At 39.2% G+C, this 144,179-nt stretch overlaps 5 protein-coding genes across 7 annotated transcripts in view; 3 read left to right on the top strand and 2 right to left on the bottom strand.

Moving 5' to 3' along the window:
• Window positions 1-361: 361 nt before the first annotated feature.
• tmem125a (transmembrane protein 125a) lies at window positions 362-19,114 on the top strand. The gene is made up of 2 exons (XM_088349558.1): window positions 362-571; window positions 16,555-19,114. Exon 2 carries the CDS (start codon window positions 16,883-16,885, stop codon window positions 17,570-17,572), a length of 690 nt encoding a protein of 229 aa, XP_088205684.1. The 5' UTR covers window positions 362-571; window positions 16,555-16,882; the 3' UTR covers window positions 17,573-19,114.
• A 4,753-nt stretch (window positions 19,115-23,867) lies between these two features.
• On the bottom strand, window positions 23,868-52,369 carry ap1m3 (adaptor related protein complex 1 subunit mu 3). The gene is made up of 12 exons (XM_088349557.1): window positions 52,149-52,369; window positions 50,573-50,729; window positions 50,145-50,212; window positions 49,531-49,661; window positions 34,572-34,719; window positions 32,295-32,421; window positions 30,233-30,375; window positions 27,926-27,997; window positions 27,539-27,697; window positions 25,667-25,792; window positions 25,504-25,579; window positions 23,868-24,349 (listed from the first exon to the last, which is right to left on the bottom strand). Exons 1-12 carry the CDS (start codon window positions 52,188-52,190, stop codon window positions 24,327-24,329), a joined length of 1,272 nt encoding a protein of 423 aa, XP_088205683.1. The 5' UTR covers window positions 52,191-52,369; the 3' UTR covers window positions 23,868-24,326.
• Window positions 52,370-58,112: 5,743 nt separating this feature from the next.
• On the bottom strand, window positions 58,113-68,938 carry c12h1orf210 (chromosome 12 C1orf210 homolog). 3 transcript variants are annotated; one of them, XM_088349450.1, is made up of 4 exons: window positions 68,883-68,938; window positions 63,717-64,035; window positions 62,486-62,665; window positions 58,113-59,612 (listed from the first exon to the last, which is right to left on the bottom strand). In XM_088349450.1, exons 2-4 carry the CDS (start codon window positions 63,775-63,777, stop codon window positions 59,425-59,427), a joined length of 429 nt encoding a protein of 142 aa, XP_088205576.1. In that variant the 5' UTR covers window positions 63,778-64,035; window positions 68,883-68,938; the 3' UTR covers window positions 58,113-59,424. The 3 variants fall into 3 exon arrangements, with proteins under 3 accessions (XP_088205576.1, XP_088205577.1, XP_088205578.1); XM_088349451.1 differs by having other exon boundaries at window positions 68,834-68,919; XM_088349452.1 differs by lacking the exon at window positions 68,883-68,938 and adding an exon at window positions 68,732-68,773.
• Window positions 68,939-83,933: 14,995 nt separating this feature from the next.
• Window positions 83,934-129,819, top strand: tie1 (tyrosine kinase with immunoglobulin-like and EGF-like domains 1). The gene is made up of 24 exons (XM_088349207.1): window positions 83,934-84,190; window positions 86,882-87,178; window positions 90,834-90,944; window positions 91,047-91,202; window positions 93,923-94,054; window positions 94,912-95,052; window positions 95,477-95,605; window positions 101,490-101,635; window positions 102,658-102,802; window positions 102,885-103,043; window positions 103,271-103,411; window positions 106,100-106,402; window positions 109,803-110,093; window positions 115,398-115,591; window positions 116,531-116,677; window positions 116,761-116,824; window positions 116,905-117,015; window positions 118,143-118,333; window positions 119,520-119,633; window positions 120,967-121,037; window positions 122,625-122,665; window positions 124,883-124,979; window positions 125,055-125,154; window positions 127,008-129,819. The coding sequence occupies exons 1-24, from the start codon at window positions 84,145-84,147 to the stop codon at window positions 127,077-127,079; spliced, it is 3,399 nt and encodes a 1,132-aa protein (XP_088205333.1). The 5' UTR covers window positions 83,934-84,144; the 3' UTR covers window positions 127,080-129,819.
• A 3,940-nt stretch (window positions 129,820-133,759) lies between these two features.
• Window positions 133,760-144,179, top strand: part of mpl (MPL proto-oncogene, thrombopoietin receptor) — an 18,189-nt gene continuing 7,769 nt past the window's right edge. The window contains exons 1-8 of the mRNA XM_088349208.1: window positions 133,760-133,912; window positions 133,993-134,113; window positions 135,374-135,549; window positions 136,276-136,433; window positions 137,558-137,708; window positions 139,150-139,264; window positions 140,257-140,426; window positions 142,703-142,845. Of these exons, the coding sequence (XP_088205334.1) occupies window positions 133,825-133,912; window positions 133,993-134,113; window positions 135,374-135,549; window positions 136,276-136,433; window positions 137,558-137,708; window positions 139,150-139,264; window positions 140,257-140,426; window positions 142,703-142,845 (1,122 nt within the window). The 5' untranslated portion in view covers window positions 133,760-133,824. The remainder of the gene's footprint in view (window positions 133,913-133,992; window positions 134,114-135,373; window positions 135,550-136,275; window positions 136,434-137,557; window positions 137,709-139,149; window positions 139,265-140,256; window positions 140,427-142,702; window positions 142,846-144,179) is intronic.

The raw sequence follows: 144,179 nt of genomic DNA, 5'->3' as shown, positions 1-144,179 counted from the left end.
AAATAAATAGAGCAAATGAGTGAGAAAAAGAAAGAGAGCAAGAAGCGGGGGTGGGGGAATGAGAAGAGAGAAAGACAGGTAAAGAGATAGAGAAGGAACGCTAGATAGAGAAATAGAAAAAGACATAAATAGAGTAAGATGGTAAGAGAAAGAAAGAAAGTGGAGCAAGAAAAGGTAGAGAGAAAGACATAGATAAATAAAGATAGAGGTAAGAGAGAGAGAGAGAGAGAGAGAGAGAAAGAGAGAGAGCGAAAGAGAGAGAGAGAGAGAGAGAGAGAGCATCAAAAGGAGGCAGCCTCCCGTCTCCACATCAGAGAGCCAGCTCATAAAGTCGTTTCGTTTGCGAACGACCCATCACTCCTCGTGCCTGACGCTCTCCAGGAAGCACATAAACACAACTCGGGGACAGAAAACGGATCTTCTGATCGACCAGTCGATCATCGGAGCTCCGATGTATACGCAGCAAAGTCTTTGACACTACGGAGCCGCAGGCACACCTGAAGTCCCGATGGACCAGACGGGCGGACCACTTTCTAGCATGATGGAACGACACGCATCAGCTGAATGCACAGTAAGAACGATTGTCACCTGGAGATATGGAACCATTATTTTTGCTTTGTGTCGGCACTTTTCATGAAGTGTCTCCTCCGCTTTAATTACGAATATTTTGTGTTAGGGTGGGTCATCCAAGGATTTTTTTTTATCCATCCCATCCAAGTACAGAGATACAGATCCGATTCTGATACTTTTTGGTTGGAAATGCATACCTGCCAACCTCCACGGCTCCATGCCCTTACAAACTGTCGTATTTTCCCTTACAAAATACAAAATAATCTTACACTATATTTTTTACAAACGTGTTTATTAATGTAGTTTAATGTTATATTGTACATGTGGTTCGCTATGTCATATACATTGTTAATTAACATTTTGTTGTGATACACTGAGTTGCTCGACATGAATGAGTATTATAAAAAAAAGTTCAAAAATGAAGTAGCTTGGACGTTCACTGTATAAGGAAAAAATACATGCAAATATAATTAAGTAGAATAATACATTTTCTTATTCCAATTATGAATTCATTTTCCGCATTAAATTATTGTTTTTAATATACTGATAAAGGGATAACTACAAACCCGTCTTTTTTCGTTTTATCCTTTTATACTTCCTTTTTTTCTTAACTTCTTTATACAACATAATAATTCGGAATATAATGCATCAAAGCAAGTGAGCCGTTTGAGAGACGGCTCTCTTTAATGAGTTGAGCCAAAAAAGCCGGTTCTCTAAAAAGAGACGGACTTCCTTTCACTACTCAACTCGAACTCGTTTGACTTGCCGTTTCGTGATAGTCGGTGTACACCGGATGGTACCCATTATTGACAAATTTGCGTTTTTCCGTGCAGATTTTCTTGTACGTCGTACACGTCTTAAAATGCATAATGAACGTACTTTGTACGGCAAATACGTACAGGTTGACAGGTATAGAAATGTCATGATCATTGAATAATTGAACCATTCATTTTTGTCTTAGTTTATACTTCAGATAAACAAAGCACAACGGCGTTAGACACTAAATTATTTATACTTTTATTGAATAACTACAATGCCTTCTTAAATAGTATTCAAAAAATATACGTATAAATATTTCTATTAGAACAGTTTCAGAACAAAAGTCAAGAGAGTCAAACCTAAAAAATGCAGTCATTTCACAATAAAGTCTGCCGTACAAATAAAGCATCAACACTATTGGATGATAAGTTGTGCATACAGTATCGATGCCAGGACGATAGTATCAATCCAATACAAGCTTGCTAAGTGTCACGAGACGTGGTGGCGTGGAAGGTGACCGGACCAGAACGGAGGCAGGAGGCATGAAGGGAGAACTCAAATGCGTTGACGATCCATAGGTTTTATTTAATAAAATAAAAGTCGCCCAATACTCCGAGGCAAAACAGAACAATACAGAGTTCCTCCGGCACGAACTCAACAGGACAAGGCATAACAGACTAAAACAGGACAAGGCATAACAGACCGGGATTGTGAATAATGAGTAATGAACCAGCACCCGCCAAACCCAAAATCCAGCCTTAAATAGCAGAACAGCAATCAGCTGATCTGCTTCAGCTTGAGTTCGGGGGCGTGGCATACTGGTCGTCATGGCGACCGTGACACTAAGTATCGATAATATCGATATTTGGATCGATCTGCCCACCCTTAATTTGGGGTTTTCCATGGGTTTACGGTCATTATTTAAAATAATATAGAAGCAATACTTTAAAGTAAGAATCCAGGATCCTAAAATTGATATAGTACAATTTGCCTTGAATTTGAATATAACTTCTTATTTTACCACAAAATAAAGTTGAAATATAGTCAATGTCAAGATCCATTTTTGCCTAAATTGTGAAGTATGAAAAAGAGAAATATATGTAAAAAGAAAGTTGTCTAATATGGAGGAATTCTTGTTGTTATTCTTATTTTAGTAAAAAAAAAGGTAAATATATCTGTCGTCTGTTATCCCCTTCATCTTTATATCAGTAAAAATAAATCTTCATTATTCTTATAATGGAATAGTTTAACCCAGGCATGTCCAAAGTTTGTCCTGGGGGCCAGTCACGGCCCGCGATACAATTTTTACTGGCCTGCAGCTTCTGTCATAAAATATTACTATGTGGCCCACCTGTAATGTTGACCGCAGTATAAAATAAATATGTACATGAACAAAAACCACAATTTTACCAGACGATGGCAGTAGCCCTTTGGCAACCTTGCCCTTTACGTGAGAATTTTAGACCAAAAAGGATAGTTGACTGTGAGGGCCGCTGCTTCCAGGACAAGTGGAAAGTTGAGTATTTTTTTTCACTGAAATCCAGAACAACTGTGTCCCTCTTATTTGCCAAGAGACTGTGGGTGTTTTCAAATCCTATTATTAAAAAAAAAAACGAACTGGAATTAAACTCTGTGAAAAGGTGAAGCAACTGGAAGACGTTTTATTGGCTCGGCAGCGCTTTTTCACGAGACCCTGTGAATCAAATGAATATGCTACAAAGGCGAGCTACAAGGTTGTAACTCTGATCGCCAAGCACTGCAAACCTTTCACAGAAGTTAAATTTATGAAAGACTTCAAAAATGCTAGGCCCTCACACATTTTCAGCTTACCAAATCTGGCCCGCTTTCTGAAAAGTTTGTTTTAACCTATCACTCTAGTGGAAATAGTATCGCCACAAACATTGTCTCAGGGTCGTAAAGAATATGTGTTATAAAAAAATAAGTTATTTAAATAATTTTTATACTTATTTATTTCCGAATCAAAGAACCATCGTGTATAATTTAGCGCAGAGAAAACTTCATTCATTAAAATACAACAACAATATTGATTAGAATAAGCAAAACTACCCCGACTATCGTACAACCGTGCATTTTTTTCAATACTCGTAGGGTGAGAAATTTGAATTTACCTTGGATCACCTGAGGCTCACCTAGAGTCCGCCATCTTGCTGTTCCGGGTACCTCCAAAAATAAAAACAGTCTGAGCAAAAGAATGAGAAGAAAAATGGTGCGGTCTTGGTCACTTTGAGTCTCAATAGTTGGTATTCTTCCTTATGCTTTGTAGCACTCATTTTTCCTCACATTGCACAATACAGGGACCTCTAGCGATCAATCAATACATGGTGTTCCTTTGAAAAATTCAAGAATAAGAGAAAATCGTCCGGTCTAGAGCGATATCTAGTGGTCAGTGTCCTTTTAAAAAAGTAGCTATCAAAATACTTACAAACATTTGAGTTACGAACAACGGTAGATACAAACATTTTTTTCGGGATGTCGAAAAATATCCGGACAATACTCTAAGTTAAATTTTGTATTGTTTGCACCTTTTTCCGAGTACAGGACATTACTGTAGTGCTTTATTCCGTCTCTACCAGCGTGTGGCGCTATGAGTGGTCACCCAGCATCCACCCGGAAGAAGAAATCAGTCTTCCTGTTCTTAGTTCATGTGTAAACATACTATACTGTATCTTCAGCGCGCTAAGAACTTGACGTTTTTATAGTTTAATATCTCGTGCATCCATTCTATGATTGGTGTAAAGTGTAAAGAAGAGGCGAGACGTTTCTTTTGAAACAAAAGTGGAATAAGAAAGCTTGATGCGGTTGAGAAAATGGTTGGATGGCTTTTTTTTGGCCACGTTTTACCACGAAGGAGGACCTCTTGAAGCTCCTCTTCCAAAAGTAAGTTACACTTAACTTTATTTATCTTTATAGAGCATATTATTTGATGAAATGTTTATTTTTTATTACAAAACAATACAGGTTACCTATACAAACCTTAAACATACAAAATATAGCACTAAAAAAACATACAAATTCAACTTTCGAACGATCGTCCGGAACCTTGTTCATAAGTAGGGCAGCGTCTGTATAAGCCAAATTATCTACAATAGTGACTTTTTCTAGTGTATTTATAAATATTGTTATAGTATTTACATTTTCGGAGCACTGCTGGCTGATTTTGTTATCAAGCATAACAAGAACATAAAACATGATACGGTATCATAGCCAACCTTTGCACTTGTGGGATGGTCCACTTGCAATTATAGTGCACGAATGAGTACGTCTCTGCCTTCTGTGCATACAGAGAGGCCGGTTTCACTGCATTATGGAAACGATTAACCGAAGTGAGGAAGTATTAGCCAGGGTACCACAAAAGAAGAGGATATGCGGTTAAAGTCATGCTGAAAATGCAGCTTTGGATGAAAGCTTCGGAAGAAAACGGTACAGCTGAGATGGCAGGGTACACTTGTGACGTCGGTGACCGACACTGAGTGAAACACAGTCGATTGAATTTTAAATCACTCTGGGGTGTTTGGTTTCTCAGCAGATGCACAAAGTAAGGTTACTCTGGTATCAATTTCACCTGGAAAAACAGACGCTGCCCTACTTACGAACGAGATTTTCGGCCGATCGTTCGTAAGTTGAATTTGTTCGTAAGTTGCTATATTTTGTATGTTTAAGGTTTATATAAGTATGTTTAAGGCTTGTATAAATAACCTGCAGGGTTTTGTACTAAAAATTAAACATTTCATGAAATAATATGCTCTATAAAGAGTTAAGTTTAACATACTTTTCCAAGAGTTAGGCGACTTCGTCCTCTGTGGTGAAAAGGGACCAAAAAAAAGCGATCCGACCATTTTCTCAACCGCATCAAGCTTTCTTTTTCCACTTTCATTTCAAATGAAACGGCTCGCTTCTTTACACTTTACACCAACCATACTGAATGGATGCACGAGATATTAAACAATAAAAATGTCAAAGTTATGAGAGCGCTGGAGATACAGTATACAGTAGTATGTTTCCACACAAACTAAGAAGAGGAAGCGGATTTCTTCTTGGGTTGATGCTGGGTGTAAGAGGCATGACAGTAATGTCCTGTACTCGGAAAAAGGTGCACACAATACAAAATCTAACTAGCAGCAATGTCCGGATATTTTTAAATTTCCTGAAAAAAATGTGTTTATCTACCGTTTTTCGTAAGTCGAATGGTCGTGAGTAGGGGAGCGTCTGTACCGTCAATTCCAGACTACTGAGTGCACCTGATTAGAAGATGTATGCCCAAAATTAAGAACGAAACTTAATTTTGTCTTTGTGCAAGCGGCACTGAATTTGATGGAGCAAACACGAGCACATCTTTTCCACTACATTGAAAGAAAATGCAAATGAGGGCTGTGTCGCGTAAAATATGTGCCTTATAGTTCTAAGATCTAGTGCAAGGGCAACCATAGGGGGAGAATAGACGTTCTTTTTGTTGTTGTCATTGGCGGTTGATGTGGTAACTGACCGGATTACAGTAGCTTGTCATCGTTCCTCGTGGATTAAAGGAGACTCCAGAGAATTGACAATGACTCCCTTGATGCAGAATGACAATAAAAACGTTTTTGATCGACAACTTCCACAGCTGTTCTACTTAGATGTATAAATTGAGGACTTGATTTGCGGGTGAAAAAGGGGAAATTTTGCAAGTCCATGGTCATTAGCCTCATATATATCAGTGTTCATTTTACCTCTGAAAAGTGATGGGTCCCGGGGACTCGCATGCTCAAAAATCTATGGGTCCCAACAGAGATCTATGGGTCCCCAAAATTTAGTGTTATCGAGGTTGAAATTGTAAATCGGCGACAAATATATAAATAAATATATAAATCTATATATTCATTCGGTTTTAATCATCACACTTAATTGGTAATACAAAGCAGAGATCACTTCAGATTTTTCAGTTCCCAAAAATATTGTACATTATACAAAATAATATTGCTGAAATATTAGTCTATATATTCATGCAGTTTTAATCACTTCATATTTTTCAGTTCATATATTCTTCGTGGTTTGCTGTCCCTCAATGCCTTGTCAAGGTCCAATTGCAGCAACGGAATTTCCATAGCTAATTTGTAGTTTTTATTGTCGTTGTGCCGATCCAATGTGCTTTTCTGAAAGTTCGTATTGCGAAATGATTTATGCAATCCAATTTTTTTTGTCACAGAACATGTAGCCTCCATTATCATCCTCCTCATAGTGTAACCAGGAATATAATTGAGTCAATTTTGGCAGAAAAGTCATTTTCTTGCTAGGAGTATTCTTTTGTTTATCTTTCGTCGAATCGTTCGCTTCAAAACACGTGTTTTCCTTGCCTTCGCGGTCTCGGGAAGAATTTCTCCGCTGTTTTTTCGTGCCGGAATTATTGCCGTTGTTACCTTTTTCTATATTATCTCATCTCATCTCATTAGCTGCACCGCTTATCCTCAGTAGGGTCGCGGGGGTGCTGGAGCCCATTCCAACAATCATTGGGCAGTGGGCAGGGGACAGACAACTCGCTCGCAAATTCACACCTAGGGACAATTGGGACCGGCCAATCCACCTGAAATGCATGTCTTTGGAATGTGGGAGGAAACCGGAGTGCCCGGAGGAAACCCAAGCAAGCACGGGGAGAACATACAAACTCCGCACAGTAAGTTCGGTAGCTGGATTTGAACCCACACAGGAGGTTCCCAAGAACTTAGAACTGTGCCGCACACGCGCTAACCAATGTGTGAATGAGTGAGTGAGTTGTCTGTCTGTGTGCCCTGCGACTGGCTGGCAACCAGTTCAGGGTGTCCCCTGCCCACTGCCCGAAAATAGCTGGGATGGGCTCCAGCACCCCCGCGACCTTACTGAAGATAAGGGGGACAGATATTGGATGGAGGGATGTTATCATATTTCTATGATTGTTAGTGCTAACCAACAAATACCCTATGGTACAACGTTTATGGACAATAGAAATATGTCCATTTTCAACTGTCAGCAAAGGATAATGGTTTAAGGTCCTTGCTATCAGGAATTGATGTATTTTGTAATCTCATTACATTTCAAGATTTTCAATTCTATGAATGGTAGGTTTGCTTGGTCCCTGTATCGGTTTCTGTAACAAGTCGGAATCAGCATTTTGAAAAACCGAGAGGGTTTTGGTGTAAGTTTTGTAAGTACATCCCTATGCTTCAGTACAGTAGCTCAAGTATGAAACAATGAATGAGTTATACCATGTCCACGAAGTGTCGTTATAAGGAGATACTTTGTCGTTATGTAACTCAGTTATGGTTTGAGATTTTTTTTTAACTTTACATGTTTAATTTAATAATATCGTCTTTCTTTCCCCCCTAAAAATAACACCTGCACATGTAGGTTTTACAATCAATGTATACGTTTACCTTCATTTCTGAATGAATATTCCACAATAAATCTTGGGGCCCACATCAACCAAATGTTGGTTTCAGTTTAACAGAAAGCATTTTGTCTTCTGCTTTGAAGGCCATACGAAAAGGGATATGTATATATGGCCTGTGAGCCATAGGTTTCTGACCCCTACTATGAGTTATGACACGCCGAGTTTCTTTTTAAGCCCTCCCATAAAGGGTCACAAACAGATCGTATTTGTGCATTACTGAAAGAAAGTAGTTTGATACCGATACTTGTTACTCTAAAAGTAACTATCTAGTCTAAAATCCCCTTATCTACTCGCATTGACGCCAAAATGTGTACACCGACCTGTGGACGTTAACCTTTCGTATTTCTTGGCTTTTGCAATCTTGAGAGCTTGCAAATGAACACTTAGCTGAGACACTCCATATCTATTTTATCTCTGGGCTTCATACCACTGTATGATCTTCTTCTCCGTTTCTGGGTACTGTCCAGGCATGGTGTATTGTAAAATTAATTTTACAAATTAAAAGACCCAAGTTCAGAACAGGTTTACCGTAAATTTTGTGCTTGCGTTGGCCCCATTAATTTCCCATCGGTTTCTTGTTCATGTTTAAGCCACACCTCCTCACCACGTGCTGCCTACCATTCATTCGTGGTGACAGACAATTGAATTTGTGCATTTAATATGACCCCAGATTTCAGTTTTTTATTCTATAGTTTTGATAAGGCTTGGATGCCAGTATATACGGTAGGGAGAATATCATCCGGGAGAAGTTTATGCACTCTCAGCTTGAGACGGTGCAAACTTATGAATAATTAATCCATCCTGAGCGAAACGGGAACAGTTGCTGATTAGATGGCGTTTAAATTTGTGAACTGTTTATAATTAGTACATCTTGTTTTACCGATGTTTGACTCACAAATATCAATAATAATTAACGTGTTTTAGTACTGGTAACCGAGAAACCTAGTTGTGTTCCAGGAACTTTGTAACACGGTACTGCCTACACTGCAACAGAGACAGGTTTAGTGCATGCCTTATGTGTTTTATGGTTGTACACAAAGCCCCAAGGGCTTTGAGTCATTCTGAATTACCTTAAAGCTAAGGCAGACACAAAGGTCTGACCTTGCAATAGCACAACTCCTAAGACAGAGGTGATAAGAAGGTAGAGAGATAAAGAACAGGACAGAAACCGAAGGAAGAGTTAAAGGTTTGCTAAAGTGAGATTAAGGAAGCAACGATGAGTCGACGTTGTGGACAGAAATGGATAATAGAAATAGTCAACAGTGAATTTTATCGTCAGACACGTTTTACTAACAGAGAGAAGCATCTCAACATGAATATAATCCCTGCGAAGAGTGGAGCATGTGCGATAGCAAATAGCATCTCTGTCTCAAGCAGTAACATAAACATTACAGAAATGGCGGCGTCAACATCAAATACGCGTACCAAAACTTTTAATGCAATGCACACCTTGTGTCTTGTGACTGTACAGCTGTCGGACAGTTGAATGAAACAGAGTCTGACTCGCCTCTCTAGGATTCAAGTAACATTCAAGACAGTAAGGTTTTGATGACATGCAATGTACATTTGACATGTTTTGCTATAAAAGAGAGCTCGGGTGTGCCACCTGACTGCGCCTGACAAACGTATTTGAAACAAAATGGATGCAGCCTGAAGAACAAACCACAAATGTCGGTTGTCAAAACTGTTTGATTTCGAACTGTTGAGAATCCTTAAGTTCTTTTGTTATAGACTTTGCAGTCGATCATTGAATGTACTTCATACATATTTGTTTTTTTTTTACTGTTCAGTTACTACTGAGCCTGTTTTTGGTTTACAGGGATAAAAATATTTACTATTTATTTTCTGGCATGACCAGAATGGAAACAGGACCCAATTGCGTAGCGTTTACCACAAGTTTTACTGAAGGAAAGAGGAAGGGCTGTGCCCACGATCCGGTGTTTGCTGGACGTGGGAAGCAAGTCGCTCTCGCTCTCGTACTCGGATTGTGATCCGAACACGGAAGTGGATCTTCCGTAGCGAGCGATGGCGGTGTCAAGGACGGAAAAACAGGTCGATAGCTGGGACAGGAGAGCAAGGCGTGGTTGGGGTCGGAAACGAGTCGTAAACCAGGACGGGAGAGTAGACGTATTCGAGGAAAAAAAGGGTCGTAAGCCGAGACGGGAGAGCAGACGTGGTCAGGATCAAAACAGTTCGTAACCGGAGACACACAGGAGCAAAAACGGGACAGGTGCAGGTCAGGGTCGAAAAAGGCATGCCTAATATACACTAAAGTTTGCAGACGGACTGACAACAGGGGAGTAACAGGACAGTGTTTGAATAGGGACAGGGAGCCAATCAGAGCCCACAGCGGTTGGCGCCACATGAGCGGGCACAGGTGATTCAAATCTGTAAGCATGACATTTTCTTGTCCCTAAAAATGGACGGAGGTTAATTATGGATTTATGTCCTAGCACTGCACTCAATTAATTTTAGGTTTTTATTTCATTTATCACAAAAAAATATATTGTTTTTCATTGTACCCATTTTTCTTGCATTTGTTATCATTTTCCACATAACTAAATCAACTTCATGCTAAATTAAAGGTAAAATTAACAATGATTTGATTATTTGACTAATGTTTTCTATAGCCGAGAGACGAAAAGGATGTACAACCTTTAGGTGAAATTGGAGCTCACGGCAAAAATTGGAATTAGGTCATTTATAGGTGCCCAAGAGTACGGAGGGGCATGAAATAGGAAAAATTGGTTGATAGTCGCTATTGACATTAATAACGGACCTTATGTCGACACAGCTCTTATGCATGATTTACACTCATACTACACCTCAAATTGTGGAAGAAAATATTGAATATTTGCCAATAACTTAGGTGTAGGATGTTTTGTTTTAGGTGTGCTGAAAAAGTACGTGTTAAAACTACCCAGCTGAGTTCAAAGAGCCTTTATCATATATTTTTATCTTTTAGCAGCAGTGCTTGTTACTTGCAACACATTAGTAAGCAGAAACAGTGGAGAGGGGGAGTTTGCGGTGCAGAGTGATTTCATGCTCGTCCTCGAGGTTTTCTGTTAGTGTAGCCCATAGGTGCCAAACTCGTAGCCTGCGGGTCTCATCCAACCCAGTGTACAATTATATAATAAATAATTTTATGTACATCTATTATAATGGCCCAGCTATATGAAGCACGGCTAACTTTCAAACTACAAATCCCGTAATGCAGCACTTCAGGTGCAGCTGCAACCTTTCCCGCATCAATCGATTCGCTTGAGCCCGACAAGCGCAGCTATTGTTAAAATGACTAACGAACGAATATAATAACAAACAACACGTCGGCCATTAAAAGTGATTTTTAAGTGTCAGGAAGCTGAGAAGTGACGCTGCAAAGGAAGGCTAAACAGAGACGAGCAGGGGGGCGTTTCTGGGGGCGTGGTTAACGTGGATGCTAGACCAACACAATGGCCAAAAGAAAATGGATGCTGAAAAGGGAGCCTTTCAAACAGATGGGGAGCTGAATACATGTTCACTGACATGAAATGAAATGAAATGAAATGATCTGCATTTATATAGCGCTTTTCAAGTCAATGACTTCCCAAAGCGCTTTACATTGTGCTTCACATTTCCCAATAGCGGCCTTGCAGCCATGTAAGGCGCTAACCTGCTTATTGGGGGTATTGGGGGTTCAGTGTCTTACCCAAGGACACTTCGGCATGTAACACGGACAAGCCGGGATTCGAACTGGGATCCCTTAATTCTAAAACGATCGCTCTACCTCCTGAGCTACTGCCGTCCCATATACATGGTACCACATTATCTTGGGGGCCGGACTAGTAGATTAGAGAGAAAGAAAAAAAAAGAGAAAAAGAAATAAGAGAAAGAGAAGGAGAGAAAAGTAGAGAGAGAAAGAGAGAGAGAGAGAGAGAGAGAGAGAGAGAGAGAGAGAGACGGGGGAGAGAAAGAGATCGAAAGAAAGGAATCCAAAGAGAAATAGAAAGGGAGAAAAGGAGAGAAGGGGAAAGCAAGAGAGAGGGAGAGACAAAAGGATAAAATGAAAAAAGAGCAAAAGGAGAGAGAGAGAGAGAGACAGAGAGAGAGAGACATACAGAAAGAGAGAGAGACAGAGAGAGAGACATATAGAGATACAGAAGGATGCAAAGAAAAAAAGAAAGGAAGCAAACTAAATAAATAAATAGGACAGATATTTATAAAGATAAAGAAACAGAAAGATGGTGAGAAGTAGATAAAAATAGAGAGAACAAGAGAGAACAAAACAGATAGAGTAAAAGAAAGAGAATGAAAAGGGGATAGAGAGATTGAGACAGGGCAAAAAAGAAATATTGTAAGAGAGAGGAAGAGAGCGAGCGAGCAAGAAAGTGAGAGAGAAAGACACAAGTACAGCATTTGTGAGAGGCACCAGGCTTTGGCAACAGCAAGAACATATTTCAACCTGCGGCTCGTTTTTCTCTTGCGCTTCTCTGAACGTTGTCACGCGGGCCGCTTGTTTGACACCCCTGATCTAAAGAATGACAAAACTGCTACCTGGGTTGTGCATGGATAAAATCCCCTTTCTAGTTTTTGCCAACCCAATTGGAAACCCCCCTAAAAGGACAAAAAAGTTTCTGTGTCGTCCTGACTGCGGAGCTTCAAACATCCAAGCTGACTCTTCTCTTCCTGTGGCACTTGGCACCCTTCCCCATCACATTGACAGATGGAGCCAACCCTAACCCCTCGCCTCGCCTGCAGGGACGCCCAAAAAAATTAATAAATAGAAAATCAAAAGGCTGACTATAGAAGAGGGGAAGTTGGGCCAAAAAATAAGAGACAGAAAAGAACAGAGTTTACTGCTCTGTCACCACGGCAACATACTACCCAGTGTCACGTGGACTCCCCGTGAGCCCATCCTGAGGGGTCGAGGGCCGAAATAGTAGGATTAAGAGAGAGGGGGAAAGAAGAACGAGGTAAAGAAAGAGAGAGAGAGAGAGAGAGAACAAGGGAGAGAGTGTGAGAGAGAGAAGACAGTAAAAGAGAGAGAGGGAGAGAGAAGGGAAGAGAGAGAAGGGGAGAGAGACAGAAAAAAGTAGAAAGAGAAATAGAAAGCATAATAGTAAACACAATACAGAGAAAAGGAGAAAATATGGATAAAGAAAGAGAAAGAAATAAAGAGATAAAGAAAGTGAGAAAGAGAAAGAGAGAAAAAGACCAAAAGAATGAAAAAAAATAAAAAGACGACGAGAAAGAGAGAGAAAACAAAGTGAGCTTGAGAAAGAAAGAGAAAGGGGAGTGAGAGAGAGATAGAGTAAGTGAGAAAAAAGAAGGAAGAAAAGAGAAATAAAAAAGGGAAAAAGAATGAGAGAGGGTGAAAAAGAAGAAAAAAAGAGAGATTTAGAAAGAGATTTGGCAAAGAAAGAGAGAAAACGAAGGAGAGTAAGAAGAAAAAATAGAGAGAAAGAGAAATATGAAATACAGAAAAAGCGAGAGAGAAAGAGAGAAAAATAATACTATAGTTGCTTTACTGTTTCAACCGCAGCTCGTTTCTGTCTTGCGCTTCTCTGAGTCGTCTTGCGGGCCGGATTAAAACCCTTGCCAGGCCTGATTTGGCTTGCGGCCACCTGTTTGATACCTTTGCCGTAGGCCCTTATAATAAGATATAGTCCTTTATTATTTTGCTTTTGTCTTCCTCATTTAGAGAACAACTCAAATGCCCTAACACCCAAACAAGTTAAGCCCCTCGGCACCCAAGTTGGTCATGCTTTCGTCCCTCCAGATGGAACGGGACACAAGAAAGCGGCCATGTCACTCAGATCAGGGCGCAACACACTCTTCTGTTCAACACTAAGGCCCGACAGTTTTTACTGGTTTACCACTGCCGCATCATACGGCCCATCCCTTACAACACGTCCAAACATCCCACTATCCTTTCTCAACATCTCTCCACTCATTTCTATCACCAACAAGAGCTCCAGCTTCCACTATATTTAGACCTCTTTCCCTCAGTGCACACATAACACCATCCATCCACGTCAATTGCGGCCTTCCTCTTGGTCTCCTTCCATTGACTTCTGCTTTGTAGATCCTCTTCAACATTCGCTCCTCATCCATCCTCTCCATGTGTCCAAACCAACCGAATACTCTCTTATCCTTGCTCAGTTCCACTACTACTCCAGTTCCGTCTCTCACAATTTCATTTCGCAATCTATCCAACCTTGTCACTCCTAACATACTCCTCAAACACTTCATCTCATAAACATTTAATTTCCTTCTCAAATCTGCGTTCAGGCTCCAAGTCTCTGCACCATACAACACAATCGGCACAATCACACTCTCATACAGTCCCCTCTTAACATCCATACTCATACTCTTGTTGCTCATCACTCTCCTCAGAGACCCCAAAACCTTGTATAACCATGTATACATACATGCCCCCAAGAAATTCAACTTCAGAAAAGTGGATTTTTTGTGTGTGTGTTTATATTTTTGGGTGGGTTTTTGTCTGTAAATAAGAGGGTTGGAGGGGGCAGCTATAATATTGTATTTATATAAGGCGATTATATTATTTATTTGTGTGATATAGCTGCAAATAGGTATTTGAACACCTGAAAAAATGTTAAAAAAACATGCATTGTGATTTCTGGATTTTTCTTTTTAGCTTATCTCTCTCACCGTGGACATGCAACTACGATGAAAATTTCAGACCCGTCCATGACTTCTAAGTAGGAGAAATAGCAAAATAGCAGGGTGTTCAAATACCTATTTTCTTCACTGTAAATGCAGACCATTTATAGAAAATCTATATTAAATAATTAGTGTACGAACTGAATTACAACTGGGTCGATTATTCAACCAATTTTCAAATGCAGGGAAGTTTTTTGTGCTCCTTATAGCTTTATGCAATTATAATTGTATTTTTCCCTCATAACCTTGTATCATGTTGTCTCTTACCGTTATATCTCTAATTCGATCAAAATCGGTTGGAAGGCAGATAAGGTCCAAACCCATGTTTTTACAGATGTGGTCAAACCAGCAGAATTTGATGAATGATTGGAATGTAAACTATTGTTGGAAAACAAAAGTTAGGAAGTTAAAATGAAAACGACTGTGTCATGAGAAACACAATTTCTTTTTTTTGGTATTGCCACCTGATGCCGCATATGTGCTAAAATCTGCTGGGATTAATTAGTGACCCAACAATGAAACCTACAGTGGTGTGAAAAAAAGGATTTGCTCCCTTCCTGAGTGTTATTCAAATAATTTTGTGTTGAATTAAAACTCCTGTGTCAAAGGGACTTTGTGTAATATTTGATCACTAAGTGTCACTATATTGTGTCATGCAACTATAAACAACTGCTACAAAGCACAAGGAAGAAAAACACTACAGAGACCAAAGTGAGTGAAGGTCACCAATTTCCTTTTCATTTGTTTGCCCAGCCTTTCACAAGACCTTTGGTTAGTTGGGCTACCCGTAGCAGCAAGATGTCAGACAATCATGTCAACTACCTCTAGGTTAGCTTCATGTTACGTGAGAAAAAAAAAAATTTATTGACCGATCAGTACATTAAAAAAATGTATGTTTATTTGAGTTTATTTATTTTTATTATTTTTTTCCAAAGAACAACATTGATTTTACCAGCGGGGTTCGCTAAGTAATGCGCATTATTACTTTAATGTGCAAGACTGCACTAACGATGATTTATTATACTTGGCTCACCTGTTGGACTAATTTCAGATAATTTATCTCATCCATTATCTGCAGCGCTTATCCTCAGTAGGGTCACGGGGGTGCTGGAGCCCATCCCAGCCGTCTTTCTGCTGTGAACAGCCTGAACTGGTTGCCAGCCAGTCGAAGGGCGGCACGGCGGCTGGGTTTTTAGCGTGCAACCCCACGGTGCAGAGGATCTCCCCGTATAGGGTTTGCATGTTCTCCCCGTGTCTGCGTGGGTTTCCTCCCACATTTCCCAAATCATGCATGTCAGGTTAATTAGCCGGTCCAAATTGTCCTTAGGTGTGAATGAGCGAGTGAGTTGTCCATCTGTGCCCTGCAACTGGCTGGCAACCAGTGCCCGGAGATGGCTGGAATCGGCACCCCTGCGACCCTACTGATAAGCGGTGCAGATAATGGATGTATGGAAGATAATAATTAAACATCTGTTTGTTTGGTCAAATGTTAACGTAAGTTGGTGTGACCGAATCTTATTTGCGTGTGTGCATCTTTTATGCTTTAGGCTAAATTAGCAGCTGCCTTGGTGGCTAACTCCTACTAGCATAGAGATAATTAGATTCCAAATGTTTTGAATCAACCAGCACTGCAAAAAATACATACTGTGCTATGAAAAAGTATTTCTGTGTTTTTGAATATTTATCACCCGCAAAAGATTCAAATCATCAAACCAATTTTGATATCTCACAGTGACAACCCAAGGAAATACAATACAGTTGCAGTTCCTAAATTTATTGAAGCACACAAAAAATCAAAACCTACTGTATCTGGCCTTGTGTGCAAACGTAATATGTCCCTGATCCTATTAGTGAGTTGGGCCAACTTTTGCTGCGAAAACAGAAATCAAACATTTACGATAATGTGTAGTGAGTCTTTCACACATTTTGCCCACTCTTCTTTGGAATATTCAAAATGTTTCCTTCTCAGGAAAATTTAATAATTTTATATCTTATGTCCAATGATGATTTGGTCTGCCAGGTATGAGTTTGACACACGTGTCCTATAGTTATCATTGTCTGGGATGGGTAATAATTACTTCTTAATATTAAAGTGTGGTCTTGAATAAAATAAATAAAATGAATCTCTTTTCTTCCAGGTTGCGTCTGCTGCCATTTGCAAATCTTACTTCCTCCCATCTTGCTTCCCGCTTGGGTGAAGGAACCCAAAATGAGCGTGCTGGGGTTAAAACAAATCATATACAGGCCAATAGCTTTTAAACACACATGACATTGGGTTAATACTTTGAAGTGATCTTCAAGACCTTCAGGTTAGCATCCAGAGTGTCCTCTGCTAAAAGCCCTGGATGAGCACTTCTTGCCCACATAAGCTGTCAGTCAAGGTGACACGGTGTGAAAGGTTTCTTAAGTGGATTCTATTTTCTCTGCGGTTGTGGAGGCATTATTCATCAAGCTGGGACGGACAGAATGCCCAGACTGGACGATATGCCCCCCTTGAGGGGACCTGCGCCGAGCACCCCCGGCACTGCTGATCCAATACAGATTCAACACGGCATCCTGGAGGAGCAAGTGGAGCTATGGTGGTTCCGAGAACCCGGAAAGTCTCTCCTGTGCTACGGGGTTGCTGTTTTGCTGATCGTGGGCTGCGGATTAGGGGGGGTAGGTCTCCTCTCCACCACCACCAGCGTTTCCAGCGAATGGCGTCTGGGGGCCGGCACGGCCCTTTGCCTGCTCGCTTTGGGGGTCCTTCTTAAACAGCTGCTCAGCTCGGCCGTGCAGGACATGAATTGCATCCGGAGCCGGCAGCAAATCGACATGCTGAAAAGTGGAGGATTATCGGATTTCCTGGTGGTTTTGATCTCTGGAACATCCCTGTTGGTTTGTGGAGCGGTTCTTCTGCATCTGGCCTTGGTGAACCGTATGCCCAAACCTGGCCAGGCACTCAATGATATGTACATATCAGGTGTGGTTTTGGTTACTGGAGGCGGGGCTGCAGTGGTGGGTGCCGGGATTTACTCGCTTGCGGTTGTCCTGCTTGAGCGGACACAGCACGGGCGAAGATTCGTGGACAGGATTTTTAACATCTTCACCATCTCGGGACATATGGACCACCGGGCCCGTCGAGAAACTACCTCCAGTCTGTCTAACCTCATATGAAAGTAATAAAATAAATTATGTCAATTAACCTCACTTCAAAGGTTTTCCAGGCACAAAAATAACATGACTCTGCCAAGGCTGCCCTTTGTCACCAATACTGTTGACAACTTTCATGGACAGAATTTCTAGGTGTAGCCGTAGTGATGAAGCGGTCCAGTTTGGGGGCGTCAGCATTGCAGCTCTGCATTTTGCAGATTATATGGTGCTGTTGGCTACCTCAAGCCATGGTGCTCAGATCTCACTACGGCGTCTCACAGCCCAGTATGAAGCGGCTGGGATGAATATCTGCACCTCCAAGTCTGAGACTATGGTTCTCAGCCGGAAAAGGGTAGCATCCCCTTTCCAGGTTGATTAGGCCCTGCCCTGAGTGAAGGAGTTAAGTATCTTGGGGGGTATCTTGTTCACGAGCGAAGGTAGGATGGAACGGGATATCAGCAGACGGATCAGTGCAACGCCTGCCGTCACGCGGACCCTGTACCAGTCGGTCGTGGTGTAAAAGGAGCTGAACCGAAAGGCAAAGCTCTCGATTTACCGGTCGATTTTCATTCCAAACCTCACCTAAGGTCATCACTGAACGAATAAAATACCAGATACAAGCGTCTGAACTGATTTTCCTTCCGCAGGGTGGCTGGGCTCTCCCTTAGAGATAAGATGAGAAGCTCTGTCATCTTGGAGGCAATCAGTGAAGAGCCACTGTTCCTCTGCATTCAGAGGATCTGGTTGAAGTGGCTTACGCATCATATGAAGATGCTTCCTGGATGCCTCCCTCGAGAGGTGTTTTGTACATGTCCCACTGGCAGGAGTACCCAGGGCTACCCAGGACACACTGGAGAGACTACGTCTCAAGGCTGGCCTGGGAATCCCTCGGGATCCTGTCAGATGAGGTGGATGAAGTGGTGGTCTGTGCCTAGTGCTGAGGCTGCTGTCCCTGCGACCCAACCCTGAGAACGCGGGAGATAATGGGTGGATAAAAAAAAAACATGAAGACCAACTATTACTGTATGCTGGGACACTTCAACCCCAAAAAATATCTGAACGATGTAGTTCCAGCACGTATAAAAAGTACATATCTGTGTTATACCATTTTATATGTGTGTTGAGAATTAAATGTGCTGACGTCCGCATTTACAGTTACAATTGCTCAAACCCAGAAAATCTCATTAATTGTGCAGGTGCACCAGATACCGTTGTTCGAGAGCACGTCCAAAGCCTTTGAATGCATCTGTCACATTTCTGTGTGATACAATAGCATTGTGTGTGAACATTTAAAGGCTTCTTTATCAGTCCGTGCATATGCTACTGCCACACAAAGGTCACACAGAGAGCTATTGTAATTGCTAGAAAATAAAATGGTGGTCTAGTGCACAAGGCTGGAGTGTGCGAGGGCTGACACAGGTTAGCACCGAGCTTTTTTTTTTGTTACACACAATTGGTCCGAAGTGCAATTGGAACAATACAACAAAAACAGGAAGAGGTAAACGAAAAACAATCCACTTTTTTTTTCAGTAACTGGTAATTCTAATAAAATTGTATTATAAAGAAGGCTTATATTTGGGTTGTCAGTGTAGCTTATAAGGTAATACTTTAGCAGACACTCTAATAAGGAGACAAGAAATCAAAAAATTGAAGGAGAAGCTTATTATCATTTTTTTAAATAAATCTCCTTAGTTACGAATGCGGACCCGCCCTAAAGGGTGTGGCTATCAAAGAACAGCAGTGATTTGCCAATACTTACAAAGCCTTGTAACCTCTCATGCCTTGACTATTGCTATTCCTTCCTCTACAGTCTACCTCAAAAGTCCCTCAAAAACTTCAGCTAGTCCATACCTTCGCTGCCCGCATTACTACCAAAACCCCTTCACGCCATTGCATCACCCCTGTCCTTCAGGAACTCCACTAGCTCCCGATAACCAAAGAATTGCATACAAAGCCTTTTTTACACCTACAAGGCCCTCCATAACCTTGCCCCTTCCTACCTCTCACACCTTTACATTGCTATGCCATCCTGCCCTCTCAGATCTTCCTCTTTTCTCCATCTCACTGTACCCGCTGCCCCTCTCCGCTCCATGAGGAGCAGAGCTTTTAACACTTCTGCCCCCAAGCTCTGGAACTTATTACCACCTGACCTGCGCAATTCAGCGACCCTGTCCACCTTCAAATCCAGACTCAAAACCTACCTCTTTAGACTTGCCTATACATGTACTAGCAGTTTTTTTATTGTCCTTAAAAATTATTTATTTAACAGAAAAAAGGACGATATCACATTTTAATCTCAATTTTTAAAATACATCTTTTTTAAATGCTTATTTCTGACAGTTTTAGGCCAACTATGCCCTCTGAACAGGTTTTAATTTGAAGGGCCCAAAAGTGCAAATGGCATGTGCATGAACAAAAATTCCCAAATTGATTAAAAGCACACTTTTTACCTACTGCAATCAATCACACACTGTCTTAAAGGGGCATTGTGTGTTATTTAGTGTCTTCTGGTGGTTTCAAAAGGTGAGTCATTAAAATCGAAAAATATTGATTTAAATCATAAGTAATAATACATGATCTCTGCGACTAAATAGTTTATAGTAATTTTAAACGTCCACTAGAGGGCATGTTATACTGGTACAGGCGTTAACCAAATTACGTACATTCGACTTACGCATTCCGGCAGATACGATCGTTTTTTTCCGGATGTCCAAAAAGATCTGGAAATTGCTTTTTATGATTAGAGTACAGTTCTGTAGTGCTTCTTTCCACCGCTACTGGTGTGTGGCGCTGTGAGAGCTCACCCAGCATGAATTTCCAGCGCTCTCAGAACTTTGACATTTTTATTGTTTAATATATCGTGCATCATTCGAGCCGTTACTTTTGAAACGAAAGTGGAATAAGAAAGCCTTTTTACCACAGAGGAGGACCTGTTGAAGCGCAAGTCCCAAAAGTAAGTAAAACCTTACTTTATTTATCTTTATAGAGCATATTACAGTGGGACCTCGCTACTTCGCGGTTCGACGATCGCGGATTCAGAGCGGTCTGTAATGGTAAAAAAACAAACAAAAAGAATTCTGCGCTTCTGACAAAAGCGATCGTATTCTATATAATACGCTTATTGAAACCATAAAGCGAGCTAATTAAAATAATTGGGCGATCGTAGTCTATACAATGCGTTTATTTAAACAATAAAGCGCGATTTGTTAACGCGGATGAAAAAGTCACCAACGTCACGTCTCCCGCTCGGGCCGCGATGGCTCTACATGGCGCTACACGGCCCTCGCAGATTTTCACTTTTTGCGGGTGGGTTTGCTCCCCATTAAACGGGTCTAAAAAATAATAATTAAAAAAAAAACATATATATATTTTTTTTTAAAGGTGCGCCGCTACTTCGCGGATTTTCACTTATCGCGGGTGGTTTTGGTCCCCATTAACCGCGATAACCGAGGTCTCACTGTATTTTATGAAATGTTTATTTATTAGTACAAAACAATACAGGTTACTTATACAAGCCTAAACATACTTATATAAACCATAAACATACAAAATATAGCACTGAAGCAACTTACTAACAAATTAAACTTACGAAGATCGTCCAGAACCTAACTCGTTTGTATGTCGGGAAGCGTCTGCACCATGACTTAAGGCCAATTGCCATCCTAAAACATGAATCGTTATATCATACAAATCTTATCAAACAGTGAATCATACATTTTAGCTGTGCTGCTAGCATGTTAGACTTAACATCCTTGTTTATATTTTTCAATGATCATTAAAATATTTGACAATTTATATAATAAATATTCTTAAAATATTTGAAAGTACATCATTGTTTGTAAAACGTTATTCTACATTGAACAAATATTAAACAATAATATAAAGGAATAATATAAGATTAGAATTTGAAGAAGATCTAAAAACATTTCAGGTAACTGATTTGGAGTTTTCTACCAAACAGTATCAGATCGAATAATAAAATTACTTAGCAGCTGAGCTAACATCTCAGAGTTACAATGAGAAAATATACAACCAATCAGAAACTGCACACCCATACTTCAAAGTAGTGTTCTTATAAACAAGAAAATGAGGAAAAAAAAACAGCATTTTACTTTTTGAGACTCCTCACAAGTGCAAGTAGATTTTGAGCTCAAGGACAAGGTTCTAAGCTCTACGGGGCACTCCCTGGTGTAATATTATCCTGTCACAGTCTCAGGCAATATTGTAACTAATCAATCATTGACATAGCGGCTGGTGTAAGGTTCCATTGACTCTGCATTATGTTTAAAGTGTGACGATAAAAAAAAGTCAGCGATTTATTTGAGCAAATCATCAAAAATGCATCAGTAACAGAAGAAATAAAATTGGGCATGGAAAGAGGTGGGGGTGTCCACCGTTATTATAATTACCCATCAGATAAATTTAGACTTAAACAAAGGAAAGCCTTTCATCTAAAGACACTGGAAATGAAAGCGTGGCGTGTTGTTGTACAAAACGAAGCAGGATGTTCGTTTGGTGCCCTCACATAGAAAAACCAGAGAAACAAAGGTGAGGAAGCACATACAGTATGGCAAATATGTATTTAGTCAACCACCAATTGTGCAAGTTCTTCTACTTGAAAACATTACAGAGGCCTGTGTTTGCAAACATGGGTAAACCTCAACCATGAGAGACAGAATGTGGGGGGGAAAAAAATAAAATTGTTGGATTTTTAAAGAATTCATTTCCAAAGTAGAGTCAAAAATAAGTATTTGGTCACCTACAAACAAGCAAGATTTCTGTCTGTCAAAGAGTTCTAACTTCTTCTATCGAGGTCCAGTGTGGCTCCACTTGTCACCTGTATTAACTCATTTCAGTGGTATTTCAATACTTAAAAGTTTAATTTGTTCTGGGAGTAAGTTTGTAACCTGAAAACTTTAAGTACAGACACATTTTGTACGTTAATGTGCTAATCCATTCCAAGCCCTGCAAAAGTACAGTATATATTTTTTGATAAATCCTCAAAGAGCATCAGAACATGAAACAAACACATGTTAAAATTACATTACCACACAATAAACATAAAACGAAAGACACATAATGTAAGAAAAAAAGAATAAAGGGAATAATAAAAATCGTCATCGTGTTTATTGAAAATCTGATCCTATGACATTTTTGCCGGCTTTTGACAATTCGTCTAAAACTGGTGAGGCAGGCATCATAATGAATGATAACCCAACTTGTCTCAACACTTTTTACATGTGATTCCTTTCCACAAATTCCTATACTTCATATAATTTAGCTAAAATGTCTTCAATTTGGGCTGGTTAAATGATGACTGTATCTTGCCGGAAATCCTCCTCCTCATCTCTGAACTGTGACGGTGTCACAGAGAGCATGCTGGGAGCACGCATGCGCGCTGGTTGCCAGGCAGATTTGAAGTGATAGCCAGTTTGGTTACGTTTGGAAAACTCTGAGAGCGGCGAATAGCAGCGCATGCTGTATTTTTGACTTTGTATCTAGAGGCAATATTTTCTCGTTCAGGTACTTTGTAAATTGAAACTTTCGTATGCAGGGAAGTCGGAAGTAGAGTTACAGCTGTATCAGTATAAAAGCCATCTGTCCACAGCCTCAGCACACTCCAAACACCAGAGACAAAATTGTCGACTTGCACCAGGCTGGAAAGCTTGACGGCAAGAGGTAAAACGCTTGGTAGAAAGAAATCAACTGTGGGAGCAGTTATTAGAAAATGGAAGCCATACAAGACCACTGATGATCTCCCTCGATCTGGGACTCAATGCAAGATCTTACCTCGTGGCGTCAAAATGATAAGAAGTGTGAGCAAAAATCTAAGAACCACAAGGGGGACCTAGTGAATGACCCACAGAGAGCTGAGGCAACAGTAACAAACGGTACTAGTCAGCAATACAATGCGCCGCCAAAGACTCAAATCTTGCACTGCCAGACGTGTCCCCCGACTGCAGGCACTACACGTCCCAATCCGTCTTTGGATCACTACAGAGCATTTGGATGATCCAGAAGAGGACTGGGAGAATGTGTTACAGTCAGATAAAACCAAATATAACTTTTTAGGAGAAACACAGGTTCTCGTTTCTGGGGAGAAAGAATAGGGAATTGCATCTGAATAACACCATACCCACTGTTTTTCTGCAAAGGCACCAGGACAACTGATCACGGTAAAGGAAATGATGAATGGGGCAATGTATGGAGAGATTTTGAGAGAAAATCTCCTATCAGCAAGGGCACTGAAGATGAAACGTGGCAGGGTTTTTTAGCATAACAATGATACCAAACACACGACCAGGGCAACAAAGGAGTGGCCTAGCCAGTTTCAGATCTCAACACCATAGATAATTTGTGGGGGGAGTCGAAAGTCCGTGATGCCTGATGTCACCACCAAAACATCACTGCTCTAAGAGGAATGAGCCAAATTACAAGCCCCATTGTGTAAAAGCCTGTAAAGTGTTACAGAAAACGTTTGGCGCCGCCATTGTTGCCAACAAAGGATACAAAGCGTACGAAGTATTAAGAAAGAGTTTTGGTATTGACCAAATACTTTTTCTCACCATGGTTCTCAAATCTTTTTTAAAATATCAAACAATGTAATTTCCTTTTTTTCCCACACACACCGTCTTTTGTGGTTGAGGTTTACCCATGTTGACAATTACAGGCCTCTCTAATATTTTCAAGTGGGAAAACTTGCACTATTAGTGGTTTACTAAATACTTTTTTCCCCACTGTACATAATAGGCATCCATCTAGCAGCATCCTCGCCCCTTTAGTTTGTCCGGAGCTGGTAATCTAGAAAGAGATGGAACAGCAGAGCATTACCACATACTGTAACTTTTGTCCCCGTCATCACTCCTGTACATCCTATAATTGGCAATGTCAAAACCTTAAACAAGATTTACAATGATACTATCTGCAGTTACGGCTCACTAAATCAAGCACTCAATAATTGCTCTCCTTGGGCCAAGGTATCCGACTTTAATGACTCGGGCCATTAGAAACACTGCAAATGTGAATCTAAAATGCGGTAGTGCATTTTTTAATTATTAACTGTATCTACACTATTATATGTAAACAACACTATATACAGATGTCTACTACAAAAAAGTAACACATTATGTCGCAATTAGCACACCTTTCCAGACAGAGGTCAATCTTAATCAATGAGACCAGTAAAGCCTTCAATCTTAATTAAATCATTGATACACCCATACATCCATTTTCTGCGCCGATTATCCTCGCTCAGGTCGCGGGGGTGCTGGAGCCCATCCCAGCTAACTTTAGGCAGTGGGTGGGGGACAAACTTAACCGGTTGCCGGCCGGTTTCAGGGCACACAGTGACAGACAAACCACTTCCTACACACTGAGGGAATAAGTTGTACCGGCCAAATAATCCAATTTTCGGAATATAGGAGGAAACCGGAGTGCCCGAAAACACACTTAGACACGGGGGAGAAACTTCAAACCCTGCATGGGAAGGCTGCGATAGCTGGAGTCTAACCCTGGACCTCCGCACCATGGGGCTGCACGCTAACCACCAATCCGTCGTGTCACCTAAACCATCAATCTTGCAAATTTGTTTTGATAATACAAAACTCACTAAACCCACTCAAATTTAGAGGCCAATATAATCAAAACAGCGCTGCACACAACCTGACAGGTAGAAAGGAGAAACGATCAAGTTGTGCTCCTACTTCTATAGAAAATCTAAATATATAATAAGGAGGAACATAAATGCTGAGAATCTTTCTAACAACTAATTTCAGCTGATTTAACATTCTTCCCTGGCTCTGAGTGCCAAAAGCATCGCCGCTCTCAGTCCATTACCAATCGGCCAGATAATTATTGTGCATCCCTAATAAGGACTGAGTTTACCACCATACCATCATGCTTTTTATAGAATTTACTTGTGTAAGTGGTACTCAACAATTTCAGTGTATTTTTACCTCCACTTTGTGTGATGTAACGCACCCAAGGTAAGGCTTGGTAGCCACTCTTTTCGATAATCTTTAGGTAACGTACCTGGATACAAAAACAAAAATAACACATTTATGTCAATTGCACAAGAAATGGAGGTAAACTAAATACGTTGTTACCACAGACTCACACCTGAATACCAGACACAGTAAAATAGGGTATCTCAAAGTTGACAATTATGGGTCTCTTTGCGTCCATTTCATCGCTTTCTACGCTGGGTAGTCCAAAGTGTGCCCTCATGATGTACTCTTTGCCACCCTGCAGACACAAAGAAAAACAAAGTTATATGTGTATTTTGGTTGATTAATCCCGAATACCTTGGTTGCAGATCTCGGGGTATTGCACAAAAGTGGAATAAAGAAATCCAGGTTACCTGAATGAACGCAACTTGATCTAGTCTAAAGGCACAATTTGGTTTACTGAGGGGCTATGTCAAGCCAACTATAAATTTGGGATAAATGCACATTCAAAGCATCCCCAAATAGACCACAGGATCGATCGCATAATCACAGAAAATGAAAAAAAATGTTGCCCACTGTCTTTTGCGGCCGCTGAACAACAGATCCTTATCAAGTTTTATAAAGATGTGAAAGAAATGTAGCACAAGCACTGTTATCAAGTAAAGGGTGAAAGCATGCCCTAAAATTGTGCAACGGTTCAATGAAACTGGATGCTAATTGTGGTAAACGTTAATGTGCAATCACTGGTTCAGTGGTATAGGATTTGCCTGCCACGCAGGACGCCCGGTTTTGATTACCGGCCAATGCAACAAATGTTACATAAGCACACAAGTGTTAGCCTATTTATCCTTACATTCTTTTAATCTATTTTTTCCTCTTTTAAGCCTTTCATAACATGTTTCACCTGGAGAGTCACATCTAATCTCATTGTAAACAATGTTCACAACGTTGTTATCAAGGACAATAAAGACAATTTTAATTTGATTCTTAATCATTTAATGATTTGTTGTTGTTTTTCTATTTCATAATGTTTCATAAAGATCAAACGTCTCGAGGGAAGCGTGGAATGAGAGTTGTTGGACATATTTGAACAATATTACCCTTGTTAAAGATGTCTTGATAAAATATGCAGTTTTTGCGTCACATTTTAGAATCTTAAAAACAGCGATAATATAAATATTCATCACAGTTCTGCTGAAATTAATTGGTAATGAAATAAAACAAATAACTTTGCTACATAAATGACGAAAATGACTGCTGCAGTTATACAGTCAACAGGGTTTAATAATAATACTGCCTATATATCAAATATTAATGCAGGAAAATGAAAGTAAGAAATCATATTAAAAAAAGTCCATAAAAATGGTATAAAACCAATCAATTTTTCACATAAATGACAGTAGAACATGCCATATGTATTTCTGGGGATAATCTTAGACTTGCTAAGTTGGTCAGGAGCAGGCTAGCTGAAGAGAATAAGAAACCTTAGTAACTGAGCTCAGCTAAGTTTAACTTGCTTTCATGCAACAGACTTTAGGCTAAATTCAGCCCAGATAATAAACACATCCCGGCTTAGTCACTTATCTTGGTTTCTTGCAATAAGCCCCTGACCATATTATTTTAAGTCCGGCTGTCAATAAAGTTAGATGTACAGTCAGTCTTTGCTACAATATCCATAACATGTTCATGGACTTGGTATGTTATTTGTGAAAATAAATTCACAGCTACAGGATACCTGTATCATGAATCTTGTTAGAGTAATCCAGAACTTTTGCCATTTAGCCACAGAATTAAAGCTGCCTGTTTGGAACATTCTGGGATCAGACCTCATACTCTGGGCACTTGAACCAGATGCCACAAGGCAAACCAACCATTAGTCTTGTACATCAAAACACCAAGGAAATGAAGTAGAATTATTCACCAAAAATGTTTCTGTCTTCATATATCCGAGGTCAATACTTCTTAAAATGTTTTGAACATCAAACTTAAACCTAGCTCAAAGTCAATTTAAAACAATGGAAAGATTAGGATCCTCAGCACTAACCGGAAAAGATTTGATGTTCCACTGCACCCCATTTTTTTCGGGCACCCACTTGGCACTGCCTGTGCTGGTCTTGAACTTTGGTGAGTCGGCATCACTTGGCACTGGCACCAAAATGGACACGTTGTTGGCAGTTGACCGACTCTTAAACTGACTACGAGCCTGCAATGATGAATAAATGGCAAGCCGAATGCCATTTCAGAATGTTTCAGCACAGGGACACACAGGCACCAAATTTCCAATCTCAACCAACAATACAACCACCCCACTCATATCCTTTTAACAAGATGTGTGTCAAGAATACCCTCACAGTCCCAAACAGGTGGACAATTACTAAGTGGATAAAAATACAATGTTATAAGTTAATTATTGAAAATATTTTTTCATTACCTTCACTTTGATCTCGACTCGGCTATGGGAGAACTTCTCGATCACGCTATCGATCCATATAAGGGGCTTCACCTATCAAAGGGGCAAAAAAAAGTCGACAATTTCGGAATAGGCAGCATAGACCGTAAAGAATCACAAAAACAGACACATGTTATGTACGGCTATACTGTACTTATTACTTATCCAACCATCAATTCTGTGTGCAAGGAGACTTTGTTTATTGTTACATAATACAAAGTTCCCAAGTGGCCCCTATATATATATATATATATATATATATATATATATATATATATATATATATATAGATAACTCAATCAATTTCTTCCCACTCGCATTTCTTCCTGGTACTCCATATCTACAAACCACATTTTCAACCATTCCATCACCCACTCTAGCATTTAGGTCACCTAGTATTACCACTTTCCACCCCGCTTTCGCACTTGCCACACATTCGGACAAATCCTTCCAGAACTCCTCTCTCATCTCAGCACTTCTTTCTGAACCAGGTCCATATGCATTTATAAACACCCCACATTAATCGCACCCACCTCAATCTCGAAGATATCCCTTTCCACTCCCCCAGTTTTTCTTTTGCTTTCTAACTCACAAGTACAGCCACTCCTTCTCTAGCATGTCCACCCGTAACTTCAGACTTTTTAAGATACATACCTCCAAGCTGTAATTCACCCTTTCCTTTCATCTTTGTTTCACTCAAGGATAACACATCAAGCTTCCTTTTAGTCATCATCCTTCCGATCTCCTGTTTCATCCACTCAGTCGCTTTACTTCCACATCCTCTCACATTTAGTGACCCTATAACTAGGGTTTGCAACTAGGGTTTGCGAGACCTTTCGGTCTCCTACCCTCCTTTGCCTTGCTGTCTTTTAGAGAGTAGAGATAGAGAGGAGAGGATCCCCAGTCCCCACGCTCCCTCCACTTTAGTTGCCTCTTACGACACGCAGCGGACCACGGTGGGAGAATTCTCACATCTCCCAGCGGGAGAGGTCCCCTCACCACAGGACCATATAAATAAATATGACTCACTTAAAAAACAAGCACAAAAGATCAATAGTATAACTAAAAAATGTGAAAACATAGTCGGTTGTAAATTTACAACAAAATTAGTTACCAAAATGATTTTCCTGTATTACTTCCTGGGGCACAGCTGCAACAAAATGTTACCCATTGAAGATAATGGGATTAAAAAAATGTATATTGGTAAATGCGGTTACATAAATTTTGGGGAAAATTTTTTACAAGCAGTGAGCCTTAAGATTTTCTTCCAAGAGGAAAGTGTGCCATGGCTGATGATAGGCTGAGAAACCTATAGGTTGAGTACGTTTAATTACTTCGATGAAGACACCAAGTGCCGTAGCATTAGCAACTAATAATTATAGCCAATGCTATCGGAAGTGTCAAGGAAGTTCGGGGCACTTGAGTTGTAAAATTTACACACATACTAAGTGTTGCTCGTAATATTAGCATTATCAGCATTCACTTCCTCCTCTTTGATTACAACCACACATTTTGGAAAAATAAAAATTCAATCGCCCTGTGATTGGCTGGCCACCAGTTCAGGGTGTCCCTTGCCCACTGCCTGAAGATAGCTGGGATGGGCTCCAGCACCGCCACGACCCTACTGAGGATAAGCGGTTCAGATAATGGATGGATGCATGGATAGATAGCTATAAAGCGTTAACTTTAGTGGGATTTATAACGCCTGTCTGTGATTGGCTGGCAACCAGTCCAGGGCTCATTGCTCGATGTCAGCTGAGACATGGGCTTCAGCACCCCTGTGACCTTAAAGAGGATAAGCAGTTTGGAGAATGAACGAATGAATAATATCTGTATTATTGCTGTTATTAGTGTCAATAAATTTGTTCAAAAAAAAATAAAACAAAAAAAACAAAAAACTTGCATAGTAGTATGTGAAAAGTTTATCATAAGGGCTGGGGGAGAGCACATAAACAAAAACCTCCTTGAAAAGAATGCTGAAATCTAGGAGTGTCGTTGGGGTAGGTTGGACATTCTGAACATAATTTGGAATGGTCAGAAAACCTTTCAATTTTAACCAAGTAAATGAAGCAATTCCATCATCAGTGGTTGAAACGTTAAAGGTTACGAAATACTAAAATGGTTTCCAATCATTGTGGGTTAACTTTCTAGTCATTAAACGCAGATAAAGCTCATGCATAAAGGAAAAAAGCCAGAATAATTTGATGGTCATTGCAACAGTCAAACAAATACTGTTACACATTTTAAAAAAAAGTCTGCAACAGGCATGCGTATGCTTGGCCCACTCACCATTGTGTTGAGCCGGTAAGACATGAGCTCACTTTCCCCATCAGGTGGGATGAAAGAAATTGTGCGGTCATTCTGGAAGCGCGACAGACGCACGCACTGATGAAACTTAACATCTTCGAGCTCCACGGTTTTACTCTTGTCTCCTGAAACACACACACAAGCACACAACAAACAACAACATTGAGAGAGGGACGACTTATTTAAAACAAGATCAGGGAAATACAAACACAGTTTCGTCTTAGCCTTAACTAAAGCCAATCAAAGTGCCTTGGTCAAACATTTAATGATCATGGTCTGGTTTTTTTATGAAGGTTAAAGAGAGGAGCGGTTGTACATGAATTACTCAGAGTGCAACCATCTTCCTTTCTGAATAATTTTTGTATTAATCTCTCAATCAAGCCATAATGTGCCTTCCAAAATGCTCAAATAATTGCTGTATACAAGCCTTAAAAATAAATATATTCATCCCTAAATCTTTTAATCTAATATCTATCAGTCCCACTGTTTCCCTGTCCAAAGCTCACATAAACATTCAGCACTATAGCAAGTGAAAAATCACTTTGAGAGATGTTCCATAAGTACTAAGACCTGAGGGGGAATAACAAGTCTGTGCATGTGAACACAATCTAATGGGGAAGATGAGTGTCCCTAGTGGTTATTCTTTGAAACCCTTTCCCACTGGTCTGCAGGGTTTCAAGAAAAACAATAGGATAAAGAAAAAGTAAGCTGCAGTTGTAATGCATACTTTATTTAGTCATACAGACTAACAACCAATAAAATAGAGTGATTAAAGTGTCACATGATATGTCTATCTATCTACCTTGGTCTTATCCCTCAAGAGGGGTGACTGACAGCAAGACACACACATACAATAACAAAGAAAATAAAAAGGAAATAAATAGCAAAAAAAAAAAAAAAAAAAAAAAAAAAGATTCGTAAATGATATGATATGTAAACATCATTAATCCTAAGCATTTACGAACATAAATGTAAATGGATGTATGTAATGTAAATTAATGTAAAGCAAATCTTTCTCTGGAAGGTAAACAATCTGCTTTGTGTAAGTACGGGTTTTACCTTTGTTCTACATTTATTTCAATTTTTTCAACAAAGAGTTGAAAAACGATGCTACTCAGCTTCCTGTAATTGCGGATTTTGTCCAGTAGAGGAAGGTGTTTAACAAAATCCCGATTTCACTGCCTTGCCAATCAAAAGGAAAAGGTTTACATTTCAAATCTGCTTGTGTTATTGTCTGTGACTCTGTTATATGGGTTTTCCTTTCATAATTATTACTTAAAAACGTGTTCATTGAAAAGTATAGCATAGAGCAGGGGTCTGGAACCATTTTGACCCAAAGAGCCACAATAGCAAAATATTTGATCCTTTTTTTTTTTGGAGGAGAGCAAGCCATACCAAATATTTTGAGAGAAAATTCAGCAAAAGCTCCAAAGACGCTGACTCCTGGTGTGGAAAGTCCAGGGCATTGTGATTTTGATGGACTGTCCAGGGTAAGATCCATCCATCCATCCATTTTCTGGACTACTTATCTTCACTAGGGTCACAGGGGCGCTGAAGCCAATCCCATTCATTGTCGGGCAGGGGACACCCTGAATTGGTTGCCAGCCAGTTGCAGGGCACTCAAAGACAAACAACTAACATAATCATTCACACCAGGGGCAATTTGGACCTGCCAATCAACCTGCCATAAATGTTTGTGCAATGGAAGGAAACCAGAGTGCCCTGCGGAAACCCATGGAGGAGAGGACAGAAGCCGAATGCACCCTGGCCCTCCACACTAAAGGGCTGTGCGCTAACCACTCATCCGCTGTGTCGCCAGGATACATAATATTCCAATTTAGAAAGGCTGTGATTCCGATACAGGGCTGGCATGCATGATCATTTCCATAATCATATACATACCCTGGGCATGTCTCATCTGGCATCTATACAATATTTGATCAAACAGTAACAGGTACACTTAAAAACAACTCTTGGTTGTGGTGATCTGTCTCTTTACAATAACAATGCCTATAGACTTTGACACATGTGGGCTGTCACTTACTTCCAGTGATTTCAAAAAGAACTCTGTCATTTAAGCCCAGTCGGAGTTCAGGCATTCCTGATAGTGCCACTTTCAGCTTAATGCAGCCCAATATTTCACTTCGCAGGACATTGCCAGTCGCATTTACCTGTGAGAGAAGCAAATGATAAAGAATCAAGCAAACATATATAAGAATACCCAAACAGATTTGTTAAAAAATATCAAATCTAAAAATCTACAGTAATCAGTTTTACACATGTACTTAACTTATTCAGTGTCACAATGTAGAAATAGGTTTTCAGAAGCATTTTCCCTGAGTCCCAAAATGTAAAACTATACATATATTGTTTAAAACTATTTCAAAGGCTTTGATGCTGCTGATCAATAAGTACTGTACCTTTGGATACTATGTTAGTATGATAAACGACCACTAGATGCCAGAATTTGCTTCGATCAGCTCTTTGTCAACACACTTCATGCCTTGTTTTTTTCCGTGTCCACTGTATGGCCAGAGGTGGGTAGAATAGCCAAAACATTTACTTAAGTAAAAGTACTTTTACTTCAAAATAAAATTACTCAAGCAGTCATCCAAACACTGACTTGATTGAAAGTAAAAATTACTTGGTGAAAAAAATACAGAGTAACTGTCGCAACGTCGTATTTATTGATTTTTTTAAACAACCAATCAGATCATCAAATTATCAAAGTCCATCCAGTCAACAAAAAAATATATTTTAATTAACAGTATATTAATACAATCAACGTAAATACAAGTGCTTCAATGAACAATATAATGTAAATAGTATGAATCAAATAGATTAATTAAGCAAATGTAGCACCAAGTAGCACATTGAAAGCCCCAATACTTGTCTTCACAGGCTCTGCAAACTGAACAACAAGCTAGCCCATGAACTCGAACAAAGGAGACATTGTATATTGTAGCTGGCGCTTTGCACCCTTTTTAAGGGGAACATACTTTCAATGTGGAGCCAGGGGTGCTCCTCTTGTGTTTTCATATTGAGTATTGCTGGGCGACATTTTCAATCTGTTTCATCCGTAGACAACCCCCTCCTCGCTGAAATTGAATATGGTCACGTGACAACGTTTCTACGTATGTTTGATTGCTCAAACATGGTAGAGCCTGGCGGAGTTCTGCGTCAAAATAAATGTGCCTTGGTGGAGACAGACATACGCGTACTTACGCAGAGGGGATTTATTAAGAAACGACTTCAATGCTGCCTAATTTGAAATTCATATGCGTAGTCGTTTTTTTTTTCTTTTAACCTAAATCCATATCAAATGTCATTAACATCCAGTTGTTTACTTGCCATCGAAAAATGAGCCTCTTGCTGACGATGCACACAATTAACAGAGGAACGTGACCATTTCTGAACATTAAGATCATCAGCAGTCTATGCATATTGATTTAAAAATCAGGGTTCCCATAGGATGTTTCCATTCAATTATAAGACTTATAAGACAGCCAATGAAAATTTAGAACCAATCTCGCAACGAATGGATTTTGGGCGTCGGCCGGGCAACCCTAGGATGGAGGTCAGAACTGCCGCAGTTCCAGATGACTGCGGTGGTACCGCCGCGACGGGTTTGGGTGTCAGCTGGGTGACACTTATTCCCTGGTGCAGTCTAAACCCAGTAATACATAAAATCACGACACCACAACAGGTAAAACTACAACTTCCAACAACACACTCAATAAAGACTTGTAATTGCTCAAATTTCAAGGAGAAATGCTATATTAGCTGAAAGAAGCACAGGGGTAGGTATTAACGTGTATGACCATGACTGCACAAGGCTCTTAGCCCATTATACAAAGGTTTACAACAGACTTGCATTTTGCTCCAGGGGTTATAAATTTCAAAGGAATCTATTTGTTCCTTTTGAAATTAACCGGTGAGTTAGTATATCTAAAACACAATTTCATAAATCTTAGATGGACCATCTCTTACCCACTTCTTGTAATTGTAATTTTATTTTTGTATGTTTTACGTTTGAGGTCATGTTTTTTATGCAAATAAACTGATGAACACATCTTTACATTATTTAAACTTTAAAGTGACCCAACTAATCTGTCATTTAAATTTTTAATCTGGTCCCTGTGAGTTCATGTTGCCTGGATTATTTTTGCTTCCTGTTAAACTATTACTAAACTATGACTTGAAAGTATTGTGACTTTATTACTCTTGATAGTTCTCTCTTGTCACGTTTCCCATCAAAACGGTCTTATTTCTTGTCACAATGGACCACTAAAAATGATTTCTTTAAAAAAGAAGTCCTCACCAACAGATTTACTGACTCAATAACATCCATAAAAACTTCATTATTCCTGTACTTGATGCCCTCTGACCTCCAAGACACAGCGTTGGTGACAGTGGCAGGAGGCCGAACAGCCCCGATCTCTAACTTGTGGCCCTGTTGGGTAATGTACCTGGAAAACAAAAGGTAAAACTTGCGATAAAACAGTCACAACAGTACATAAGTGTCTTTGGTAGTCTAAAACAGCATTCTAATCAATATTGGCTTTAGGTTTAGCAAAAAAACAAAACAGAGTCTTTATTTTCTTCATAAGGCTCTGATTGTGAGAGATTGGACATTGCCAAACTTCCATGGCAAGCAGAGCAGCAATGAGATTTTGAATGCAACATGTGCTAGTCTATCAAGATGTTCAACATCTCCTGATCTACCAGAAGTTACATACAAGTTTATGTAATGTGTTTTTTTTTTTGCTTCAAATTATTTGGAACTGTTTGAGAGTTACTGATATATTTAATTAAACATATGGATTTGCATATAGCATTGCTGTCTAATGTGTATTTTTTATTAGATACTGTTAGAAAACGGTAAAATGTCATTGCATATACAATCATAATTATGTGCCTTTTTTGGTTATATCTGCTGAATTATTTAAATCGTCACACTTTTAATTAGGTTGTAGTCAGGGCTGGGAGGGTTACTTTAAAAGTGTAATTTGATACAGGTACTAGTTACCTGTTGAAAAATGTAATCAGTAACATGATCTGAATAAAAGATTTATGCAGTCATGTAACTTCATTACATCTGATAGGCCATAAAATTATAATTCAGATTAACCCCTTAACGTTCCTATAAATTGTCCTAAAATCCCAATCCATGACGTACCCAGTAAATTGAATGCTGTTCTTGAACCGTTTGGAGAACATGGATGGTTTGGGTTTCTTAAAGGGACTCTGATGTTTTGTAGAAAACTAAAATAATTACTGCAAATGCTACTAACATTGAGTAATCTGAGTTAGGACAGAAATAGAAGGTTTTTATTCCTCGCCTGAATTTTCTTTTTGCAATCAAAATCCTGCAGATGAGTGTAGCATAGGCACCTAAGCTGGGAAACAGGTGAGGTAATAGTTTAAAGTCTTACCTGGTACCTTGTCAAATTTGATCACAATGTGAAAAACTAAATATTATATTTTACCCATTTTTCTAAGGGAAGGTCTAGCCATCTCCAAAGGTGGCCATTTGGAGACTACAGGTTTACAGCCATGAAAAACTCTGCAACTATGTATTTTACTTTGGCCATATTTCTAGACATTTTATAAGAGTTGTAAATGATTCACTATTCTTTCCAGAAGTCAATCAATGATTGTGCACACTTGCTCGTTATAATGTCGCGTAAAAATGAATCACAAGTACTTTGGGGTCTAATTTGAATACAAATCGAATAAATGCATATCTTTCTTTTCAGAATTTAATTGGCTAACTAATGTGTCAATCAGGGCAGCACGGCGGCGCAGTGGTTAGCGCGTGTGCGGCACAGTTCTAAAGTCTTGGGAACCTCCTGTGTGGGTTCAAATCCAGCTACCGGAATTCCTGTGCGGAGTTTTTTATGTTCTCCCTGTGCTTGCGTGGGTTTCCTCCGGGCACTCCGGTTTCCTCCCACATTCCAAAGACATGCATTTCAGGTGGATTGGCCGGTCCAAATTGTCCCTAGGTGTTAATGAGCGAGTGAGTTGTCTGTCCCTGTATGCCCTGTGATTGGCTGGCAACCAGTTCAGGGTGTCCCCTGCCCACTGCCCGATGATTGCTTGGACGGGCTCCAGCACCCCCGCGACCCTACTGAGGATAAACGGTGCAGCTAATGAGATGAGATGGGGATGAGATGAGATGTGTCAATCAACAGTTACTAATGGCTAAATATATTCGGAACTAAAGAGAGTGATCTGACTTTTATCAATGCAGGCACTTATAGGCTAATGTGGGCCATGGACTGTGGAAAAAAGCTGGCTATTTGCCGAAAGTGGTGTCAGTCAAACGGTCAGAGGCTAACGGCCATATTGAAAATAATTTTACGAGTCTGTTCATCTGTTAACGGAAATTGTTCGGCAAAACAAACGTATTACAACAAGGAAAGTCCAGCTATGCAGAAATGCTTTTAGGCGGCTTTTTTTTTCATCTGACGGAATTATTGTGTTTTGGAGTAACATACTTTACATGTTTGGATTCATTGGATAGTCCTGTATGTAAAGACCCCATGTTTGCAAATAATGATCCCATAAGCTGCCTACCAGGGCACTTATTGGTGAGCTACTTCAGCTTTATTGTTTTCGGGTATTTTAACGGCGGGCCAACCGAACGTTAAGGGGTTAAATTCCTCTGAAGCTTTTATCCTCTTTATGTGTCCGTTTCCAATTTAGTCAAGGGATCTCCCTCACCAGTGTAGCAACCTATTGTGGAAGGGAATGTTCAAAAAAACTCCTTTCTTTATTCTTTGCTAGAGATCATTCCACAAAAGCATTTGCTCAGGTGTTGACACCAACCAACCTCAAGCAGAACTTAAAGATCAAAGGCTGCCAGAGAAGAAGGCAATGTTCGGTTCTTGTTATTCAAGGGGACTTTTTGGAAGTATCATCATATAATATAAGCACAACAACAATCCTCACAACATGCATAATGCAACAACGCAGCGTATAGTAACTGACTTCTTTTACATAAAGGCGATTTTAGGTTTTTCTAGGTAAATCTAATAACATGTTAAAATGCACAATAGCGGATATTTTTTTTTTTTTTTGGTTTGAACAAATTTATTGACACTAAAAACAGAAAACAATCATGACAATCTCAACAGCAATTAAGCACATTCACAATATTATATTCCAATATTACGTTTTTAACAGCAAACACAAAGTGAGGTTTGAACAAACCTTCTCGAAAATCAAACATATTCACAATTTCATTATATAACATCTTTGTTAGTGTCAATAGATCCGTCCAGGCCAAAGTCGATTGTCCTCGGTCTGAACAAATCCACTGACACCAACAGCAGCAAAACACAGCCATCAAGCATATTCACAATTTTTTTATATTTGACAATATGACGTGACGATATGACGTTTTAACATTTTTTCCTGACATTTCCAACATCAATTAAACAATTTCAGAGTTATTTTCTTTTAACAGTAGTTAACCAGCGTGTAAAAGGCAATACTATTGTGCAAGGGCATAGCTCTGCCATCCCACCCTCCCAAGCAGCATTCTTCCAGTCCTCTGTGTGGGTCCTTTCCCTTCTGCGTGGGTCCTCTCCCTTCTGGGTTCCACAACCCAGGCCGTTGCTGCCGGGACTCCCACAGCGTAGCTCCGGCTCCCCCCTCCGGGTGGGTACAGACGAGTCTTCTTTATGGCTGCGTCCTAGGCCCGCCGCTCGCAGATTGTATGGTATCTGCAGCCATTTGGAGCACAGCCACGGGGGGGATCTGCCTGCACCTCCATACCAGCAGGTTTCTGGAGGTCCAGATGGCGTCCTTGATGGCGGCGAGAGTGAGCCAGTCCCTGGCAAAGTCGTTCCGATGCCTCCTCGACCGACTCACCCCGTAAAGCACGTACTGTGCATCAGGGACCTCTCCTGCTGGCAAGTCCGGGAACTTTCCTAGTTGTTCGGCCATTGTCCACAAGACCTTGGCAGCGCTGCACTCACAAAAAAGGTGCCTCACCGACTCCTGGGCGCCACAGCCAGGTCGAGGGCACGTCGAAGTCGCTGACATTCCTCGGTGGTGCATTACAGCTCTGACTGGGAGAACTTCATGAGCCACCATCCATGACAAGTCTCGTAGTCTGTTTGGGAGGGCAGGATGATTGACGTTGCTCCAAACCGTTGTGGATTCGCCAAACGCAAGCCCCCGCACAGGGCTTAATGTAGCTCGCTCTTGCACAATAGCAATAAGGGCCCTGTGGTTTTGTAAAGTGTGACATTCTTGTGTTTCCAAATCAAACTTCTTCAAAAAAGCCCGAATAAAGAGATGTGTTGGTGGCAAGTTAAACGAAACTGGAATCAAACGATTGTCTGGTACAAGCTTTAGCTTCCGCAAATATGAGCCCATCCAAAAACGGGTCATTGCTTGACTTTTCGGGTTGTTGGGTGGGCCCACAGCGTTTTGGAAGTGGAGAGAGACATATTTGCTTCCCAGGAAAAGCTGGAGGTCAGGCACTCCTTTCCCCCCTTTTTCCTTTTTCTTTTTCATTGTATCTCTTTTTATCCTTTCCCACTTTGAGCCCCAGACAAAGCGAAAGATGGCTCGGTCCATTTGTAACAGCACGTTTCTTTTAGACATAAAAATTAAACTGATTGACAAAAGCATTGGGAGGATGATCGCTTTGATGATTAGGACCTTCCCCTCTATTGTCAGTTTTCTTAGTGACCAAAAAACAAGTTTTTGCTTAACTTTCCTTGTCACGTCATCCCAGTTGGTCTCGCCTCCTCCATCCGCATTGAATTTTATCCCTAGGATTTTCTGGTCTGTCTTTAACACCGTCAGCGGGAGTCCTGCCTTTTCTGTCTCTTTCCACATTCCATAAAACTTCACTTGTGATTTTTCTCTATTTAGCCTTGACCCAGACGCCCTCCCAAACAGGTCAGTCAAGTCAAGGGCTCTTTCAACAGATGCGCGGTCAGTACACAAAATATTAAAATCATCCATGTACAAAACACACTTGGTAATTTGTCCCCCACTTCCTGGGATATTGATGCCTTCGACAAATCTATCTTTTCTTAACATTTGTGCCAAAGGTTCAATGCAAAGAACATAGAGAAGGGGAGACATAGGGCAACCTTGACGTACACCGCAGTTGATCTCGATTGCTTCCGATAAATTCCCGTTAATCATGAATTTGCTGTAGATGTCTCGGTATAGCAGTCCTACCCAATCGATGTATTTTTGGGGAAAACCACATTTTTGCAATACCCTGAAGAGGTATTGGTGCGAGACTCGATCAAAGGCTTTTTCAAAGTCTAGGTTTAGGACTGCTAGTCGCATGTTTCTGTCTCTTGCATAACAAATGGTGTCACGGATCAGCATGAGACTGTCGCTGATCTTCCTTCCCACAATGGCACAGGTTTGGTCTGGATCAACCAAGTCTCCCAAGACAACAGACATTCGTGTTGCTAGAAGCTTGCTGAAAATTTTACAGTCCACGTTTAAAAGCGTTATGGGTCGCCAGTTTTTTAAGTCAATTTTGTCTCCTTTTTTGTGCAATAGAGTAACTATCCCGATTCTGAAACTGTCTGGCATATGGTCTCGACTGGAAAATTCGTTAAAAACAGTTAACAGATCTGGTGCTAAAATATCCCAAAAAGTCCGGTAAAATTCGAGGTTGAGTCCGTCCTCCCCGGGTGATTTGCCTTTTTTCATAGTCTTTATGCAATCATTCAGTTGGTCTTGGGTAAAGTCCGATGTTAAAAAGGGGTCTTGACGCACTGATCTTGAAATATGATCTAATACATGCCCCATTTCATTCTCATATGTTTCTTTCTTTTCAAATAATTTTTTGTAGTAGTCTTCGACCAATCTGGTTATTTCACTACTTTCCTTTGTTATTTGCCCGTTTTCGTTTTGAAGTTTAAAAATCCCCTCATTTTTGCCCATAATTTTTTTAAAAAAGTAGCGTGTACATTTTTCCCCTTCTTCTATTTCTCTTTCTCTGCTTCTTATTATGATGCCTTTGCTCTTTATTTCCGCCAAAGCGTTTAGTTCTTGTTTGGTCTCTTTGATTTCATCATTAAAGTCCATCCCCTTTTCTGTTAGGATGAAATAGCGTTGGAGTCTTCTTTGTAGTCCCGACATGCGTTTCATCTCTTTGAGTTTCTTGTTTTTCCCTGCATTTTTAAAAAAGGTCTGTGTTCGTTTCTTTGTCATTTCCCACCATTGTGCTCGTGAATCATACGAGTCTTGAAGGGTCTGCCAGTCTTTGTACAGCTCCCTGTATTGTGCGGCTAGAGCCTCATCCTCCAGCAGGGAGCAGTTTAACTTCCACAAACCCTTCCCAACAGTCATACCTGAAGGAAATGAGAAAGAGCAGGACAGTAGCAAGTGATCCGAAAAAAAACCTGGAATTAATCTTGCATCACTCTGTGCTAAACCCCTCGTAAATATGTAGTCTATTCGAGAGGCTCTGGCATTGTCACTACTGAACCAGGTGAAGCCCTCCTCTCCTGGATGTATGGATTTGAAACAGTCCACCAGTTTAAATGTCCGGCACATGTCTTGTAATAAAGTTGATGTTTTATCTACTTTAAACTCCTCATCATTCCTCTTTCTATCCTTCCTACTTAAGATGCAATTAAAATCTCCTCCCACGATTAGTGGTTGATGGCCTAGCATATGCGACTGGATGTCCTCTAAAAGTTCGTACCTGAGTTGTCTGTCGGCATGGCCGTATATGTTAATGAGGTTAAAATCATTCCCTATATAAGAAAGTCTTGCTAAGATTGCGCGTCCGTCTCTCATCACAGTACTCCCCTTTAAGATGAGTTGAGGGTTGTTTATTAAAATGGCTACCCCATCGTTACGGTTTTCATTCGAGCCACTCCATAATGACGGATATGGCCAAATCTCTTCCCACTGTTTATAATTTTTTAGAAAGGGGATGCAGCATTCCTGTAGTAAAAACACATCCGTTCTGATAGTTTTTAAGAACGATAAAACACTGTGAGCCTTAACCTTTGATCTCACACTTCTCACATTGATAGTAGAGAATGTAATGTTCATAATTGTTGTAAAAGTATTTAAACTAGTTAGACAAAACTGGGGGATCTGAGTCCATTCTTTGGTGATCATCGAGATCATCGAGAGTGTCACCTGTGTCAGACACATCACTTAAGAGTAGTACCTCATTTTGAGACTCACCGGGGAAAACTCTGGGACCCTCTGACTCTCTGTCTGTGGTTCCAGGTCTTCCCCTTTTTTCTGGGTTAGGGGGTGAGCCAGAGGACCTATCAAGGGGTCTCTTACTTCCTTGCCCACTAAGGGTCAGGTTTTTTCCCTCCCCGACTTCCTCCGTCTCAACTTCATACAGTTCCCTTGTGGGCTTATTCACCGGCAATCGGCTTTCTTCTAAATCTCTTATCTTTGTTTCTGTTTTTTTCACCACTCCCATTTTTGTCTTACTTTTACTCCTCTTTCCAGTGCCCGTATGGGTTTTTGGAGAGTCATTCGCCTTTTCGATTTGTTTGTCTTCTCCAAATACCGGCAATGGCGTAGCAAACAAATTTGCTAATTTGAACTCTCTTCCAGGCCCTTCCTGATTAATATGTGTTTTCGGAGTGGCAGTTGCTTTTTCTATTCGTTTGTCATGTCCAAATTCAGGTATTTTATGAGAAATCGAATTAGAATTTCCAGGTTCTTCCTGTTTCAATTTTGATTCTCTGGTCTCTGCTCCAGGGGTTTTGGTAGCTACATCTGTTTTTTCAATTTGTTTGTCTTGTCCAATTTCTTTGTGCATTTCTTGATCAATTTCATTGGGTATTTCCATAACTTTATTCATTTCCTGTTCATCTTCATTGGGTATTTCTATAACTTCATTAATTTCTTGTTCATTTTCATTTTGTATTTCCATGACTTTATTAATTTCATTGTCTTTGTTATCTTTATTCACTTCATTGTCTTTGTGACATTTATTAATTTCATTATCTATGTTGTCTGACATCATTTCATTGTCTTTGTTGTCTTTGTTAACTGCCTTCCTAGCTTTCAATTTGTTAGCAAACGAATTCGGGCAGTTTCTAAAGAGGTGATTCGTTTCTCCACAGAGATTGCATTTTCTGCTATTGCTACATTCCTCAAAGGAATGTCCAATTGTTCTGCACTTTCCACAAAAAATTCGATCACATACCTCAGCCAGATGCCCATGCTCACCACATTTGCGACAGAGTTTCGGTTGCCCTTGATAGTGGATAAAGCCACGGTTTTCCCCCAGGAATATAGTCGACGGAATTTGTTTCAGTCCCTGAAAGCCCTGAGGATCTTGCCGTAGTTGGACTGGTACCCTCCAGGCACCATTCCAATAGCCTTTCTCACACCTCACCTTCATAGCCTGGCCTTTTACTGAGCAGTATCTACTCAACCAATAACAGACGTCATCAGCACTGATCATTTCACTAAACATTCTAACAACGACAATCTTGTTAGTATTATCAGTCAGCTTCTCCACTGTAAATCCTGAAAACTGGGACCTCACTCCCTCAAAGCGATTCCAAAACTCTTGATAAAGAGCTGCCGTTTCAAAACTCACATCAAAGCCTTTGCCAGAAGTCATTTTTATGACAGCATGTACCTCCTCCTTTTTAAACTTCAGAATCTTTTCAACAAACTTGTTAATAAAATCCGTCCTTGACATTCCCTCCGAAATTGCCACAACATCTTTGAGCAAGAATCTCACGCAGTTACGTCTCCGCCCGCCGGTATAATGCCCGGCCATGGCAGGACTCGGCTGCTTTACTTCTAACTATGTTAAAATGGTTAGAATTGTAAAATTAATAATTAACAATACTCTTAAAACCGACGCCAATGACAGTATAAACGCATAGAACGAGCAGTGCTAACCTGATGCGTCCACCATCAACCGCAGCTAAATATGGTTTCCTTTGTTGGAATATTCTGGGCGAAAAACAAGGCATGGACATCGTTGCTACGCAATTGATTGTTTCTGCTTTCAACCTTTTACATTGAGCAAATTACAATTTTCCTGTCACTCACCGCACACACAATAAAATACAGTAGTCCTCTATTTGTTACTACTAAAGTGTGCTTCTTAGCTCGCCACATGCTGTATGTATTGTTAAAACTTATTGTGTTTTCTTGAAACTGCCACAGATGAATCAATCTTTTCAAATAAAAACTCCTTTTAAGAGTAGAAACGCGCCTGAACAGCAAAGACTAAACCTTCAAATTCTTAACGAGTAAAAAAGAGCTATAAAGAAGTGAAAATGAAAAAAATAGCAAGCCTTGAAAATATATGGCTTGCTTTGTGAGAAGTGTTTCAAAGAATTTCTATGAACAAGATTTTGTATATACAGTAAGACCTCGGTTATCGCGGTTAATGGGGACCAAAACCACCTGCGATAAGTGAAAATCCGCTAAGTAGCATCGCACCTTAAAAAAAAAAAAAAAAAAAAAAAAAAAAAAAAACATACTGGACTGTCTCAGAAAATTAGAATATTGTGATAAAGTTCTTTATTTTCTGTAATGCAATTAAAAAAACAAAAATGTCATACATTCTGGATTCATTACACATCAACTGAACTATTTCAAGCCTTTTATTATTTTAATATTGCTGAATTTGGCTTACAGCTTAAGAAAACTCAAAAATCCTATCTCAAAATATTAGAATATCATGAAAAAGTATACAAGTAGGCTATTCAACTAATCACCTGAATCATCTAATTAACTCGAAACACCTTGCGAGGGTTTCCTGAGCCTTAAAAACACTCAGCTTGGTTCAGTAAACTAAATCACAAGTATGGGGAAGACTGCTGATCTGACTGCTGTCCAGAGGACCATCATTGATACCCTCCATCAGGAGGGTAAGACACAAAAAGAAATTTCTCAAAGAGCAGGCTGTTCACAGAGTGCAGTTTCAAAGCATATCCACAAAAAGTCTGTTGGAAGGGAAAAATGTGGCCGGAAACGCTGCACAACCAAGAGAGATGACCGCAGCCTTAACAAAATTGTGAAGAAGAGCCGCTTCCAGAATTTGGGGGAGCTTCAAAGACAGTGGGCTGAAGCTGGAGTCCAGGTATCAAAAGCCACAGTTCACAGACGTGTCCGGGAAATGGGCTACAATAGCCGTATTCCCATGGTCAAGCCACTTCTGAACTCAAGACAACGGAAGAAGCGTCTGACTTGGGCTATGGAGAAGAAGCACTGGACAGTTGCACAGTGGTCCAAAGTCCTCTTTTCAGACGAAAGCAAGTTTTGCATTTCATTTGGAAGTCAAGGCGCCAGGGTCTGGAGAAAGGCTGGAGAGGAGCAAAATCCAAGTTGCTTGAAATCCAGTGTGAAGTTCCCACAGTCAGCAATGGTTTGGGGAGCCATGTCAGCTGCTGGTGTTGGTCCACTGTGTTTCATCAAGTCCAGAGTAAATGCAACTGTGTACCAAGAGATTTTAGAGCACTACATGCTTCCATCTGCTGAAAAGCTCTATGGAGATGAGGATTTCATTTTCCAGCATGATCTGGCACCTGCCCACAGTGCCAAAACCACCAGTAACTGGTGCACTGACCATGGCATCACTGTCTTTGATTGGCCTGCTAATTCCCCTGACCTGAACCCCATCGAGAATTTGTGGGGTATAGTTAAGAAGAAGATGAAAGACACCAGACCTACAAATGCAAATGAGCTGAAGGCCGCTATCGAAACATCCTGGGCATCAATAACACCTCAGCAATGCCACAGGCTGATTTCCTCCATGCCACTGCAATACCGGCCGATGCGTGGAGTGGACAGAGCAAGCTCTTATTCCAACTCCGGATTACAAAAATCAGGCCGCAATTGCGGAATGGCTTTTATAAAAACTATAGAAATGATCCCTAAGAGTACTGTATAACACCATGTCACGCACCCACCTGACGTGATTAGCTTGCAACTAAATTATCGATCTGCATTTAAATGATGGTTGGCGTCCCTTTCCTTAGTGCTGGTGTAGCAATCCCGACAGTACGTTTGCATGGTATTTTTGCACCAGCTTGCTGTCTTCTTAGAACATGCTTTACTTCTCACGTACAAATCCGTGAATCTCTTTTAATTATGCTGTGGGATGGCGAAAATACACTACGTAACAGTTGGATCATGAACATGTGATCACAAACATGTGATCAACACAACTTGAAGCAACTCTGAAAATGGCGTCTGGTGTGCAGGGCACAGCGCCGTCTGACAATGGCACTGATCGCCGATGGCATCTCGCTAATTGGCGCCTCATCTGCGATGTGAAAAAAACAACAAATTAACTCTGAGCTTGCCGTTGTTCCAAGAATGAATGAAGGACTCCATTGAATTATGTAAATCTTCTATTTGCTTATGACACAGTATCTTGGTTTTATTTTAAACTCTCTAAGAATATTTAATATTAATGCTGTGTGAGAAAATTCAAGAACACAGCTTTAACTAAGCAATAGAAAGATAGATAGATACTTTATTCATCCCCATAGGGAAATTCACACTTCCAGCAGTATCCTTGTGTTAAAAAATAAAATAATAAAATAAAAGATATATAACACAAAAATACCCACTATCGTGTCGATAAAGAGCATTTAAACAGTGTTACGGAAAATACACACTGTAATAAAATAGGGTAATATGCAAATGTGGGGTTTGGGTTTAATGTGGGCTTTTACTCCCCCGGGTGGAGTTAAAGAGCCTCATGGCATAATTTATTGGTGGTTGAAATGATTATTTGTAGCAAACCTGTGGCGGTCCGTGTGCCACCAATAAAAAGATATTTGGGGAAAAAAAAGAAATATTACCCCCAACAAAAATGCCTTCCGCTAAGCGCAAGGGAACATCCCTCCCTCCCTCAGGTAAAAATGGTCAAGAGAAGGAGAAAAGGAGTAAAAACTGAGCCTAATGCAAATGGAAAACAATTTATCGACATGCCGCATCACACTTTCAATGGAGCAAGGATTATGAATGTAGAGGCTAGAATTTCTCTGAATGCTAGGTGGCTAGCCATGCTAAGTACAGCCAACCCCGTTATGTTAGAAGTGTTCTTTTGATTTCAGCTAAGTACAGAGCATACACACTCGCCACATGACCACTTTTTGTCACAAGATCTTTAAAGGAAGGTATAAGCCTGTGAGAATGTGCTATTTATGAAAGTATCAGATATTTTATAACGGTATAAGCAAAATTAGGCTTACCATTGGCATCATTTCAGGAATGATACAAATTGCATTTGCCCAGGACAGCACATATCAGCCACTAAAGGCAACAACAGAGAAAACCCTGAGTGAAGTGAGGGGAAAGGCTATAAAGTGCACTATGAATTAAAAGCGAACACACTGATGGTACTGCAGGCTAGCTGTGGCACCATCACTCATTCTTAAATAGGACAGAATTGCCTTTCTGAGGAAGGAAAACAGACTCATCTCTTTCTTAACAAAAGCACAGTGTGTTTGAGTGTCACAGTCACTGCTTCTGGCTTAGTTCATTTCTGTAGCTGGATAAAGCTCCATTATTTGTTGAATGTCACACAATGATAACGATCATCAGACCCTCTAAAGCTCTGATAGACTTACTATACTATACGTCTGTACCGCATATTAGCAAACGCTATTTCTTGTCCCCCCCAAAGACAAATTGTGTATTTGATTATTTTTTTAACAGTCGCTGTTTCAAAATGTTAATTCATTTTTGGGCAGGAACATGTTTGAGAAGGTCCGCAAAATTACCAACGAGATGGAAAAAAAAACTTTAAGCACCTTCTTGATTTCTCTCAAGCATTGTGCCTTTGCACACTATGAACAATATAAACTATTTTCCACACTGTAGGTATGTTGCACTCAAATGCAAACACGAAGCACAAAACAATAATTCAAATAAATCCTGGGATTGACACTTCACTCCGCCACCAATTTCCACAAAGCGCTGCTTCTCTATGAGGCTAGCCCAGCCCTTCTCTTTCTTACCCAGTGCTCTTGGCCACTCTCTAAGTTTATGCCTGAGTACAGAACTGACAGGCCCATCTTTAGCACCTGGCCAGTGGCTTTATTCTGCCTACCAGGCAGAAGAGAGGGCAAAATCTATCCCATTCCGACCAGAAGCACAGTGCGGTGTGGACTCAACTACAGAAAAGGACAATGCACAGTGTAATTTATGTGGTAAAGTGGTCTTCTACTGACACAACACACCACATTTACAGGTATATAAACACACGAAAAAAGCTCACCCTGCAGAGAGAAACAAGCTGCAACCAAAAATGTAAACATGCAAGAAATCCTGTAAGTCTGTAGCCACTATGGCAATAGAGCCAAGAAGGGACAATTGACACTTAAATTGCTTAAGTGACTTTCTTTTTCTAAAAAACATGCAATAAAAGGTTTTTTAGTTCCCTAGTGACATTGTTCACCCCACACACAACAGCCATCCTCGTCCATAGCCTTGTCACCTCACGCCTCGATTACTGCAATTCCCTCCTCTACGGTTGACCTCAAAAGTCCCTCCATAAACTTCAGTTGGTCCATAACTCTGCTGCACGCATCATCACTAAAACTCCCTCTCACCATGACATCACCCCTGTCCTTCAGCAACTGCAATGGCTCCCAATCTACCATAAAATCAACTACAAAATCCTACACCTACAGTACATGGCCATTCATAACCTTGCCCCTCCCTACCTCTCCGACCTCCTTCACACTGCCACGCCATCCCGCACCCTCAGGTCATCTTCCTCCCTCCATCTCACTATACCCCCTGCCCGCCTCAGCTCCATGGGGAGCAGAGCTTTCAGCCGCTCTGCCCCCATGCCGCTCATTGCCGCCTAACCTCCGAAATTCTGCGACCCTGTTCACCATCAGATCCCGACTCAAAACTCACCTCTTGCTTTTTTTACTGTTATTTTACTCTGTGTTTATAGTTGTGTCGTACTAATACGTACTTTTATTCCAAAGCATATGATTGATGCCCACCTCATATTTTGTATTGTTCTGTCTTTTTCCGACTGCCTGCCTGGTGGTGATACGAAGGAGAAGGACGATTTGAGAGGAGTCAGCAGACCAGCGTCTGACCTGAAGCATGTCAATGCCTGCATTGACCAGCTGGCAGAGATGCGAAGCTGCGTCGTGGCCGTCATAGACTTTCTGGACTAGATTACAGGCGTTGCTGTCATGCACTTTCCGGACAAATTCTCAACATGTTGCTTAGTGTTTACTATGTTTGTGTACTGTAATGCTAAATGTAATTCACCCTGGTCATCCTGAAAGGGGGATTACCACTTGTGAGGTCCTTTTTCAAGGTTTTTCTTTTTCCTTACGCTGAGGTTTTGAGTTGTTCCTTGCCCGCGTGTTGGTTTAAGATCAGGTAATTTGTGTAATTGTAATCCTGTGCAGTCTTTTGAGACATTTTTGTGATTAAGGGCTATCTAAATAAATGTGACTTGACTACAGCGACCTTGGGTGTCCTGAAAGGGGCTGGATTATCATATTATTATTATTTGTGTTTTCTTAACATTGCTGTTTTTTTTGGTTTAACTTTCTTAGCTTTTGTTATGAAACAGTTATGAAATAATCATTTTTTTTTCAAATTGTTAAAATTGTCAATAAAGTTATTTAATTTAAAAAAAAAATAACGGAATATTATTGGTGTGTTTATCATACTGAACTAAATCAACGATGAGTGTTTAATTATTCGATTATCATGACATTTTTAAGCAAATAGTATCCGTAACTGATTGGTAAATGCAGTATTTACCTGGATCGGACCGATACCAAAATTTCTAGTGTCACCCACCTCTACTCTACAACAAAGAAAGGCAAAAAATAACCAAGATTTTGACGTATATGATGTCAGAATCCTCTCCAATTATAATAAATACACTTTCTTTCAGGGACATTGTGTATTACACGACACCTCCAAGTGGTTGGAAAGAACTTCATCCATTAAAAAAATATAAGATTGATTTAAAAAATCAGCAAAACCACATGAATTATCATATAAACATGCATTTTTTGTTTATTTGAAGGTCGAGAAATGTTTATTAATTTTACACAACACGAGTCTAACCGAAAGGGAGTTGACATAGTAGTCCGCCATTTCATCAAAAACACAAAAAACCTGAAAAGCTGCGCAAAAAAACGAGAAAAAAATTGTGTTGTTTGGTCTTTTAAGAGTCGTGTGTAATCTTCCTTTTGTTTTGTAGGATTTGTTTTCAGTTGCACTAAACAATGAAGTGACATCGAGAGGTCAAATCATAGACAGTGTCCCTTCAAAAGATGGTTTCTTACTCTTGAAGAATCTTGCTGTCTGTTGTCTGCGGGAAGCCAAAATCCATAACTTCGTCCATCAATTCATAAACAGTCACAAAGTTGTCACGAATACTCTCCTCTTCAAGCTCTTTAAAGTACTCCTGAAAAACCTAAATAGAAATGAGAAGGCAAACTGGTTATTCAAAAATGATAAACCCATGAGAAGAAAATGCCAATATCAAACACAATACATATACCTAAAAACTAAGAGACAATTTTCTTATGTATTTTGTTCTTTTTTGATAGAACGTGACATAAATTGCAATCTTAATACTATAGACTTTGCGATAAATAAATAAAAAAGTATTTTTCTATCTGGCTTTTAGCCTAAATGTGGATTTCTTTAATCATTTATGCAAGTATTGTGAGTTTTTTTTCTCCTAAGGGGTCATGAAATACATATCAGAATACATTCTGAGAAAGAACACTCTGTTTTAATAATTCATTGTTTTCATGAGAATACCAAACTAGATGCATTATTGTCTAATGGTATGTCAAACAAACATGGGCTAAAGAAACAAAGATACAATATGTCATAAATCGCAAATTATGGACAAAGAGCATGTATGTCTCATGAAAAAGAAGATACTAACCTGGACAATTCTGTAAAGGAAAGAATAGACCAGAGCAGCATTGACGTTCTTTTTAGTCATGGCCACCACTGAAAAAAGAAGTTAAGTAGTTGTTCTAGTCGAGAAAATTGCAGATTGGCATGAAATGAGGAACGCATGAATTTAAAACATGAGGCCCTTTCAGTATGAGAAATGAGCAAGTAAACCTAAAATAAATGTACTTTAAACTAGAACGAAGTTGCCAGACTTAGAGAAAAAAATGTAAGACAGAATAATGTCTGAAATGCTAGAATGACTAAGAATAGCCCTAAAATTCCATGATATATTTATATCAAATAAAAAGCGATAATAGGTTCAGGAAGTATTTTTCGTTCATTTAAAATTCTATTACAGTGCACACGGTCCCTTTCACAAAGTTCATACTTGAAATGTGAATTCCACTTGGATACAGTAAAGGTTATGATGCTTGATCCAAAGAAAGTGCGAAGGGCCATGGGTGATAATTGGAGTCATGTCTGCCTCTTCTTCCCGCTTAAGTAGTAATGGCATGAAGTGGTCAATCAGGTTCATATCCATGTTTCCCATGTAGTTACGACAGATCAAGACCTGAAAATGTAACATAAAAGAATATAGGGACAAAATACTTGTTACAGAATCACGTCTCATAAAATATGTACCAATTCTGGTATAGTTTCCATCATATCTGAGCACTCCTGTTGAGGTGCTTTGCCAAAGTCTTGGTACATACATACAAATTGTTGATGTAGTAACATGAGCCCCACAGCATTATTTAAGTGTTTGGTGTTGTATTATTTTCTCTTACAAACCCATTTTATTTTTGTTTTTTGGATTACAATCTTGAATGATTACCTCCATTAGCGCAATCTTATGGACAATGCATTTGACATACAGTAGGTCGAAAAGGATTTCCGTTTTGGAAGCTAAATATTTTTGCCCCGACACTGGCATAAAGTAACTAGCCTTGCCATACACACCTAAGTTTGTTTTAATCATCACAACAGCCAAAATGCACCTACATTTGCAGAGGTGGGTAGAGTAGACAAAAATTGTACTCAAGTACAAGTACAGTTACTTCAGAATATTACACAAGTAGAAGTAAGAGTATTCATCCAAATACTTGGAGCCCATCTCAGCTATCTCCGGGCAGTGGGCAGGGGACCCCCTGAACTGGTTGCCAGCCAGTCCCAGGGCACACAGGGACAGACAACCCGCTCGCTAATTCACACCTAGGGACAATTTGGACCGGCCAATTAACCTAACATGCATGTTTTTGGAATGTGGGAGGAAACCAGAGTGCCCGGAGGAAACCCACGTAAGCACAGGGAGAACATACAAACTCCGCACAGGAAGTCCGGTAGCTGGATTTGATAGAGGCTTCCGCGGCGAACTCGTTTGACTTGATTCATTTGCCGTTTTGTGATAGTTGGTGTATACCGGATGGAACCCAGAATTGATGAATTTGCGTTTTTGCATACAGATTTTCTCGTACGCCGTACACGTCTTAAAATGCATAATAAACGTATTTTGTACGGCAAAACCGTACAGGTGGAGAGGTATGCTTTTATGTCTTTTGGCAAGTGACTATTTTTAAGCAGTTTTAGGAGGTGGGCGTCAATGTGTGTGGTATTTAGTAACTGGATGCTTACTTTTAGAGTAACGGGCTACTTTAGGGTGTCAATAATCATTGGGGTAATGCAATTACTTTTTAAATACGGTAACTGGTAACTGTAACTAATTACTTTTTTTTCACACACAAAAAAAAGCCTGACACTGCTTTGAAAAGGGTCAATGGATGTAATGCAAGTTGCATGGCCGAACAAGAAAAACATGTCTTTGTTTCGAGGAACCTGTTCAACAAGTTCTTATTTCGTTGACATGTCTGTTTTTCAGAAACAGAATATTAACATCGTGGGAAATATTTATTTGATAGGAAACACGTAACCATGTTTATCATTTATATTATCATGTCAAAGCAGGTGTTTTACATTATCCTTAAAAACTTACCTTTCCCTTCAAGTCCAGGATGAATAACGCCGACGCCGACATTTTTGTTGAAAGTTAAATCCTCGGATAGTCGAACCGGGCTTCTGAAAACGTGTTAGTAGTAAGAAGTTGGTCAGTTTGCAATAATTGGAGCTGCCATCATCTTCTGTCCTCCTCCATCGACCCTCCGCTTCCCTTTCGGTTCAATTTGCGGCGCCCTACGAGCGGAGTGTCAAGCTAGCTTTTGTTCAACGAAAAGAAATGCATTACTTCCGGTATGAGGTAAAAGTTGAGAACGACCGAAATAAGCAGGATTTGGCACGTTACTTTAAAAACATAGTTATAGTGACTCACTACTCCTTCCAAAAAGTGAGTTGGTAACTGGATTACTCTTTACTGAAAGTAGTTCAGTAGTTCTTTTCGATAAGTTTACTCTGTAATAATTTATACCTGCAAAAGATATTTCATAAGTTGCCAGTCCAAAATTTGGACTATTATTGCGCACTGTTTCTTTTTTTTTCAATGTTAGGAACTGTTTACTGCTGCTGGGCGGTTGAGTGGTTAGTGCGTGTACGGCACAGTTCTGTGGTCATGTGATCAAACATTCCTGTGTGGAGTTTGCATGTTCTTCCTGTGCTTGAGTGGGTTTCCTCCGGGCACTCCGGTTTCCTCCCACAGTCCAAAAGCATGCATGTCAGGTTAATTGGCTGGTCCAAATTGTCCCTAGGTGTAAATGAGCAAGTGAGTTGTCTGTCTGTGTGCCCTGCGAATAGCTGGAATGACTTATAGATAGATAGATAGATAGATAGATAGATAGATAGATAGATAGATGGATGGATGGATGGATGGATGGATGGATGGATGGATGGATGGATGGATGGATGGATGGATGGATGGATGGATGGATGGATAGATAGATACTTTATTCATCCCCGGAGGGAAATTCACATTTCCAGCAGCATCCCTGAGCTGAGAACAATACAATAATAAAGCAAAAAGAATACAATATACAAATACCCAGTGTGACGTGCAAATGCCCACTGTAGCGTGTTATATAGATTATCTAAATAGTGCTACACAGAATGCATATTGCGATAAAATTCGGTAATATGCAATGTAGGTGGTGTGGTTTAATGTGGGTTTTTACTCTGCCGGGTAGAGTTAAAGAGCCTCATGGCATGAGGACAAAAAGGACAAAAATAAAAAAAATAAAAGGGCAAACACAGTAACAAAAGTCAAGTCACATTTATTTAATTTCCCTTAATCACAAAATGTCTCAAAGGGTTGCACGGACTATTGCAAACTCTTATTACACCATCCCCTGATCTAAAACCTACATGAGGGGAAGAAAAAACTCAAAAAACTCAAAATGAGGAAAATAAGAAACCTTGAAGAGCCCTCACAAGGGGTAATACCCCTTCCAGGATGACCAGGGTGAAATAGATTTAGCATTGGGTCACAATACACAAAACAAAGTGTACATCTATGGAAAAAAAACATTTGTAATATGTAAAAAAATGTTCAGAGAGTGCATGACAGCAACGATGCCTCGAGCCTGTAAAATCGTCCAAAAGGTCCATGACAATAAGATAAAGAGGTACGAAAGAGGAAAAAATAATAAACGTTATATTCTTATACAAACACATTAACACTGAAACAATTCATAAATCTATGAAAAAAATGTTCTAAACATTTTTATGCTCAACAAATTTAGAGTCGGCAGCACAGAACACCCCAAAAAAATACATATTGACCAATCACAGGAGAAAAAGGCCTCTTGAAGGAAACTAGCTGGTGGGCAGCCGGCTCCCTATGTTAACTTCCAAGAGCGAGATCGTGGATACGTTTTGTTCGCAAACGACGCGAGACGGTTGCTGTCAAGACTCAGCCCCCATTCGCCTTTTCTTTCTGCGCATTAGTAAAGGCGATATTCAATATTGACATTTAACTACATGGTAGTCATATAGTGACTAGGTCTGAAAAGACATAAGCAACTGAAAAAATAGCGCCGTTACATTTAAAACTGCGTAATTCCCAACACTGGAAATAAGGCATGAACTATTATCAGGCACACTAGGTTTTAAAATACATTTTGAACTAAGCATCAATGTAAAAGTGTATTTCCATGTTGGTGCGCAGGTTTTGAGGTGGTTTGCAAATTCCTATGGAGCAGGTGTCTCCAACGTGGTGCCCCCTAAGGACAGTTGATGTGCTCATTGACCTCTTCTGAAAATATCTCACCAGTGCTGGGTCATTGAGATTTTCTAGAAAAATATTTATCGATTGACTACATTTACTTTTAAATTTACCTATTTTTTACCAATCAACCTGGTAATAATAGCAATAACATAATGATTGTTATTTTATAAATTTAAACAGATTAATTCCAGTTCATGGATTTCATGGACAAAAAAATCTATTCAAGTATTGATTATTATTTTTAAGAGAGAAAGATGAAAATGTATTTTTTTTCACCTTTTATTGATTTTTTTTTTACAGGAAATAGAACAAACTAAATTCAATTTTTTTATTTTTATAAAGCGAATGAGCAAAAAACGTGAAGTTTTGTTTAGCTATCTGGTTACCTATTCTAGCTCTGTAGCTAGTTATTTTCCTCCATTTATTTAGCTGTTTAGCAAGCCATCTAGTTAGAATGGTACATTTTTTGCGTGCTATCTAGCTAACGTTTTATCTTTTTTTGGTGCTAATTATCAAACTAATTTTTCGAGCTAAATGTTGGCCTCCTTTCTAGCTATCTACTTAGCTTTTTATCTGGCCCTTTAAGGGTCCTTTTACTCTTTTAGCTAGTGATCTAGCTCACTTTTAGTTTTTTTACCCGTTTAAATTTCAAGCTAACTATCATTCTACTTTTTTAGCTATTTAGCAAGCCATCTTGACAGTTGCGATTTTAGAAATATCAAACTGGATGTCCTTTCCGCTAATAAGTAAAAAAAAGTGTCTCTCAGCTTGAAAAAGGTTGAAGACCCCTGCTCTAAAGAGAACACTTTTATTTATTTCTTTGGATTTATTCATTGATATCACTTAACTTCCATTTCAAATATGAGCCAACTTATGCAAAAAATACAAACTATAAACCTCTAAACGGGCCTGAATAATATTGGCTTATTTCATTTAATGTTATTGGGATTTCTATATAAAGTAAATCGTCTTTTTTGCCTTTTGAAAATGAAAGATTACTGACAGAGCCGTAGGAAAATATCGCTTTATTTATCTGATCATATTGAAATCAATTGGTTAGGTTTTCAGTAGGTTTCATTAGCTTCACTGGACTATGCATTCTTTTTAAGATTTCAACATTTGATCAGTCTGACATCAATCTTGTAGACAATAATTTTATTTGGCCCTCAGCCTATTTGACTCTGACCCACAGCTCTAAACCATCCAGTGCAAAAATCCTTATAGGAACAGTGTGTAATATTCAGTGCCACTTAGTGGTACAAAGAAAACCCTTCAGTCAGGATAAAAAATGTGTAATGTGTCTGAAGTGGGAGTTAATGGTAGGAAATAGCATGTTTAGGAAGAAGAATGTCAATAAATTCACGTGAATTAGAGTGGCAGATGGAAAAAAGGTTAAGAGAGCATTGATGGATTACATGTTGATCAGTACGAATGTGTCTGGGAGATTGTTGCATGTAAATGTACTGAGAGGTGAAGCTGGTGTAATGTCTGACCACTATCTTGTCACTAGTGGAAGCAAAATTGAGAGCGTGTGGCAAGTAGGAAGGTTATGGAAAGAACGTGTATGCGAGTAAATAGAATAGAATATACCTTTTATTATCATTGTCACAAAATGGGTTGAACATATTGTGACAACGACATTGGATGTGGCACTCCAGTTTCACATTTTACTGAGAGAATAAAAAAAACAAAGAAGATCAAAGATAATTTACACAATATTTACACAAGAAAGTGTGGGCATGTAGCGGCAGGAGATATTTACATTGGGTGTTCACATACAGTTTTGGGATCGTATTAGTGCAATATCCATCCATCCATTATCTGCACCGCTTATCAGTAGGGTCGCGGGGGTGCTGGAGCCCATCCCAGCCATCTTCGGGCAGTGGGCAGGGTACACCCTGAACTGGTTTAGTGCAATATGCAGTAGTGCAAAATAGGCAACATTGTGCAAAGTAAGCATAATGAAGATCAGCGAGATGAAGGAGAGAAGCAGGATGAGTCTGGGGAAAAAGTGAGAGTGTTTTCAGATGCTTGGGGAGAGATCTGGAGTGGAGGAAGAGTGGGAATTTCTTGATTTGAATAATGGGCAAAAATACATGAACTATCATAGCAATGTTAATTTTTATGATTATTCATTGAGAAATGTCTTTCTTTTACATAGTGGAATCCATAGCTAGTATTCGTCTGCGGCATGTTTGTCTGGCTTCTTGCTGCTTCAATGTGCTCATTTGGCACTGTTTTTTGTTCACATTAGATGATACAGTGTCATTTAAGGGTAAAATATTACACAATGTACCTTTTTAAGGACTGGTTTTTGGACACATTTCAGGTAAAGGGTCATCATGGCAGAATGATAAACACTCATATTTCCTTTGTCCGTACAAAAAAAAAAAGAATTAAACACAATGTTCCTGGTTCCCAGATTTACAGGGGTAAGTGCATAGGCTGTGTTGTCACATTTGTAACGAAAGTGAAATACCTGATGTGTTCAGTGTGTATAAAATTCAAGGGGATAATGTGTACTATATAGAGCCTCTTAGTGGTAAGAAAAAACTTCATTAGGTAATAAAACAATACTGATCATAGTGATAATAATATGAATATGTGAAGGAAAAAAAATCTTCATTCATCTTTCAGCATCAGATTTATTTTCTGTTTGCAAGAAGCTCACTTTTTATATAAAACTGCCACAATGAAGTTTTAGTTTTTTTAAAAATTGAAATGCAACGTCATTTAATCCAGCAGATGTCACTGGTAATGTGTGTCCATTGTGCCTCATACCACTGAACTAGTTTAACATAAATGATCACCCTGATTGGATGGTTTATGTCATATGCTTTGAAAAAAGAAGATACATATTTTGATACTACTACTTCAGAATGATTCACAAGGCTTTGGTATCTCAGTCACTAGTGATTTGTTATAGGGGAGACTGGGTACAGTTCTTACACATTTTGCTTCCCCTCCCCTGTATTTTATGATATTTGGTGCTAAGTCCTCTCAAACATTTGAAATGAAATGATCTGAAATGATCTGCATTTATGTAGCGCTTTTCAAGTCAATGACTTTCCAAAGCGTTTTACATTGTGCTTCACATTTCCCAATAGCGGCCGTGATCTGTGCAGCCAAGGCGCTAACCTGCTTATTGGGGGTATTGGGGGTTCAGTGTCTTACCCAAGGACACTTCAACATGTAACACGGACAAGCCGGGATTCGAACTGGGATCCCTTAATCCTAAAACGATCGCTCTACCTCCTGAGCTACTGCCGTCCCATATACATGGTACCTCATTTTTTCTTTTACAAGTAGACATCACGGGTAGAATTCTTATAAGCTCCAAAAGTATGTGGCAGTCTCTCAAACAGATCTACACAGTGTTACAATCAGACCCAGTACGGGGTTTGGTTGTAAAAATGCTAGTGGACAGTTGTAACAGCATGATTTATTATAGATAAGCTTCATATAATCCAATGACTGGAGAACTCCTTAAATAATAGAAACATATGAAAGGAAAAGTATGGAATAGATACATGTGTAGTATCTATCCTTTTGTATGGACAGCATTGCTAATCAGAGTCTGATAAAAAGTTGTGGCAAATGTATAAGCCAGAGGTATAAATGTTAATAAATATAAATGAATATACAGTGAAGAAAAGAAGTATTCCAACACCGTGCTATTTTGCTATTTCTCCCACTTAAAAATCATGGAGGGGTCTAAAATTTTCATTGTAGGTACGTGTCCACTGTGAGAGGGATAAACTAAAAAGAAAAATCCAGAAATCACAATTCATAATTTTTTTCAACAATTTATTTGTGCGATACAGCTGCAAATAGGCATAAGTATATACCCACATAGGATTTCAGCCAAGAATGTGGACATTACAACCGTGTGCCAGATCTTCAAGTATTTTGCATATTTGATATGAAACAAAAAAGGGAGAAAGCAAAGGTTTGAAATCTTACCTGAAAATGTGTTGGTTTTTTTTTTTACCATAACTTGAGACAATGCCACTCAGTCTTATACGTCTTATGGAAAGGTCTCTAACATATCAGTGGCATCAATCAGACACTCTTCCAATTGGTAAAACTTCAACTACTAAAACTATCCCCGTGTTTAATTACATTAAAGAAACATTTGATTGTATATTTAATTTTCAGTCAAGCAAAATGTGGTACCCTGCATCATACATGGTCTGTTCTCTCAAACCAATTAAGTTTCAAGTTAGTTTCAATCTTTTTTCAATGGGACACTGTGTCATATATGTAGTGCAACCAAAAACGAGAGCTGCAAAGTACAAAGAAGAATACAAAATACTCAAAGTAACCAAACTACGAAATTTCTCCTGATTTTTAATGTCCGCTCTAGAACCTTCAGTATTTCTTCAAGTGATGAAGTGATACATGTGTTTTTCTGATTTAGTCTTTGACAAATGCAAATGAGATTTCATATAATGCCAGTTCCTTATTTTGACTATTAATGTACACTGTTTTGTTGTTATGACTATTACATCATTGTTTCTATCAGCCAATCACTTTGCTGTTCTTTGATTTTTAAACCCCTTAAGGCTGATCAGGTAATTTTCTGCCCTTGACAATTTAATAAAAAGAGGGGGCTTGGAGGAGGGGTTCAGGAAGGAATGGAGTTTCTTATCTGAAAGCTCCTCTCCTGGTTCACCTTGCAAGTTCAAAATCCATTGATGTCTTCTCTCCTTATTTCAAGTGTCTGCTAAAGTTTCAATTTAAAGTGATGAAGTCAATCACATTAGTTATACATTCAGTATTTATTCATCCATAAGAAAATGGTAAGTTGTGCTGCTATCTTTCTCAACATTCAAACTGCAAGGTTTTGGGTGTCTGGGAACCTGTCGTAGAAACTTGGACAATCGCCTCCGTCTAGGTTAGGCTCAAGTTATGTGAAATAAAAATTAGTTTCTCAACCTACCACTGTCCAAAAAAATTGCACAGTTATCTGATGGTTCATGAGTTTTAACTAATTTACCAGTATTCAAATCAACATTTTTTGGGGGGTGTGTTTTTCCCAATAAATCAAGTTTTTGTTGTTCCCATGAGGAGGGACTGAGTAATACACAACGTCCCTTTAAGTAATGGCATATTCAATTTCTTCCTCACTATCCTCCAAATTGTCAATGTTCTTTGCTGCTCTTTCAGATCTTTCCCTTTCACTTGTTGGGATGTAGTTGTCCTCAATGTAGCCATCATCATCTTCTGTGCTTGCAGGTTGGTGACTGTGCATTTCACCACGCACATCAAAACCGACCTCAAATTCTGCAAACCACCATAAACATGTTTTTAGTTGGTACACACGCACACATGTATACACATACATGCATAAACCGCTATTTGTGTATTTGTATATATACCCACTGAGCCATAGAGTCTTAGTTGAGAGTAGACCAAAATACAATCTTCTGTTAGTCTTATTTCAATGATTACATTTTAAATTAAAAAGCAATTGTATGTTGTCTAAATGCTGAGAAAAAAATCTCATTCTTTAATGCTAAAACCATCATCCAATGGACATATGTATTTTTTGACCACTAGATGTTGCTGTAATGTGCAGTGCAACCAAAGATAGGAGTGCTGAAAAGCGCAATGAATTATACAAAGTGACCATTTTTTTCCATCACATTTTTTTGCAGTTTTTTTTTCAGGACTATTGTGTGTATTCTCTAACCAGTAGATGTCACTGTTTGTAGTGCCACCAAAATGAATCCTTAAAAGCACAAGGGAGAATACAAACTGCAGAGATCCAAAGTGACCAAAACGCACCATTTTACATCTTATTTTTATGCCCAACCTTTTAAGGTTTTTGAGTTACTGTATGGCCTCCACTCCACCCAGACAGTCCTACATTAAAGGAACAAATGTATTATTTTGACCACTAGATGTCTTCTCGAATGCAACCAAAAAAGTGCTAAAAAGAACAAAGGAGAATACAAGTCAAGTCAAGTCATTTTTATTTGTATAGCCCTTAATCACAAAGAGTCTCAAAGGGCTGCACAGGTTATTGCACAGACTATTATTACAGACTATCATTACAGCATCCCCTAATCTGAAACCAACATGAGGACAAGGAAAAACTCAAAAACCTCAACATGATGCAAACTATATAAACTCAGTGACCCAACTGCACCATTTTTCTTGTCATTTTTCCCCAGCCTTTTGCGAGGTTTTCGGTTTTTGGGTTCATGCAGCAGAAAGAGGGCTGCCAATTATGTTAGCCTCCTCCAGGGGGGGCCCATGTTATGTAAAAAATGACCTACGAGTATTTAAAAATGCATTCATATGATGCATTTATTTGTACTTATTGTTCAAATCTATATTTTATTTTTTTAATGAGTGAAGTCATTTTACCATAAGAAGGAAGTAGTAGTACACACTGTCCCTTCAATCATTTGATTCTGTAGCTTATGTCTAGATATTATTTTGAAGTCTAAAGACTTAAAAGACTGAATATCATCGTCTTTTAAGGCACATTCAAAACCGGGGCCATTGTACTGTGCACAAGCATGCTCGCTGCTGTTGTATTGTTGTGTTTGCACAGTGGTTCTCAAATAGTGGGGTGGGCGCCCCTGGAGGTGCGCAAGTTTTGTCATGGGGGGCGCAGGTGCCATTGACTTCGGCAAACCTTCTTTTTTTAAATTTCCCCAGAACAAAGTGCAATTTCACCTCCACTTTAGTGGAGGGAAGTGGCGTTCTCTGTGGCAGAGTGTTTTGTTTACATTTAGCCTCCATGCAGGGCATTAAGCACAGAGTGTAAGTATTAAGCACAGAGTGTATAAAGTGTAGATACGAAGTGTAGCATGCTCTCAAGTGATCACATGAAAAACATTTAACACCGATGTGGATACAGGCGAAAAGGGACGGGGTAGAGAGGATCAAAAGTTTCCAAAGTTGCACTTCACTGCGACCTTAGGGAGACAAGCAAAGACTGGGGAGCTTGTTATGTTAAAAATGTTGGCAGCGGACAGCACAAATCCAAATCAAATGAGCTGTCTCTTAAAGACATTACAACCTAATTATGCTGATAAGATACTTGAGATTTTATTCAGCAAAAATGTGTCAAGGCGTAGATTTAGCATGGAGAGGGGCAACATGTTACAACCAATACCAAGCAATCGTTTTTTTGTCCCCGCAAATATTATGTCCATCCATCCATTATCTGCACTGCTTATCCTTAGTAAGGTTGCAGGGGGGTTGGAGCCCATCCCAGCTATCTTTGAGCAGTGGGCAAGGGACACCCAGCCAGCCGGTCACAGGGCACATAGGGACAGACAACTCACTCGCTCATTCATACTTGGGAAAATTTGGACCGGCCAGTTAACCTGAAATGCATGTTTTTGGAACGTGTGGGAAACCGGAGTGCCCGGGGAAAACCCACGCAAGCACGGGGAGAACATGCAATCTCCACACAGGAAGGTTGGATCTCATGACCTAATAACTGTGCCGCACACGCTTACCAACTGCGCCCCCGTGCTGCCCCAAATATTATGTGATTACTTAAAAAAAAAAGATTCATCTTAAGGGGGCGCGAGAGGATTTCGTCTTCCTAGGGGTGTGTGTGACAGAAAATAATTGAGAAGCACTGAGTTAGCGGGAGAGAAATCTGATCCCTAGATTGACATAAACAGGTTTTCTGTCAAACTTTTTTTTTTGTTTCTTTGTACAATTTCATTTATCATCAGGGTTGGGTAGGGTTAATTTAACTTGATTACTTTCAATTACTTTTGGATTACTCCAATACCAAATATGCTAATAAAAGACAAAATAAACTAAATATGTATAAAATTATGACTCACAACACGTGGTAAGCTTTCTCTCCTGGCTTTGATCTCTTTGATCTCTGGCAAAACTAACATAAAATGCGACAGAAACAAAATGAAAATAAATCCAAACAGCTTGCCAACATGATTTTTGCTGTTCCATGTATTCCGTTACTCCCCAAGCCTGCACAAAATTTTGTAATTTTATTCATATTTAGTTTCTTTTGTCTTTTATTAGCATATTGGGTATTGGAGTAATCCAAAAGTAATTGAAAGTAATCAAGTTAAAGTAACCCTACCCAACCCTGTTTATCATAATATAGCTTTTTGACTAAAATGACACCACAAAAAGAAAACAAGAGATAGAGGTCCAACCTGCCGGCTCACACCACGTGGGTGTCTCTGCTTCGCTCAACCGAGTGTGCCGATAGCTAGCTAGGTAGCGCCGAAGCAGTTGACACTTGGCCAAGACGGCCATTAAAATGGCCATGGAGATCGCAATGACCAACACGGCTACCAGAAACTCCCACCTGTGTGATGTGTTTTTCCTTGTGTCTGAGGAAGCAGAATTACATGTTAAGCGTAAACCACAAAATACATTTTCCAGGCAGTCGTTTAGAAAGGGACTAAAAAAAGATCACTACAGTGGTACCTCTTTATACGAGCACCCTTATGCTTTATGTTTGCTTACTATTTGAAGTGCTTTTAGTAAACAGGAATATGTGTTTTATAGCTATTTCATACCTGTCAACCTCCAGGGCTCCATGCCCTTACAAACTGTCGTATTTTCCCTTACAAAATACAAAATAATCTTACACCATATTTTTTTTTCAAACGTGTTTATTTATGTAGTTTATTGTACATGTGTTTCGTTATATCATATATATTGTTAATTAACCTTTTGTTGTGAGATCCTGAGTTCGACATGAATGAGGTTTATTATAAAAAAAGTTCCAAAATGAAGTAGCTTGGACGTTCACTGTAGAAGGAAAAAATACATGCAATAATACATTTTCTCATTCAAATTATTAATTCATTTTCTGGATTAAATTATTGTTGGTAGTATAGAATAGAATAGAATAGAATTTACTTTTATTGACATTCTTTTGCCCATGCACACATAATATACTGATTAAAGGGATAACCACAAACCTGTCTTTTTTATTTTTTCCTTTTATACTTCCTTTTTTTCTTAACTTCTTTATACAACATGATAATTCGTAATTTAATGCCTCAAAGCAAGTGAGCCATTTAAGAGCCGGCTCTCTTTAATGAGTTGAGCTGAAAAGCCGGTTCTCTAAAAAGAGACGGACTTCCTTTCACTACACAACTCGAACTCGTTTGACTTGATTGATTTGCAGTTTCGTGATAGTCGGCGTATACCGGATGGTACCCATAATTGACAAATTTGCGTTTTTCCAGGTATGCTATTTGGAGTTCACTTTGATCTTTTTGGGAGGTGGGAACGGGCCAATTAGTTTAACTTTATTTTGCAAAGGGAAATTTTGACTGTTATATGAGCGATTTGAGCTCCGAGCACAATCCTGGAAAGAATTAACCATGAATGTAGGGGTACCACTGTATATTGTAAAATGGTTTTCCCTACCGTCTGACGTATTTGTGTGTGTGAGTAGTGAGCTTATATTTGCCAATTCTTCCATACTCATGTCCTTTGTATTTGTTGTACTTGGAGCTGCTCTTTCCCAGAGGATTCAATATGCAAATTCTTGAATGAATTCCAGCTATTAATAAAGCTTTAGATGGTTCAGTTTCATGTCTTCGTGATACAATTGCCACTCCCTCAATAAAATCCACTTCTGTCACTGGTCAAACACTCTTCACCAGGATGGAGCATTTCCCAGATGTAGACGGGAGTTGAACGTATTCTCTTTTGACTTGCTGGGTGTTGTTGCCACGGGACACCGCTAGAGAGCAAGGTTGAATAAAAGAACGCTCGTTAGTGTTGTAGTGAAAATGCTTTTCCTCATGTCCAATAAGACTGAGAGAGAAAAATATACATTTGCATACAAGAATGTAAGATATTATCATTTATATAAGGGATGTCAAATTCAGTTAGGCTCCTGAGCTAGATACAGACTCTGTTCTGCGATGGGTTGGATCAGTACAAGAATGTAAACTCCAAATGTTTAGCCTTGTTTTTCAGTACTATGCCGATCATTCACAGAATCAAAGTTTCTCGGGCCCAGTAAATGACCAGTCAAAGCTCAGCTTCAGAAAACGTCTTAAGCCATAATTCGTCTTTATTTCAGCACTGGAAAACTTCGAAATAAATCTGCCCACTGCAAAGGAGATAGAATGCCAGTTCTTTATTTTCACTGTGACAACTCAAGATTGTTCGTTGGTTTAACTATTATGACTGTTTACATTATTGTCACTATCGGCCAATCATTTTTGCTGTTCTTTGATTCCACACCCTTTAAAGAGGATCGACTTTTGTGACCTAGGAGGAAGATTTAACAAAAAGAAAGAGCTCCGGGGAGGACTTTTAGAATAGGTTGAAATTTCAAAATTTGAAAGTTCAAAATCCATTGATATCTTCTTTCTTTATTTTGGGTGTACTAAACTTTAAACGTATCATAGCTGATAGGATTGTTTCTGAAATTATTTTTCCTCATAATTTTACCTTAAACATTTGGTTTAATAACAAAATGTTGCTTCAGACCATTGTGAGATGCTTCATTTTTCACGATGTACAATTGAGAATTGGAGAAAAAGCTTTTATGTTCATGCATTATTATGCAGTTTGTATCTCTCAGCGACATCAGCCACTTAGCCTTTCCTTTGCAGCCATAAGGCCTCTTCCTTTTTGTTTTTCACCAGCCATTCTCTTTGGTAGGCTTGTAAATAATCCAGAGGGGCCACAGTTATCTCTTCCTGTTCTGTTCACATAAAAATAAAGACCAAAACAGATCCACAAAAGCTACTGGACCTGTAGCCCAAGGAAAAACATGTATATTACTATTATGATACATATGTGTAAATGAGTATACATTTGCCATTGATATCTTTTTCTTGCAATCACCTTGAATTATGTGTCTGATTCTTTTGTATTAGAAAGGAATGCCCTGACCATTTTTTCATTTCCTCTTGTCCAAAAATGAGGGGTTTTGGCACATACATTATAAGAGTTGAAATTGTAGTTAAATAGATGTTTGAAAAAGTCAAATTTGAAATCTTTTAAAGGGACAGTGCTTATTATTTATTGCCTCCTACTTGCAAAAAAACCCATAATTCATTAAAGAAAAACAATATAGATTTAAAAAAAAATACATTAACATATAAATGTGCATTTTTTATAATACTCATAGGTTGAGAAATTTGCATATAAACACACTTATATTCTATAGCTTTTGAATGACATATTTCATGTTGACAATGTCTGTGTATTGTTTGTAAATGCTGCACCCATTGTAACCTGGGCATCCTTTTAATATATATATATATATATATATATATATATATATATATATATATATATATATATATATATATATGTACCATCAAACCTGACTGAAGTGGAGATGTTTTGTAAAGAAGAATGGTCAAAAATAACCAGAATCCAGACACTCATTGGAAGCTGTTACTGCTCCAAAAGGAGGATCTACTAAATGTTGATGTCATTTTTCTGTTGGGGTGCCCAAATTAATGCACCTGCCTACTTTTCTTTAAGCAATAATTACACACTTTCTGTAAATCCTATGAACTTCATTTCACTTCTCAGATGTCTGCTATTTGATATATTTAACTGAAATTGCTGATCCGAACAACCAGTGATTTATAAAGGAAAATCTTGAAAATGATCAGGGGTGCCCAACTTTTGCATACGACTGTATATATATATATGTGTTATTATTATTCTTTAGACCCGCGAAGTTTTGAACCCGCAAAAGTGGAACCGCGAAGTAGGGAGGTCCAACTGTATGTATATATATATATATATATATATATATATATATATATATATATATATATATATATATATATATATATATATATATATATATATATATATATATATATATATATATATATTTTTTTTTAAATGTTATATTATACTTTATTGATTATTCTATATTTTATTTTTAATTGTTTTGTTTGTTAATGCAACATCCATTACAGCCTGTTCCTCCTGGAAAGGGGACTACCTCATGTGCTGTCCTTTTTTTAAGGTTTCTTCATTTTTGTCATGCTGAGGTTTTTGAGTTTTTCCCTTGCCCTCGTGTAGGCTTTAGATCAGATGGTGTAATAATAGTCTGTAGTTTGCAATCGTGAAGTCAAGTCATTTTTATTTGTATAGCCCTTAATCACAAAAAGGGCAGTACAGACTACAGACTACTATTACACCATCCCCTGATCTAAATCCTACATGAAGGCAACAAAAAATTCAAAACCTCAGCATGAGGAAAATGAAGAAACCTTAATGATATGTGCTTTGTGCCGCCCTTTGAGACTATTTGTGATTGGGGTGATACAAATAGACATGACTTGACTATATTTTACGTAGCATGATCCTAGACTAAAGGAAGCTGACTTTATTGTCTTGCTGCTACGAGTAATCCCCCCCAAAATCTAAACAGGCTTGGCATAGAAATGATAAGTAAAATGGTGCCTTTTGGTCACTTCAAGTTTCTGTTGTTTATATTTTAACTCGTGCTTTTTAGCATTCGGTTTTGGTCGTAATAAAAGATACAGAGACATCTGTATCTGACACTGTCTCTATAAGAACAATTGAAGCAAGTACGTGCTGCATAACAAAAATAAACTATTGGCCCACTGGCGAATATCTTTTTTAATTTTGATATATTTAAATGTCATTTTTCCAATTTAAGATATTAAACTTGTTTTTCTAGTCAAATCAAGTAATTTATACTTAAAATAAATTCCCTTATGAAGTGGTCAGGCTTTTTGTGGTCATTTTACATATCTTATTAACAATGGTTGTTCTAAGAATTACAAAAATGAGCAACCATTTTGTAGATTGGATTATTTTGCCTATGGATTATTCTCCTCCATCCATACGAGAGAAAAAAAAATCCTTGAATAGGAAAAAAAAATCTAAATTGAGTTATTTCCTATTTGCATTGTATTTTAACCAAATGAATCAACGGCTTAGATTTATTTCAGTTTCAGTTGGCTTCTTGTCTGGTTACTCCCAAATTGGTTTTAAACTGAAGAAGGAGCAATGTTTTGATCATGCTCCTTCAGCATTGTCCTCTTGCAAATAGCTAACCTCGAATTCCAAACTATTTTGCGTCCTTTGGCCAAAGTGTGGAGTTTGGAGATTAGCAATTAACAGTGTATATGAACTGCAGAGAACTGAAACATATAAAAAATAACTTAAAAGTAGTAAAACTAGTATAGAGTAGTATATAATGGGATAATTGGGGTAACAAATTGGAAATTAAGTCAGAAAATATGAAAATAGTGCAAAAGGAATTTTAAACCATTAAAAATAACTAAAAAGTACATAGATGTAGTGAACATAAAAGAGTGGTGGAAAAAGTACAGCAAAATAAGGGAAAATTATGGAAAAAGTACTAGAAAATAGGGGGGAAATAGTGAAAAGTATGGCAAGATAAGAGAAAAATAGTGAAGCATATTGAAAAAATATCATTACTTAAATTTACAGGAAAAATGTGAAAATTATGTAAAAACTACTGAAAAATAGTGGATAGTATTAAAAAAAGAGTACTGCAGCATATGAAAAAACTGAAAATTATAAGAAATAATTTAATATGTACAGAAGATTTGTAAAAAGGCATGAAACATGGTAAAAAAAAATAGTGAACTGTGTTGAAATAAAGCATCTGAGTCAGCTCAGTAGGCTTCACCTGTTCCTGGTAAACAGTACTATTTCCTTCATAAGGGAGAGTAAACCTTCCCCCCAAAACGGCCCATAGATGGGTAATGGGTGCCACCAGGCTGTACTTGCCCAAAACACACCAGAGGAAATGGCACCCTGATGACCCAAAGGTTAAAGGCTGTGGTGTTCAAACTTTTCAGAAAGGGGGCCAGATTTGGTAAGTTGAACATGTGTGAGTGCTGACTATTCAGCCTTGAATTCTTTAAACAGTCTTTGATAAATTCAGTGTCACGACTTTGTACCTCGCTTTTGTAGCATGTTCATTTGACTCGCAGTCTCGTAAAAAAGTGCTGCTGTGTCGTTGAAACAGCTTCCATTGGTTCAACTTCGTTTCCATTTAGCTTTCTTGTAGCCAGCATCTTTCGTTTGGCTGTGCTTCTTAATATTATATTCTTTGATAACCGCCACAGTCTCTTGGCAAATTAGGCAGACACAGTTGTTTCGGATTTTAGTGAAAAAAATTATTACAATTTCCACTTGTCCTGGAAGCGTCGGCCCTCACAATCAACTTTTCTTCTTTTATTTGCAGCTGCTTTGTAGGAAATGGAGTGGGCTAATTTTTTTACAGAAAGCCAGGGGCAAGTTGGCCAAAGGGCTGCCATCATCTGGTGAAATGTTTTTTTTTCCGTACAAATCTATTTTATACTGCGGTCAACATTATGACCAAATATTATTATTTCTATGACAGTGACTGCGGGCCGGTAAAAATTTGATCACGAGCCAGACTTTGGACATGCCTGGGTTAAGAGCTCCGTAAACCATGAACCCTTATCCATGAATTAAAAAAGAAAATCTAGTATCAAGGAGGCATTAATCGATGTAACCCATATTTTACCTACCTTATCAACACCCCAAAACAGCAATAGACAATAAAGGCAACAAACACACCTCATGGGCTTTGAAATCCACTACCACAGGTCGTTCTCTGCCTCTTTGGTTTCACATTCACTGTATGTCTCTGTTTTCAAAACAAAGAAGCACCGTGCAAAGGTTGATGGAGGCGTGCCCTGCAGCTGCTTGCCGGAAAGGACGTTAATGAGTACAGTACTGTATTTTCACGACCATAAGGTGCACGTAAAGGTCTCAGATTTTCTTCAGATTGTGCAGTGCACCCTGTGTGTGATGTAAAGCAGAAGACACAATAAAGTTGCGTTCACACTGCAAAAGTTAATGCTGAATTCCAATTTTTGGGAGAAATCCGATGTTTTTGTGAGATCAATCACGCTTCTAACTAAATATGACTTCTATGCGTCTCCTGTGTTAACGCCAACATGTCCCGCTTGACATGTGACTTCACAAGCAATGCATTGTTCGCAGAAGTAGTCATGGATGCTAAAGCCGTAGCCTATTGAGCAATTTGAAAGTGATTGTGCTACCGGAGGCTGAACAAAGTAGGGGCGACTGTTTAACCAATCAGAATGCAGCACACAAAGCACGATGAAAACCTGCGATGTATGGAAAACGTGAAGAGTAAACCGCGATACAGCGAGGTTCAGTCCTTCTCGGATTTAAAATTCAATTGAATTCTCTTTATTGTTATTGATATGAACATATCGTGCATTGTGTTCTGATACACAGCAGACAGCAGGAACAGATGTTTTTCTTCTTCTTGAGCTTGTTTTTCATATTTACTTTGTCCTGTTTTTCCCTTTTTATTCTTCTTTTCTTCGCCATAAGTTTACTCTGTAATAATGTATACCTGCAAAAGAGATTTCATAAGATGCCAGTCTGTAATTTTGACTATTATTGCGCACTGTTTTGTTTTTTTTCAATATTATGAACTGTTTACAGCAGCAGGCCGGTTGAGTGGTTAGTGCGTCTGGGGCACAGTACTGAGGTCATGAAATCAAACCTTCCTGTGTGGAGTTTGCATGTTCTCCCCGTGCTTGCATGGGTTTCCTCCGGGCACTACGGTTTCCTTTACATTCCAAAAACATGCATGTCATGTTAATTGGCCGTCCAAATTGTCCCAAGGTGGGAATGAGCGAGTGAGTTGTCTGTCTCTGTGTGTCCTGTGACTGGCCAGTTCAGGGTGTCCCCTGCCCACTGCCCGAAGATGGCTGGGATGGCCTCTAGCACACCCGCGACTCTACTGAGGATAAACGGTGCAGATAATGGATGGATGAACTGTTTACATTATTGTCACTAGCAGCCAATCATGTTGCTATTTTTGGGGGTTTCTGCTCCATTTGGGGTGGATCTGCTTTTATAATCTAGAAGATTTAATAATGAGAAATGGCTCAGGGGAGGGCTTTTAGAAGAGGTTGGGATTTCTAATCTGAGATTTTGGTCCTCTCCTGTTCACTTTGCAAGTTCAAAACCCATTGATGTCTTCTCTCTTTATCTTGAGGGTCTACTAAACTTTAAAATGATCTTCTCTCCTTGTTTTTTTTTTCCATTTTGGGCTATACAAATATACATGACTTGACTTGACTATTCTTTGCCCTGTGACTGGCTACCAACCAGTCCAGGGTGTCCCCCTGCCCACTGCCCAAAGACAGCTGAGATGGGCTCCAGCACCACAGCGACCCTAGTGAGGATATACAGCATCGAAAATGGATGGATGGGTGGATGGATGTCTATTCTTTCTTTTTTATCTTATTTTCATCCATGTTATTTCCTTTTCTACTTCTTGTTTTTTATTATGAAACTTTTTTTTCTCTATCCTCTAATTCTTCTTAATTTATTCTTTTTTTTTGTCTATTTTCCTCTTCATCTTTTTTGTTCAGCAGACAAAAAGGAAGCAACCTCTGCCAGAATTGAGGAATAGAGAACCATCATTCCTTTTTTTTACCACATATATTTTAAAAGTAAATGTATACACCAGGGATGTAGACTGCTATCAGTGACAGGATTTAGGCTCAAGTAAACAAAACAGAACCTTACTGTTATTAAGCAGCATTCTTTCATGCTTGTGTTTTGTCAAGGACAGAATTAAACAATTCGAATAAGTCAAAATCTGCATTTTTCCCTCCTTCAGTTGAAAAAGAAAACACATTCAATTACAGCCAGACGTGTAAACCAGTGATAGAGTGAATCCACAATAAATGAACTTTAAAGTGCCAAGAGATAAGTGTAAATACATCCTGTATGGTAAACATTTGAACATTGGCGGCACCTGTATTTGCGTGAGGCAAGTGAGAAGAAAACAGATGAGCTATCATTTTGTGCAGAGAGTTCACTCAAGATGTACAGCCTGTAGGGACAGTCCAGACATCGCGTGGGTCCTGAAAGGAAAAACTAGGAGACTGTGAAAACAATAGGGCCACTTCCTGGACACATGCCTATTCTCTCTGTTTGCTTGTTCCTCTCGTTATATCACTCTTCCCTTTTCCTTTACAATACTCCATCATAAAGTACTAGGACTAGCTTATTTTGTCGTGAAGGGACAGCGTGTATTATTCTCTTATTGGTAAAAAACCTTATTCATTAGGGGCGGAAGGATACAATAGCTATCATATTAACATGTATTTTTTTAATAGTCCTACTTTGAAAAATATGCATTTGTATGCATAACATGAGGCTCAAATAAAAGGAAGCCGACATAATTGTCCTTCATCTTGATGGGATGGGTCCAAAAACCAATGCCATTTCTTTTCTTGCTTTTTTTGTTTATTTTTCATATTTTTTCCTCCTTCTTCTCTTTAAAAAGAGTTTAAAAAGTTTGTCATTGCCTTGGTTTTTACAAACAATTCCATAGTACGGGTCTATCGTAACTTACATTAAGAAATAATCACATGTTGTAAATATTTTGAAGCGGGTGTGTGGAGGAGTGTACATGGGGCTTTCCAAACTTAGGGATGTTTTCAACGTATCCTCAAAAATAGATGGGGGTCTGAGGCCACGGTTGTCTCTGAAAGGAAGATAGGACAGCTTTGCGAAGGAGGAAACACCAACACGTGTCACACTGTACAGAACAATAGTAAGGCAGGCTTGAGGAAGAGCCATAAAACAAACAACTCACACAATATCATCAAGGGACTATTTTCACTAACCTCGGTTCACTTGTGTTTTCTTTCTTCTTCTAAAGTGATTCGTAAACAATATAGAGAACATTTATCAGTTCGCTGCTTTGTCATATTTGCACATTCTTCTCACAATAGAGAGAGAGAGGGAGAGAGAGAAAGAGAACAAGTGAGAGACAGGGAGAAAAAAACGGAAAAATACAAAGAAAGAGAAAAGACAAAAAGAGAGAGGGAGAGAGGGAGAGAGGGAGAGAGGGAGAGAGGGAGAGAGGGAGAGAGATAGGGACAGAGACACGGAAAGAGAAAGAGGAGGAGGGAGAGAGAGAGAGAGAGAGAGAGAGAGAGAGAGAGAGAGAGAGAAAGATTCAGAAAGAGAATAGACAAAAAAGAGACTGAGGACAAGTGACAGAGAAAGAGGGAGAAAAATAGACAGAGAGAGAGAGAGAGACAGAGAGAGAGAGAGAGAGAGGGAGAGAGAGAGGAAGAGAGAGAGCGACTGAGTGAACGAGAAAGAGACAGAGAGACAGAGTGAGAGCAAGAGACAGGGAGAGAAAACAGAAAAATACAAAGAAAAAGAAAAGACAAAAAAAGAGAGGGAGAAAAAGAGACATACATAGAAAGAGAAGGAAAAAGAGAGAGAGAGAGAGAGAGAGAGAGAGAGAGAGAGAGAAAGAGAGAGAGAGAGAGAGAGAGAGAGAGAGAGAGAGAGAGAGAGAGACAGACAGGGAAAGAGAGAGATAGAGAGAGGGAGAGAGAAAGATAGAGAAAGATATAAAGAGACAGAGGACAGAGAAGGAGGGAGAAAAATAGACATACAGAGAGAGAGAGAAAGAGACAGAGATACAGAGGGATGCAAAGAAAGAAAGAAAGAAAGGAAGCGAAATAGATAAATAAATAGGAGAGATATTTATAAAGATAAAAAAACAGAGTGAGAGAGACATACAAAAAGAGGGAGCTACAGCAAGAGAGAAAAATAAAGAAATACGGAGATAGAGAGAGATGCAAAGAAAGAAAGAAAGGAAACAAAATAAATAAATAAATAGGACAGACATTTATAAAGATAAAAAAACAGAAAGATGGTGAGAAGTAGAGAAAAATAGAGAAAACAAGAGTGAACAAAACAGATACAGAGTAAAAGAAAGAGAATGAAAAGGGGATAGAGTGATTGATACAAAGAGGCAAAAGAGAAATATTGTAAGAGAGAGGAAGAGAGCGAGAGAGCCAGAAAGTGAGAGAGAAAGATAGAATGAGAGCAAGAGAGAGGGAGAGAGGATGCTGATCATTTTTTGTACTTAATGAAAAAAGGGAATATGCGGTATTAAGTTTTTTTGAATATAGGATGTAAAAATTCATGTATTCTTCACTTTTTACTGATTGGACTTGTCTGTTTAGTATAAGTACCAACCCCTCAAAAATAATCTGCTCAGTGGGAGCATTAGGTTTCATTTTCTCTGTTATTTTGAAGCCTTTGATTTCGAGGCTCCTTCCTTGCCACACTAACACCTCTCCTCCTCAGTCCACAGCTTAGTTGAACTGTAAATACAGTCGGTTAAAGCTTACCTGCCGCTATGCAGGTTAAGTCATATTTATTTGTATAGTCATTAATCACAAAAGTATGCAATAGCATGCATACTGGACTTCTGATCGAAAATACGACCGAGTGGCGTGCAGATCTACGTCCAAACACTCAGTTTTACACAGGAGCTGACACCCTCCACCCTGCTCCTCTATAACTGCCATTACCTCCACAGGCTTTTCCTGCCTGTGGAGTGACTCCTGCCCCTGTACTGCCTCCACTTCCTTTACATACATATCAGACCGGAGCAGGAGTCCTTCTTCCTGAGTCTGGCTCAAGTTCTTTGGACACCCTGAGAAAGCAACAATAGCTCATCCATCTCCCTGCCGCACACTCTCTCTCTATCTCTCTCTCTCTCTGTTGAATTAAATATGTATACCAGACGCAAGTCGTTTTTATGAAAAATCAAACATTTGCAAATGTGAGAAATAGACTACTCATACTGCCCTACACATCTTTTGCTTTCTTCTCCCCCCATTCTGCTGACTGTCTTATTTGCTCTGTCACCATTTTAGATTAAAAAGTTTGACTACAGTGTTATGATTGGGCTTAGCCTGATTCCGATCCTTTCCACAGCACACACATTCTTCTACCTGTGAGGTCAGACGAGGTGTGAAATTTACATCCGTAGACATCCTGTCACCATGGCGAGTTTGTTTTGTGTCTGACAGAAAGGTCAGTCTATTTTGTATCTGCTGATGGACCCACAAGACCTTCATTACCATTCGTCAAGTCTATATCCACTGTAGGAGACAGCCTGGCAGATTGGGGTTGGTGGCAGGTGATGGGTCTGTTAGCCCTCCTCCGATGTATGTTTTCTTTACACAAAGAATAGAATACGCACAATAACAATACACTGCATGTGGATATGTTCCCATAACAAAATGGGAAGAAGCAGAAAATGTGCTCCCGTGTTACAAAAGTGCTACTGTTTCTTTATTTTCTCTAATAGTTTTTGTTCCTCCTTGGTACTTATAGTATATTGTAGTTCCATAGAAAATCAACCACATGATCTCAGCCATACCCTATCAAGAAAGTAACCAACCAGTTAACCAATCCATTAGTAATCAAAACAATCTTGTTTTATATCTATTGCTTTGCAGGGGTTCGGTTCAATGGGTTATCTAAAATAAACTTAGGATCTTATTTAAGTACAGCATTCCTTTACTGTATCCCAACATCAAAAAAAGTATTAATTCTGACATTAGTTAAAATACAGTAAAGAAAATACCTATTTGAACACTCTGCTATTTTGCTATTTCTCCCACTTAGAAATCATGGAGTGGTCCGAAATTTTAACGCATGCATGCGTGCGTGTTGAGCAAAATTTCAAGTGCATGTCCACTGTGATGGACTGTGCTAATGTTAACTATTTTTAGTCTACTTGGTGTCCTTACAACATCCATTGCAGCCTGGTCATCTCGGTAAGGCATTACCCTACTGAAGGTTCCTGATTTTCCTTATGCTGGGGTTTTAGGGTTTTCCTTTCTCTTGTGTCGGTTTGAAATCAAGGTATGTTGTAATTATTGACTGCATAGCCCTTTGAAACTCTCTGTGATAAATGTAACTTGACTTGTGAGGGTTTAAGCTTCCTTCCATCAGAGGGCCCCAACCATCTTTGGAACTGGGCATCGGTGTGTTTAATCTCCATCGATATGTGCCTAATCATCCTAGGCTTTTAAATACCACTGCTTGGACACCATACTTTGGTTGGTCATTGTCGTTTTCATATTTCACTTCCATCACCATGCCAGGTTTGTAAGTGTTTCTGTTGTTTTTGTTACCTTGCTCCATGCATTTTCGAGTTTCAGTTTTGGTCCTTGTTTCTGGTTTGGACATTTCCTTGTTTTGTGAACCCAGATTTGTCACTTGTACTTCCTTTTTGTTATTAAATGCAACCCCTCTATTTGAGCACCCCTGCTTCCAGTTCCGGTCTCCCCCCTAGTCCATCGTCTGCCATACGCCAAAACGTTAACATGACTGAACGTATTGTATGCATAAAGCACAAAGCAGATGAGGCGCCATTTGAGAGACTCTGTTAGCGGTCAAGTGGCACGGCAGATGAGTAGTTAGCGTGTCCGTGGCACAGTTACGTGGTCATGGGAACAAATCCAGCTACCAGCGTTTATGTGCGGAGTTTGCATGTTCTCCCCAGTCTTGTGTGGGTTTCCTCCAGACACTGTGGTTTTCTCCCACATTCCAAAAACATGCAAGTCAGGTTAATTGACTGGTCCAAATTGTCCCTAGGTGTGAGTGAGCAAGTGAGTTGTCTGTCTCTGTGTGCCTTGCGACTAGCTGGCAACCAGTTGAGGGTTTCCCCTGCCCACTGTCTGAGGAACGCTTGGATGTGCTCCACCACCCCCATGACCTTACTGAGGATAAGTGGTGCAGATAATGAATGAATGGATGTTACCGATCAGTAATATTGTTAGACGTCACAGTCCCCTGCACAGCAGGCACCGTTTCAAGATATTCTTAAAGTTGTGTTATTCATGTGTTTGGGATCATCCTGTATTTTAGCAACTTAATAATACATGTTTTGAGCTGCAGGACTGCTTTCAACAGACCTGCTTGGAGTTGTTTGAAAACTGTGTCCTACAGTTGCACACTGAAAATATCATATCTTACATAAAAACCTGTATGGACTGTGTCCGTTTTTAACAGAATCAGTCTTTTCCAACCAAAAACCCTGGATGACTTGCGAGGTTTCACATGTAGTGGTCAAAAATAGACACTGTCTCTTCAAGACACTGTAGCTCTGTAGCCTCAAGCTAAAGCGCAAATTACCAAAATGTATTAGTATTTTGAAAAACAACAACCCTTGATGCATTCAAGTTAATATTTTCACTTCAAGTAAAAGAGAATGGGGTTTAAATAATGTATTTTGAAAACTATCACCAGATCCCCACTCCTCTTAAGAGGACTTGATATATCTCTATGAGAAAACGAAGGGTTAGCGGATCGGTGTAAATATCGATATTTTCAACACTGAGCAAGTAATTGGATTGATCGATGCTATTGCCCTGGGATTGATACTGTCTTACCATTATAACAAGCGCTATAATAAACTTGTTAACGCAAAATTTTACACAAATTGTAACTTTCAAATTGGATGCAATTGTGTTAACACTTTATCTGCACTGCTGACTTTATTTTCAACACATTGTGCAATGGAAGGTATTTTACTTGATGATGTTGTTATACATGAATTGTATTATGTTACATTTCTCCTTTTTTAGTTTTGACTCTCTTGACTTTTGTTCTAAATCAGTTGAATATTAAGAATATTTAATTTTTAAAATGTGTTAAAAGTGTTTTTTTTACATTGTATACTTTACAGTTTACACTATTTGCACTTTCATATTATATGTATTTCATATATTGTGCAATTAAATTTATTCTACATGTCATGTTGACATTGTTATATCTGTATTTTAGTTAAATTGACGCTATTTTGGATTGACTCTCTTGACTTTGTTCTGAAATTGTTGTAATATAAATATTTTTTACCTATTTTTAAACTGCTAAAGATTGCATTGAAGTTATTCAAATAAAGCTATAACATTTTAGTGTCTAAAATGTGATTATAATTTGACGGGTTTAGTTATTCAACGATCAACACATTTCCAAGCAAAAAGTATTGGTATCGGATCGTATCATTCGATACCACCCTATATTTACTTGGATCAGATCAATGCAAAAATTGATAGTATCACCCACCCCTACCAGACATGCCCTGTTATACATAAATAAACTCCTGGTTCCTTTTTAAAAACAATAAGAGATATATTTTGCTAAAATAATTGTGCTGAGCACGAGTTGAGAGTGTCCCCCTGCCCACTGCCTGAAGCTAGATGGAATGGGATCCAGCACCCTCGGTCATGCTGAGAATAAGTGCAGATAATTTTGCCGAGCCTTTAAGTTGACATGAAAAAAGTCTAAATTAAAAACAAGTGACTTATCAAAATATTAAAGCCTTTATCTTTTGGGCAAATCCGATTTAAGGTTGTGGTCTTTCAGGGCATTTCAAAAAGCATGGGCAGAGCTCCAACAAAAGCATAGAGTCAATTCAAGGGTCCTGAATTTATGCGAGACAATTTGCCTATAGACTCTTTGGACCCTCCATGATCCGTGCGTGTGGAGCCCTGCCAGTCCACCACACAATGAGGGGAAATGGGAATTTAATACAAACTTTCTCACAAGTCACACAGACCCCTTTGCTTGTGTTGTTAGTCTCCCTCCAAGCGACTGCTGTCACCACCTCCCCCACCAAAACTACAACAAAATCTCAGAAACCCTGACGAAAACCGAGCACAACACTTTTGTAAATGTACTTGACAATGTGTGAGCTACTTTGAAAGTAGTGTTTGAAAATAATAATGATGATAATGATAATAACACATTATATTTCAAAACGCCTTACAGGACACAGAATATATAACAGCAATAAAACTAGAAAAACAAAAAGGCAATAATTTAAAAATAAAACAAAGTACAGTTAAATAGAGAGGACGGGGTCATGCGAGGCGGATTATTATAGTAAGGCAAGTCGGAACAAATGGGTTTTGAGTCCTGATTCGAAGATATTGAGTTCCAGAGCTGGGGGCAGAATGGCTGAAAGCTCTGCTCCCCATGGAGCTGAGACGGGCAGGGGCTACAGTGAGATCGAGGGAGGAAGATGATCTGAGGGTGCGGGATGGTGTGTCAATGTGAAGGACGTCAGAAGGTAGGGAAAGGGCAAGGTTATGGATGGCCTTTCAGGAAAAAAAAAGATTTGGGATTTTGTAGGTGATTCTTTGGTCAGGGGTGATGTGGTGGCAAGAGGGGGTATGGTGATCATTTGAGCAGCAGAGTTCTGGACCAGTTGTAGTTCATGGAAGGACTATAGAGGTAAACTGCAGTGGAGAGAATTGCAATTGTCAAGGTGGGTTTGTGACAAGGCTGTGGGCGAGGGTGGCGGTGGTGTAGGACACAGGAACACAGCTAAAATGGATGGAAGGGGTGGGCGACACTGGACTTTGGTAGCGAACCAATCCAAATAAGTACAGGTTAGTATGTATTTATACCGATCCAATACCCATACTTTTTGTTTAAAAATGCAATGATCACTGAATTATTGGTCCTCCTTGTGTTAGCTTAAAATTCAAATAAACACAACAAAAATATTTCGGGCACTAAGATTTTTCAACTTTTATTGAGTAATGTCAATTTAAACTTTAGCCATATAAAATAAATATAAATATTGAAAAAAGGCAGCAATGTCACTAAAATACAAACATAGCTATGTAAACATGTCAACTAAAATACCTGCCTTCCATTGCACAATACGTATTTAAAAAAAATATAAGTGCAAAACAGGTACAAAATATAATGTAAAATAAGCTTTAACGCTATAAAATTTAAAATACTTTTAGTAATCAAATGATTCAGTAAAAAGGTCAAGAAAGTAAAAGTAACTGCAATATAATAATAATATAATATTGTATAACAATGTCAAATATCTGTCATTGCTCAATACTTTGAAAATAAAGTCTGCAGTGGCAAAAAAAATATAAACACAATTGGATTAAATTTTAAAGTCGTAATGCTTGTATAATCTTACAATCCATTAACAACATTATTATATGCTTTTTACATTGAAAATGTGAGAAAAACAATCCCAGGACAGGAAAAGAAAGAAAGACAGAAAGCAACCAACCAAGAAAGAAAGAAAGAAATAGTGTTTTATCATAGCATATTGGTCGGGCTCGTTGTTATAGTTGATTACTCGAATGGCTTGGACAGGTTCAAGCATTACAGCTTCAGTTGTTTGAATCCTGGCTTTTATCAACAAGATAAGCAAGCTTGTTTTGTGGTATTTCTGCAGGGACATAGAAAACTACCGTAGATCAAAAACAGAACCAACCAATAAATAAACAACTGCCTGTATGGATGCCTGGAATAGTGTATGGCTGGCTTGCTGGAGGGATTGAAGCCATATCGAAATGTTTAGTACATTTCAGATAACATTTGCGCAAGTCATTTAATAAAATCTATAAAACTTAATATGAGTAACAACATTTAGGCCTCAAACACACAACTTTGCCATGCACTTACTTCATTGCAATATGAGGTTTTTGAAAAACTGTTGTATGACTCATATTGTATGTCAAACTGAACAAGAGTAACCTCTTGGAAATACAAAACATTGGCAAATAGTATTGCTGCACTCATGTAAAGTCAAAGGTGCTGACAGAGCTTTAGCTTCTTTTATTTTGGCTTCCTCTAGACAACACCAGAATGCAACAGCAATGCATTACTGAACATATGCTCTTCTTCAGTTAGCTCTGAGGCACATGTCATCACTAACCTCCATTCCGCTGATGATATTGCTGGATTGGTTGGAGAAGACAGGAACTCGGAGATCTGGTCAATCGCTTGGGCAAATCGTCAACCTTGTGTGGGATGTAAATCAGCACAGAAAAACAAACGAAATTAATGACCAACAACCCTGATTGTATCAGTCCAAACACCACTATCAACCACCAAGAGCTTGAACCTGTTACCAAATTTAAATATGTTGGATTTCTTCAATGAGAAGATGGGGCAGAACCAGAAATAATGGACAGCATACCTCAGACAACAGTCGCACTGGTTGTTTTAATGTCCCTCTACGCTTGCGAGACATATACTCTCACAGCAAAACTGGAAAGGAAAATTCTGGCCATGTAGATGCAATGCTACAAGAAACTTCTAGGCATCAGCTACACAGCCCATGTGACAGACCAAACAGTGCAGAACACCATCAGAGGGCACATAATAATAATAATAATAATTTCCTTTGTATTGTCATTCTTTGTAACAATGTACACAGAACGAAATGTCGATACACCTGACTCGTTGTAGCGAGTCGATGCAGCCGCAGCCAGAGGGCGCCGCCATTATACCAATTAGGTATGTCTCGGTCGAGGCGCGAACCAGCGACCTCCCAGTCTCAAAGCGGGCACACTACCATCTAGGCTACTGAGATTGGACCCTACGAAGAACTGTTGTCGACTGTGCAGACAAAAACCGCAGTGGTATGGTCACATTTCAAGATCTTTAGAACTGGCCAAGATCATTCTCCAGGGCACAGTCCAAAGTGACAGGAGGAGAGGAAGATAGAAAAAGAACTGGGCCGACAAACTTAATGGATGGATTGGCGCCAACTTTGCCACGACCCAAACGCAGGCCAGGAACAGTCAACAGTGGCGAAAGCTGTCCAGAGTTTTGTCTTCCTTTGCCATCCCTGAACCGTGACCGTGATGCTAGTTTAGTTTTGGCTACAAAGCCGTGATAAGACTTTTTGACATTCATCACTTATTGTGTTATATCATTATTGACGTACAAAAGATCACAACTTGAGGGAAAAGACTAATATTTTCCCTATTTTATCCTTAGTTTGTGAAATCCATCTCAAGATGCTTATATCTTTTAAGTGTGGAAACATCTAAGTGTGCCCCTGAAATGGAAAACAGGATATCTTAAACAATAACAAGTGGAGTCAACTCATAGTCAATTGTCTCAACGGGCAAGGAAATGTAACGCAAACACAAAATCAGTCTCTCATTTGTCGCCCAGTAAATGAGAAAAGGCATCTGCGAGTGAAAGATTCAAGTTTTTTTTTTTTAAATAATCAGAGACAAAACCACAGTAGACAAAACAATCATATTGTTCATTTTTTTCCCTTACAGTTGGAGCAAGGGGAGTCTGGACTCAAACGCGACAAGACTCATTGAAGTGAATGAATAAAGATGTTACGTTTGGCAAAACAAGACACCAGCTGGAATAAATCTCAAGCTTGTTTTCAGTATCTGTGCAAAGAATAAACCTGCAGCAGGAATAAGATGTAACGTCAGCCGATTACAATAAGCGGATGTGATTTCATTCTAAACCATTTATACCGTATATGTTATGTCATTAAAAAATAATCAATTGTCATGATCATTGTCTAAATAAATCATGTTGTTTACATAAATTATCTTTGTTTTAATTCTACATAGCTGTTAGTCAATACTGTAGGTGCTGCACTGTGTTTGTGAGGTTTGCCATCTTGCTGCTATAGATAACCGAAAATAACAAAAAGCTTGTAAAAGGCTAAACATTTAAGACATAGGGTGTCAAGTCAAGTCATGTTTATTTGTATAGCCTCATGGTGGCAGTAGCTCAGGAGCTATAGCGCTTCTGGGATCAAGAGGTCGCAGGTTAGATTCCCGACTCCTCCGTGTTATATGTCGAAATGTCCTTGGGTAAGACACTGAATCCCTAATGCCCCCAATAAGCACGTAATTGCCTTGCATGGCTGACGATGCTATCGGTATGTGAGTGTGTGAAGCACATTGTGAAGCTCTCTGGGAGGTTGGGAGGTCATCAGGTCAAGTCACATTTATTTGTATAGCCCTTACTCACAAGATGTCTCAAAGGACTGCACAGGATTAGAATTACACCGCCGCTTGACCGTCGAGGAAAAACTCGAATCATCAAAAAAACTCAAAACCTCAGCGTGAGGATAAAAGAAACCTTGAAAAGGAGCCTCAGAAGTGGTAATCCCCTTTCCAGGACAACCAGGAAGGAATAGATTTAGCATTGGGTAACAGTACACAAACAGGCTATATAAATGCAGACCACCACGTCAAAGGTCTCAGAGACACACAGGTTCAGGTCCTAGTTCTCCGTACTCAATGCACACATGCTCTGGTGTTCAAGAAACCATTAGTGGAAGAGTGACTGGTTAAGTAAACGAGGCTTTAGATGGTACGGTCCACATCCCACTCCCTAGCCTCATCGAATGCAAATATATCCCAAATGATAGGCATGAGATGCCAACTCCTGATGCAGCCAGTTATCCCAATCACTTAAAATCTGTGGCTCACGTATGGTGCCATTTGGTCACTTTGGGTCGCGGGAGTTTGTATTCTTTTTTAATTCAGGAATTTTGAAAGATCTCAAGCACCTGCATGAACCCTGGTGATTTCAATAATCTCATTTTCACAGACCAATTCTGCTCGATGGGAAATTACTCGATAAGTACAACTATAAACCGCACTCGATTGCGTTCAGGTACCGTATTTTCCGCACTATAAGGCGCACTGGGTTATAGGGCGCACCCCCAAAAAATAGTTTTTGGTCCTATATTTTCCATACATAAAGCGCACCGGATTATAAGGCGCTACAATGGCAATGTCGACAAAACAGTCAGATAGTTCAGTCAAACTTATTACCCCCTTAACATTCCGAAAGCCTGCAAAGAAGCAAATACGTGTCTCAGACATGTACGGAAACAGTGTCTGTACGATGTCACCAATCACTCAAATGCATCGTTCCAAATATCATTCGGAAGGTTAAAGTCTTGGGATTCAAGAAATGCCAAACATTTTTTAGTTTCCATTTTATTTTTTGCTGGCAACTGTGTGGACAGCAAAGTAAGAATTTTATTGTGCAGGGAAACGGGGTTCTTTACTGTGCATATGACAATAGACACTTTGAATTGAATTTAGTTTAAAACTAGACTCATCACAGAAACATCAAGATCGTTCCAAAAAAAGATACCGGGAAGATATAAAGCCACATAGCTCACCTAAGTTCTCTTGCAGCCATCACGTTCAATAATGATACGTAACCATGGTCTTCTTACAACCGTGAGTGTAGTAAATCCAGGAGAGTAAAATATTTACAAATACAGAATAGTAAAAATTGTTTTTTTCTCTATGCCGTACTGCAACCCAACGTGTGATTCACATTCATCTTTTTCGGCCAATTGCAGGCTTTGTTTCGCCCCTTTAGCCTTTGCGAGCCTGTAAATGATAAAAACGATCCGCCCCCTTTACCTCCGAATAACTTTAGCCAATAGTGACTGAGTAAAATGATGATTGACACATTGGTAAGGAAATGAAACGCCGGTATATAAATCCCAGCATACAGCGCTGACTACTTCGCCTTCAGGGGAAAATCTAGTCGACGGCTGCTTGCCTTAGTTGCAAGACTTTGCGACTTAATATTGATCCATATATAAGGCGCACTGTATTATAAGGCACATGGTCAGCTTAAAAAAAAAAAAAAGGCTTTTAGGTGCGCCTTATAGTGCGGAAAATACGGTACTCCTTTTTGATTGCACTGTACAATGCAGCGACATCTAGTCAAGTCATATAAAGGTTTATAATAACATACACTGTCCTTTTCAAAAGCATCACTCAACTTAATAAAGATAATAAAACATGTATAAGTTTAAACTCCTAATTTCGTTCCCATGAGAAAGGGGAGTCGTGTGGATTGTGGATTGTAGTGCGAGCGGCTGTCTGCTCTGCAGTCTGTGACGCTTTTCCTTCCTTTCCCACCCAGTGAAAACGTCGCAACCCTGCCAGTTGAATCTGCTGTCTGCTTTCAATCACTACAAGAGCTTGGCTCCAAAATTCTTTCGAAGAACTTTTTGGAGATATTATCCTTTTGGAAATATTTTGCCGTGCAATGCGCATAAGGGCGCATCTGTTGCAGCCGACGCATGGCCTCTATAACTGAGAGCTCTTCTGGATAGGTAAAAGTTGCGCTGACTTGTATTTACACTCACCTGTCGTCAAAGAGGATCTCTTGAAGTATGAAGATCTTGTGCCTATGGTTCTTGGGTATCTTGGATCTTTCAGGTAAAATATAATACAGTCAAACTGATCTTAGTCTTACCATCTATGGATTGCTGATGTTATTGTTGATACATGGAATTTTGGAGCTGACATTAGGAATAAATACATTATATTGAAGATAAGTGGTTAAGAAAGTAGATGGATGGACATTTTATTCAAAACATGAGCTAAATTTGAACTCGAGAGAGAAAAAAAGCTTGTCCATGACTCCTTGCATTTTTCTTAATAATTTTATTCATTATTACTATTATTTATCTAAAATTAGAAGTAAAATATAGTGAAAATACATGATTCAGAAAGTAGAAGGTGGATGGCTGTTTTGTTTAAATCACGAGAAACCTGAAGCAAAATTTGAACCCTCTTGAGAGAAAAAAGAGCTCATCCATGTTTCCTGGCATTGTTCTGTGATTCTCAGATTTAAAGGAATGTTGGATAGACCCATATTGTTTTAGGATTGTTTTATCATTATCATTCCTGGGGATAGGTCAGTAAAAATACACAGATTTTTATAGATTTAGATTTATAAAAAAAAAATCTTAAGACACAGGTTCTCAATCAGTGTACACTTACAAAACAGGAGTCCAATGCAAGAGTCACATTAAATATTCTGCATGTTATATGAGTAGGGATACAATCAGTATTGAGAAAAGGTACTTTATATGTTAACATTTATACATGTACACCCACTTACATTCAGTATACATCAGGGGTCAGCAACCTTTATTAAAGCTGAGATCTACTTTTTGTCACTGATTGGCGCAAAAAGCTACCATTTTGATATACATTTCTAGAATAACAACATATGTTATTATTATATAATTACCTGTTTAGGAAAATGGTACCCCCACAACCCTACGACAATCAACCAACCAACCAACCAATTTATCAGGCATTAGATGAACCACTAAAATGTCATGTCAGTTAGGTATCAAATTTACTAGAAAATTGCATTGACCCATTACTGGTGGGCTATTTTCAGAAGCTGTTGATTGATTACTCAGGTGTTCTTAGGGGGTACGAGGTGCCCATGAGCTTTGGCTACTTTTTTTACCAATACTATTTTTTTATGACCAGGAAAACAATTTTTATATTAAAATCAGCATACTTTTCTGTACAAAAACAACAAAAATACAGTAAAAGCACAGTTATACAAGTTAAAACATTAAAAGTTACTGAACCAGGAGAGATAATTCCATTCTATATATTTGAAGCAATGGAACTAATCACTATCACAGTAAATGATAAGTTTATAGTTCAGTAGAAACTCAAAAGAAGAAGAGAACACAATATTGATTTTAAACTTGCAAGGAGAACAGGAGAGGACAGTACAACGAAGTAAGTGTTCCAGGAAATAAACTCTATTTTCGAATTGTCGACCAGTTAAACTTTTTCAGATTACAGTACTTTCCTTTCTGTAAATGATAAGTTTATAGTTCATAAAACCCTTTTTCAATTGCATAAAGAACAGGGGAAGACAATACAAAAAATTCAGAGTACAAAGAGAGACAACTCTATTCTGGAATTCTTGACCTGTTGAACTATTTCGGATTACACTACTTTCCTGTCTGCAAATGATACGTTTGTAGTTTTGTAGAAACTCAAAATAAGGAGAGACGACATCAAGGAAGTTTAAACGTGTAATTAGAACGGACTGGACTGTACAAAAACCATGTTTAAATATATTTTTTTAAATGCTTTTTTGTACAGTCCAGTATCCCCCCTGGTAAAATCAGATCCTCCCCAAAGGGTGTGTGATTCAAGAACAGCTACATTATTGGCCATTATTGATATTGATTAAAACTGTGCCTAATAGACAAAATAACGAACAACAGTGAGGAATCATAGTCAAAATAACAAATAGACACTTACTCTTCTTTGCATGTGTCCAATATCAAAAACGAAATATCATCATCATGAACGGGATAAACACATAATAAGAGAGAAAAATAAGATAAAAGATTGTGAGAATGAATAGGAAACTTATTTCTAAGGTAACGCTTGAAAACTGGCTAATAAGTTTATAGCTAAGTAGAAACCACAACCTCCTGACATAAAACAATGGAGAGAAAAGTTAAAGCAAATGTACATTATGGAAAAAATCACTGCAAGACTTCAACTGAAACTAGATCAATTTGAGAAAAGATGGAAGCTTATCACACAATTTTTACTTGATGTCGAAACACCTCACTTTTTATTTTATTTGTTTTATTATTTTGTATTGTTTTTTTGTTGTTGTTGTTATTTATGGGTCAATTGTATATATTTTGTGTTTGTGTTGCTGTATGATGGAGGAATCAAACCTCTGTCAAAATGTGTGTAAGAAATAAAAAGTTATTTAAAAAAAAAGGGTGAATACATCAAAGGATTTTGAACTTGCAAGGAGAACAAGGGAGAGTGCTCAAACCTTAGATAAGAAATTCCAACCTGTTCTAAAAGCCCCCCTTTGAGCCCTCACTTTGTGTTAAATCTCTTTGATTACAAAAATCAAATCCGCCCTTAAGGGTATGGAAATCAAAGACCAGCAATGTTATTGGGCGTTATTGACAATGATGTAAACAGTGCATAATAGTCCAAATATTTTCCAACACAGAGGAATACTAGTCAAAACCACAAACTTGCATACTGATATCAAAAATCGAACATACTTTTCAGTAAATCAGTGGAATTCTCTGACTACAAGCTCTTGTCTTACAGATGCTGTGATGGACCTAACAATGATATCCACAGCAGAGGTCACCCAAGTGAACCGCTTCTCTATCTCTTGTATAAACGGGGAGCGCAGCCCCGGCCATGCTGACCTGGAGATTAAGAGAGACAACAAAATCCTCATCTTCCCAAGGATGCCAAACTTCAAACTACATAAGCCAAGGAACAAGAAAGTGGTGGCCAGAGAGTTTAGAGATTTGGATAACGTTGGGATATTTTACTGTGAATCAGCTCAAGAAGTTCCCCCGCTTGAAACAGTCACAATGATCAACAATTTTGGAAGAGGTGAGCTCATATTTCCTGTCATTGTGCTTGTTGTTAAAATCAGTATTGTTTTTCTTTGATTAACTCAGTTTTTTGGAGGTGCTAAATAATGCACAATGTCTCTTTAAATGTGTTTAATATTTAAAATTGTAGAAATATGCTTGTACAGTGCCTTGCAAAAGTAATGGTCCTCCCAAAACTTTTTGACATATTGCCATATAGAGGACTCAAAATATTTTTTATGAATCTACTACATGTGAGACACAATCGTAAAAGGAAACTGAATTTATTCAACAATTTATACTGAGCTACAAATGAAAAATTGAAAAGTAGGTGTTGCAAAGATATTGACCCCCTTATAGTTCATACTTCGTACAGCCTCGTTTTGCTGCGATCACAGCAGCAAGTCTTTTTGGGTACGTCCTTTAAGATTTCTTGAAACAGATCTTTTTGCTCTTTGGTCCTTAAAAAAAGCTCAAGTTCCTTCCGTTTTGCATTATGTTTAGGGTCGTAATCCTGTTGCAAGGTGAACACGCACCCCATTCTCAGGTCTCTTGTAGACTTCAACAGATTTTTTGCTAGAATCACCCTGTATTTGCCTCCATCCATCTTCCCATCAATTCAAAGAATCTTCCTAGTCCCTGATGAAGAAAAGCAACCCCAAAGCATGATACTGCCACCACTATGTTTGCCAGTGGAGATGGTGTTTTCAGTGTGATGTTCAGTGCTACTCTTATGCCAAATGTAACGCTTAGCTTCAGCCCAAAGAGTTCAATTTTGCTCTCATCCGACTGGAGCACCTTGTTCCACATGTTATTTGTGTCTCCCATGTGCCTTCTTTAAGATGTCAAAACAAACTATTTACGGTATGCCTTCAGAAATTGTTTTCTTTTTGCCACTATTCCATAAAGGGCAGATTTATGCAGAGTATGACTAATAGTTGTCCCAGGCACAGATTGCAGGTCATCCAATGTGATCATGATTGTTTAGTTTTCTCCTGGTTTGGGCCAAAAGTTAAGAGGGACAGCCAGGTCTTGGTAGGTTTGCAGTGTTTTATGCTCTCTCAATGTTGATAATCCAGGAGATGTGTAAATGTTGCGAAATTTTGTATCCCCTTTCTGCTTTTAACATTTCCTCAACTTTGTCTGGGACCTGCTTGGTGTGTTCTTTGGTATTCTTAATGCTGTCTTTCTCCATTATCTCATTTCACAGGCCTCTGAGCCCATCACAGAGTAGGTGCATTCAAACTGATACTATGCTTATTATTGTTAGTCTTTTAAGGCGACGTTGCATCATTCAAAAGTCATTAGGGAACTTCTGCAGTTAGTTGGCTCAGATGAGAGAACAGGGGAACAGCATTTTGCTCCACCTGCTTTTCATTTTTTTCGTTGTAAATATCATACAAATCGTTTAAATAATTTGGTTCACTTCCCGATGGTACCTTCATGGTGTTAATTCTTAGAAAATATTTACTTTGTTTTTTGCTTTATGTTTGAAGCCTGAAATGTGACAATATGACAAAAAGTTCTAAGGGGCCAATACTTGTGTTGATGTATTTTAAATGTATTCAAGGAAAAAAGTCTTACGATGTTTTCTTAAACGTATTTCAAAACAGATTTTTCTTTTTAGAATAGACAAATGTGTTGTGTTCCTCCCCACAATTACACAAATGCTTTGCAAAATATTCCTTGCGCCAGGCGACTCGAGGAATTTTGCCCCAAAGTTGACCGAGCTGGCTTGTTTGCTCTAGAGCTGTGACGCCATTGAAGTAAGACACCACTTTCAAAAAGGGAAATTCCATTAACACACCATATGAAGTGAGCTCTAAAACAAAGTGATTGTATACCGCTTATTTCTGCCAGGTGGTAAGTGATTGTGGCTTTTGGTTTGTGTTTTTTTGCTGCATGAGGTGCGGTTTGTATAATATTGTCTGGCTAGCTCCCTGTTCGGGTCAAAGCGACTGAGGGCTTTCCTGTTTTGTTTGCTGCTGATTGTTGTTTGTTGGCAGTCCACATGGTGTTGTTTAGCTGGCAAACTTGGGGCACAGGTTTTTCTGTGTTCCTTGGTTAATACCTGGCGGGCTATACATTTACTGCCGTAGCTGTTGCCCTTTTTTGATGCTAGTTCCCAGTTAGCCTGGCTGTTAACTGCATGTTTTTGTATTGTGCTAGCCTGCTTTAGCGCCAGTTTTACCTGTCCCTTGGTTTATTCCTCGCTTTACATTTATTGCCATAGCCGTTACTGCTTTTCGTTGTTGGTTCCTAGTTTTTTTGTCGGCCAGCTTAGCGTTAACGCAGAGGCCGCGGCCGCCTTTCATTATTCGGTCCCGGTTAGCCCTTTGTTAGCGGCTCTCCATAAATTTTGGGGGGGCCAGTTAGCCTCATTTTGGCTGCTTCGACTTTTTTGTACTACAATTCTTTTGTATTACGGCATCCACCTGCAACACAACGTCTAGGCATTCTTTTGAAAAACTACCAACATTTTTACTCAAAACCCTCGTAACCTCTTTTATTAATTAACGTGTACAACATTATGGCGACTGGCTTAGGTGCTGGTGTTCTTCCGATGATGTCACAGCTCAGGATGACAAAGCTAAGACATGTTGTCTTCAAAATGAATCATCCCGGAAAATATATTATAAATTATTTCAAAGGGGCAGTGTGTATTATTCTGTGCCCGCTTGTGCTACAAAAAAAAACTTTCATTCAGTAAAAAAAAACAGTTTTGATTTGAAAAATTATAGTTTGAGAAGTTTGTATTAATTTCTGGTCTGGTCTCGTGACTTACTGCTACACTGTGCTCTTTACATTGGTTTCCGTTCGCAGTAGTCAATACAGTGCCATTTATTGGTCAAATATCGCATGTTGGGGCTTTACCGTCTCACAAGAAAATCTCTGTCCCTTAAAAGGACAGTTATCCATCAGTTTCCCAGCTGCCTATCCTCATTTACAGGTTCCCATCCCAGCTGACGTTGGGAAATAGGCAGGCGACAGCGAGGACATGGTGCCAGGGAGGATGAGTTATTTAAAAAAAAAAAAAAGCTTTTCTTGAAAATTATAGGTTGAAATCAGGCAAGTTAGATAAACAAAAACATGCGTAATTTAACTGTAATTCAATCTTTTTACTATAAAAGAGCAAAGAGCTTTAGGGGATTGTATCCACCGTTAAAAAGGCCAACCATTTAAATTAATGCCCCCCAAATAAAATATTACACAAACACAAACCTACCATTTCAGAATGTTTTCTGAGGGTTTCAATCATAAAGTAGCTCAACAATGAACATAGATTGTTAAATGAGCTTCCATATGCAGGATTCCATAGAGACGTACAGCCGACACGTTGGCGCAACACCATTACTGTGAACTGTATTTGAGATTCTGCCCTATTTGCGCCATGCCTAATGCTTTTGCTACAGGTTAGCATATTGGAACGATACAGAAAATATTAGCACGGTCCTTACATTAAAAAATCACTTCAGCTCCACGCCAGATATACTCAAGGCTCGTTGCGCTGGCCGCTAGCATTCACGACAACAAAATAGCTCATAGTGATTTTAGTCTCATCGCTTGCCAACATAACCTTCACAGTATGAAGAGTTTTCCGTCATTATTAATAATTTGAAGTTTGATTTTCTTTGTCCCATTTGTGATATATAACATGTTTGTGTAATTGACAGCTAATTTTGTCCCAACTCACCTAACAATGACGGCTAACAAAGGGGAAACAGTTCACCTCAGCATGGTGCTCCTGAGCTCCCAAAAGAGGGACGTGACCTGGAAGTACAATGGTATGCCAGCTTTTTTTCTTACACATTCACTGAGAAAAAAAACATCCTTTTGCAGGAAACATTGAAGTCTCCATAAATAATCATGTACTGTACTCTGTGTAGGAAATTACTATTATATGACTCACTGGAACGACATGGTCAACCGCACAGCGGTGTTGTCAGTGGAGAACGCAGCTTTGGCAAATCAAGGAATCTACAGTGCCAGCTATGTGGGTGACAGTCCTCTTCAGGGGGCGTGGATGAGACTTATTGTCCGAGGTTTGTTCTATTCCCATCATACATATCCACAATAATGAATTTCCTCACTTCCGGCAACAGATTTATCGATACACTTAATTACAGACAGATTTGAATTTTACACTCCGCTTATATTCGTAATAGCAATAAAATGGGAAAATATGCTCAATGTACAGGCACAAAAAGTTCTCGCCTCTCTGCATGAATCGCTGTTTTGCAGTCAAACAGGGGTACCTACTTGAATTGTGTAAATCTGTGGGAAAATGTTTTGAGTGGGAGGGGGCATTGAACGAGTTCACAGAGATTCAGGCGTTTAAGGTGGTGAGTTTGATTTCAAATTAGTGTAATCCGCACGATGTAGTTGCCTGTTGGACCCCTGCAACTGTTACGTTAAAAGTGATGGTCCCCGCCCTTGGAAGATACGGATGAATGAAACCAAACTCCTGCGTTTCTCGCCAATCATGGGGGAATGTGGTCACCTGGAGACCATGCGCCATGATACCAAAAATTAGAAAGCAAACAAACCAGAAGAATGCTAATAGCTAACATTGATGATTGCAGTATTTAGCTTCCTACATCAAGGACTGTAATACCAACTGACCTGAGGCTAGATTCATCTGAAATAAGAAAGATATCCGGGCTTAATTCCTTATCTTGATTTTGTGCAATATCCCCAATGTGTATGTGTGTGTAGTGGCTCCTGCAGATCATTGAAACACAGTGTGGCTCGACAGAGCTCAATATTTTGTGGGGTAATACAGTGTACGGGAACATATGTCCTCTACACCCTCCTACCCTTTTTAACACCTGACCCAATTTTATGCCTGAATGTAGTTTCTGGGTCAACCTGGCAATCTTAAAATATTATTTTTGTCTAAGAGAAGAAACATAAACTTTAAGGTAGCATGCACAATGACACAGATTAAGTAAAATTATTAATTGACAAATTAGACATTTCTCTCTTCCAGAACATGGCTTTACTGTCCATTGAGAGCTGGGATTATCAGTGTTTGAACAGTAGCTCAAATACCTAGAAGGTAGTTACTAAAATAAACATATTACCTCTTTCCAAAATACCAATTGTCCATGTAAAACTCATTGTATCTATTTAACACTTTCCAGGAAGCTTGAAAAAACACCGTCTTTTGCAAAACTGTCCAATTTAGGCTGTAGAAAAGAGGAGCAAAACAAAGTACTCATATTAACCACACAAAGACTTGAGGAGAAAACAATCAGTTATCAAGGGCAAGAAGACAAAATCCCCAAAAATGTATTCCCAAAGGAGTTCTAAAGTATTTACTTTTCAGGCAGGTAAGTCATTACTCATCTTTAGTAACTTGCCCAACATGCTATGTGAAGTTTGGGATATTCATTCATTCATTCATTTATTCATGTCCCAACCGCTTGTTCTCATGAAGGTAGTTAATATATATCCCTTTGCTCCAGTTAAAACCTTTGAGAATGAGCAAAACATGGAGCAAAGTTCATTTTGCGTACAGTGAATAAGGTGTAAAATCACTGCGGGGTACTGTGTGTCCACATACTGTGTACTGCTTTATCACCCTCAGGAGACATGAGTCAGACATCTCCACCTACCATCTGTTCCGCTTAAAGATTTCAGTTTCTTGTTATTTCTCAATTCCTACATGTATTTACGTCATCATTCAATTCGAAACACATCTCATCACGATTATAAAAGCAGCCAACTGTGATGCAAGAGTTTAGATGTTTTAGGTCAGAATAGAAGGCACGTGGACAAAGAGGAAACACTTTTCATTTTTGATCAAAGAAGATGCAAATGTAAGAATCAGAATAACAATCAGAATCATTGCATTGCTACAGTGAATTTACGGTTGCACTGCAGTTGGCAAAGGATGCATGATAAAGATTAATACATAGTTTTATATCCATCCATCATCTGCACTATTTATCCTCAGTAAGGCCACAGGGGTGCTGGAGCCCATCCCAGCTATCTTCAGGGAGTGGGCAGGGGACACCCTGAACTGGTTGCCAGCCAGTCGCAGGGCACAAAGGGACAGACAACTCACTCGCTCATTCACACCTAGGGACAATTCGGACCGGCCAATTAACCTGACATGCATGATTTTTTGAATGTGGGAGGAAACCGGAGTGCCTGGAGGAAACCCACACTGGCACTGGCAGAACATGCAAACTCTGTACAGGGTGGCTGGTAGCTGGTAGCTGGATTTGCTCCTTTGACCTCGGAACTGCGCCGCAGACGCGCTAACCACTCAGACCCCCTACATAGTTTTATATTTATTGTTTAAATAGAAAAATATTAAGTATTAACTTCTAATATAAATAAAGTACTCACATCTAAAAGTGAAAACTAGACAAAACGGGGATATTGCCCTTAGAACCCGGATATTGTACAAATTTGTAAAACTGTAACAAAGTCTAAACTAAAATACCTTCCGTTTGCACAATATTTCGGAAGTGAAGTCAAAGTGTAAATCAAGTGAACTATACATTGTAAAAACATTTCACAGGCCGAAAATAAAATACTTCTACAACTATTTTAAAACCAAGTTCAAGAATATCTGAAGTAAAAACTATACACAATCGGGATATTGCACTTTAACGGTTGATATTGGTCTTAAAACCTGGGGCGTTGCACTTAGAACCAGAACATTGCACTTTAAAACTGTTTCACAATGCTAGTGTTTTGGTATCTTTGGTGAAAAGGCATTGCAATTTAACATCTAAAATCTATTTTCTAGCTTGTCCGAATAAGAAATGGGGTCCTTCCTGTGGCAAGGACTGCCCAGAATGTCTCAATGGCGGAGTGTGTCATGACGTTGATGGCGACTGTATCTGCCCTCCTGGATTCATGGGAACGCGATGTGAAACAGGTATGCACTCATGAAGGTGCTGCAGTTGCACACAGCATTAGACATGGAGTTATGGGAGAACATTTTAGGAATGCAGTATACTGAAATTTGTGGACTACATAGCGCACTGGATTAAATGCTGCATGTGCAAATTTGAGAATTAATCTCAAATTTATCTTTGTACAAGCCACACCGCATTGAAAGCCAAGGCTTAAACAGCCATGAAAATGAACTCATTACAGTCCATTTCTTACATTTTAAACAATCCAAAAACTAACACATTTTTAAGACTCCCTTGCAGGCTTTTTCCACAGCTGTCAATCTCAATCAACTAGCACAGCAGTCAATTAGCATTATTATACACACACAAGATCATACTTGAACTCTTGAATTTTTTTAACAAGTATGGTCGGATGATTTAATATTTTAGTATGTCTATCGGGCCAAAAACCGTGAGGTCAGATCGAGAAAAATATAACCGATAATTAGTAATAAGCCAACAATTCTTGTTAGAAAGATTCACTCATTTATTTATAAAGATTTTTAGGTATATGTTAATGCCAATTGAATTAAAATTGACTGCAGTGCTAGTTGAGTGAGATTGCCAGCTGTGTTACTTTTCTTAGACATTTCCCCACTGATTCTTCCAAGACTGCAATCTTATTCTATAGCAGGCATGTCCAAAGCTTCAAAATGTTCTGCTGCTTCAAATATCTTTTAAATATGCCTCAACTAGAGTTAAAAGTACAACTCAAAATTTAAACTCAAAAGTTTGATATCTGAGAACCTCTGACAAGTATTGCAGATGTCCAAATATGCACCCACTATATGAATCTCCTAGTAGTTGAAAAAAATGTGTATATTTCTTCCATTTTAAGCCTGCAGAGAAGGAATGTTTGGCCGAAACTGCCAAGAGTCTTGCAGCTCAGAGCTGGACTGCAAGGGTCTGCGGTTCTGCCTACCGGATCCCTATGGATGCTCTTGTGCTAGTGGCTGGCATGGAACCCGATGTGAGAAGGGTAAGCACAGACTAACTTTTCCGATTCCTCAACAATTTTAGTTGTATGGGACACTACTTGTCCAAACAACCCGTTTTTGTTTGTAGCATATGAGTTTTTAGCAAAATCCTAAATATCCGTTCCCAGGAGTCGTTTTAATAGTTTCTCTCAATGCATGGTGGCATTGATTTTACTTTAGCTTGGAAAAATTAGCTGTCACGGCTACAATTTTTAGTAGTAGGTGAACAGTGATTGTTTGGTAGCTGGGTTCTGAGCCACGTTGATGTCAATATCCAACGACACCAACTCTTAAAATGTCAGTGGAATGTTGTATGATTGGTGTGCCATTCAATATATTGTTGGTAAATTATTAGGGTTTATTTCCACTTTAAATAGCATAATGCTTATTTTCACTAATCTGTTTTGCGATTCTTTTTCTTGATAGCCTGTCAGAACGACATGTATGGACCAGACTGCAGGCTGAGCTGTAGATGTCAGAATGGAGGCATGTGCAATCGCTTTGGTGGGTGTCAGTGTCCCACAGGATGGCGGGGACAAAACTGTGAAAAATCTGGTAAGTTGGATGTACGCCTCAAAGGCTGTCTTGTTTGGAAGTTTTTTAAGATGATATGACCAATTTCAAAAATTTATATATATATATATATATATATATATATATATATATATATATATATATATATATATATATATATATATATATATATATATATATATATATATATATATATATATATATATATATATATATATATATATATATATATATATATACTGCCAACAAACCCCGCCGCCCAGTCACATGTCAGAAGCCAAAACCAAACCCCACCCCATACCAGCAGATGGCACTGTTGGACTCATCATTGCAGGACATTTACCAAAAACTATAAACATATTTCAGCAGGAATTTCATTAAAACAAAAAAAGTTATTATTACACCCGTTACATATATATATATATATATATATATATATATATATATATATATATATATATATATATATATATATATATATATATATATATATATATATATATATACATATATATATGTAACCACGGTGTACTTGTCCCACCAAAGATCCACATTCACGCTGGACTGGATGATGAGGTTTTTATTACAGTTTCTGCAGATTAAATGAGTCACAACTTTAGCTTCTCTGCTGGCTTTGATCTCTTTGATGTCGTGGGCAGCTCTCTCTGTAGAGTGCCCAAAGCATATCAAAGAGCTTTCTTTTCAATTTACATAAAATACATTTTAGAATATCACAATACATTTTTACATCCATTTTAACAAGATACTTTTAACAAGAGATCGTATGGTGTTTTTTTAACATTTACAATGAATTCAACATATTTTTCTTTAGTCTGAATTTTAACCAACATCATCCTTTTTATTTATATGAGAAAATAGAAATAAGAACATTAATGAGTATAAAAACGGATACAATTTACCTGCAGATTAAATGAGTCACATTAGCTTCTCTACTGGCTTTGATCTCTATGATCTCTATAAGGGGAATTAACATTTTAGTACAACAGAAACAAAACGAAAATAAATCCAAACAGCTTGACAACACCAATCACATTACTGTGCATGTTGAGAGATTTGTCAGCTGTGGTTATAATGTTTAAAATTAACTTTTTTTGTGGAGCACGAAAAGATGTGTCTTACCGTTGGCAGCTCTCTCTGTAGACTGCCAACAAACCCCGCCTCCCTGTCACATGTCAGAAGCCAAAACCAAACCCTACCCCATACCAGCAGGTGGCACTATTGGACTCATCATTGCAGGACACTTACCAAAAACTATATGCATATTTCAGCAGGAATTTCAATAAAACAAAATTATTATTATACCCATTACATATATATATATATATATATATATATATATATATATATATATATATATATATATATATATATATATATATATATATATATATATATATATATACAGTATATATATGTTATATACAATATAATTGTTTTTTACGAATAACTAATATAAAAAGCTCAAACTGTATCGAGTCTTCAAAATCACCGAAGAATCTTCTCCACACTTAAGTAAGAAAGTGTAAGGACCCAATTAATGACCAGGGTCAACTGAAACGGCAGCATTTCGCCTTCATGCAATGAGTCTTCACTCTCCTGACGTTCATACTGCAGAGAAATTAGATTTTTTGCGCGGCTCGGATCGGTTTTCAATCTCTTAAAATACGTTGAACGTCACATATCTTTACACCAGACCCAGGCAACCTTCATATGTGGTCCTAAATCCCATACGTATCCGGTCTTTTAGAATGCGACTGCTGTGTGAACCGTCAATAAGCATTCATGCGACGTGGACATTAAAAATAGGCAGCAGACGTCACTATTCTGCTATTTATTTTTATTGTCTGTTAACTATGGATAAAAAAATAGATTACATGCATTTCAACTGAGTTAGATGATTGATGGCGAGCTCTCCTAATTTGACAAAAACGTTATAGCAACATGTGCATTAACGGACTAATCCAAACGATACGACGGAAATGCTTCATCTGCATCAATCATTTTCTGGTGTACATGACCCCTTCCTTTGTAGCTCCTTTCTAGCGTCAAGCCGTCGGTAAACCCTCTGTCCAGCAAAGGGCTACTCACACTGACCCTCACTTCCTTAATTGTATGGACGCTCCCCTACTTAAGACAATTCGATTTACGAAAAGCAGTAGATACGGGAACAATTTTTCGGGATGTCGAAAAATATTGCTGTAACGGACATAGCTGTAAATTAGATTTTGTATTGTGTGCACCTTTTTCCGAGTACAAGACAGTACTGTAGTGCTTTTTTCCGTCGCTACCGGCGTGTGGCGCTGTGAGAGGTCACCCAGCATCCACCTGCAAGAAAAGAAATCTGCTTACTCTTCATAGTTCATGTGTAAACGTACTATGTATAAAGTAAATTTTTATTGTTTAATATCTGCATCCATGGGCAGCACGGCGGCGCAGTGGTTAGTGCGTGTGCGGCAGAGTTCTGAGGTCATGAGATCGAACCTCCTGTGTGAAGTTTGCATGTTCTTGCCGTGCTTGCATGGGTTTCCTCCGGGCACTCCGGTTTCCTCCCACATTCCAAATACATGCATGTCAGATTAATTGGCCGGTCCAAATTGTCCTTAGGTGTAAATGAGCGAGTGAGTTGTCTGTCTCTGTGTGCCCTGCGACTGGCTGGCAACCAGTTCAGGGTGTCCCCTGCCCACTGCCCGAAGACAGCTGAGATGGGCTCCAGCACCCCCGCGACCCTACTGAGGATAGGCGGTGTAGATAACGGATAACGGATCTGCATCGATTCAATATGGTTGGAGTAAAGTGTAAAGAAGAGGCGAGCCGTTTCTTTTGAAATGAAAGTGGAATAAGAAAGCTTGATGCGGTTGTGAAAATGGTTGGATACCTTTTTTCGGACGCTTTTTATCACGCAGGAGGAAGTCGCTTAACTCTTGAAGCGCATCTTTATCTTTATCTTTATAGAGCATATTATTTTATAAAATGTTTATTTTTTAGAACAAAACAATACAGGTTACGTAAACAAGCCTTAAACGTACTTATATAAACCTTAAACATACAAAATATAGCACTGAAGCAACTTACGAACAAATTCAACTCACTAACGATCGTCGTAGGTAGGGCAGCGTCTGTACACCCACTTATTTACAATTCAGTCAAGAACACACATTGATTTGATGTGACACACTAAACCAGGAGTCAGGAACTTTTGTGACCAAAGAACCATAAAAGCAAACATATTTATCCTTTTTTATTAAACACCATGTATTTTAGGACAAAACTTAACAAAACCGCCAAACACGCCCTCCAGACAAAAGCTAATTCTTCATCACAATTTATTTCACTGCATGAAATTTGACGATTTGATCAAATCTATGAAATAAGAATAATGCCAGAACCTCAGTCCCATAACCCATATATAAATAAACCACGTAAAATGCTGTCTCCCTCCCTCGGAGTGTTGCGGCTTATTTTGTCCTATAATGATTTCAAAACAAGGTGCGGGCAAAGTTATTTTGTAAGAATGTCACAAAATACTGCAAACCAGCAGCAAGATGTTTTCTTCCTGAGTACGGTATCTTAATAAGAGGAGTCTGCCGGACAATAAAGTAATCAGAATTCAAAGTCGCGCCACAGTCCACGCGGGAGGAAAAGTTTGTTTTTCTCTTTGTCGCTGAGGCGCCTTGGTGGGCGAGGTGCTGAACACGTTTCCGAGAGGCCGTTGATTGATTCAGGCTTCATGGAGTTTTTTTGTTTCCAAGGCGAACAGTTTTGTCCTGCGCTCAGCAGATTAATGTGGGGAGCTCGGCAGTTGATGATGGCTCGCTTGGGGTGAGCAAGGATGAGTTGCTGGCGGCGGACATTAAGCTGGCCATTCTTGTGGTCCTTTGTTCTTCGGGCCGCCGACTGTATGTCCTGAAAAAATATCCTCCAAAAATGGTGCAGTGGGGGTTTGTCCTGTTTATAAGCGACCTTTGGTCAGACCTGTGACCACCCGTATCTGGATACATTCTGGAGTTGGGCCTTGACGCTTCATTCTCGCCAGCTTAATTCTTCTTTGAAAACGCACCGTACGGATTACTATCAATTCCAAATAAATTTACAATCCAGAAGCCAAAGAGGGTCGCCTAAAAAATACAGCTAGGAAAAAAAAACGAGTAGATGACTCACGGTGATGCCGGCCTAAAATCATGACACAATATCAAACATCAATCTTTTGATTCCATCCAAACAATTTGACAATTTCAATTTCCTGAAGGCCCAATGTGCATCTTGAACCAGGCTCTTTTCCAAAAATGTTTACAAATTGTAAAAAAAAGGAGGAGGGAAATGTATTTCTCTTTTAATATGCTTTCTTTTTTAAAGCAAATTATGTTTTCCAATACTATAAAAATGTGTCCAATAAATATTGCATTTCAACTCTGGATGTTACTATGTAACTATGAGACGGGAGGGATATAAGCTCTTTCGCTTGTATCCTCTCTTCCGTCTTTCCTGTTTGTGCTGAGTGTAAGCTCTGCTTCTTTTAAAGTGACAGCGTCACAATTAAACTGGACAGGAGTCACCATAAACGGGTAAGAGCACAATGCTGTCGTAAGCACTATTTTTTGTAAGTGATTTCTGATTTTTGTATTTTGTATGATTTGTTGCTCAGGCCTGAGGATAGCTGTTTTAGAATCAACAGAAGTTTCTGGGTTTTACCCATGCACCGACTTGTTTGACACTTGCACCGAAATCAAACTTAAACTGCATTAATGAGATTGTGTTTACTTTACCTTTTCAACAGGCTGCTGTCTTATTTTTTTGAATGCATGCTAGGTTTTATTGAGGTCTATTTTGTTGTTTTTTTAAATCCTCCAAATGAAAATGACATCAAAAATTGTATTTGTTTGTTCATTTTCCTCTTGCTGAGGTTTTGAGTTTTTCCTTACCCTCATGTAGGTTTTAGATCAGGAGGATGGTGTCGGTATAGTCGGTAGTCTGTAATAGTCTGTGATCCATATAGGCCATTGAGACTTCTTGTGGTTAAGGGCGAGCAAAAACACACGACTTGACAATTTCTTTATTGCATTTTTTAAAAATTGTATCAAATAAATGAAACACACTGTTATCTATTAATATTGTAATGACATTCTCCACATTGTGTGCTGCATTAAACTTAGTCAGGCTAATATCTATACACACAACACGTGTTTTTAATTTTTTTGCGGTTCCAGACAAATTTGTCTTTTATAATTTCTTGTCCAATATCGCTCTCTCAACATTTTGGGTTGCCGACCCCTGATCTTGTAGTTCTGTCCACCAGAGGGTATTATTATTCCAGGTACATGAGTCAAGCAGTTAACAACGTCTTGTCTAAAGCAAAGGACAAAATGTTCGTATTCCAGGCAGCGGGGTCCACCACTCAACACTAGTGAGAACAATGTAGTCAATGTTTATTTTTGTTGTTAGAATTCATAAATCAAAAAAACAGTTTCTGTTGTAAAATTTTTTAACTTTTGTTATGATGCACTATTGTTATTATTAAAACTTAGGCCAGTCTCTTAGCACTACGTTGTAAATATTTTTTCTCATCTATCCTAACAGTCTCTTTTCCCCTTTCTCTTTAAAGTGTTTTATGACATGTTAACACTTGAGTGCCATGTCTAATTCCGTTGCATACAAGTTTTCACAACGCTAATATCAATGACAATAAAAACGATTACATTCAGTGTAAGTTGTTATTTTAGAAATGCATATTTCACTGGGTGCCCTTTGCAAATTCTCTTTGGTTTCGTGATTAAGAGATATACATATAAATGTAATTTAACTTGTTTATTAAATGTGTTGGTTTTTTTACCATCTTGGCTTTTGTTCTTGTTGTTTTTTTCAAACAACCTGTCTTCCCTCCCACCAGATCGAGCTCCAGAGATTTTGGACTTGGACAGTCATTTGGAGTGGAATCTCAATTCCAGCCCAAAGATCTATTGTTCAGCTACAGGCAATCCACTACCCAGTCATAACAGTATTGAACTACGCAAGTTGGACAGCGCTGTGCTCAAGGTAGAAAGACATGTCATCCCCTACAAAGTAGAACATTTCTAAACCAAATTCATCTTGTCAATGCTACCATTCCTTATAATGTATTCCCAACAAAATTCCATATCTTGACATTCTAACACCCGAAGATTTTTTTTTTCTTTTCTTTTCCAAAAACTCCCCCAAGCACTGAGGCAGAATGTGGCTCAAAGGTCAACCCAAAGTAAAGCTGTTGTTGTCATGAGTTACAGTATATTTCGAAATATCAGCATATTACTTCAGACTCAAATTGAGCCGAATCCAGGATTTGCCTACCCATTCGTCCAAATTTAGCATTCTCATACTCATAGAGCACAATCCTAATCAAATTGCCGTATTAAACTAGTTGAGCGTTGTACAAAATATTCGTTGTCTTCATCCCGTGATGTTTGTGTGATGTGATGACACACGTTTAAAGGTATTCCCCAACTCTGGAATGTGAGAAAGTAGTAAATGGTTTTTGAACAAAATGGTCATTGGCTAACCGGGACCTATCAACGAAAGGCGGTCGCAGCCTCTGCAGAAAAACATGAGGCTGGACAACAACAACAAACGGTGGGCAGCCTCGACGCTAACAGGGAGCCAGCCATAAAAAATTCCACCAACCGCGACACACTTGGCGAAAAACACAAACAAAAAGCCACAAGCACCTAACTAAAAGGAAGAAAAGGCACACAAGTAATGCACACTGTAACATCGGCAACTTTTGATGGCAATTGCAGTTAACTACAATAGCTGTCTGTTTTGGAGCTCGCTATGTTGTGTAAACGGGATTCGCCATTTTGAAAGTGTTGCGTTCCCTCAATGAGGTCACAGCTCTTCAGGAAACAAACCAGATTGGTCACCTTTGAGACAAAATTTCACAAATTTCCCAGCGCATGGGATGTATTGCAACATAGTCTCATAAATGCTGGGAGGAACACTACACGTTCTGTGCCTAATTGAAAAAAAAATCTGTTTGGGAATACCTTTAAAGTGACTGTAACTTTCACGTATTTCACCCTAAGGCATCGCACACTGTCATGGACTCTAATAAAAGTATAGCCATGTTTGAGATTCCTCGACTGCGTGCTGAACAAGGAGGACTATGGGAGTGCAGGGTTTCAACAAATGGAGGCCAGGACTCACGGAAATTCAATCTCACTATTAAAGGTCTGCCTGAATAATTTGTACTAATCAACATAGGAAGAGGAGAAGGAAGTGATAGCAAATGATTTATCTCATTCTTGCTCAGAACCACCAGTGCCTACCACTGCTCCCATCCTACTGGAAAAGAGAAGCAAGCAGTTACTTGTGATGCCCATGGACTGCCATAAAGGAGATGGGCCCATTCTCTCCACTACGCTCCTGTACAAGCCTGTAGACAACGGAGATTCTTGGTCCTCCATAATCGGTAAAAAATCTGTTTCTGGGGCTCATTAGGAATACATTTGTATTTTTTAGAAGTGTCGTACCAATTTGAGAAGTTTTTTTTGTTTTTAATACCCATAGAGGCAAACAGAAAACGGATAACAGGTCATTAAAGCCTATGTTTTGATATCTCTAATTCAGTGTTGCAAATTATTAGCCATCGGCAGATAAAATGTCTTTGAGACAGTTTTTGATTGTATGTCCTACCAGTGTACAGCGACAAAGAACCCATCACCCTGATGAACCTGAAGCCATCAACACGCTACCGTGTTAGGGTCCAGCTGACTCGCCCTGGCGCTGGAGGAGAAGGGGCCCCGGGGCCAGAGGCCATAATGGAGACTGATTGTCCCGGTAAGGTCCACATACCGTTACAAACAAATGTTTCATTACAAACGACCAGTGTTTCCAGTTACCTTGAAGAAGTAACTAATTACTAGTTATCACCTTCCTCTAAAAGTAACTGAATTGTTTTACATAGTACTCAGTTTAAAAGGTAACTAATTTAATCATACGTTTATTGACCCTTTGTACACATGTGACCTAATCACGTGACAACACCATGATTGACGGCAGTAAACCGTAGTCAACAGTGGATATGGCCAGTTAACAATAAACAACAACATCAACAAAACCTATACTACTCAATAAGTAATGCTAATTAATGCTCGCTGCAAATCCTGGAATACTTTGAGGGCTGACAATCCCTCCGCTTGATTGCAGATAAACATCTCAGTCTTCTGTCTTCATCAAAAGGGATAAAATGAAATGTCAACTCGGGCTTAGAATCTTGCTGGTTCGCTCAGCCCCCCACACAGCAATAAATCACCAACGTGAAAAGTCGTTATATACTGTACTTCCGTCGTCATTATTGATATTTGTTTCAACTCAAATGCTCATTCAAGTGCTGTCCGCTAAGGTGCCTCTTGCCGTCCGTCATGGCTCTCATCCTGCCAGGGAAGGCAATGTGTGTCAATAAACAGGACAGGAAAGAGGAAGCAGAACCCAATCGCGTAGCGATACTCACAGTTTATTGGGGAGAAGAGGAATGAGCGCACACTCGATCCGGGGATCGTTGGTCGTGGAAGGGGATAGAACGGAACGAGGAAATGGAAAAAAATCAAACAGATCGGGGCGAGAACAAAACAGGAGCCAAGACACAGGCAAAAACGGAGATTCACAGGGCTTGGCAAAACGAGAGCAAAAAACACAGGCACCTCCTTTGCTCTCCAGTCCCGGCCAGCGACTTGTAATTCCCGCCTGTCTTCTATCCTCGCTAGACACGGAAGTGTCACTTCCGCATCTCCTGCTCTCCTTGGTCCGTCGATCCTCGGATCGTGGAAGCAAGCCCTTCTCTCCCTCTTATCAATAAAACCGAGTAGACGAACGCTACTGGGTCCTGTCTCCATTCAGTGTTTAAGTAGTCAGGGAGCAGTCGCCATCACACAGTAACATTGCGACCCTCCACCAATGTCATGTGTTTCAGCTGGTGTCCATGGGCAGGGCCAATTGGGTGCTGTGGCAACCGTGACAATGTGACGTCATGTGCAAATGGTCAATAAATTTATAAACTTTCGAGATAAGGAGAGAAGAAATCAAAGGATTTTGAACTTGCACGGAGAAATGGGAAGATACCCCACAGTACAGATAAGAAATTCCAACCTGGTCTAAAACCCAGGTACTATTTTTTTATTCCTATTTTTATTCCAACTGATGATTTTGAATCTATGGGGATAAAAAGTGTAATTTAGAAGCAAATACTACGTTTAAGAGTAACATCCACACACTACTTGTGAGGGTAATCCTATTGGCTTAAGTTCCGCACACTTTTTGGTAAATTCTGTGCAAAATGTGCCCACATAGGCTGACGCCCTGATTTCAGTATTTCATTTTATAGGCATACACAGTAGGGAGAATATCTACATAAGTAGAAAGTTAGTACTCTCGTTCTATCTGCTTGAGACGACGCAACCATAACTGTTTTCTGTTGTATTTTGTCCGTAAATATCAACACCCTTCAGTGATTGCATCTGCCGGATTAAGGGATGTATGTGATGTTGGTAAAACAGGAGTCCTCAATATTCAGAGGATGCGATAATTAATTATATGCATATTTAAGGTCGCGGAGTGACGTAGTAATGAACCAAGTAATAACGACAGTTATGTTACAAATTTTTATCAATAACGCATTAGAGTACTTGTTACCGAGAAAAGTAATTGTATTCCAGGGATACGTTCCTTTTTAACACAATAGTCCCTACACTGTTACAGGTCAGAAGACCAGTCGTCTCTTTAGGCAATGGTCGTCAACCTTTTATGTAAGATGGACCGATGTCTGGTATTATTCTCGCGGGCTGGCCCACAAATAACATTAGTAATAATAACAAAAATGATCATCACTATGAAATGATCCTAACTCCACTGTGTTATCACTAGATCACCAGGGATCTAAACGACATGAGAAAAGCCTGTTGTATTGCCTTTTTTATCTTAAAGGAGCACGTGTTTAGTCTTTGTGTTTTGGCTGAACTCATTCCGACGATCGTCCATTACAGTGCCATATTTTAAAACGTTGTAATGGAGCATTATGGGAATGAATTCAGCCAAAACAACATTGTTCAACGATTGACCAAACACGTGCGCCTCCAAGATAAAAATGGTGACGATGAGATAAAATGCAATGCCTTTTCCTTTGTTGTGTGAACCGAGCATGATTCCCGTTGCATCTCAAGTTGAACAATTTTGTTCAATTCATGTATCAACTTATGAACAATTTCCCAAATACTATGAATTACGAAACGCAAAATCTCCCAAACCTTAATGTTTGAAAGAACAAAAAATAAATACAGTATAAGCAAAATACAGGAGCAACTCTTCTTCCTTTGAGGCCCGGAATTAAATGACAAAGGCCCAGTATCGGTCCATGTCCCGGTGGTTGCCACCCACCGCCCTTCGGAAAAAAAGCCTATACTTGAGATGAATTGCACAAGGTGGAGGCGGTGAGCCTCCCCTCACTTCATCCTGTGTTCTCTGTCGCTGCAGAGCCGACAGTTCAACCTGAGATTGACCTCAGCTTGGTGGAGGGTCGCAATGTCACTGTGCGATGGCGACTGCCCGGCAACGGCGGCATTCACGCCGACAAAGCCAGTGGCTTTTTAGTGCGCCTCTTCGGGCCGCCGCCCCGCAGAGAGAAACTCCTGGAGGAGACCACCCTGTTAAATGTTCTCTCCAAAACATTCTGCAACATGGAGTATCAAAAGGACTACACAGTCGTGGTGTGCCTCCTCAACTGTGGCAGCCAGGGGCCTCCCTCCAAACCGTACCACATCCGCATCACCAGCCAGGGTAAAAAAACATTTCATACTAAGTTGAAAAAGGAGAAAATTAGGGCTGCAACAACAAATCGATTAAGTGATTTTTTTATAAGCGTTCACGACCAATTTCATTATTTATTTTTTGTGTTGCGCGAGTTATGCGCCACGCAGCATTGTAAGTCTATGCAAATGAGAGTGGAATCGAAAAGACATGTTTGTAGTAGCAATTTGGTCCAGCGGAGGGTGCCTCGAGTCTAATTTTGTATTAAAACAGGTATTTTACATATTTGCAGCTGTATAGCATACATTTGTATTTATTTTTTATTGTTAAGCTATTTGACAAACACTTATTGTTTTATTTCACAGAATATCATGTTATTTTGTGCACTATATTTTTGTCTGCCCAAAAATTCAGATTCATCGATTGATCAAAAAAAACAATCGACCGATTCATCGATTATTAAAATAATCCTTAATTGCAGCCCTAGGAAAAGCTGCATAACAATACTTGTGACACATTCTGGATATATGTTCGACCACTGTAAACCACCATAAATCATGGATTTGAAGCTGCTTCTTTCTTGCTAAATTTTAAACACTTGGCTTTAAAAACTGTGACTTATTTTTTTGTGTGGGGCTGCACTGAGGAAAAAGGCAAGCTTGCCTTTTTTCTACAGCGCATGCACTCTAAATACGAAACACCGCAGTGACATCTGAAAACATTTATGATGCCCTTGAGGAGAAATTTGTCCTTTTTATTCCAGCATTATTCATATTATATATTATATAATAGAAGCAAACAGGACTTTATTCAAAATTTACAATGTACTCTTGATATTTCAACTTTTTCACCCATGAATTCACAAGTTCTCAATTTATACATCCGAATGGAACAGCAGTGGAAGTTATCCATCAAAACACTACACTTCCCTTCCATGAAATTGTCAATCTGAAATAACAGTGGACCCAAACGCGTAACGTTTCACACAACACTTTATTAAGGAAAAGCAAAAAAACAGCGATCTGGTGCTCAATGGGCAGGTGGAACAGTAAGCCCCCGCGGCCGGTGACAGGTGGCGAGGCGAACAGCCAGGGCTGGAGAGCAGCGTGTGATCGTGGCTCAGAAACAGTCGGGTAGCCGAGTCAGGAAAACGGAGCGTGGTCATGAATCAGAACAGGTCGGGTAGCTAGGACAGGAGAAAGAAACGTGGTCGTGGATCGGAATGAAGTGTGGTCGGCAATTGGAAGCAAGCCAGGGAACCGCAATTGGAAGCTAGGGGCAGAGGACCGATAGCAGGAATCAGGGAAAGGAATCAGGCAGGAAGACGAAGTGGGCAGGCAAGTCACGGGATGCAGGAACGGGTGGGAATCAAACTGGAAGCCAAAATCTAAAGTGCTTGCCTGGCATGTGCTGAATTTTGCTGACGGACTGACCAAGAGTGACCGGAGAGGAAGCACTTAAAAAGGGAGAGGGATAATTAGGACACGAGTGGCAGCTGGGGCTGAAGGAGTGAGTGCAGGTGAGGGTAGTCAGAAGGCAACTGGCAGGATCGTGACAGAAATGCAGGAATTCAGGAACTATAAATTGAAATAGTCAACGATCTACATCAATAAATGATAAAATCCAAAACATTTTTTAACATTTCATAAAATCAACAAAGTTGATGTCAACATCACAGAATGGATATTGACCAATCACAAGAAAAAAAATGGCCTCGAAGGAAGCCGAATTGGTGGGGAGACGACTCCTATCGTTCAATTCATAGAGGTGCTAGGTTAGCAAACGCCACATCACTATAATAAAATAAAATACTTTTAAAAATCATAATTTTTATTTCACCCGAAAACCAATAAAAATTGAATGCTATTGTTGAACCTTTTGGAGAATCTGGACGGTTTTAGTTACTTTTGAATGTTGAACATCTGAGGTTTTGTCCCCGACTGAAACAATCACTGCAAGTGCTACAAAGAGTGTCATCTAAGTTTGAACACACAAAAATGGAAGGTTTTTATTCTCGCCTGAATTGTTTGGTTTGCAATCAGATGCCTGATGATGAGTGTCGCATGGGCATCTTTGCTGGAAAACATCGGTCGATTATTTTTTGGATTAATCGATGAATCAGGATTTTTTTTTTAAAACACATTCTTAATTTCCTCCTCTTTATTCAAATACTTATGTTTTGGACAGATAAAAATATAGTGCACAAAACAAAAGAATATTCTCTAATATAAAACAGCTGGTCCCAGGGGTCAAAGTTGATCATAATCTGAAAAAGGTAATGAAATTTGACACATTTTTCTATCTTGAATCCCAAGAATTCAAACTTCTCAATGATATGTGCCATGACATATTTTGGTGGCTGGTGACATGGTACAGACACGTTTTTGTTTCTGAACAGTCTGACGTACCGTTGTTAACAAATTGTTGTAAAATGAGAAAATCCTAAAAAAACTGTTAAAGAATATAACTGTTTTAAATCAAAAAAAGGTTTAGTTTTTCTGGTAAAATTACTTTGAAAATATTGTAAAATATAAACAAATAAAACTTAAAATGAAAGAAAATTTGTCATTGGGACTGGAACCAAAGAGATATTACATTTATTTTATTGCAGTGTAGATAGAATAGAAGCAAGTGAAGGTTCTTTTTGCATTCATGCTAACAATTTAGGCAGCGCGCTGGAAGAGTGGTTAGAGGGTCATCCCCCAGTTCAGAGGTCCCGGGGTTGAAACAACTAACCGGCCTACCTGTGCGGAGTTTGCATGTTCTCCTTCTGCCTGCGTTTTTTTTCTCCAGGCAATTCTAAGACATGCATGGCAGGTTAATTGGTGGGTCCAAATGGTCCTGAAATTGTTGTGACTGAACATGTGAGTTGTTGTAGGGTACCCTGTAATCTGTGAAGCCCTTTGAGACCCTTCATGATTTAGGGCTATACAAATAAAAATGGCTTGACTTGACTTGACTTGTATGTCTCTGCATGCTTTGCGACTGGCTGGCAACTAGTTTTGGGTGTCGCCTGCCTTATGCCTGATAAAGGCTGGGACGGGCTCCAGCTCACCGGCGACCCTAGTGAGGAGAAAACAAATGGATGGATGCTACATATTAAGCATTATTTAAAGTCCTAAGGACCTTCCAAATACCCCTGAGGTACTCATACTCTCATTTGAAAACTACTGATTGAGTGTAAATTAATGGATTGTCACTCCAAAGGAATATTGTAAATTTGTAGCTATAAATAAAATCTAATGAGTTAATGTTGGGTATAGAACTACTCGTTACCTGCCAACAATCCTGGTGTAATTTGAGAAGAAGTAGTTGGATGCCCAATATCTTTTCTCAATAGTTGTGTGGAAGTGGCGCACTTTACTTGGTTCGTGTGAACTACTCAATCGCTAGCAATAGTCCTAACAAGCATCCCATTTTCTTGCCTCAGGACCATCACCCCCACGTAACGTCCAGGCCCTCTCGTTGTCACTTTCGTCCATTCAATTGAAGTGGCAGCCCCCCGAGGATGTCAATGGAGGCGTGATGAAATATGTCATCGAGTACCATCCAGTAGGACAGGGAAGCCCACATCTTTGGTTGGACACGGACGACGGTAACGAGACCACGAAAGACGTAGCGGCGCTTAACGGCAGCACACTCTACCAGTTCAGAGTGAGGGCTTTTTCCAAGGTGCCAGGAGAGTGGAGCAAGTTTGTTGAAGCCGTAACACAAGGAGATGGTAAGTTAATGATATCAAATGCAAAAATGAGATCTTTCAAAATGTTATATGCAGTGATACGTGTAGAGTTTATTAGGCACTTAAAATAAGGAGAGAAGACTTGGATGGATTTTGAAGTTGCATGTAGAACAGGAAAAGACCCAACCTTCAGATAAGAAATTCAAACCTGTTCTAAGAGGTTCTAACCCGAGCCCTTTCTTTTATTAAATTTAACAGCAGATCCACCCAAAAGGGTGTGATTATCAAAGAACAGCAACATAATTTGTCAATAGTGACGATGATATAAGCAGTGCACAAAAGTCAAAACAACGGACAACAGTAAGACATAATGGTCAAATACCAAACTGCCATCCTATGCAATATCCTTTAGTAGTGTCCAATACTACAAACATAAGAAAATGATCGTGTCACTCCTTTTGATTTAACAGAAACAAATACATAATTTAGATAGATAGATAGATAGATAGATAGATAGATAGATAGATAGATAGATAGATAGATAGATAGATAGATAGATAGATAGATAGATAGATAGATAGATAGATAGATAGATAGATAGATAGATAGATAGATAGATAGATAGATAGATAGATAGATAGATAGATAGATAGATAGATAGATAGATAGATAGATAGATAGATAGATAGATAGATAGATAGATAGATAGATAGATAGATAGATAGATAGATACTTTATTCATCCCCGAAGGGAAATTCACATTTCCAGCAGCATCCCTGAGCTGAGAACAATACAATAATAAAGCAAAAAGAATACAATATACAAATACCCAGTGTGACGTGCAAATGCCCACTGTAGCGTGTTATACAGAATAACTAAATAGTGCTACACAGAATACATATTGCAATAAGATTCAGTAATATGCAATGTAGGTGGTGTGGTTTACTGTGGGCTTTTACTCTGCCGGGTAGAACCACAGCAGTACTGGATGCCAGTAAGATTAAATACACAGTTACAGCAGCATGGTGAGGAAAAAAACTGCCTTTTAACATTCCATTTTTTGGAGCGGTTGAACTACCATATTTTCCTTGGCTATATTATCAAATCCAATGTAAAGTCATTAGAACATAGTACACAACTTTGCTGCTCTCTGAGCTAAAACAGAATATAGTTGCTTAAACATCAAATAAGCATTTTTCACAATTTGCAACATCCATTATCTGCACTGCTTATCCTCAGTAGGGTCGCGGGGTTGCCCGGGGCCCATCCCAGCAATCTTCGGGCAGTGGGCAAGGGACACTGGTTGCCAGCCAATCGCAGGGCACTTGCTCATTCACACCTAGTGACAATTTGAACCGGCCAATTAACCTGTAATGCATGTTTTGGGGAATGTGGGAGGAAACCGGAGTGCCGGGACGAAACCCACGCAAGCACAGGGAGAACATGCAAACTCCACACAGGAAGGTTAAATCCCACGACCCCAGAACTGTGCCACTGCAATGCCATGCTGCCCCAATTCACAACATTTCTTTGTTAATTGTTTTAACGTGGATGGATTTTTGACATGTGACATTTGAGATTTGACACGTGACTGTAAAGCCAGTCATACCACGCATCTTGATACAAAACTATTTCGCTTTAGTTCGAGAGTGTTCTCCATTCGGGCCCCGGTGCTGTGGAATGCTCTTCCCCCTGAGATTCAATCAGCAACCTCAATGGAAATGTTTAAATCTAAGCTTAAAACACACTTCTATTCTATAGCTTATGAATGACCTATATTTCCTGTTTACAATATCTGTGTATTGTTTGTTATTGCAACATCCATTTTGGCCTGGTCATCCTGGAAGAGGGATTACCTCATGTGCGGCCCCTTCTCAAGGTTTCTTCATTTTCCCCGTGTAGAGGTTTTTGAGTTTTTCCTTGTCCTTTTGTAGGTTTTAGATCAGAGGATGGTGTAATAATAGCCTTTGGTTTTCAATAATCTGTGGTCTGTGTAGCCCTTGGAGACTCTTTGTGATTAAGGGCTATACAAATAAACATGACTTGACTTGAGTAGATGACTTGACTAGTTTTTAACCAAAAGTTTAATAAACATGAAAAATTTATGTAAAACACCTCTTAAGGGGATTAGCTGTTTTAGCTTTGTGACATATTTCGAACAGATGAAATTATTTGTTAAAGAAAAACAATTGCCTCAGTAATTAGAAAAGTCCAATTTTGTCTGCAATAGAACACATCTTCCTCAGTCCTTTAGTTATTTTTTTCAAGATGGCGGCGCGACTATACGCAGCGGCTTCAATTGGCTCTCCAGTAAATCTTTTTACTTTAAGTGAAAAAACTCTGGACCGCGTTTACAGCAACCTCAAAAACGCATACAAAGCTTCCCCCCTCCCCCACCTAGTAAATTCGGATCATCTATGCCTATCCCTTACCCCCTCATACACCCCCATCCGAAGGAAAACAAAACCTGTAACGAGGACAATACAAACGTGGCCTGAGGGAGCCCTCTCCAAGCTGCAGGACTGTTTTGATCAAACTTGCTGGGAGGTATTTGAACACCATGACCTCCAGAAATTCACTGACACTGTTTTATCCTACATCCGTTACTGCACGGATGAAGTCACAGTATATAAAAAAATCAAAAACTACCCAAACCAAAAACCCTGGATGTCCAGCGAGGTGCGCACCCTCCTCAAACACCGCAACACCGCCTTCAGGTCTGGAGACAAGGCTCTTTACGGGGTGGCCAGGGCTGACCTGAAGAGAGGCATCAAGGAAGCAAAAGCAGCCTACACAAGGAGGATCGAGCACCTCTTCGCTGGAAATGACCCGAGGAGGATGTGGCAGGGCCTCCAACACATCACCAACTTCAGAGGCCACAACCTGGCAACTGTTGAGGCTGAGGCTTCACTAGCTGAGGACCTTAATCAGTTCTTCGCTCGCTTTGAAGCTGGTAGGCCACAAACAGCCACATCACACCCACCAACAACCAGCAGCAACTCCCTCACATTTCAGGAGCACGAAGTTAGGCGTGCGCTGAATACCATAAACCCCAGGAAGGCAACTGGCCCGGATGGAGTACCAGGGAGGGTACTCAGGGACTGTTCCAATCCGCTGGCTGGGGTCTTCACCACCATCTTCAACCGGTCCCTGTCACAGGCGACCGTCCCACCTTGCCTCAAAACCTCCACCTTCATTCCCATCCCCAAAAAGTCAGCAGTGGAAAGCCTCAACGACTACAGGCCTGTAGCTCTTACGCCTGTGGTCATGAAGTGCTTCGAGAGGTTAGTGTCCCGGCACATCAAAAACTCCCTGCCACTCACACTGGACCCCCACCAGTTTGCCTACAGGGCAAACCGCTCCACTGACGACGCCATAAACACAGCACTTCACACCGTGCTGAAACACCTGGATCACTGGGGGAGCTACGCCAGAATGCTCTTCCTGGACTTCAGCTCAGCCTTCAACACCATTATCCCGGAGATCCTGGTGGAGAAACTTGCACACCTAGGACTCTCTCCCTCCATCTGCCACTGGATAATGGACTTCCTCTCCAACCGCCCACAGTCGGTGAAACTCGGTACCCACGTCTCTCCCACCCTAACACTGAACACTAGCTCCCCCCAAGGTTGTGCACTGAGCACCCTGCTTTTCACCCTCTACAGCTCCGACTGCTCACCGACCCACCCCACAAACACTATCATTAAGTTCGCTGACGATACCACCTTGATCGGCCTCATCTCTGAAGGGGACGAGGCGGCATACAGGGATGAGGTTGAGTCACTCTCAAAGTGGTGTTCGGAAAACCACCTCATATTGAACACCACAAAAACAAAAGAACTGATTCTGGATTTCAGAAGGAATGGCAGGAATCCAGCACCACTCATCATAAAGGGAGACTGTGTAGAGAGAGTCCACTCGTTCAAATTCCTGGGCGTGCACATCTCCGACGACCTCTCCTGGTCTGCAAACACCAGAGCAGTGGTAGGGAAGGCCCAGCAGCGACTGCACTTCCTGAGATTGCTCAGGAAAAATAACCTAAAACAGCAGCTGCAGGTGTCCTTCTACAAAGCCACTGTGGAGAGCATCCTAACATACTGCATCACGGTGTGGTATGCTGGGTGCACAGCAGCAGACAGGAAAAAGCTCCAGAGGATCATCAAAATAGCCCAGAGAATCGTCGGCTGCTCTCTGCCCAGTCTGGAGGACATTGCCTGCTCTCGCTACCTTAGCAGAGCAGAAAACATCATCAAGTACTTTTCTCACCCCGGCCACCATTTCTTCGACCTGCTGCCTTCCGGCAAGCGCTACAGGTCACACAAAGCAAAAACGAACAGACTCAGAGACAGTTTCTTCCCCACAGCCATTACCACCCTAAACAGACACCGCACAAAAAACTGAAAACTGTTGCAAAAAACTACCTCACACGTATGTAAATGGTACTCACGTACATGCTGTCTGCACTATGCTTGTTCACTGCTCAAACAGACACCGCACAAAAAAACTGAAAACTCGTGCCAACACTACCTCATACGAATATAATGTTACTCATGTCTTGTTCTTGCACATGCCGACTGCACTACGTTTAATGCTCAAATTGCACAATGTCTGACCATTTCCTGTTTCTGCACTATGATGTCTATGTTTGCACCAATGCATATGCTGACTATTTTTGCACTATGATGACTTTGCACCAAATGCAATATTGCACAACCGTTACGATACCAACGTTATCACGACAACCCTGTATGTAACATCCCACATGCCGACATTTCTTGTGTAAATACCATGTAAATTATAACTATAGCCTTATCCCCCTTGTCTTATAACATTATCTTCTCTGTTCCTTTATCTTCTTGCTCATACCTCACTATGAATGTGTAAAACTGGAGTGTCATGCCCAATTTCGTTGTCACAATATGTTAGCCCATTTGTAGCAATGACAATAAAGGTATATTCTATTCTATTCTATTCTATTCTATTCTATTCTATTCTATTCTATTCTATTCTATTCTATTCTATTCTATTACACAGCTTTTGGTCGACATGACAGCTTTCACAGAAGATATAACTTGAAGATTTGCATGTACGTAATGTGTACAACTTAAACTGTACGGTGTTTGACTCGCACACAGACACAGTCAGAAAAGAGGCGGGGTGACTGTTTAGCCAATTAGAATGGAGAAAGCAATGCACGGTGAAAATCTGCAAAGTGGCAAAACTGTGATACAGCGAGGGATTATTGCACGAGACGGGGCCGCACAAAGTATACTGTGGACAACATCACGAAATTAATGTATCTTCTTCATCTAATAGTCATTCCCTACCCCCCTTTTTCAAAACAAGGCCTGGAAAATTTGATCCCGACCACCCAAGGAGTGGCCCGGAAAACGGCGGGGGATAACTACCAGCTGCTGGTAGCTGTGGTTGGCTCCGTGACAGTGACATGTGTGACCATCCTGCTGGCCCTGCTTGCTCTCTTCTTCATCCGCAAAACTTTACTCAACCGTCGCCGCACCTTCACCTACCAGTCAGGATCGGTAAGGGAAAGATAACCTTTTGAATTTCAGGATAATAGATGTTGGATTTTGGGAGGGATCTAATCTAGCCTGGACTTCGTTTAGTTTTTAATGGATGTCTTAAATTGTGTTGTTTTTGGCTGATCCATTAATAGTTATCCATATTAGTAGGTGGCAGCGGATTGCACTTTTTAAAATATATACTAATAATCTGATCGTGAGTTAGCACAGTACAGTGGTGCCTCTACTTACAAGTTTAACTCATTCTGGAATTAGCTTCTTAACCTGAAAACGCATTTTAAATGTAAATGAACCATTCCGTTCCAAGCTTCACAAAGGTACAGTATGATACATTTTTTAATAAATAATAAAAGATAGTCAGAAAGTGAAACAAATACATGTTAAAATAAGATTACCACACAATAAACATAAACGAGAGGCACCTAATGTAAAAAAACAAGGAATAAGGGAACTAATGAAAATATTCATTTACCTTTTTAATTCACATTTCTTGAAAAAAAACGATCCAATGATGTCTGCTTTTGTCAATTCATCGGAAATATGCGAGGCTGACGTATCGATAGCCCGACTTGTCAAAACTTTTTGGGGTGATCCCTTTCCACTAATTCCGAGACTTCATGGGATTTTGCTAAAATGTCTTTAACTTAGGTAGATTGAATGATGGCTGTGTCAGTACAATAAAGACAATTCTGATTCCAATGTTTAAGTAGCCCAAATTTATTAACCGCAAAAATCTTGTTTTTAGCCTCTTGAAAATAGTTTTTTTACTTTTACTCTCCAACCAACTGTAGAAGTCTTTGGCATGGAACCTGGGAATCTTTTTGACGTCTTTTCAATAGCTTTTCTAGTTTTTGCTATGTGGGTTAGGCATTCCTGAATGCAGTTTGTTTTTTGTTTTTATAATCATGGTTATTCTGTTTACATTAACTGTATATCCAGGGTGAGGAGACAATCCTTCAGTTTAACTCTGGAACGCTGACCTTGACTCGGAGGCCCAAGCCCATTCCAGAACCTCTCACTTATCCAATCCTGGAATGGGAAGATATTAAGTTTGAAGACGTCATTGGAGAGGGTAACTTCGGACAGGTATGCATAAATGATACTTCCTGTCATAAGTCACCACTATTTCCTTGTCTGGTATACCTGACAAACAATATGGTCACAACTAGGTGATCAAAGCCATGATCAAGAAGGACGGCAACAAGATGAGTGCAGCCATAAAAATGCTAAAAGGTGAGCCAAAGTTGTAAAATGCTGATCTGCTTTTCAAATGCTTTTCTTGCTTTCAATGTCTGCTTCCGATATGTGTGCAGAGTTTGCCTCAGAAAACGACCACCGAGACTTTGCAGGGGAACTGGAAGTGCTTTGTAAACTGGGCCAGCATCCGAACATCATCAACTTGATTGGAGCTTGTGAGAATAGAGGTGAGGAACATAGTGGCATGTTTATTGGCCTCTAAAACGAACTTGTGGCCATATTTAACACAAACACAGATGTGTTGATGTTTCAGCACAATCAATTGATTGCAGCACACAACGTGGTTAAACTGTTAATTCACTCTGTGATTTCTCTCACCATTGATATTAATCTTAGAAAAGTGTAATGGCAACTGATGACAACTTTTGTATCCATTGAAGACTGTTAAAAATGTCCACAAGGATTCCACAACAGTGAGTTCAACAATTAGTGATGTGTCAAAACCGCTCTTTTAGCTGACTGTTTGAGGTGAACGACTGGAGCCGGCTCCCTTCGAGACAATTTTTTCGCATCTCGCTCTCTCTTTTTTGCTCCTTTTGAAGGTGCACGTAACTGGTCAATAAGCATGGTGTCGTCTCTGACTGTGATCGTTTTATTAACTCAATAGGTGCGGGACGTTTCTCTTAAATGAGAAGGGCCAATTTTTGCCATTTTGACTCATTTTTGAAGGCCTGCAGAAAATTTAGCTCTGTACCTAAATAGGCATAAGACACATCAAAAGGAAACTTGAACCATTATCTCTAGAAAACCATTCAAAAATAATTTTAAAAAAGTATGCTTCTAGCTTTTACCATTGTGTAGTAAACAAAAGTTAAAAATTGCTAAGTTTCTTGAAAATTATCACTTCCAAGAAAACTTTTGAGAAAAATGTTTTTTTGTGAAAAGATGCTATTAAAGCAGAACTTTCACTTCTAAGGTTTTTTTTTTTATATATTCACGATACTGATATCAAAACAATGCCTTCTATTAACACAAGGGCAATTTGCTGGCAAAACATCATTTTATTGCAAGAAAACTGAACTTATGCATGAATGATGCATTAACTTTGTAAGAACTTTATCAGGCTTTGTTGTTTACGGTGACATGATCACATGATTCAGGTCTTCACGGCGATCGCGAACGTTATGTAGTGTCTTCCCTACCTTCCCTGACGATGATTTAAGAAAGAATAAAGCTTTGAAACCTTAAACTGTCTTTACTAATATCTTAGTTAGTTAAGGCTGGGTTCGACTGTTGTAAATATTTGGTTGTCCATGCATGTCTCTGTGCTAATGAGACTTTTGAAAATCCCCAGGTTATCTGTACATTGCCATAGAATATGCTCCCTATGGCAACCTTCTGGACTTTTTGCGAAAGAGTCGCGTTTTGGAGACTGACCCAGCCTTCGCCAAGGAGCACGGCACTGCTTCGACACTTACCTCGCAACAGTTGCTGCAGTTTGCTGTTGACGTAGCCACCGGGATGCACTACCTCAGTGACAAACAGGTAAGTGAGTGAGTGAACAGGAGTTTATCCCAACACACAATATCTGCCTTTTTAAATTAAATTTATTAGGGTCTTTGATAAGTTAGTTGCTTTAGTAAACACTCAAAATAGGAAAAGACGACATTAATGAATATTGAGCTTGCAAGGAGAACACGAAAGGACTACAAAAAACAATCACGATGGAGAATTCCAAATCTGTTCTGAGGGTCCACCTCTGAGCCCTTTCTTTTCATTTAATCTCCTAGGGTACAAAAAGCAGATCCACCCTAGAGGGTGTGGAATTCAAAGAAAAGCAAAATCACTGGCCAATACTGACAATGATGTAAACAGCGCATAATAGTCAAAATAATAAACAACCATGGTATCCCATCTTAAGCTCCTTTGCAAGTGTCCAATAATAAAATAAGAATAATTTATAAGTGTCTATGGAATGGACCTGTCAGACCTGCAGGTGCTTTAAATCAAGATATTTTGCTACCAGGGTTCCCGTACGATGCAAAATTCCAAATTTGTTCTAAAAGCTTTCCCTTAAGCCCTTTTGTTTTATTAAATCTTCTAGGTTACAAAAAGCAGATCCACCATAAAGGGTGTGGAGTCAAAGAACAGCAACATGATTGGCCAAAAGTGACAATGATGTAAACAGTCAAAATAAAAAACTGGTATCCTATGCAATCTCTGATCTAAGTTTCCAATAATAAAAACAGAATAAGTTTATCAGTCTTTCAAGGAGTATATCAGTCTGAATCTCCGCCACAAATGTTCCTAATAATGTGCTTAAAACCACTAAATTCTGCTACCAGGGTTCCAGCACGACGCAACATTCCAAATCTGTTGTAAAAGCGCTCGGCCGAGCCCTTTGTGAGAATGAATCTCTTTGGTTTAAAAAAACAAGAGAACAGCAATATCATTTTGACAACGATGTAAACATGCAGAAAAGTCAAGATAAAGTACAGTTGAGAGGTATAATAGTCAAAACAGTGAACAACCATAGCATCCTTCTTGATCTCCTTTGCAGGTGTCCAATCATAAAAACGTAATAAACTTATCAATCTTTCTAGGGATAGATTTGTCTGAATCTCCTCTACTAATGCTCCGAATTATTTAGGTCCTTAAAATTCATCATTGTTGCTGCCAGCGTTCCCAGCAGTAATTTCTCTATCTTTATTCTTCTCTCACTTAAAATCAGTTCATTCACAGAGATTTGGCCGCCAGAAATGTTCTTGTTGGTGACAACCTTGTGGCAAAGATAGCAGACTTTGGCCTGTCCCGTGGTGAAGAGGTTTATGTTAAGAAGACAATGGTGAGTATTGCATCAATTAGATTTCTTTTTTATCTATTATGTTTTCTTGCCTGTAAAACCAGTTTGGGAAGAGTTGTATTTCCAGTATGAGTAGATCAGGGGTCACCAACCTTTTGAGGCTTTTACAGAATTAGTTCTTTGCTCGTGATGAGTGCCTACCAATTTTGATGCGCATTTCTTCCCAAAAATTATTGTTAGTATGTTGTTATTATTAGGCTACGAATTTGAAATTAGGGCGGCATGTTGGATGAGTGGTTAGTGCGTCTGCGGCACAGTTCTGAGGTCATGGGATCGAACCCATCTCCTAGCATTTCTGTGCGGGGTTTGCATGTTCTCCCTGTGCTTAAATGGGTTTCCTCCGGGCACTCCGGTTTCCTCCCACATTCCAAATACATGCATGTCAGGTTAATTGGCCGGTCCAAATTGTCCCTAGGTGCGAATAAGCGAGTGAGTTGTCTGTCGCTGTGTGGCCAGCGACTGGCTGGCAACCAGTTCAAGGTGTCCCCTGCCCACTGCCTGAAGATAGCTGGGATGGGCTCCAGCCCCTTTGCAACGCCACTGAGGATAATCTGTGCACATAATGAATGGATGGATGAATTTGAAATGAACTGATATAAAAATGACATTGTCAAACAATCACCAAAGTATTCCAAGTTACCCAATGAACCCAATAGAATTCTAAAAAGATTTTTTGTTAATTCTCACTAATGACAATCAGAAATCAATAGAAACGAATATCGACAACCTTATTCTTTTATATTATCCCCATTATTTGTACAGTAGGACCCCCGTTTAAAGTGGGGGTCAGGTTCCAAAATTAACCCATAATAGGTAAAATACATGAGGTATCTATTATACAATGAAATACTTTAGAATGCATTCAAATCAAAGAACACACTCTTTTGCAGCCCCTAGTATTCATTTAAAAAATAATTGCACAGTATATGTAAACCAATGTGACCAATTACTACTGTCTTCGGGACTGTTTAGCCCATCAGGATGCAGAACACAATGGACAATACAAATGTGTGAAGTAGCAAAACTGAAAAGTAAACCACATTTTAGAGAGGGATCACTGTATTTAAATTTTCTGATTTCTTACCAAATAAAACAAGCCATTATTAGTGAGGTATTTCAAAGCTGGTTCACTCCTCACGTGATTCTAAGGAGGCGAAGTCTGAGTTGGTGACCCCTCTGTTGATATACTGTATCTCTAACAGGTTTAAAGTTTTATAAAACAGTGTCAGTTTTTACTGTATATTTGACATGTGACCTGCGATGACAACATTGAAGTCCGCACCTATTTTGCATCATCATATTTCGTTGTTTTCAGGGAAGGCTACCTGTACGATGGATGGCTATTGAGTCCCTAAACTACAGTGTGTACACCACCAAAAGTGATGTGTAAGTAACAACAAAAAATGGAAAAAAGGTTGCCTGTTTTGTTTTGCTTCAGGGATTTTTAACTGATCAACCCTGGTCTTAACTTGGATAGTATAACTAGTATTTGGTGCCACTGTTGCCGGAGGATTTTTTGGGGGGCTAACCACATATGACGTGTTTCAGCCTGTTGAGGGTGAAGGAGTTTCTCTTCTGTGTGTTCGAATCTACTTCGAACGAAAGTCATCACTGTTGGTAAAACTTTGAGAATATTATCGACAATGAAACAGAGGACAAAAAAAACGCAAATTAAATAAAAAGATAGAATATCGTCTGGGCCTTGTCTATTATAGAACAAGCCGTTCTTTCGTATGACGAAAGCAAAAAACATACCTGTCAACCTCCTCGCCTTTACAAATTGTCGTATTTTCCCTTACAAAATACAAAATAATCTTACACCATATTTTTTTTTCGGAATGGTGCATGATGGGAAATCCCCAGGCGGCAGACGCATGCGCACAGTAGCATCAAACCGCTCGCTTCGTCCGCAACGAAAAAAAAAAGATACAGAGATAGAGGCTACCGCGCGAATTCGTTGGACTTGATTGATTTGCCGTTTTGTGATAGTCGGTGTTTACCGGATGGTACCCATAATTGACAAATTTGCGTTTTTCCGTACAGATTTTCTTGTACGCCGTACACGTCTTAAAATGCATGATAAACGTACTTTGTACGGCAAAAACGTACAGGTTGACAGGTATGAATAAATGTAATGGCGACCGCTGTTTAAAGTGACATTGTGTAATATTTGACGATTAGATGTGGATGTATTGTGTAGTGCAAGTGAAAATGAGTGCTAAAAAGCAGAAAAAATATAAACTATAGAGATGCAAAGTGACCAAACCGCAACAAATTTCTTGACCTACCAATATTTAAAAAATATATAAGTTCATCATTTATTGTATTTCTTTATTATTGAAAAGAGTATCATTTTTTTTTTTTTTTAAATGACTTTATTTTTATAAATTACCACTGGGAGGTGCTGAATAAAACACAATGTCCCTTTAAATATCAGAGTGAGACAGAGAGAAAGAAAGATAGTAGTCTGGTAAGTTTGATAAGCACTACCAGGAAGTCTTGGGCACAACTTGGAAGAAGTTGCTGTCAACAATAATCTATTTTTATGCTTTGAAAAACAAGTCTTAGATTGGTAATATCAACCGAAATTCACAGATAAATAACCACAGTTAAAAGCAAATGACAAAAATATAGTTTTGAAGCTGCAGTTGGATTGGATGCTAATAATGTGATCATTTTTAAAGACAAGTCTAATCCAATCATATTTTTACGTATAAATTTACACAAGCATAAATTTGGACCATTTAGAAATGCTTTATAAAACAATCGTTGACTCAAAAAAAGTGCAGTAATTTATAGAAAATTTTAACCAACGTATGGATTACTGTTTCAAAGTGCCCTTGAGAAAAAGGGTTTTGTTTCACCGGGCTGCGAAAGGCAATTTTAACATCGGTGATGGACCAGACCAAATCCTGAATGTGTTTTAACCCCTGTAGCGGGAGTAGATTTATGTTTTATGTTCTATGTTCTTAGGTGGTCTTTTGGAATTCTCCTTTGGGAAATCGTAAGCCTTGGTAAGTAAACACAATTGTTTGGGAAAAATAATAATAGCAATGGAAATAATAATATATTAATAAAAATTATAAATTGTGCAACTAATAATTTCAATTCATAGTAATCTCTTGTTTTTCACGAGGGTTGCGTTACAAAAAGAACCCGCAATATTTAAAATGAGGGGAAGTAAAAACCTTCATCATTTATAAATTGAAACCACCTAACCAACTAACCTTTTTTACAGGCTCAAGCATTTATTTAATAAAGATAAGTCTAGAATATAATAGAATACAATATATCTTTATTATCATTGTTACAAAATGGGTTGAACATATTGTTACAACAAAATTGGACGTGGCACTCCAGTTACACATTTTGAATGTAAAGATAAAAGATTAAAAAGAGATAAAAAGAATTTGGATATATATATATATATATATATATATATATATATATATATATATATATATATATGAACACAGAATATTTACACAAGAAAGTGTGGGCATGTAAAAGCAGAAGTAGTGTACTTGATAAAATTTATTTTTTTAACATCTAAGTACTCATCTCATCTCATTAGCCGTACCGCTTATCCTCATTAGGGTCGCGGGGGGGGGCTGGAGCCCATCCCAGCCATCTCCGGGCAGTGGGCAGGGGACACCCTGAACTGGTTGCCAGCCAGTCGCAAGGCACACAGGGACAGACAGCTCATTCGCTCATTCACACCTAGGGACAATTTAGACCGGCCAATTCACCTGAAATGCATGTTTTTGGAATGTGGGAGGAAACCGGAGTGCCCGGAGGAAACCCATGCAAGCACGGGGAGAACATACAAACTCCGCACAGGAAGTCTGGAGCTGGATTTGAACCCACGACAGGTTCCCGAGACATGAACTGTGCCGCACAAGCGCTAACCACTGCGCCGCCGTGCTGCCCATCTAAGTACTATTCTGTCAAATCGTAATTTTAATAATAATCTTGCTGCTTTATTGCACCGCGATGAAAATTATTTCAGGACACTATTCACTTTTTTGCTTGAGATGATATTTTGTCGCCATCATGTGGATCTTTTTAGAATACAGCAATGTGGCGTAAAATTGCGCTTTTTTTAATAATACGTAACCTTCTTATTAGCACGTGTGCGGCACAGTTCTGAGGTTATGAGATCGAACTTCCTGTGTGGAGTTTGCATCTTCTCCCCGTGCCTGAGTGGGTTTCCACCGGGCACCCTAGTTTCCTCCCACATTCCAAAAACTTGCGTTTCAGCTTAATTGGCTGGTCCAAATTGTCCCTAGGTGCGAATGAGCAAGTGAGTTCTCAGTCCCTGTGTGCCTTGTGGCTGGCAACTAGTTTAGGGTGTCCCTGGCCACTGCCCGAAGATAGCTGGGATGGGCTCCAGCACTCCCACGACCCTACTGAGGATAAGCAGTGCAGATAATGGATAGATGGATGGATATTTTTTCGCCACCATGTGGATCTTTTGGAATACAATATACCTTATTGGCCAAAAACTACAAATACAAGGACGTAGTTTTGGGGTTGGAATTGGTGGGAACCAAATCATAACCAAACATAAGTCTAACGTGAAATAAGGGAAAGGCACAGCCAATACAGTGGTCAGCTCTTCCGCAGAGAAGGTGATTTAACCCTTTCTATGCCGCTAAATGCACCAGACGTCAATCAATCAATATTTTTTGGGGGGGTTGATCACAAAATCAGGTGGGGAAAAACCATGATTGCCTTTATTGGTGGGAACATGTCCACCTCCATCCATGCCAAATCTACGCCCTTGCCGTTGAGTTACCATTGACTAATTTAGAGAACTGTGATAAACAACTCATCCAAAGGTCAAGTCAAGTCAAGTCAAGTCATTTTTATTTGTATAGCCCTTAATCACAAAGAGTCTCAAAGGGCTGCACAGGTTATTGCACAGACTATTATTTCAGACTATTATTTGAGGTCCTAATCTTGAGTGTGTTGAAGTTCACGAAACATGAAATTGCCAGACAATATGGACGTATAAAATGTCATTTCTGAAATCTGTCTTACCTACATGTACATAATTAACCGCAACGTCATTGACGCACAGGTAGTGAAGAGGCAGAGTTACTCTTTAAACAATCAGAATGCAGAACACAATACACATTGAAAACCCGCAAAGTAGCGACACTGTAAAAATAACCGACATTGACTGTATTCAAAACGTTTCAATTATCGCTTTTGTGTACATATGCCAGGTGGCACGCCATACTGTGGTATGACATGTGCTGAGCTTTATGAAAAACTACCGCAAGGATACCGGATGGAGAAACCCAAAAATTGTGATGATGAAGTGTAAGGCTTGTTTTTTCCCCCTTTTTCATTTATTCACACGTTCCAGATGAGCTTATTCCAATTTTCCTTTTCCAGTTATGAGCTGATGAAACAGTGCTGGAGGGATCGGCCATACGAAAGACCCCCGTTTTCCCAAGTTTCGGTGCAGCTCAACAGGATGCAAGAGGCCAGGAAGGTCTGTTTGTTGCATTTTTTATTTATGGCGCAGCATAGAAAAACCCAACATCAAGCACTAATTAACAAAAAGAATCGACGGATTTGCACAAAAACAGCTTGACAATACAGACGCTGCCCTACTTACAATCGTTCGTGAGTTGAATTTTTTCGTAAGTTGCTTCACTGCTATATTTTGTATGATTAATGTTTATATGAGTATGTTTAAGGATTTTATAAGTAGCCTGTATTGTTATATACTAAAAAATAAACATTTCATAAAATAATATGCTCTATAAAGATAAAGTTGAATTTAACTTACTTTTGGGAGATGCGCTTCAAGAGGTCCTCTTCCGTGGTAAAAAGTGGCCGAAAGAAAGCGTTCCAACCATTTTCTCAACCGCATCAAGCTTTCATATTCCACTTTTATTTCAAAAGAAATGGCTCGCCTCTTCTTTACATTTTACACCAACCATATTGAATGGATGCACGAGATATCAAACAATAAAAACTTAAAAGTTCTTAGCGCGCTAGAGATACAATACACCTAACACTGTATGTTTACACACAAACTAGTAAGTAGAAGCCGGATTTCTTCTTTTTCTGGGCAACCCCTCGCAGCGCCACCACACGCCGGTAGTGGCGGAAAGAAGCACTACAGTAATGTCCTGTACTCGGAAAAAGGTGCACACAATACCAAATCCTACTCACAGCAATGTCAGGATATTTTCTACATCCCGAAAAAAATGTTTTTATCTTCCGTTTTTTGTAAGTCGAATGATCCTAAGTAGGAGAGCGTCCGTACAATAATACACAGTAATACGTAAATGTGCCCAAAGGGAGGAAGGAGGCTGAAGCAAGAGCTTATAACTGCCTATCCCTATTGCATTTTTTCTTGTAGAAAATATATATTCAAATCAAAACAAGAAAACAGAACAAAAATGGTAAAAAATAATAAAATAAGACATTTCAGACCAGCATCCACTACAGACTCCTTTTATATGATACCCTAATAAATTTTATGTTAATCCTCTTTAGCATTTCATCACAAATATGTATAATACTGTATGTATTTTTTCCAAATTCATAAACATCAGGGTTTTTACTAAATTATTCCATTAATCAATTCTACTTCTTTGGGTGGCACAATGGCTTTTCTTTTTCGTATGAGAATATTAGACGTTGAAGATATGGATTCACCAGCTTTTAAATGGGGCAAAATTAATGAACTGTACACTATATAAAGGTGTTTTTTTTGTTGTCAAATATCGTTATGTATTGAATCACTATTCTAATATTCTTAGCTAATTTGGATGGTATACCATTTATAGGAGGTTTTTAACCAACATTATGGCTTAGAATCACTCAAAGAAACTCATTGTTTTAACTTTTCTGATTTGAACAGGATCTTTATTTGAATTTTAATGTCTATTTTACATTTACCAGATACCATAACTTTTGCCTTTGATATGTTTAATGATAATTTCTTTTTAATCAAACCATTCCTTGACTTTGTGAAGTTTGACGGTCATTTGTGCCTGTACCGTAATTGCTGAAGATTTGTACACAAGCCTAATATGGTCGTTTCATGAGAAAATAGAACTTCTTTTGAATTTCAAGGACACATTACGCAAGCCATTTATATACCATAAAACAATAAAAGTCGTAACAGAGACCCCAGAAGCACTCCACAGCTGATGCAAATATGACTTGAATATATTGCCAATCTGCACGTATTGAGATTGATTTAAGACGTATCCAAACGTAAAGAAAGAAGTTCTTTTACTAGCTGAAGTTATTTACAAGAAAACACATTTTTGCTGGGATTGTTCCTTTGAAAAAAGACCAGTATTGATGAAAACTTTTGTTTTCCAGGCCTATGTGAATATGGCGCTTTTTGAGAACTTCACTTATGCCGGAATAGACGCAATGGCGGAAGAGGCCTGACTACCAGCCCCCCCAGGCCCTGGCATGCCACGCCAAATATTGAAGAAGCCCAAAAAATTGGCACTGCGTTACTGCCACCCGCCTGCTGCTCATCGCAGAGAACGGCGGAGCAGACGCTCTTTCAAAACAACACAGTTATAGGCGGAGGACTGTGAAAGGACACTGCAAAGGGAACTGAAAGGCAGCATGGAGGCGAGGATTTACCGTCTGTTGTTTTGAGAAGAGTCCAAACACCAGGCTTCGTGTTGGAGACACTACTCTTTTGAATAGTTTTCAACATCTATGGAATTATGTGGCTTGCTATTTCACCACAGGGTCTGTGGGGTGCTAATCCTTCATTTTTTGGCGTTCTGTTCTACTAAAGAAAATAACGTTTCCAGACTGTTGGACACCACGCAGCACTTAAAACTAGCCTTTGGAAAAGCACTCTGGACTTAAAGCCACACAAAGATTGCTCGGTTTTCGAGAGACCCTAACATGTAAAGAGAAAAATAGCTTAGGATATAATAAACACAACACAAAAGGCCCTGAATATTTGGTTAATGGTTAACTTGTATCATCAAGTGCAGGGGTCTCCAACATGGTGTCCGCAAGGACCAGGTAACCCCCTAAGAATACCTAAGTAGCACATTTACAGGTTCTGAAACTATCTCAACAGTGAAGTGTCATTGCGATTTTCAAGTAAATTTGATATCTTACTGACATGATGTTTTAATGGTTGACCTAATTTCTAGTAATTACAACGTGGTCATAGTGTTTCAACTTAAGAACCATAAGTCACGCAAGTAGTTATGCTAAAGGTCCTACTGAACAAACTGAAACAACAGGCAGAAAACACCCTAGCCGAAGAATAGGCAGGTCTCAAGGAGGCAAGGAGTAGCACAGAACAGATTTTTGACAAGTTTCAACAACGCCAAAGGAAACTCTATTTCGTCTTTGTGGATTTCAAGTAGGCATGTGATGGAGTATGACAAAGAGCCTTACAGGCCACTATGCGCATGTAAACCAACAGCCAGAAACTAGTTTAGACCATTGAACAGCTGTGCGCCAATGCGAACATTGTGGGACTGATCAATGGTACCATTGGGCCGTGGTTTCGAAAAACAGTCGGTGTGAAACAAAACTGCATTCCCTCCCTAACTTTGTTCAACATCTTTCTGGAGATCATCATAACTGGAGTCCGGGACCAACATTATTTACAGTCAATATCGGGGGACATAACATTATTAACCTCTGTTTTGCTGATGATTTTACCTGACTGGTAGAAGAACAAGAACTCAGAGAAGTGGTCAGTCGCCTGCACAAAGCATCAACCCAGTATGGGATGGAAATCAGCGCTGAAAAATTAAAGTGGTGACCAACAAATCCCACAAACATCACCATCAACCACCAAGGGCTTGAACCTGTCACCAAATTTAAATATCCTTGAGCAGAAGAGGGGTCAGAACCAACAATCATGGCCAGTATAGCTCAAACCACAGCCGCCCTTGTCAGATCTAAACTAACCTGGAGGGACAAGAACATAGCAGTGAGATCAAAGATCGAATTCGCTGAAGAGCTGGTTACTAACAGTACATCTTTCTCTACGCTTGCGAGACATGGACTCTCACAGCAAAGCTGGTAAGGAAAATCCAGGCCATGTCTATGTGATGCTACAGAAAACTTCTAGGCAGCAGCTACATAGTCCATTTGACAAACCAAAAAGTGTGCAACACCGTCTGAGGGCACATTGGACCCTACAAAAACTGTTTTCAAGTGTGCGTAAACGAAAACTGCAGTGGTAAGGTCATGTAACAAGATCATCAGGACTGGCCAAAAACATTTTGTAATACAGCGACATCTAGTGGTCAAATAATACAGTCCCTCTTAAATGTTGCTAAAGCTTCAATTGACAAGTGCAAAGTCAATTTTAAACTATGCTATTAATGGAAATCCGGGGGGAAAAAGGTAGCAACCTCTTTAGCTTTGTGGACATATTTGTGCTGTTATGTCACTAGCGCAAACTCCTTTGTGAAACTGACGCTAAGACTGAGAAAACAATGATTCAAAATTAGGTTGGTCCCATCTGAAGACACAATTCATTGTTTGTGAATGTAACGCTTTGTGTATGTATTATCACTGCCATGTAAACTACTGTACAATTGATCAATGTAAATACAAATATTTTGTCATCAAAACTGACCATAGCCTAAATGTAATTAGTCAAAAAAAGGTTTAGGATTTACATAGTTCACTGTTTCAACATTTACTTTTTTAAAAATCTTTTCTCTAGTATTTCACATACTGCGTACATTTTCACCTTTGCCAATGGTATATTTTGTTGCTCGTTTTGTTAGTTTTTGACTTTTTATGTCGTTTTATATTCAGGTGATATATTCGGCAGTACTGGCATTTAGCAATTTCTATTCTATTTTTGAGTAACAACTCCCCCTAAAAATATTTTGTTTGGTATTCAAGGATCTCTGAAACCATACAGTACTTTTGTTCAAAAACGGACATGGGTGAACCTTTCTAAATTATCAGACAGTTTTTATGTAATCCACTTAATCAAACAGCATTAGCAAATAACATGTTTTCACTGTATCCATATCTCAGTGAATGTTTCATTTCCCTCTCTTGTGCACAGTTTTGAACTGTGAAAAGTAATTGCCTGTACAGATCCAGTTTACCTTTTTGATAAGTGTGCTTATGTTTTTTGAAGAGACCTATAGCAAAGTATGATGCCATTTAAACTTGTAGAATAAAACTTTTTATATGTAAACCACATTTATTGCCACATGATTTGTTGTGACTGCTGGGGTTGATTCAAAATGGTGTTGTTTTGTGCAGTATATCATGTTATTACTAAGAAAAACCTCAGAAACTGCCCCTAAAGGCTTATAATTAAAGACATTTTCAGTTTCTGCGTCACTAAAACCAGGCATGGTTGCTAAGTGTGGTAGTAGTAGACAACTCTTATCTCTTCTTTTGCCTTAAGCTGATATGTCATTTGGTTTCCTTTCTCCATAAATAAACTATAATGTCGGAAGTGTGCTTGGAATAGAAACTTCCTGTTGACTTCCACCAAAACATTGTTCAAACTATAAGAAAGAAAGCGGTGTTGTCTTTGAGCTATTACCTCAAAATACAAACCCTCTTCATAGACACATATGGGGTGGGCGATATGGCAAAATGATTTTATAGATATTTTTCGAATAAAAGCCCAATCTCCAAACAATACAAACAATAGGAAGTTAAAGTTATTTCCTATGTAGTAAACTAAAAAATGTTAAAAAGGTGAAAATAATATTTTTAAAGGACTGCATTTGTTTGAATAGTTGAGTCAGGATGTACTGTACGAGATATTTAACCTTGCATTCTCCACAAAACGTCAGCTTCAGAATTGACAACAACAATATGAGAAACACAATTTTACAACCAAACTGACACAATATGAACAGCAAAATAGGAAAACCAAAGGACTCCTATCATTGGATTCTATTCATTTATATATTTTATTTTCAATACATGAGGTTGACAGTTGAGCGGCATTATAACAATGCAGAGTTCAAACAAAAACTGCAGGCTACAAACTAAGGCTAGGCAGATTGATCCAGATATCGAGATTTAACCACACTAAGCAAGCACTTGGATCGGATACTATTGTCCCGGGATCAATACTTTGCTCTTGCACCGTTTTCTTTTCAAATCTCTCTTTCTCTCTCTCTCTCACCCACAACTTCCAAACTGCAAGAAATTTAAAAGAAATTGGCCAAGGGGCCAATCCTGGAGACTTATCCTATTTCTAAAATATTTTTGTCAAGACCAGAACAGGAGGGGGACCCAGATGCGTAACGTTGACTCACAAGTTTATTGAGATATAGAGGGAAAAACAAACGCCAGCAATTCAGTGCTCGCTGGATAAGGGAAGCAAGCCGCTCACGGGATCGGAGCGTGTTCGGAATGCGGAAGTGGATCTTCCGGAGCGGGAGATCGTAGCGTGGTCAAACGGGAAAAATGTGTCGATAGCCGGAGCGGGGGATCAGAGCGTGGTCGGTAGTCAAAAACGGGTCGTTAGCCGGGACAGGAGATCGGAACGTGGTCGGTGGTCAAAAATGGGTCTTAGCCGGAGACAAACGGGGAATCAGGAACAGACGAGTGGGATGTTCGCTGACAGACTGACAAAGGACGAGTGAGAGCACTGAGCTTAAATAGGAGGGGGAACCAATCAGGTAACCAGCACCAGCTGGCGCCAAACGAGGGGGCACAAGTTTGAGATTGATTTACGTGCAAGTTAAGTTAATCATAAAAATGTAATAGATTGGTTTGATCAAATTGGTTTTGAAACATTCACACTTATGAAAAAATAACATATTGTTCTATTATAAGCAAGTCATTTGAAATTTAGATCTGTAGTACTACTGCACTTGAAATTTTCAGTATTTTACATTATTTCTGTAGTATTTTTGTAGTATTTCTGTAGTTTTATTTTTGAGTATTTTTGTTGTATTGCTGTAATATTTCTGTAGTCAATTTTGTACTGCTGTATTTTTGTAGTACTTTGACAGTATTACTGTAGATTTGTTGCTGTAGTATTTGTTTGGTGTTTCCAAAGTAGTATTTTGTTGTATTTTTCTACATTGTATGTAGTATTTTTAATGTACTTCCATGGTGCAAAATTTGTAACATAGCTGTAGCATTTTTGTAATAACCAAATATAAAGCAGCCAACAAAAAAAAATAAGAAAGTTTGAGAGAAGCAAAGGAGAAATGAATTGAAGACCAATGCTTGGAGTTAGAAGAGTGCCTCAAAAACAACAATTCAAAGAAAGCTTTCCAAATTGTAAAATTCCTCACACAAACAAAACGTCAGCAGGATTCAGGATAACGCAGGGAATTAGCTATCCCTACAACCACCCGACACAGGGAAACCCTCAGGTACTTCAGATTTCCGCCCCAGGAAAAAGTGACGACTTACTTATCCTCAGAGAAGAGGTAGAGGCAGCAATTACTCACTAAAGAACAGAAAGTCTCCAGGAATCAACAACGTCCCATCAGAACTCATACGAAATGGTGGCGAGCAAACGCTTTGATAGATATTTGCAGAAAGATCTGGCAAACAGGACAGTGGCCATCTGCGTGGAAAAAAATCGCTAGTAATTATACTACCAAAGAGAGCAAACCTTCAACTATCCTCCAACTACAGAACCATCAGTCTCATCAGCCATGCAAGTAAACGAGCACCACAGAACAGATTCTTAATCTGCGAATCCTATGTGTGAAGTTTCAACAACACCAGAGAAACCTCCTTCATGCTTTTATTGATTCCAAGAAGGCGTTTGACAGAGTGTGGCAAGCTGCTTTATAGGCCACCATACGAAAGTACAACATGGGCCAGAAACTAGTTAACGTAGATTTGGCAGAGGAATAAGCACAAATAGTATTTTATCACAGAGCCATATGTACTCACAAAAAGAGCCTAGTATGGCCCGCGAGCCATAGGTTCCTGACCCCTGGTTTAACTGCCTTTTTAAACCACAAAACCACATGTCTTCACAAGCTCATGGGCATTTGACAATTGCAGGTGTCCAACTATAGGCTAACAACAGAAGGCAACTTTTCGGCCAGTCATCAGTTGGGAGCAGATATATCCACCAAGGCGGGGGTCGGCAACCCGTGGCTCAGGGGGCGCGTACGGCTCTTTAGCGCTGCAGAGTGGCTCACTGGCACTTTTCCAAAAATGTTTATTAATGAAAAAACTCAAAGAGGAAATATTTTTTCTTTATCAGGGTTTTTATAAGAGAACAGACTTGACACGAAAACTTATAAAGTTTTCCAATGCTGTAAGATGTGTAGAATAAATATTACATCTCAATAACTTCAGTGCATTCATCCTCTGCTTGCTTTCCTCTCTCCTGTGTTTCCTGTGTTGGTGCCGAGTGGAACTTTTTTTTCTTTTTTAAACTTAACTAGAACAAATTGCAATTGTACCTCCACAACCCCATGGCACAGTGGCAGTCTCATTTGCTGAGTGTTATGTTTACATCTAACCTCCCTGCAGTGGATTGAGCATAGTTTATATGCATTGCGTATGAAGTGTAGACAATCAGTGTGGCATACCCTTGAGTGACCCCATGAAAATAATATTTAACACGGATGCAGAGACAGGCAAGAGACGGTAAAAAGACAAACAAAAGACTTCTCCCTACAGCTAGGATGAAGAAGTTTGATGAAGCGTAGGTAGAACTTGACTACAACCACAGAGGGAGACGAGCAAAGAAAGGTGCGCCTATTATGTTAATAATGTTGGCAGCCAACAGCACAAAGCCAAATCAATCAAGCTGTTACTTATAGACATCAAAACACAATCACGATGATAAGATGCTTGAGTTTTAGTTTTTCAGCTAAAATATGGCAAAAGGCATAGATTTGGCATAGACAGAGGTGACCAAAATCGGGCTATCGTTGTTTTGTGTCCCCACCAATATTATGTGATCAGTTAAAAAATAAAATAAAAGATGGAGCGGTGCTAGAGGATGTTTTTCTTCAGTAACAGAAACTAATTGAGAAGCACTACTGTAAAACACACTTCCTTCTGGTCGCAGAGAAGCGATACTGCCCCCCTTAAACATCCCTCCCACTCCAACATCCCTCCTACCTGCTAGTCAGAACACCCTTTTCGGCATGAAAATGAACACATACAAGCATGTTTTGCTTTTTCAATAGGGAGCCCATTTCTTCAAATTACCATATCAAAAAACCCAAAGATGAAACAGAGTAGCGTGCAGATGCAAAGGTTTTGTGTGCTCTGGATATGTTGCAAGTATGTGACTGGTACGTCTCTTTCACAAGAAGGTAAGTCTGAATACAGATTTGAGAATTATGGGAAAAAAGCAACAAATAATCGTGGTTGACATTGGGATTTTTGGGGGTAGTTATTTCCCTCCTGAAGGAAGATGATGCCCCAAAGTGTTTTACCAAAACGGAAGAAGATTTCACCTGCTTCTTTGAGACCGCAGACAACAGCACTTACCAGTTCTTCTACAACATTGGCGAGTACGTTGTCCGATTTGATGTCAAATTTGTATATTTCAATTTTCATCTTGAGGTTTCTTTATTTTATGAAATGAAATGATCTGCATTTATATAGCGCTTTTCAAGTCAATGACTTCCCAAAGTGCTTTACATTGTGCTTCACATTTCCCAATAGCGGCCGTGATCTGTGCAGCCATGTAAGGCGCTAACCTGCTTATTGGGGGTATTTAGGGTTCAGTGTTTTACCCAAGGACACTTCGACATGTAACACGGACAAGCCGGGATTCGAACTGGGATCCCTTAATCCTAAAACGATCGCTCTACCTCCTGAGCTACTGCTACTGGATGCTTTATTTGCTTATATTCATAATTGTTACACTAGTGTGCAATGCATAGTTGAAAGGACAGTGTATGATGTTTGACCACTAGATGTCACTATATGGTGTAGTGCAAAATGAGTGTTAAAGAGCACAAGGAAGAATATAAACTTCAGAGACTCAAAGTGAGAAAAATGCACCAGTTCACTTTTCATTTTTTTGGCCAGCTTTATTGAGCTTTTTGGGTACGCGTGGCAGCACGATTGTCAACAATTATGTCAGTTCTGTTTAGGTGAAGCTCATTTTAATAAATGGTAATTCATCCACCTACAAGCAATTTTATAGATAGTTTATGTATTTTAGCTTGTTCTTTAAATGAGTATTTTTTTAAATGGCTGGAATGTTTTTTACCATTATGAATATATTCATTGCGTATTATCTCATCTCATCTCTTATTGGATCAAAAAGGGGCAGCACAACGGCGCAGTTTTTAGCGCGTGTGCGGCACAGTTTTGAGGCCGAACTTTCCCGTGTGGAGTTTGCTTATTCTCCCCGAGCTTGCGTGGGTTTCCTACGGTCACTCCGGTTTCCTCCCACATTCCGAAAACATGCATGTCAGGTTAATAATAATAATAATAATAATAATAATTGACCGCTCTGAATTATCCGTACGTGTGAATGAGCGAGTGAGTTGTCTGTCTCTGTGTGCCCTGCAACTGGCTGGCAACCAGTTCAGGGTGTCCCCTGCCCACTCCCTGAAGATAGCTGGGACGGGCTCCAGCACCCCTGTGGCCCTACTGATGATGAACAGTGCAGATAATGGATGGATGGATCAAAAAGGTTACCAGCCCCTACACTATACAATACCGCGACATCTTGTGGTCATTTATTACACACTGTCCCTTTAATACAGCATTACAGTAATCTGACACTAATACAAACGAAATATGTAATTCCGCTTAAGGTCTGCAAAGAAAAGTTGTGAATTATCCAACCGGAGAACAAAAGAGGGAACATGGCTGCACATCTGCTCCTTTCCTTACTTGGATGTGGTCACATTTGTGGATACTCACCTGCAAGTGGTGGAAAGCAAAAGCAACAAAGAAATCCACAGTCGCACAGTCAGCGTGGAAGACCACAGTAAGGCATTAGCATTCATGTAGCAGCAAATTGTTTAGAAATGCTAGTATTGCATTTTGCTGTTGTTATAAACTACCCTACATTCCGGACTACAGAGCGCAGCAGATTTAAAGCCGGAGGCTTAAACAGCGACTAAAATGAGCTAATTCACGTCCGTTTCTCATATTTTATGCTAGGCGCACACCTGGCTCCAAGCAGGTGCGGAATTTGCCGTCGTTTTTAGTTCTGCTCCGAGTTGTATCACATCAGGGGTTTTCAGACCATGTGACCTTTCAAGATGACGATTACAGAGAAAAGCACATATTTACTACTGCCTCAAAAACATGAGCCGTATATTTTTAGACGACACTACAGGGCAACCATACTGCGGAGCAAGAGTGGGGAATTATTGGGTTGAAAAACTTGGCTAAGGGGCCCATCCTGGAGACTCATGCAGTTTTTCGTTTATGAATAAATACACATGCAGGCATGTTATATTTCCTTAGATTTGCTTTCGTATATAGGTATTTTTTCTATAGTATTTTCTTCTTTTCAAAATGAACGCAGAATAATAAATTAAGTCCCTGTCACAGAAAAAAAAAATAATAAGCCACACGGTATTTAAGGCCAAAGTGTTTAAAATGCATTTAATTAAGAGCGGTTTGTAGCCCGGAATTCACAATAACTGCAAATTTTGTGTAAGCTCTTATAGATTTCGAATATTTGTTTTTCCCGACTCTACTAAAGTTCTCCTGGATGCCCCATCCAATGTGTCTTTGCACCATAATGGCAAACCTGGACAGCTCAAGGTTTCATGCCTCACAAATGTTCCACAATACTGGGAGGATAAGCTGCAGTACAAAATCCGATATTACTCAGAGGGGCTTGGAGAGCGCATCAAAGAGGTATGGTATCGATTTACGAATTCTTTTAAGACTTTCATTTGTGCCTATAGTAGAGCAAATACAAAATGCCAGTGACGTCTATACCCCCAATAGCAGCTAATGCATTAAACCATGGATCTCTAACCTTTTTGAAGCAGAGCGCTATTTTTTGTTCATTTTCCGTACAAAGGGCTACCAGTTTGATATGATTTTGACAACTTATCTTGGTTTTACTATGTTATTTATACCAAGTTGAATTAATTAGAAGTTGAGTTAAAGAACACTCTGTCAGCCACTAAAACATCATTCAGATTAAATGAAATGTAAATGTTCTGCATTTATATAGCGCTTTTCAAGTCAATGACTTCCCAAAGCGCTTTACAGTGTGCTTCACATTTCCCAATAGCGGCCTTGTATTACAGCCATGTAAGACGCTAACCTGCTTATTGGGGGTATTAGGGGTTCAGTGTCTTACCCAAGGACACTTCGACATGTAACACGGACAAGCCGGGATTCGAACTGGGATCCCTTGATCCCAAGACAAGCGCTCTACCTCCTGAGCTACTGCCGCCCCTAGAAATTAGACTTCCTGGAAAATCACAATGACCCATCACTGGTTAGCTATTTTCAAAACTTGTATGTGGGCTACTCAGGTGTTCTAAGGGGGCTATGTTAGAGACCCTAAATTAAATCTTACAATATGCAAAATTGAGTCAAAAATAACTCATCAAATACTGATTAATTTATTGATTAATATATTGTTCCCTGGGTGTTTTGTACTTTGGGTTGTTAAGGTTTTAGGTGGTTTTAAACAAAAGAGGTATATTGGGGTTCTTTAAAAAAAGATTATTATAGGTCCCGAGCAAAATAACCGTTTATTTGATATTCTTTACCAATTCGAAGGTGTTGTAATAAAAATGTCCAATATTTGAGGTTTGTAACAAACATAACACCTTTTGTTTCACAAACTGACAGTAGTTGTTTTTTAAATACATCATTTATTTACGGTCAAAATAGTTGTCAAGTGGTACACTTTTGAGTTTTATACCCAAATTATTTGACCTAACTGTTTTTATACATATGAATCATGAGACAAAGTGTAATAAGTGCCCAGTTCTGTAAATTGTTAATGTTTACTCCCATAGGAGATTGTTAAGTGGGATGACCTGGTATTGTCTCTAGTACCAGGAGAAGAGGTCCAAATCCAGATTGCTGTCAAATGTGCTAATATTGCGAGTGCAGGACACTGGAGCCAATGGTCGGATTTCGCAAAAGATATCGTGCCACAAAGTGCAGGTGTGTAGAAAAAATGGTGTTGGTACTATTATTTATTATTAATATGAAAGTTCAATAGTATATTACCTGAGACATAAGTGATAGTGATAGCTTATTTAAAACATCATTCCTCTGCTTTCGAACTTTTTTTATTTATGGTTGATTATATATGATATGCAGCAGCCCATTAAAAGAATTATGACGGGCCACCAATGGGCCCCGGGCCGTAGTTTGGACCAACATGCTTTGAAATATCAGTTTTTTATGCCCTGCACAATAAACCACAGCAACTTCATCTCCCCCATGCTTGTATTATTCAGTCAAAATCAAGGAGGTTTGATTTTAAATCCATATCACAGAGCAGTTGTTAGGTAAACTCTCTCGGGATGGTGCGGATGCACAGTACAGAAGAACAGAGTGGTACAATCAAACAGTTGTCCTTTATAAGGACAATGGTCATCACACAACAGGGCAAACAGCGAGATAACAGTGACAAGAGCACCAGAGACAAACAAGCATTACCTAATAGACAGAAGAAAGGTTTAGGGATCTAGTGAGTCCAAGCAGTGAAGTTGACAGTCCAAAAGTCCATTAAGTGGTATTTGTAGTCTGGAAGAGGCTACCTGCCTGACCCCCTGGACTGCTTTGTTACATTGAGTAGACTTGGAACATGGCGAGACAGGCAATGAACTAGGAAGCAAGGAATTGGAGTACTAATGAATGAAAGAGGAAGAGTTGTGATAGGAGGAACAACCCTGGGAAATCTAGGCATGCAACAACAGTTGCGAGGGGGAAAATAGAACCCAGAACTGAGTTACCAAATTAGGTTAGGTCAAGCGAGACAGGAGAGAGGTAGGTAGAGATAGAGAAAAAAAAACATACAGATAAATGGGACCCATAGTGCAGGAAAATTTAAAAACAATCAGCACATCAAGACAAGCCTCAAATCTGTCACGGAATGGAAGGGGTGACCGGACCAGAACGGAGGCAGGAGGCAGGAAGGGAGAACTCAATTGCGTGACGATCCATAAGTTTTATTTAACAAAATAAAAGTTGTCCATAACTCAGGGACAAGACAGAACAAACGGGTTTTAACAAAACGTGCAAACACAGGCTTCTTCCAACTCAACAAAACAGGACAAGGCATAACAGAACGGACAATGTGTATATAATGAGCCAGCACCCGCAAAGCCCACAATCCAGCCTTAAATAGCAGACACGCGATTAGTTGAACTGCTTCAGCTGGTGCCCAGGGGGCGGGGCAGACTGGTCGCCAAGGCGACCATGACAAAATCATAATATATGGTAAAATTTTAAATGTTATGGTCGTTTTTCAGAATCTCGAGAAAAAGCGTCTCGAGGATGACATATGGAACTGTCTCAGGGGAATGTTCTGACAAAGTTGTTTTTTTCTGTTATTACATTTATCACTGAATAGCAAGTAACTCACATATTTCTACAGATGACATTTCACTTGCGTGCTACACCTCCGATCTACAAAGAATCACCTGTGAGTGGAACGGTGGCAACTACTGCCAACCGAAGGCCTGCAATCTTTTCAAACAAATGCATCCCAGGTACCAATTTAAGTCTTATCATTCAGTCAAAGCAAAAGCGTAGGTTTGGTCTTGGCATTGGTGGAGACTAAATCCCAGCATACCCCCTGTTCACACAATTGCCACAAATTATTTAGCGTACTTACTCACATATAACTTGACACCTTAAGACTGTTTTGAAATAGCCAAATATTAAAGAAAAGAGAACATTCTCGACACTCCATATCCATTTTGAAGATCTTCATTTCCATTTCCGGGTTAGGGTTAGGGTTAGGGTATATTGATTTACTGTCCGTACACCTTGCCTTGGTTGCAATTTCCAGTACATATCCTCTTTCGATCTTCTGACATTGTTTTCTGTAGCGCAGGAAAAAGAATGGTCATCTTGCGACTAAAGACGTCACCTGTTCGATTCCCCATCTCTTCCAAGTTAATTGTACCCTAATGTCTCAGATAAGCATGTCTGACTGCTATCAGTCTGTGTGAATGGGTAAAGTGTGAAATGTAATGTCAAGCTTTGAAAGTCTTCAGTTACTGGTAAAGTGATATTTATATACTGTAAATGCAGACTGTTGACACCAAACTTTTTGTTGCTCTCAGGTTGCTTTTTCTTCGGTGGCCTTTATCACTTTTTGTTTAAAGTCAGTAATACAAGACAGATACCTTATTTTTTTTTCTCCAGGCATACACTATTGCAAAAACATTTTACAAATAATGTTTCAAAAATTCAGCACACTTTTACCGTAATTCTGTGGCTGCATGCTCACGTTTGCCTCATTGGTTTCCTGTTTGTTTTGTGTTCCTCAAAAAGCCCTTCCTATGTGCTGCTTACGGTAAGCTACTCAGACAGAACAATAAATGTTTGATTGGTGGGGACATGTCCTCTCTGTCCATGCCAAAACTAGGCCCTTGAGTCAAAGCGTTCTCAGAAGGCGTTAAAAGGTTCGAGCGAAAAAGAGTGCCGATTTTGCTGTATTCTGTTGACGTTTTACTTGAGCATAAATATCTTGCAGTGATTCTTTGGGCTGGACTGGTTGGACAAAATGTCTGCCGGAAGGGAATCTAACTGACCGGTGCAGTTTTCAGGGGGTTGAGACCGCAAGAGTCCGGGTCAAAATCAGCCCTGCCGAAGTTCCTCCATTCAGGACATTTTACACTGAAGAGTTTATGATGAACACCATCAGTGAGTAAATGTTTAATGTTTATTGATGGCTAGGATTTTTTAGCTCATGATAATTAAACATGAAGCAGCCCTTGAGACTCTTCGTGATTAAGGGCTATACAAATAAACATGACTCGACTTGACATGAAATACTCTTTTTGGGACTGTTAAATTGCAAAGTGATTCAATTGTTGAAGTTAATACACTGCCCAATTTATAAAAAATAAATACAATAAATATTTACATGAACATCTTTACATACAAGATCCCGTTCCCAGATGGTGCTCTTCCCGAGAATTTCTTGTGTTACAAGCAAATTTTCTCGATATGGAATAACTGAAAACCAATTAATCCATTCTGGGCCTCCGCAAGTCATCCAAGATAACCCTAAATAGCTATGAAACACATCTTACTAATCACTAAAACAAATTCAAATAGTCGTTGACCATAGAAATACAGCAACAAGATAAACTAGATGATGATAATATGACTTTGAAGCTCAGCCCCATGCCGAAGGAGCGACGAAGGTGTTGAGTACCTGGCAGTAGTAAAAATGAATCATGGTTTTCGGCAATGTAAAGTACTGTTCAAAATAATAGTAGCGCAACGTGACTAAGCAGAATATGTAAAGTTTTAGGATCAATTTATTTTTTATTTTTACATGCCTAACAAGTGACCAGTAGGTACTGTAGATTCTCATAAAACAAACCAGACCGAGCATTCATAATAGGCATGCTCAGAAGGCTGTACAATTGGGCAAATAGTTCAAGGGAGTGTGTTAAAAAATAGCAGTGTCTGCATTTGACTGTACAAACTCAAAACTATTTTGTATTTCCCAAAAAAAGGTAGGATTAAAGAATCCAAATATTTAGTTGCATGACCGCAGTTTTTTATAACTGCTCTCACATCTGTGTGGCATAGAGTCAACCAAACTGTGGCACCTTGCTGTTGTCATTTCACTCTCTGGTTGTTCGATCCATTTTAAAGCATTGGAGATTATTTTAGCTGAACAGCCAATGATTTTTGTACCTCTGTATAGGTTCTTCCCTCTTTAATCAACTTTTTAAACAAAGAACGCCGTTCTTTCGAGCAGTGTCTCGAAGGACCCATTTATCTCAAATGCATGCTCAACCTGTGCTGGATTCATCACCCTGAAATAGGCGACACTCGATTCACACCTGATTCACACCTTTTTTTTTTTTTTTCTTCCCCAAAATGAATAAACTTAGAGATTGGTTTCCACACTTTGAACTATTTGCCCCATTGCACAGCCTTTGGAGCCTGCCTATTATGAATGGTGGGCCTTGTTTGTTTTCTGAGAATCTACTCCACCTACTGGTTACTTGTCTGGCATGTAACAATATAAAATACACTAAAAACCAGAGATATTCTGGTACGTCACATTGGACTGCAATTATTAATTTGAACAGCACTGTATGTGCAACATCTAATCAATGAATGAACAACTAAATGATTATCAAATTTAATCGTTTACATGCCTTTAGGATTTATGATCCTCCAATTATTGACCATTTTTATCAACTTGCATCACAGAAGATTTTCTACATTTGTGTTGAATCAAAATTTACAATTAAATTAAATTTAAATTAATTAAACTAAATTAAAATTAAACAAACTATTAAATTTGAAATGAAAATGGGGTAACAATTTTCAAGAAATTTATTATATTGTTCAAATATTGTGTGTTATTTTTTGACAAATTACTGACCTGTCTAAATTGTGCACATGCAAATGTTATACTTTAAAAAATATTTTAAAGTGACAGTGTGTATCATTCGACCACGAGATGTCATTGCATGGTGTCGTAAAGCACAAAGGAAGAATACAAACTACGACGACTCAAAGTGACCAAAACGCACCATTTTAACTTCTCATTTTTTGCCCAGCCTTTTTGAGGTTTTTGAGGACCCGTAGCAGCAAGATGACATACAATTATCTCAGGTCCTTTTAGGTGAGGCTGATGTTATATAAAATAAATGCAGTTTGCCGACCTGTGAGTATCTAAAACCTGCATGTAGGGTAGTTAATGTATTTTGCTTATTGTTTGAATAATTACGTTTTTTACCAGTAGGAGGCGCTCAATAATACACACTGTCCCTTTAATATAATTATTTTGCAAGTAGCTGGTTTCAACCCTACAATGCAAACTTGATTCCTTTTGGGAAACCAGTTAATCAATGAAGTAAATCTTCAGACAAATCAAATATCAACATAATTGTGTTTTGAAGCCTTAAATTTATGCAAACATATATAAAAGCTAATATGTTTTTTGCGAGTTGAAACAGACCCACCAGTTCATCTGAGAGTATCTCTGGGAAAAAACAAATTGTGTTTGAAGTGGGAAGCTCCTCACATCAATCTGTCATCCCACCTGCAATATGAAGTCGGCTGCCAAATTCGAAAGAGCAAAGTATGGCTGGTAAGATAAAATCCTGACCGAGGTTGCTTATTTTAGCCTTAACTATAGAATACATTTCTCCAAGTTATATTGGTGTGTGTCAGGGAATTCCAATTCAAGGTACAGTTGATATAAATAAATATAATATATATAAAAAAAAGCAAACAAAAAGTTTTTCTAAAAAAGTGCCCTTTGTCAATGACCCACTTGGGGTAGTGCAGAAGCACAGTGCAAAAACCCAGATTAGTGCCGTAATGGAGGTCTTTATTAGGACAGGGTTTAGTACAATAAAATAGTGCAGTACCAAGGTATTTATTAGGACAGGCTTTGGTACACAGTAAGTCAGGTAGCGAGGCAACAAGAGTGGTCCAGAATGCAGGCCAGGGGTTGTTGGTCCAGTAAACTCAATCAGTAAAGGCAAGAGTCCAAGAGTTTGTGATGGTACTCGTGATCCGGAAGGGTAAGCAAGGGTTCAGTATACTGGAATTCCAAAAGGCTGAGACAAATGTGCTTGGGACATGACATGGAAGGCAACAAATTCCGCAGAGCTCAGGAGAGAATTTCTGAATAGTAATGAGGGAGAGTTCTGATAGGAGGGATATGCAGACAAGTGCCCACAGTTGTATGGAAGAAATTACTGTCGTACCCGGAAGTGAGTGACCAAATAATGTAAGGTCGAGCAATAGAAAGCTAGAGAATGAGAGACAACATACAGAAAAGCAAAACTCAGAGTACAGGATCTTGATACAGCTCAGCCATTCACAGAGTTTTTCTCCTTATTTATATTGATTCTAACTCCTGCAAACAATCTAGGTGAAAGTATTGAATACAGTAGTAGTCTGGTTGTTTTAACTATGGCTTGAATGATGTTCTCCATCTTTCATCTATAATGAGAATTACTGTGATGATTTCCTTTATTTGTTTTTGTGAAAAGAACATTTAAAAGGGACATGTGTATTATTTGGCCACTATATGTCACTGTATCGGGTAGTGCAACTGAAAACAATTGTTAAAAAGCACGAGGAAGAATACAAACTACAAAAACTCAAAGTAAACTGTTCAATTCTTTATATATATATATATATATATATATATATATATATATATATATATATATATATAATACAAGGCGCTAACCTGCTTATTGGGGGTATTAGGGGTTCAGTGTCTTACCCAAGGACACTTCGACATGTAACACGGACGAGCAGGGATTCGAACTGGGATCCCTTGATCTCAAGACGAACGCTCTACCTCCTGAGCTACTGCCGCCCCCCACAAACTGTTATGATAAGAGTTCATCACTCAGCCTTCGCGTGCTTTTTATGCTCTCCAATCACAAACACACATGCTTGAGC

The sequence above is a fragment of the Urocampus carinirostris genome, chromosome 12 (genome assembly GCF_059441175.1).
Source record: "Urocampus carinirostris isolate Australia breed hairy pipefish chromosome 12, RoL_Ucar_1.0, whole genome shotgun sequence".
NCBI classification, from domain to species: Eukaryota; Metazoa; Chordata; class Actinopteri; order Syngnathiformes; family Syngnathidae; genus Urocampus; species Urocampus carinirostris.
This window is presented reverse-complemented; position numbering and strand designations above follow the sequence as displayed.

Excerpts from the sequence above, each read along its gene's own strand:
- tie1 (XM_088349207.1), top strand. The coding sequence starts at position 84,145 with ATGAAGATCTTGTGCCTATGGTTCTTGGGTATCTTGGATCTTTCAG. Across the intron at positions 110,094-115,397 it reads AGCCGTAACACAAGGAGATG|GCCTGGAAAATTTGATCCCG; the intron begins GTAAGTTAATGA and ends TTTCAAAACAAG. Across the intron at positions 122,666-124,882 it reads TTGGGAAATCGTAAGCCTTG|GTGGCACGCCATACTGTGGT; the intron begins GTAAGTAAACAC and ends TACATATGCCAG.
- ap1m3 (XM_088349557.1), bottom strand. The coding sequence starts at position 52,190 with ATGTCGGCGTCGGCGTTATTCATCCTGGACTTGAAGGGAAAG. Across the intron at positions 27,998-30,232 it reads CTTACCGGCTCAACACAATG|GTGAAGCCCCTTATATGGAT; the intron begins GTGAGTGGGCCA and ends CCCCTTTGATAG. Across the intron at positions 27,698-27,925 it reads GAGTCGAGATCAAAGTGAAG|GCTCGTAGTCAGTTTAAGAG; the intron begins GTAATGAAAAAA and ends TCATCATTGCAG.
- tmem125a (XM_088349558.1), top strand. The coding sequence starts at position 16,883 with ATGCCCAGACTGGACGATATGCCCCCCTTGAGGGGACCTGCGCCGAGC.
- c12h1orf210 (XM_088349450.1), bottom strand. The coding sequence starts at position 63,777 with ATGAGTATGGAAGAATTGGCAAATATAAGCTCACTACTCACACACACA. Across the intron at positions 62,666-63,716 it reads ACACACAAATACGTCAGACG|ACACAAGGAAAAACACATCA; the intron begins GTAGGGAAAACC and ends CTGCTTCCTCAG. Across the intron at positions 59,613-62,485 it reads CACGTGGTGTGAGCCGGCAG|AATTTGAGGTCGGTTTTGAT; the intron begins GTTGGACCTCTA and ends GGTGGTTTGCAG.